General features: G+C 38.8%; 3 protein-coding genes, 1 long non-coding RNA gene and 1 pseudogene across 4 annotated transcripts; 3 read left to right on the top strand and 2 right to left on the bottom strand.

Moving 5' to 3' along the window:
* Positions 1-44,792: 44,792 nt before the first annotated feature.
* Positions 44,793-45,146, top strand: LOC104434738. Its single transcript, XM_010047610.2, has one exon. The coding sequence runs from the start codon at positions 44,793-44,795 to the stop codon at positions 45,144-45,146; it is 354 nt and encodes a 117-aa protein (XP_010045912.2).
* A 4,570-nt stretch (positions 45,147-49,716) lies between these two features.
* On the top strand, positions 49,717-54,393 carry LOC104426140 (vesicle-associated membrane protein 724). The gene is made up of 5 exons (XM_010039092.3): positions 49,717-50,045; positions 52,036-52,177; positions 52,276-52,396; positions 53,932-53,994; positions 54,092-54,393. Exons 1-5 carry the CDS (start codon positions 49,856-49,858, stop codon positions 54,239-54,241), a joined length of 666 nt encoding a protein of 221 aa, XP_010037394.2. The 5' UTR covers positions 49,717-49,855; the 3' UTR covers positions 54,242-54,393.
* A 9,638-nt stretch (positions 54,394-64,031) lies between these two features.
* Positions 64,032-64,777, bottom strand: LOC104426130 (flowering-promoting factor 1-like protein 3). The gene has a single exon (XM_010039081.3). The coding sequence runs from the start codon at positions 64,685-64,687 to the stop codon at positions 64,364-64,366; it is 324 nt and encodes a 107-aa protein (XP_010037383.1). The 5' UTR covers positions 64,688-64,777; the 3' UTR covers positions 64,032-64,363.
* Positions 64,778-76,001: 11,224 nt separating this feature from the next.
* On the bottom strand, positions 76,002-79,397 carry LOC120290218. Its single transcript, XR_005548065.1, has 2 exons — positions 77,666-79,397; positions 76,002-77,569 (listed from the first exon to the last, which is right to left on the bottom strand). It is a non-coding gene; the product is annotated as an uncharacterized LOC120290218 (long non-coding RNA).
* A 56,036-nt stretch (positions 79,398-135,433) lies between these two features.
* LOC104436781 overlaps positions 135,434-144,179 on the top strand; it is a 14,131-nt pseudogene continuing 5,385 nt past the window's right edge.

Raw genomic sequence — 144,179 nt, forward strand, 5'->3', positions numbered from 1 at the left:
CAGGGAATTCGGCTGCGCTTTGGAGGAAGAATCTAATTTACGCATTCACCCGGGGAGAGGTAGCTTGAAGGGGGTTTTATTCTTATCAAAGGCTCCATATAAAGGGTCTAAGCATAGGTAATGCTAGGGGAACAAAGAGCGCCTAGTTATCCAATAAGGCTAAGACGTGGATGCATTCTAGGGCGTGAACCTTTTCTTTGAATTTATTTAAACTAGAATGACATAAGATGCTAGGCCGAAGCGAAGTTGGAAATGAAATGAAAGGTTAAGTAATTGTGTTTGCCTACAAGCAATGTGACTTATTCTATCACGAAGGCTTCGCCTACAATGCTTGAAGATGACATGAGAAGGTGCAAAATTAAGTTATAATGTGCATCATTTATGTGTCTTGCAAGTTAGGTGTAATTTTTTTGTTTGTTTATCTTTTGTTATCATATTAGGACTACTTGTCCAGAAAAAGTAGATGGTTCGAATTTGTAATTTTGCTAGCTTGAATCAAACATTATGTTTTGCCAGCTCTAGTGGATACAATCACATTATCTAAATTCGTATTTACCCTTTTCCTCTCAACTGTATTCTAATTGAAGGCAAATTATTTAGAGTTACCTTATAGTTCTCATGATTGAATTGAGTTTCAATTTTTGCGCCTTTGAAATCCCAACCAAAATCGTCGCCTAAATGCTCCTCTTTTCTAACAGAATCAATAACAAGCCCATTGATGCCTGACTTGAGCATGGTCGAAGTTTTGAGTGAAAACATACACATCAAATTCCAACCTTTTCCACTCGGAATGGACACGTTTACATTCTCAGCTGCTGAAAGAGAAAAATGCCATAATGTAAATTGTGACACTGGTGTCCAGTGAGCAAAGATCGATCTTTGTTGGAACTCATTGAGAGTTCAGGCGCTTAATCATGCTTCCTATCGTATTAAAAAATTGTCTCATACAATGCAGCTTTGCTAAATCAGTTGGATAAGTGTGTTTCTCTTGATAAAACCCCAAACATGCCCCTCTCATCCTCTTTTATCAGATAACACTAAACTCATGAAAGCGGAAGTGAACGCACACGGCATTTCAATTTCATCAAACATAAAAGTAGGAAAGGTGACCAAAATTTGACTATCCAACACAACCTAAGAAGCACTGACACTTTTTGGGAGCCCTTGTGTCGTGTTCGACACTCCGACATGTATCCGATGTGACATCCTGATTTTCAAGTTCTAATTTCGATTGAATAAGTTATGCATTTCATCGACGTGCCTATAGTGTTTTTCTCTGAGATGGCTACTCGTGAGATAACTAGCCTATCAGGTGAAGCCGTTAAAGGATTTTAATGCAATAGACTTAAGAATTCAACTAGGAATTGATTGCTCGACCGTGCTAGTTTGTAAGGGTCATTATGACATAATTAAAAATTGATCAGAGACCGGAGATAGATCTGAAAGTGCTAGTATGAACACTTAGAGAGGGGTGAATAGATATGAAAACAAATTTTGCAAAATATAGCAAAAAATTTCACTTTTAACCTGAGTCTGGTTGACAATAGATTTTGCAGATGAAATCAGACTCTAACAATTAAATAGAGTTACGGACAAAATAAAGGAGTTTAGGGAAGAGAATAAGAACACAAGGTTTATAGTGGTTTGGCTTAGACCAAGCCTATGTCCACTCTCTTGCACTGACAGCCCACTATCTGAATTTCACTATGAATCAAAAGAGATGTTATGGTCTCACATCATTGATTCCACAATATAGAGATCCTGCTACACTTTCTCAAGGTCTCACCAATATCTAATCTCTCTTTTGAGTACGAATTTATGCTCAACAATTGAATTAGCAAAGTACAAAGAACTTCAAACTTTGAAATTTATCTATCTCGCACATCTTGAATAACTAGAGTGTCTTCCTTTATAAACTCTCCCATGCCTTTATAACCGTTGGCACCTTCCAAATGAGTTCTTCCAATCTACCCGTTGGACAAAATCAATTAGGGAGATCTCAAGTTATTTAAAGAATATGAAAATAGCCCACCAATCATGCTTGCCCATACAATTAGGATCTAGGTTTCCATAAGTAGAACCTTCAAAGTATACTTCACTAATCAACGGATTTAAGTTATTCGAATTAATTTCAATACGAATAATAGATCTCGAGATGCAATCTCCAGCTGTGAGAACTTCTTTAGCTGCATGAATCAAATCTTTAAAGATATACTCGCATTTAGATAAGTCTTCTTTGTCGATATAGAAACTATCAATGAGGGCAGACTTTAAATCTTGAGTCTAACGGTCTTCAGACTTTGACGGTAGAGTCTAGAATTCTACAAACTAGATTAAAGAAAATGTTTTGTCAACTTCAAAAAAATAAGGAAGTTTTCTCCAACAATCTCCCCATTTTTTATGATGACAAAACTTTCCTGTAGATTTGGATACTTTTGACTTGCAAGACAATACTCAAGCAAACAAAGATATCTCATAAAAGATAAATGAATTAGGATAAAGATAGTATCGAATTTGCATCCACAGGAAACGAGTTAGTCTTGTAAAAACAACTATCTTTATCATAATTACCAACAATGCTTAAGATATTGTAAGCATTAAACAATAAAAACACAGTCCAAACCAATCATAACCAAACAAAAATAAAGTCAAATCTAAAGGTCAAATCTGCACCAACTTCTCCCTATTTTTGTCAACATCAAAAAGGTAGAGATGAAAAAGAGAATTTGATAAAATGAAGATTGTTTTGAAACACGAACAAGCTGGAAATCTCCCATCGACTTGACAGTTTCCTCCAACTTTCTCAGATCCTCCTTTAATTGCGCTACTTCCTTACCCTTTGCAATTGCTTGAACTTGAAGATTAAGGGCTTGAACTTGATCATGCAATGAAATGAAGTGGCTTGATTAGCATTTTGCATGTTTTGAAATTCACATCCCAAAGCATAAATCCGACTTTTTATCTCCATAAGAACATCAAGCAATCTTTTAAGATCTACTGAGTTGTCAGTTTGAGTGGTCACTTCAGCATGATCAGTTTTTGGAGTATAGGCAGATGATGGAACTTTGGCATGAACATCCAGACTTGGAGATGAAACCTCATTAGCTTCTTCAGGAAATTGAGAGGCATATACATCTTCTGGATTAGCAGAAGAATGACTGACATCATCACTGGTAAAAGCAAGTGAAGGAGTACCTATTTTATTGGCAGCTCCCCCTGTTTCAGTGCCTTCAAGTGGAAAGAAGTACTCTTCATGCTCTGGTTCTTCTTTAATCCCACGATAACCTTGTCCTTCATCCTCTGCTGGAGAATCACCATGACTTTCTCATTTTGTTTGTTCTCCTCTTTGCTCTTCTTCTGCAGTTCTTCATTCTTCTTCTTCTTTCCTCATCGATTCCCTCTCTTCACTCCTTTGCTCTGTTTCCCCTCTATCTTGGTTCTCTCTATCCTCTGTCTCTGGAACAAGATGCTGTAAGTTCTTTTAGGCAAGAGCGGAAATGGTGATGTCATCCTCATCTTCTTCATCCTACAAGATGAGTGCTCTCCTCTTCTTAGATGGAGCTGTCATGGGCTCCTTGCCTTTTCATTTTGTAGCCACGGGGTCTTGACGAGTCTTGATAGGGGTTTTCTCCTTAAAACGCTCTAAAGCCTTGTTTAGCTCTTTTAGACGCATCTTTGAAATCATCTTCAGTCCCACCACCATTGGATCATAGGTTCAAACACACAATTTTGGGAGGCTGAATATTAAGATGTTTGAATAGATGAGTAACAAGAGCTGAATAGGGAAGTTGGCCCTTGTCCTTTACCATTGACCTATACATGTGAAACATGATAGTGTGCGGCAGAGAAAACTTGTAACCAGTATTGATGGCGTACATCAACTTTGCTTAGAATTGGAGACGTCGGTCTTTGATGTTGACTTGGGTCCGAGATAATTAATTACAATTTTATGGAGCAAGACATTTGAGGCACTAATCCTCAAATACGAAATTCGACCTTCTACAATTCTGTCTTGAACAAGCTCCATAGTAGCATGACCAATAGACACACTAATTGATTGGAATATCCCTCTTTTCACTCCAATCACATTAGCCAGAGTGTCCATATCAACCACATAATCGTGGTCTCTAACACTGAATAAAAATCTATTCGCATCTAAAAAGCTTAGATTGAAATAGAAATACGCAATAAGTTCTGGATGAGCTATGGCTGTCTTAGAGCAAAAATGTTCATGTTGATGTAAAGTAAATTTCTCCCGTAACTTCACATTTAGAGAATCAAGAAAATCAAAATTCACACTCCTTGGATTTATCACCCCTCGCTTCGGTAACTTAGAGTAAACTTGCTTATGTTCCTCAAAACGAAATAGATCTGCCCTTTTTCCTCGAATGTTTGCAGCAACACCCATTCTAGACTTAAAATGAGTGAACATCTTCTCATCGTCATATTTTTCCTCCGGTTGATTGAATCCTCCAAAACGTGGATCACTTGGGAAGTTCGCAGAAGTCCTTTCTACCGAATCAGCAAGAGCAATTCCCAAATGTTCCATTGTTCTTAAAAAATAGGTTTCATTTCGGTACCCATTTTCTTTCAAAAATTCATCAATAAAGGTCATTGGAGAATCACATTTCTTCAAGGCGGTGTAGAGTTTGAAAGTAAATGCAGGCTTAAGAGTCCTTACAGGTTCGACATCCTCAATAATTTCTTCCTCTGCCTATTGTTGTTGAGGCTCTTGTGGTCTAGCTTGAGAAGAATGGCGTGGTTGAGAATGTTGTTGTTGACTTTGCTGCTGCCTTGAAGAGTCTTCTTCCTCGGTCAGATCGAAGTGCGTAGGACCCTTAGGCATATGTTGTGGTCCCATGCTTGCAATCCTTGAGGACTTTCTTTGTGAAGACATTATCACAGCCTTTGAGAGAATTTCCGAACTCGATTCGCGAGAAAGATGAAAACTTTAAGGATTAAACTAGAGAGAAAAAGTAGGAAAGTGAAGTTTTGTGCTCTAGGGTTTGTGAGTAAAAATGAAGAAGAAAGACAGTAAATAAAGCAGTTGAAACGAAGTATACAGATCGTCATAAAAGGAAAACTAAAAGTGCCTTTTCAAAAATGAATAACTACCTTTTTTGAAAAAAAAGATATCTATCTTTTCGAAAATGATAACTTCCTTTTTAAAAAAAAATAATTGCTACAACTTCAAAAACTTGGGAAGATAACATTAATCAATTGCTGATTAATAAGCAATCGTACCTTTTCGATTTTTTTATCCGAAAGCTAAATTGCTAGAACTGAAATAACTTACAGTCATAATTTTTTATTTTTTGAGTCTGAGCATCTTCAGACTTTTATCCCTGAGTCTGAGCTTCTTCACACTTTAAGATATTAAGTCTGGATCAAATAGACTCAAATAGATTTTTCTCCAGTAGCTTTGTAAAAATGTCCGCCAGCTAATTCTTTAAGTCAATGAATTGAATCAAGACTTCTCAATTTTGAACACGGTCTCTAATAAAATGGTGTCAAATCTCTATGTGCTTTGCTCTTGAATGTAGAATTGGATTCTTGGTGAAATTAATTGTGTTGGTGTTGTCACATTTGATTTTAGTACATGAGTCTTCGATTTCAAAGTCTCTTAGTTGTTGTTTTATCCATAAGATTTGAGAATAGCAACTTCCAAGAGCAACATACTTTGCTTTTGCTGTTGAAAGAGTTATAGTACTTTGCTTCCTTGAAAACCAAGATATTGCCTTGTTACCAAACAATTGACAAGTGCCTGAGATGCTCTTTCTATCAACTCTGCATCCTGCTAGATCTGCGTCTAAATATCCAATGAGAGTAAAGTCTCATTCTTTGGGATACCATAGACCTAACTTAGAGGTTGTGGCAACGTATTTAATGATGCGGTTCGCAGCACTTAGATGAGATTCTTTGGGATATGATTGAAATCCGGCACAAATGCAAACACTAAAAAAATGTCAAGTCTAGAGGCAATAAGATAAAGAAGTGAACCAATGATACTCCTGTATAACTTCTGGTCAACTTTCTTTCCTCCTTCATCTTTGTCCAGTATCGAAGAACTTGACATTGGTATATAAGTCTTTTTGCAATTCTCCAAATCGAACTTTTTAATAAGTTCTTTAGCATATTTTTCTTGGTGAATGAAAATTCATTCCTTTAATTATTTCACTTGTAGTCCGAGAAAGAAGGATAATTCACCCATCATGCTCCTCTCAAATTCATCATGCATAGACTTAGAAAATTTCTTGCACAGGTTTTCGTTAGGTGATCCAAAAATAATATCATCAACATAAATTTGAACAAGTAGAAAGTTTTTACTTTATCTTTTAATAAATAGAGTAGTGTCCACTTTACCTTTAACAAAGCCATTTTGGATTAAAAACTTATTTAACCTGTTGTACCAAGCTCGAGGTGCTTGCTTTAAACCATATAGCGCATTTTTCAGTCTGAATACAGAGTATGGTTTCCTTGGGTCTTCGAAACCGTGAAGTTATTCCACATAGACTTTTTCTTGAATAAATCCATTTAGGAATTAACTTTTGACGTCCATTTGGAATAACTTGAAATTCTTATATCAAGTAAAAGCAAGTAATAATCTAATTGCTTCTAACCTTGCTACTGGTGCGTAAGTCTCATCATAATCTATCCCTTATTCTTGCATATATCCTTTGGCCACGAGTCTTGCTTTGTCCCTTACAACTTTTCCTTTTTTGTCCGTCTTGTTCCTAAAAACCCATTTAGCTCCAATAACAGATTTACCTTTTGGTTTAGGAGTTAATTCCCAAACATCGTTAACACTTAACTGCCTGAGCTCTTCTTGCATAGCTTCAATCCAACTTTCATCAGTTAAAGTTTCTTCTATGCTTTTGGGTTCTATTTCATAAATAAGAGTCACAACACTAGACTCTTCATGCCTTTTGGATCTTGTACGAATCCTTTCATCAATGTCACTAATGATGAGTTCTTTGGGATGACTAGACTTGTGCTTCCTGTTGCTGGTTGGTCTGACAGACTGCTGAACTTTTTCTTCAGTTGATTCTTCAACATTCATTCGTTGTTGTCCTTCTGAAGTTTGAGCTGCTTCATGGGAATTAGACTTTGTAGATTTTGGAGCAGGTTCGGATTCTTCAGGTTAAGTCTAGATCGATTGATTTGTATAAGGTCTTGAAATTTGACATTCATCGACTCTTCCACAGATTGAGTCTTCTTATTGTATACTTTGTTAGCTTTGCTGGAGGTTGAATATCCAAAGAAGATTCTTTCATCTGATTATTTTTTCAAAAATTACCAATTCGATCATTTGCATTTTTCAAGACAAAACATTTGTAACCAAACACATGAAAATAAGAAACAATTGGCTTCTTTCCTTTGAACAACTTATAGAGAGTTTTCTCCAAAATAGGTCTTACGAAAACTCTGTTAGTAATATAACATGTTGTAGAAACTACTTCAGCCTAAAAACGAGAAGAAATATTGCTTTCAATTAAAAGTGTTCTAGCCATTTCTTGCAATGATCTATTCTTCCTTTCCACAAATCCGTTATGTTCGGGAGTGTATGGAGAGGAGAACATATGTTGAAAACCATATTCATCACAGAATTTAGCAAAGTCTTGATTTTCAAACTCACCTCCATGGTTTGTTTGAATGCTTGAAATAACATACACTTTCTCATTCTGTACTTTCTTGGCAAACTTTAAAAAATAAGAGAATGTTTTAGACTTACTTGCTAGAAAGCATGCCCAAGTAAATCGTGAATAATCATCCATTATTACTAGGCAATATCTCTTTCCACTAATGCTTTGAGTTCTAGTTGGTCCAAAGAGATCCATATACAGGAGTTGTAGCACACGATTAGTGGAAACTTGATTTATTGGTTTGAAAGAACTTCTAACTTGTTTTCCCAACACACATGGTGTGCATAATTTAGATTTTTGGTAGGGTAGTCCATGAACAAGCTTCTTTGAAGAGATCTTGGTAATTTGCTTCATGTTGATATGGCCAAGCTTTCGATGCCAGAGATTAGCTTCATATTGAATTGAAATTAGACATTGATATCTTTCTTGTTTGATATCCAAAAGATAGATGTTCCCATGTCTTCGCCTTGTGAACGTTTGAGAGAAGTCTTTACTGGTTCCCGAATATATTCCTTCCTGAAAATTGATTTTGAAACCCGTGTTGCATAATTGGCTTATGCTGAGTAGATTGTAATTTAGTCCTTTTACCAAGGAGACATTGTTGATCGTAAGGCTTCCAATCTTTACTTTCCGCATTCGACAATTCTTCATTTGCTATTTCCACCAAAAGAAACTTTTCCTCCATTTGTTTGGATGAGCTTTATAAAATAACTTGAATCTCCTGTCATATGTCTTGAGCATCCACTATCCAAGTACCATTTGACCTTTTTTTTTAGTGACCTGCAATTAAAAAAAAAAACTCAAGCTTTCTTTGGTACCCACATTTTCTTGGGTTCAATAGAGTTAGTGCAATATACGGTCCTTCCCAATCCTTCTTAATAGGTCTCCAAACCATAGGACATTCTTTCTCAAAGTGTTATGAGCTATTGCACTTAGAACTTTTAAGAGCACTTCGGCCAACAGATTTTATAAAGAATTTTTGAAAATGAGTTCTATAAAAGGCTTTTGTAGGTCTTTGTTTGATTATTTCCTTTACTTTTGGAAAATCAATTAGAGGAATGGCTTTAGAAGTCATTCCCAAGCCTGATTTGTTAAAGTAAGGTTTTTGTGCTAAAAGAATCTTTTCAAATTTCTCAATTCCTATAGAAAACCTTTTTGAAATACTTGAAATGTCGTTTTTCAAAAGTGTATTTTCTTTTGAAAGAGAGTCTGCATTTTCTTTTAAAGTAATCAAACTTTTATCTAAATTTTCGAACTTTTCTTTCCATACAATTTCTTGTTGCATTAGTGTATAATTTTCCTTTTTTAGCTCAGAAATCCTCTTGAGAGAGGTTTTGAGACTAAGACATAGTTCATTAATATATTTCGAGACTTTAGTAGGAATTTTTAAATTACTTACCTCGATTTTACTGTCTGAGTCTAAGTTTGTATTTGTCTCAGAGTTCGAGTTTGATTATGATTTTGCCATTAAACAAATATTAGCATTATCATCATCACTCTCTTCGCATTTAGTATCACTCCAAGTTTTTGCTTTGAGTGCTTTTTTGTATTTCTCAGCTTTTCATTTCTTTTTCTTCAACAAATGACAATTGGGTATGATGTGTCTCTTTTTCTTGCATTCAAAGCAAATCACATCTTTATTGGATTCATCGTCCTCAACTGATTTATTTTGAAACTTTTGAGAGCTTTGTTTCTTCCAATTGAATCTTCTTCCCTTTTTATTCAGTTTTCTGAACATTCTTATCATAAGAGCAAGCTCTTCATCGTCCATATTGTGTTCAGAATCTGTAACATCAGAATCATCATTAGATTTTAAGGCAATAGACTTTTTACCATTGGGATCTTCTTCTTCATTGATTTGCTCCATTTCATAGGACTGAAATGTGCCAACCAATTCGTCAACGGAGAGTGGCATGATCATTTATGTTTCCCTTATTGAAGTCTTTACGTGATTCCAATCTTTGGAAAGTCCACGCAGCAGTTTGTTAACCTTTATGGGTCCTGAGATTGGTTGACCTTGATACTCAATACCATTTACGATTTTTGTAAAACGACTAAACATGTCAGTGATAGATTCTCCTGGCTTCATATTGACCCGGCAGAATATTGATTCTGGTTTCTTTCACTCGATCAGTTCCTTCATAGGTAATGTACAGCCTATCCCAAACTTCTTTAGCTATTTCATGAGAAGATATTCTTTTATATTCAGTAGGAGATAATGTACAATATAATGAGTAAATTGATTTTGTATCAAGAGCTTGTCTCTTGGTTATCTCTTCTTGAGTCATCTCGCTAGCCTCTGTAGCTTCTTTTCCCATTTCTGAGACTGTTGTAGCTTTAGGAATGATTAATTTGTTTACCACATTCCATTCCAGAGGATCTTTCGATCTTAGAAATGCCTTCATCTTGTTTTTCCATATAATGTATTCTTTTCCATCGAAATAAGGCGGTCTAGTGTTGCTTTGCCCTTCAACCAAACTTGGAGCCAACATACTAGCCGTAGATCTTTAACTCAGAAGTAAAAACACTTCAATTAAATGAGTACACATGCTCTGATACCAATTGAAAGTGCTAGTACGAATATCTAGAGGAGGGTAAATAGGTGTGAAAACAAATTTTGCAAAATGCAGTGAAAAATTTCACTTTTAACCTGAGTTTGATTGACAATTAAATAGAGTTACGGAAAAATTAAAGGAGTTCAAGGAAGAGAATAAGAACACAAGGTTTATAGTGGATTTCACTATGAATCAAAAGAGATATTACAGTCTCATGTCATTGATTCCACAGTGTAGAAATTCTGCTACACTTCCTCAAGGTCTCACCAGTATCTAATCTTTCTTTTGAGTATGAATTTATGCTCAACAATTGAATCAGCAAAGTACAAAGAACTTCAGACTTTTGAATTTATCTATCTCGCACACCTCGAATAACTAAAGCATCTTCCTTTATAAACTCTTTCATGCCTTCATAACCGTTGGCACATTGTAAATGAGTTCTTCCAATCTACTCATTGGATGAATCAATTAGGGAGATCTCGAGTTATTTAGGGAATATGAAGATAGCCTACCAATCATGCTCGCCCATACAATCAGGATCTAGGTTTCCATAAGTAGAACCTTCAAAGTATACTTCACCAATCAACAGATCTAAGTTACTCGAATTAATTTCAATATGAATAACAGATCTTGATATGCCATCTCCAGCCGTGAGAACTTCTTTAGCCGCACGAATCAAATCCTTAAAGATATATTCACATCTGGATAAGTCTTCTTTGTCAATCTTGAAACTGTAAATGAGGGAAAACTTTAAATCTTGAGTCCGACGGTCTTCAGACTTTGACGGTAGAGTTTGGAAGTTTTTGGACTAGATTAAAGGAAATGTTTTGTCAACTTCAAAACAAATAAGGAAGTGTTCTCCAACAAGATTGATTCGACTAAGATGTGTGATCAAATGTGAATGATTCCACCTAGTTGCAAAATTCTTGTTGATTGGCACTAGATTGATTTTCTATCGTTTTGGATACCCCGTGTCAGTATTTGAAACCTCGAGATTTTCACGACCACCAAGAGTCGCCAATGTGTCAAAGATGTACATGTGGTCGAAGAAAATCGATCACGGGTCAATTGCACCAAAAATTTCTAAAAGCTACCAAGTAGGCTAGGTTATACTAAAATCGCGTTTGATTGAAATTAAACATGAATTTGAATTTGATTTCAGAAATTGAAAGTCCTGTTGTGTCACGAGTTATTTTAAGATTGTTGACTCACCTTTTGAGAAATTTTCGGCAAGTTCGGGATTTTTATGGAAAATTGATTCGGATGATTCGAAAAACGAACATAAAGTCAGATTGGCCAATTTGAAGGGATTCTTGGCATCTGGTGTGAGTGAATTGGTGAAAGGAAATTTCGTGGGCTTTTTTCGCAACAAAACATACCTCAATTGAAGAAGTTTGTTCATAAATCGAATTTCGGGAAAAAGGAAGTAAAATTCGGAATTGAAAGGAATGACTGTTTTTGCTACTCGAGACTTGTTATTTTGGAGGAATTATAGTGCAAGAAAGCAAGTGAGGATCGAGTGTTTCAACTTGGGGATTTTTGGGGACCAAATTGGATTAAACAAGCAAGTGGGACCAAGAATTTTGGTTATAGGAATTTCTTTTAATTTTCTCTTCTTTTCCCCCCTTCGGCTGCACATTCTCCCCCTAGCCGAGCATCCCCTGCACATTTGGTCTCTCATTTCCTTTCTTTCTTTGTCTTTTCCTTCGTGCTTATTCTCTCTCTCTCTCTCTCTCTCTTGCACAAATTCCCCCAAAACCGATAGCTCTCTGTCATGTCCCACCTTCTTCCCCATTTCTTGGACTTTTGAGTCATACTTATCCTCTCTTTTCCCTTGCTGACGCCACACTCTCTCTCCTTTCTCTCTTTGTCGCACATTGCCAGCTACCCCTATTGGATCTATTGTGTCCCCATTCATTTTGAGGACGAATGAAGTCATAGATCCGTTGAGTCAGGAGTCTTCAGTTGCGCTGATGGTGGTCAAGGAATGGACCTACTTATGAAAACTTGAGATTCGGGTTTCAAATTTGAGGTAGGCTACCTCCTAAATCTTATAGCCGCCCTCAGAATTGAACCGGATGCTCAGATTAGAATCAAGGCACTTCAATTGATAGACCTAAAGATTCAAAGGATCCTACATGAGACATCGATAAGAGAAAGGATGATTTTCAGATTTATGAAGGCGCAATACTGAAGTTCCGAAGATGATTGTGTATACCTGACGATGTAGCACTTAGGGAAGAGATATTGTCATAAGCCCATCATAGCAATTACAACATTCATCCTGGCAGTATGAAGGTGTATCATAATTTACGTCAACACTATTGATGGCTAGGTATGAAGGCGAACATCACCAATCATGTTGCTAAGTATCCGACATGTTAGCGAGTGAAGGCACAACTTTGTAAGCCAAGATGACTCTTGTAACCTCTTGAGATTGCCGAGTGGAAATGAGAACATGTCACGATGGACCTTGTGACGAGCTTATCAAGGAACCAGAGGGGTGATGATTCCAATTGGGATAATGGTCAACAGATGGATGAAGCCGACTCACTCCAGTAGTACGAAAAAGTCTTGATTTGAATAGGCATACAGAAGTATGTGTGTCAAATAGTTCGCATGCATAGAGTGCAAGTGACGAATCTATATCATATCTAAATCCGAGAAATCCCAGTTTCAACAAAACAATCAGATGATTCCTTTTGAAGAAGTGCAATGCAGAGTGTACAGAACTTTAGTTTATTGAGATGAGGTTAAAGAATGAAAGATCGCAGCTCAGAGTCAGTTCAACAAGCAGTGATTGCAGTTGTCATGATCAAAGATAGATTAAAGACCGCTTAGAGTTGCTAGAAAAGTTGTCTTGTTAAGCGTCAAAGGCCTTAAAGTTCCAAATTGGTGATTACATCATTCTGAAGGTATCACCAATGAGGAATACCTTGTGCTTCAGCAAGAAGGGAAAGCTGAGACCAAGATGCGTAGGTCCCTTTAAGATTCTAGAGAGAGAATTAGGATCCTAACGTATCGTCTTGCATTGCCGTTGAGGTAGGCATAAAAGCCTGATGTCTTTCACGTGTCGAGGTTGAGGACGTATGAGCCTAACCCGATCCATGTGCTAAATCTTGAAAAATTAGACGTGGACGATAGAGTGTCGTATGTGAAAGCCTAGTTCAACTTGTAGATCAGAAAGATCAGATTCTGTGTACAAGAGAGTCCCATGGGTCAAAGTGGTCTATCAACACCACGGTACTAAAGAAGCAATCGGGAAAAGTGAGACTTGATGAGGCGACGGTACCCCCACCTTTCGTTCAAGATTGGTAAAGGTTTAAATTTTGAGGATGAAATTTTTATAAGAGGGGAAGAGTTATGACATCCTGATTTTTAGGTTCAAATTTCGATTGAATAAGTTGGGCCTTTTGTTGACGTGCCTATAGTGTTTTTTTCTGAGATGACTACTCATGAGATAACTAGTTTATCAGGTGAAGCTGTTAAGAGATTTTAACGCAATAGACTTGAGAATTTGACCAGGAATCGACCACTTAACCGTGCTAGTTTGCAAAAGTAATTACGGCACAATTAAAAATCGATTAGAAACTGCGGATAAGTTGTTTTGACTGAGATGTGTGATCAAAGTGTGGGTGATTCCGCGTGGTTGCAAAATTCTCGTCAATCGACACTAAACCAATTTTCTATCGTTTTGGGTACCCTATGTCCGTATTTGAAATCTCGAGATTTTCACGACCACCGAGAGTTACCAATGTGTCGAAGAGATACGTGTAGCTCAAAGAAAATCGACCATGGGTTAATTGCACAAAAAAATTCTAAAAGCTACTCGGTAGGCTAGGTTACACTAAAATCGTGTCTGATTGAAATTAACCGTGAATTTGAATTCGATTTCAGAAATTGAAATTCCTGTCGTGTCAAGTCATTCTAAGAACGTTAACTCACCTTTCGAGGAATTTTCGGTGAGTTCGAGATTTTTACAGAAAATCGATTTGGACGATTCGGAAAACGAACGAAAATTCAGATTGGTCAATTTGAAGGGATTCTTGATATCTGGTGTGAGTGAATTGGTGAAAGAAAATTTCATGGGTTTTTTTCTGCAACAAAACGAACCTCAATCGGAGAAGTTTTTTCAGAAATCGGATTTCGGGAAAAATGAAGTAAAATTCGGAATTGAAAAGAATGACCATTTTTGCTACCCGAGACTTGTTATTTTGGAGGAATTATAGTGCAAGAAAGCAAATGAGGTTCAAATGTTTCAACTTGGGGATTTTTGGGGACCAAATTAGATTAAACAAGCGCAAGTGGGATCAAGAATTTTGGTTATAGAAATTTCTTTTAATTTTCTCTTCTTTTCCCCCTTCGGCCGCATGTTCTCCCCTAGCCGAGCGTCCCCTGCACATTTGGTCTCCCATTTCCTTTCTTTCTTTGACTTTTCCTTCATGCTTATTCTCTCTCTCTCTCTCTTACGAATCCCCCCCAAAAAAACCGACAGCTCTCTGCCATGTCCCACCTTCTTCCCCATTTCTTTGACTTTTTGAGTCATACTTATCCTCTCTTTTCCCTTGCCGACGCCACACTCTCTCTCCTTTCTCTCTTTGTGGCACGTTGCCAACTACCTTGACCGGATTTGCTTCTTCTTTGCTTTCGTTTTCATTTTCCTCCGAAGCCCTTCATCTCTCTCTCCCTCAAAACCGAAGCAGTCCACTCGAAGCCGAGCCCAATAAACCGCAGATTCCAGTCAACTCCGCGACTTCTTCAACAGTCCCCTTGAAGCCACAAGTCCCGCCATTCCTCGCTTAGTAAGTTAATGACATTTAAGGATTGATTAGTTTAGACTAAGCTAGGATTAGGTGGTTAGTTAGATTTGATTATTGAATTGATTAATTATCAATGCATGTTAGGTGGATAGTTTAGTGCAACTAAGGCCAAACATGCTCTAGTATTTAGCTAGAGTGGTTCGAAAATTTTCCGGGCCCATCTTGGCTTTTAATTAAGCTTTACGGGCCTAAGTTCTATTTATTGGCTTTTAATAATTATTTTATGTAATTAATTAATTAATTTCCAGAAATTAGATCGGGATAACCGGTGATCGGGATTTTATGCTAATTGTAGTGGTATGATTTGTTTATTTAATTGAGTTTTAATTTGTGCTGATTGTCCATGATTTGTGTTTTAGGAATTTATTCCTAAATTTATTTAATTTCTGTGATTAATTGGAAATTAACTGAGTGTCGATTTACAACGCCAAAAATATTTTGGTGGATTATATAAAATGGTGGGATTTATGGTAAGGAATTTACTATATTTTGATTAAGGCCAACCGTATACTCACACACGAGTATTTTTATCAGATATAATAAAAATGGAGAAATTGTCAAATGATTAGATCTATAATTGCGGAAGCTTCTGGTGAGTATAAATAGTATACCATATTGATATTTGAGGCAACTTCTCGTGAGTTATACTATCTATATATTAGCTAGGTTGAGCAGTCCTAGATTATGGTTAGACTTATAAATAATATTGATTGAGATGACCAGAGAATGGTTTTGTTGACATGGAATGACTTAGTCGATTGATCGATAATTCGATCTAATGTGTTTGGTTGATGTGATTCGCAAGTATTTTATTTATATTGACTTGTAGGAGGAATCTGAGGCAAAGGTAAGTCATCTATCTCGTGTTTGTGCTTAGGTAGTCCTTAGGGCGTATTTTCTTCCTAATCAAGGCTTAGGGAGTGAAACTTGCTGAGATGTCGTCTCACCCCGTTGTGGGATGACATTTTTAGGTCCTTAGATGGTGGTCATGGAAGACTTGAAGCCTTGGAGTTTGGAACGGTGGAGAGACCAGAATCGGTGAACGGGTCTGACTAGTAGGTCATAGGACAATTTCTTTTGGAATGAGCCGACCTTTTTTTAAATAGTCTGGTCTTGTAAATAAATCTGGTTATTTATAAAAGGTTTTTTAAAAAAAAAAAAAAATTGGTCCTACTTTTCTATCACATCTGATTGTTGTTTAGGATTTATATTTTCATTTTCTCATGCACATTAAAATGGATGGGTTAGAGACATGTCCTAGGATGTCGCATTTAATTGACCAAAGGGGGATGGGCACGCGCTTGGAGGATCAAGGCGTGACATCCGACATGCAGTCAACGAATTTCAGAAAATATGACACATGATCAACTCTCCCTAACATGGTTTGACATGCAATTCCGCGCGCATGGGGCTAATTTTAAAAATTAATGTATGAGGGGTTAAAATGTAAATATATGAAAAAAAAAAAGGGAGTAGTCTAGGCACCACTGTCATTATTGCCATTGGAGGTGGTTGACAAGCTCGTTGGCCCTAGGTTTCAGAGGGGGGGTAGTCCTCGTTGGCCCTGGTGAGGCCATCGTCAACTTAGGCAAGGGCCAATGAGGCTTGCCCAGATTTGGGCGATGCCTCGGTTAAGGCCCATGCAAGGCTCGCCCAAATCTGAGCAATGCTGCACCCTTGTTCAGGCCTAATGACAATTGCTAGCCCTTGCTAGGGCTAGTGAGGCATTTTCGAAGGCTGGGGAGGCTCGCTGACCATGAGCGAGGGCTGACGTCACCTGGATTTGGGCAAGCCTTGCTAGCCCTAGTTGAGGCATTGCCTAGATCTAGGCGAGCCTAGCCTGAGCCTTGTTGTGTCAAGTGAGGGCCAACCCCCTCCATAGCCCTTCGGGTCAGCCCCTCCTATGGTGGTAGTGGTAGTGGTAACGGCCTACCTAGCCGGTAGCCATCACCCGCCCTTTTTTTTTCCTTAAGTTTTTTAGAATTATTTTGACTTTTTAAAAAAAAATTTTTTTTACTATTCTTTAAATAAGATTTATAGAAAAAAAAAAAAAAAAATGCCACGTGGAATGAATAAATTAATTTAAAATACTACATCAGAATTTTCCGTTAAACAATTTGATGGAATTAACAAAATGACTCAATCGCACAAATTTGATAAATTTTAGAACTCAATTGCAATTTCACAATAAGTATCAGGACTTGTAATGTACATATCCCTAATTTTAATAGTGAAATGTAGATTATTTTTCTTTTCCAAAGTTTTATGGATTATTGCAATGGATTGCATTGAATTTGTCAAATTAAAACAATGAATGATATTAATAAATGTTGGATTAATGTTTTTAGTGTAAATTAGTTTTATGCTTTATTATTATTTATTTATTTATTTGTGCGTTTGCATATAAAAATATATCTAATATATAATGTGTCGGATTGTGTCGGAGCTCTCTATTTTTTGAGAAATGACGTGTCGGCATGTCGTATCATGGTGCTACATAGAATACAATTAGTTCGACCTTTAAGGGTGAACATTGTCCATCAAGCTATCAAGTGAAGATTGAATGACCAATTTGGAAGCAGTGATCCTACTCACAGCTTTTGTTTTGTTTTTTTTTTCTTTTAGCTAAAAATCTAGCTTGCAAATTTGGATCACCTTAATGGCACTCTTCAATGCGATTCCCTAAATAGTTGAAAGCCTCTCAATTTTCTAAAGAAAATCAGGAATGCTTTGTCGATAAAAAATTTGGATCATTGCTGAAACACAACAATCCAAAATTGTTCACATCATTGTAAGGCCACACTAAATCATTCATCTCTAGTTTTCCTCCCATCCAAGAAATATCAGGGTTCCTCTCGGCTATTTATGCTGCAACCATACATTATCTATACTTTTAGAGGGGGCACCGGATTTATTCATCCCAGAATGTTGAAAAGAATTTGATGAACCTTATACAAGGGAATAACAAATATATTTACATTTTACTAACACAATATGCATAAATAATTCTCAAGCAATATCGCATCAATAAAGGGCAAGCTGTACCTAATTCAAAATGGTTCCATATCTCAAGAGGAAACCATTAACAATAAATATTACAATAGTAACAAAAAATTGAAACAACACTAAAATCTAAAATGATTTCATAACAAGCACCTGACTAATGAATGGGGAAAATCCATTCATAATCCTTGGCGGCATGATGCATGATGTTGCATCCATATGAAATAAATGACCCAATTACCATGATGAAATTTAATTATCTTAATGATTATAACTTTTGAAAGCTGTAAAGAGGCACAACAACTTGAAAAACAAACAAACAAACTGAACGATCACCAATTAAGTTCTCCTTATGCTAATGGAATCAATGTGGAAGAAACATACACTAATACACCAAACTATTTTTTACCTGATTAAGGAATGTGCAAAATCCATCATAATCCATGACAGCATGATGTATGGTGGTTGTTGCATCTATATAATATATATATGACCAAATTAGTAAAAACTAAGAGCGACATACCTCATTATAAATATTTTAGATTTACTGTAGGACTAACAATGTTGCTCGAATAAAATGCACTTATAAATTGATTTTAATCAAATAATTTGGAAGATGAGTTTCATTCTGTGTTTCTTGGACAACCAACTCCACATTAGAAACTAACAAATATGTCAGTTGGCGTTACGTAACATACATAAAAAATTTAACTAATCATATTAACTGGAATAATATATCACTCACCTGATTTTCTATTTGCATTAAGGGTATTCCTTTTTTAGATTTTATCTTCATTTCCTCACTTGAGCTTTTAAGCCTTTCATAATTAGTTCCTTTTGCTTTCCTTCAAAGGGAGTCCAATACTGAAAATCGCACGAAGAAACCTTATTATCATCATCATCACTAGCATTATCAGTTACAATTATACTTGATTTGTATGATGAAATTTCAGCTTTCCCTTTTTCCATATTCTTTCTCACTATTCTTATAGTATTTACATTTTGGCTCCCAAACTCATGAGTTCAAAAGATTATTGCATTAACGTAGAAAATTGATTAATTTTAGATGGATCTAGTGACATTTGATGAAATTCATCATTTACAATCCTTTCTTTGGCACCCTTAATTCATCTTTTTAAAATATAGGAGATGGAATACTCGCAACCACTAAAATGTTCCCATTGAGCACTCACAATGCATGGCGACACAACCACCTTTTGAATCAAATAATTTTTATTCACAAGAAACTAAATAGTTTGCAAGGTTAAATCTAACAACATGTTCACATTAAATCCCCATACACTTGAGAGTATATAAATAAACCAATCCATCGAACGCATTGCTTGAAATATGTTCATAGAGAATTTGCAAAAATTCTTTATTAAAACCTTTGAACAATGGTTCGGGTATACAATGAAGTAGCATTCGTCAAGATTCCATTATTTGAAACTTACAATTTGAGCTTCCCTCAAGAATTGTAATCATTTTGATTTTCTACTTTTTTCATGTGCTTTAGTTGCTCTTCGCCACATAGCGTTGGCGATGATGCCTCGTTCATTGAACGAGATGCCTGGGTTGAGCCTGGATGCCTTGATTAAGCTAGCCTTAAGATGCCCTAGTTGAGCCAAGATGCCTTGGTGAGCTAGCACCAAGATGCCTCAGTTGAGCCGCGATGCCCTGGTTGAGCCAAGATGCCTAGCTTGAAGCTGGATTCCTTGGTTGAGCTAGGAGGGCCTGGTTGAGCCAAGACGATGGTAAATAAATTTGCATGAGTGCCAGTATATGCATAAGCATGATATGTTAATGTGTTCATTGATGTGCTAAAGGTAAGCATGTATTGAAGTATGCATGTGCATGTAGTCAAAGATAGTAATAAGTTTGCTATTGATGTGCCATCATCATTGCATTGCGAGTGTTGCATCTACTAGATTTTGATGATGAGATGTCCTCCTAGTAGAGAATTAAGAGTTTTACTTACTGAGTTTCCCAAAACTCACCCCTCATCATTTCAGTCTTGTAGGCATGGAAGTCTCATGTCAATTTTGGGAGTTGCAATCTCACTAGAGGAGCTAAAGTTTACCTTGACCTTTTGAATATGTGGTAGTTATAAACATAATGGCCCATGATAGAAGGGCTTGTAAATGTAATTGATGTAATTGTGTGTTTGTAAATGGTTGTTTTCCTAGCTGCTTGTTGTTGTTCGGGTGTTGTATGTACGCTTCCGCATGTGCTTAATGAAAAGATAAAAAGAAATGGGACGCGACGCGCTGGGATGTCATGAAAATAACCCTTGCTGCTCATGACCTTGGGGATGGAATCAAGGTTGTGACAGTTTTGGTACCAGAGCGGGGTTATCATCTAGAGTGATAAGGTGCGCTGGGATATGGGATAGTCAGCTAGGAAAACACCCCGTGCATGTGATTGTTACTTGCTTGGTTTTCGGTAGGAGATTTTGATTTTGAGCCTTTTTGTGCTGTAGAAAGCCTTTCTAGAATTCCTGTAGTTGCAACTTGAGTACTCAGGGCCAAGTTGCCATGAGAGGAAAGTCGACTTAGGGCCAAGCAAGTTCTAAAGGGAAGTGAGAAGAGGACCCCCGACTAGATGGAATTTTGCAAGCTCTTGAGACCATTAGAAGCACAATGGGGCAGCAAGCATAGCACCAAGTGGCTTCTGCTTCTGGGAACACTTCTATGGCTGGAAACGGAAGTGGAAATGGTGAACGTCCTATGCAGGGACTAGTAGAACAATTCCTAAAGTTGCAACCCCCGAGGTTTGCTGGGATAGGAGATCCCGAAGAAGCCAAATCATGGGTCAATAAGTTAGAAAAGATATTTGCACCGTTAAGGTGTTCTGATAAAGATAAGGTGACCCTAGCGGTGTACCAACTGGAAGGTAACGCCAGTCACTAGTGGATGGCAACGCAAGGAATGGTGTTCCCTACTGATATTGCTATAACTTGGAACACGTTTATTGAGGCATTCAATGGAAAATATTTTTTGAATGTGCTCGTGACAAGAAGATGGCGGAGTTTCTGCGACTCCAACAAAACAACATGATTGTTGATTAGTATGAGGAAAAATTTGCCGAGTTGTCAAGATACGCCCCAAGTTGGTTAAGGATCCAGTGGATAGAGTGAAGAGATTTCGAGATGGCATGAAACCTAAAATCTGGAGTTTATTAGTGCCACTGAACCTCAAGAACTATAGTGAGTTATATGAGCGAGTCAAGTTAAGTGAAAGAGATTTCTTAGAGCAAGCTGCCATAACAACTTATCAAGGAGGGCCTTATCATCCAACTTCTCAAGTTAATTAGCATTGTGACAAGAGATCGAGACATGAAGAAAAACGTTCATTCGCTTCCAACAAGAAGAATAAGACCCTAAAGCCAACCTTCACTCCAAAGGATGTATTTCGCAATTGCAAAAAACAAGATGGTAATGCTCCGTGCTTGACTCAAACATGAGCTTGTTTTGGTTGTGGTCAACAATGCCACATTATCAGAGATTGCCCATAGCGACAGCAAATGATGTCGCACAGCAGCCGCAAACGATGTTGCAAAATGAAGCACCGCAATACAACAACATCCAACGTCCGCTAGCGCAAGGAAAGGTTTATGCAATCACTTAGGAGGAAATGGAAAACTCCAAGACCGTTGTTACATAATGAAGTATTATTCTCAAGAGAATGCAAGGAGTGTTAGACTATTATAAATAAATAAGAGGAAGCAATGGATCAGGTTGTGTAAACCATATACGACACCGACATTATTATAAGAATAAACTATCTTTGAGGAAGGCCTTACTTTATTAGAGTGCGCAGCGAAAGCATGATCGAGCCAGAAATACTATTGAAAATCAAGGCGCTACAACCAATGGATGGTTAAATTGAAAGAACCATCCAAACGTTGGAAGACATGTTACGAGATTGTGTTATCAATTTCAAGAGAAGTGAGGGATGAGCACCCACATCTCATAAGTTCGCCTATGATAGTAGTTTCCAGCAAAGCATTGGCATGGCTCCATTTAAGATACTCTATGGTTGAGCTTGCAAAACTCCAACTTGTTGGAATGAGGTCAGGGAAAAGAAGCTTATTGGTCCTGAGTCGGTGCAACTTACTACTGAAGCAGTAGATGTAATTAGAAAGAGACTTAAAGCCATCCAAAGTAGGCAAAAGAGTTATGCAGATAGGAGACGAAAGCCCCTAAAATTCTAGGTAGGAGACCATGTGTTTATCAAGGTATCTCCATTGAAAGGTATGTCTCATTTTGGTGAGAAAGGCAAGTTAAGTCCACAGTACTTAGGACCATCGAAATTCTTGAGAGAATAGGGAATTTAGCTTACCGATTGGCTTTATCACCAAGACTTGCTCGAATACATGATGTATTCCATGTATCGATGTTGATAAAATATGAGTCTGATCCGACACACATGTTGAACTTCGAGAAGATTGAAGTAAATGACAAAGTGTCATATGTTGAGGAGCCGATGCGGATTGTGGACAGGAAAAAAACAAGTCTTGTGAAATAGAGCCATTCCATTAGTTAAGGTCCTATGGTGACACCATAGAACGAGAGATACAATATAGAAAAGTGAGGAAAGCATGAAGCACCGGTACCCACATCATTTTGGATGATCAGGTACGCATTTAAATTTCAAGGACAAAATTTTTGTAGGGGGAGAATTGTAACATCCTCGATTTCAACCCTTATTTTGGTCTCAACTAGGAGGCCAAGCTAGATAGGCCTTAGGTTAGTCAAATCTTCCTAGAAAATAAGTGTAAACAAGTGTGAAAAGCATTAAATGAGGATGATGAATGTAGAGGCTTATGTGTCCCTATAGCCTAGCCTAGTTATAACCCTAAACTAAGTTAGAGATCTTGGAGGCCAAGAAATAGACTACACATCCATTGGAAGAAAGAGCAAGCAAGTCGAACCTTCTTATAATAAGATAATAGCACATTAAATACATTTGGCTTATAGTTATTTAATGTGAGATGAAGTGTCCAAGCTAATCTAGGACCTAATTGAAAATTTGGGAGATAAGGATGCCTGACAATTAATTCTTCTTGACCAAGTGGGACGCCTCCTTTTCCCAACTAAGGTTGCCACCTTTGATTTTCGAAATTTCTGGACCTCTGCTACTTTTCAATTTTATACAGATTTTTATGGAGCTAATTTTAAGAAACTTCCTTAATGAAAGTTGTTCTAAACATCTTGATCTAATACATACTTAAATTTCATATTTTTCTGAGGTGAAATAGTAAGGACGAATGCCCAATCATTCACCATCTGGAACCTGTCCCGTGTAGTGGAAACGGTGACTAGGTTGCCTTCTCGAATTCTTATAAAATCTTCCCTTTCGAATTTGGACATGCTTCCTACAAAAAATTTTAAATGACATCCATATCTACAACATATTAAAATTTCAAAGAGTTTTGTGAAGATTTGGATTTTAAAATGAGTCTCTCCCTCAGACTATTGAATATGCTTGACGGACGAATATTTGGGTTGTGTTCAATGATTTACTGCTCTTTCCAAAACATGAATTTGACTTGACTTCCTTCATGAAAAATTTATTTTGAGGTCTTCTCTAAAGCATATTAAAATTCATAAGTTTTCTCACCCAAGAGTTATGAGTCACGCCCAAGCTTGGACTCAAGTCCTTAAATGCCATGTTGAGATGTACCTAATGATATCTTCCTCAACCTTGAAATCAACTTGGATGATAGACTTTTCTAGATTACCTTCTTGAGGAAGGAATTTGGCTTCTTAAAGAAGGAAAGGAAAGTAAAAGAAACCTCTAGAATTCCTTCATGAAGAAGGTGAGATGTCCCTTGACTTTTTCAAAAGCCATGATTCTTGTCTAAAATATCTTGGATATTCTAGAAAAGTGGCATACACGTGGACCAATTGGAATGTGCTACATGAGCCATCATTATGACTGGATATTCTAGAATCCCCGAGTTGGCATTATCATCATTTGGTTTCATTAAATGCCCATTGAATGCGGGGTGTTGGTGGACCAATGGGAGGGTGAAAAGCAAGCTGTCATTGATGACACCTAGGGGCTTAGATTGCCAAGTAAGGCATTTAGTTTGGCTAACTCATCTTCTAGGTATAATCATTAGGCAAAGTAGGCTTGCCACCCAAGGAAAGTAGGTGGGACACTTGGAAACATGGGAGAGGACCGCTTGGCTTGGTAATGATAGCTCCAAGGACTATAAATAGGAGGAGCACTTCCCATTTTCCTCACTTTGCTCCCATTTTCTCCACCCTCCTTCTCCTAGAACGCCCCTCCTCCCTCCTCACACACTCTCTCTCTTTCAACCTTCAAGGCAAGCCGTCCATGTTGTGTAGTTCGAGCTTTAGTTCAAGGTTCATCCAAGTAAGTAGAATCTCTAACTCTTGGCTAGGGCGATAGCCTACATCGTCGGGTTTAGTGGTGTGCTCACCCATATAAGCCATGCGTTTATAACATAATGTTATTTTGTGTGTTTGCTCATGTTTGCATGCAAGAGTGTGTTCATGCCCTGGGACAAGGTCAAGGTTCGCTCGGCTTAGAATTGACGTCAAGTCGCGATGGCCTAAGCATGCGACCCAAGCCACGAACCAAGAATCGTTCCTAGCATATTTTATAATATGATGTTGAGCATCATGGCAGACTCACTTGAATGAGCATGCCCTCGAGCCTTGCATACGTTGGCTAAGATAAGAGATGAAAACCGGCTTATGTGATGCACTTGTGTTTCCACTTAAAGAGGAAAAAGTGCCTATTGCCACATAGCGTTGGTGGCAATGCCTTGTTCATTGAATGGGATGCCCTGGTTGAGCCCGGATGCCTAGGTTGAGCCCGAATGCCTCAGGTAAGCTAGTCCTGGGATGCCCTGATTGAGCCAGGATGCCTAGCTTGAAGTTGGATGCCTCGGTTGAGCTAGGAGGGCCTAGTTAAGCCAAGACGACGGTAAATGAATCTACATGAGTGCTGGTATATGCATAAGCATGATATGTGAATGTGTTTATTGATGTGCCAAAGGTAAGCATGCATTGAAGTATGCGGTGATGGACATGTGCAAGTAGTCGAAGATAGTAATAAGTTTGATATTGATCTGCCATCATCATCATTGCATTCGAGTGTTGCATCTACTAGATTTAATGATGATATGTCCTCTTAGTAGAGAATTAGGGGTTTTACTTATTGAGTTTTCCCAAAACTCACCCCTCATCATTTTAGTCTTGTAGGCGTGGAAGTCTCATGTCAATTTTGGGAGTTGCAATCTTGCTAGAGGAGCTAAGGTTTACCCTAACCTTTTGAAGATGTGGTGGTTGTAAACATAACGGCCCGTGATAGAAGGGCTTGTAAACATATTTGATGTAATTGTGTGTTTGTAAATGGTTATTTTCCTAGCTGCTTGTTGTTGTCCAAGTGTTGTATGTACACTTCCACATGTGCTTAATGAAAAGATAAAAAGAAATAGGACAGTGACGCTCCTGGGATGTCGCGAAAATAACCCTTGCTGCTCATGACCTTGGGGATGGAGTCGAGGTCGTGACAAGAACCACCTCATCAAAGTCGTCAAGGATAAAGCCTTGACCTTTAGTGATGTTGCAGACACCTTCAACAATAGGAGAATTCAACACAGCTAGGATATGGACCCTTCTATTTTCACCCTTATGTCTTCCCGGTAGGTTTGGGGTAGAGAGTTTTTGGTGGCTTCTTTGTGTCTAGCACTTGCAAGGTTGTACCTTCGGTTGGCTTCTTGGCTACTGGTTGGTGCTTTTGGTTGCTGGCCTTGTGGATGGGAAGGTTGTATTCATGCTACTTCTTTCGGAGTCCTTGGTGGCTTCTTTTTTTGTTGGAGGTTGATCCGTTGCTGGGGGTTGATTCGTGTTGCTTGAACATTACTGCTGCTTGGGCTTAGTTTGCTGCTAGAGACTGCTTCGGTTTCTTCATAGGTTGCTGGTGTATGCTAGTGGTTCTTGCATCCCCTGTTGAAGCTACCGTTTGGATGCTTGCTAATCCGTAGCCGATGCCTTGTTCTGATTGGATTTGTGTGATGTGAGCTTCATTGTTGTATGTTGTTCTGGGTGGCAAGTCGCTGCTTTGCACTGCTGCGGCTTATAGTTTAGGAACCTTTCCTTGCTAGTAGCTATTGTTTTTCTAGCTTTGTGCCTCCTTTTGGTTGGTTCGGTTTCCTTTTAGTGTTGGAGATCCCTTCTTTTTGCAAGTGGCTATTGTTAGGCCTTCCTGTTGCCGTTTGTTTGGCTGTTTTCTACCTTGGTGGGTGTGTTTTCCTTGTTTGACACCCTTCTACTCGAGTTGACTTGTTGTCTTCCTGAGTGCAAGTTATTGGTGCCAGATTCCTTGCTATATAGCTGTAAAGTTTTTGGTTAAAGTTCAATATATCACTTACCTTTTGTGACATCCTAGTAGTGTCGCATACTAAGTGCAAGCAAAAATTATACGAATTATCATCTTACAAGACTTATTGATTACAATTGTCGGACTATAGCGTCCACCTATAATTGGTTAGCATGTTTAACATGGACGTTTTAAGATCTAAAGCTTTATATCACAAGGTTGTCCTGCAATAGTCCTGTCATTTAATATTAGACAATCCATCTAAGATCATATGTAAAGATCATGAGAAGCTTCATTAACTTTCCATTTTAAAAGCATTCGGGCTTACAAAAATCAACCTGGATTACTCACAAGTTCTTCATCTATGTACAACATACTTAAATGTTCAAAACAAAGGTGTAAGCAAACTAGCCCACGTCTATAAAAAAAAACAAAAGACGTCTTCTCAAGCTTCCACACGATCTGGGTGCCTAGGCACCTCCCGTCCCGGCTCCAGGTCCTCCAGCATCAAAATGAAGGGGGCCAAACAACTCTCCTTTGTGGTTTATGAACCACGCAACAAATCTCATCGGAATCCAATCTACCCGTCGTCATCCATCCACAGCGTAGTCTCATACTTCATATAGGTCAACTTGATATTAGGATCATACACATCATGGAAAGAAACATCAATACGCACTATCACCCCGTAACAAGCAATTGGTGGCACGTCCATACTAATGATTTGAAAAAAAATAAGGAATGACGACTAATGCTCGGTAAAGAAATAATGTCCCTAACTTGGACAATCCACAGCTGCCAAAGAAGACAAGAGAACATAACCAAATAGCTTAATATACTAAGACAAGATTGTCACAAGTATAACTAAATGAATATTGAAACACCACATGAATGATCACTCCATACCAAACATGCTAAATGCATATGTATACCTCATGCTCTAAATTTATAATTTGGTGTGTATATCAAATCCACCCTAGATCAGTTTACCCACCGGAATGATGCCGGCCCGATCGAGTCACTTCCGGAATCCCGCATCCGAACTTCCACAATATTGCTATCATGGGCATCTCAGTATCACACAACCAAGGCATCCCAAGAACACACATCATGGGGCATCTCACTCCGAGGTATCCCGGTATCCCACAACCGAGGCATCCCTGATCACCTACAGGAGCATCTCACTCCGAGGCATCTCGGTGTCTCACTCAACCAAGGCATCCAAGAACGCACAACATGGGCATCCCACTCCCTGGGGTATCACCGGCATCTCAATATCAATGGAAATCTCTTATCCATTTGAAGCACACATTCCACACATCACACCTTTGATTAATATCACATCACAACATGCACAAGACCTCAAGAGTACACAATTACATCAAGCAGGACTCATGCTCACACAATACTTCATTCATGTCACACTCATTGCATACACATGTCACAATTGGTAACTATACAATGACCACACTTCAAATGATGGAAGAGGCATGCTCATGCACAAACTAACCACTATCATGAAACCATTAGACTCCATGTATGTCATGAAAGTCAGGTACAAGAGACACAACAGTTGTTGCACATTCTTGGATCAAGACAGTATAAAAGCTAATATGGGCAGTTTCAAACACAGACATGGAAAGTACATCTAATCTTATCAGAATGTTACGAAGTTTTAATATGTTATAAAAAAGACATAACTTAACATTTTATGTGAAGAAACCTAAGCCTATATCTTAATGTATAAAGAGCAGTAATTTGCTGTCTTCTTTCTTAAAATTCTGCAGCAACTTTCCAGATTGAGTACCTACAGAAGAATGATCATTTCACTACTCGAAATTTGACCGTTTGTTCTCAAATTTTGATATGTCGTTCCTAAATATGTGTTCTACAAATTTTATTAAGGGTTTAAGGTCCAATTCTTTCTAGAAAATTTCAGAAAATTCGTAGAACTACCTAAGGTTTTGTTGTCTTCTGCAGAACAGCTTACTGTTTCAAAGAGAAATGCTCTCTCCAATACATTTTTGCAAGAATCTCATTATAACTATAGGTCGAAACCTAAATTAGTTAGTGTTCTCTTAAGTAAACTTGTTCTTTCCTTTAATTACATCTTTAAAATCCAAGGCGATACATAACTAAAGGGTTTTCCATCTTTGTTTTTCCAAAGCAAAATGTTTCGAACCATTATACTCATCTACAGCTCAACTAAACCATTTAACTCCTCTACAATTTCTCTTTTAGTATCCCGACACTTCTCCAATAGCACCTAAGAGTAACCTCAGCAATTCTTCGCCTACATACAACCATCTGCAGCTCGATTCAAGACAAATACTCACATCTTGACTCATCTATAACAACATGCAACACCTATCTTCACTTGGCAGTTACCTCTCCTCTTACTTGACCAACTCAGCTTGCTCACACTCAATTTTTAAACCATCCAAAGCCTCAACATGACATGCAAGGATTCATAGCTTCAATCTAGAGCTCATCTAGCCTATTTCAACACAAAACAACATCATCACACCTAATCCTCCACCATTCAGCTAGTTCTGCAAGTTCCCTCAACAAAACATCAGATAACTTCTAGCTTAGGAACTTATCATTTCCTTACCGGTTGCTTGTCTTTGTTGGTGGCTCGAAGCTCTCCAAGAATCTACTCCTAAACTCACACAAGAAGAAGCAAGAATCGCTGGAACTGCTGCTGCTTTGTTTCTGTTCGAATTGCGCGAGAGAGAGAGAGGAGAAAAACAGAGGGTTTCGGTCTGTTTTGTAGAGAGAAAGAGAGAGATGAGTGGTGTGAATTATGAGGAAGATGGAGCTAAATGTGTAATCCCAAGGAGAGTAATCTTTAACAAGCTTAATCATTATGTTTCCTATGTAGCTTCAGGCTAGGGGGAGAAAACCGAGAGAAGAGAGGGGGTGTCGTGGCTTCCATGCACGCCTCACTCTTTCATGGTTGATGCCTGGCATTTGATAACGATTTACTTCTAATCTATGTTGTTAGTCGGTTTATTAGTTTTTAATGTCTTTCACGTAGTTTCATTCTGAATCCACTAAATTTCGATTCCCTTGTAATAATACAAATCTATGAGTTTGCACGAACGTGTTAACATCTCTACACTAATTAGTGAACGAGAATTTATAGCAAGAAATACTAAAGTTAGTAGTCAACACTAGCATGACAATCACTTATAAGTCTTTAATAAAAATTTCTAATTAAATTTTCATAATGGCAGTCTATAAACTTAATCGAAAATGAAAACACTCGGGCCTAAATTCCTGTCTCTAGCCCACCGAGCTCATCCTACGACATTCACGGCCCACTAGACTTAATTTACCATTCTAACAAACCCGACTCTTGGCCCACTCCAAGCCAAGCCCAAGTCCATAATCTATCCTTTGGCTGACTGAGCCCACCTTGATAACTCGTGTGGCCCACTAACTTCTTAAGCCCACACATTCTTCATGGCCCATCAAGCTTGTATATGGCCCGATTTAAAAATAATCTAAGCCTTTAATAATCCGATTACACTAATAGGGTTTGTAAATTTTAGGATGTCACACCTTCACCAAAAAAAAAAAATGATCTCTATTCTAGGAAATAAAACTTGCAAAATTTAATAACAAATTATAGAAAAGAGGCTAAATAGTCTATGTGAATAGCAATAGTTCCATCTGATCAATAATAACAATAAAAAGAATAGCATTAGTTCTTAAGGAGCAATCAAGGGGGAGAGACAGAAATCACTCGTACTTCAACCACGGTCAAGCTGCTGAGACCAACTAACGAGCCTCGAATAAATCGAGCTTCAACCAACATACAAAATCCCAAGGCCCCAAATCGCCTTTAGCTAGTCAGCCAGCAAACGAGCTTCAAACAAATCAAGCTTTTAGAGAGAGAGAAAAGAGAGAGAACCCAAAAGCCCCAAATTGAGTTCTGTGGAGCAAACGCGAGAGAGGAAAATGATGTTACTCGTATGGACAAATGGAACTTGAGATGGAGCGAGTACTCCAGCATGGAGCAATGAAGCTTGGAATGTGAACCAAGTAAGAGAGAGATGGAGCATAGAGTTTCTGCAAAGAGAGAGCATTTTGAACGTGAAGCAAGGGAAACAATAGATGGAGCCCAAGCAAACGGTTCTCTTTAATATTTTAGCCACACCAAATGAAAAAAAAAAAAAAAAAAAAAAAAAATCTTATTTTCCTTCACTTAGTCCGCTTGGCACCATGTCAACATCGTTTGAAGTCCTTTGTCCAAGTTAGCAGCCACGTAGGACTTTTAATGATAATTTTTAACGAAAACAACGAAAGGTGAATGTGTCACACGGGTATAAATTTATAATTTTTATATCACAAAAAAGGTTTGGGGTAAATGTGTCACAACGAGCATAGTTTGGGATTTTTAGTGTCACAAAAAAATTCAGGATAATTGTATTACAATAGACATAATTTGAGATTTTAATGGTATTTTCTCAATTTTTTTATTTCATCCTCTCAATTTAACAACCTAATTAAATTTCAAAATATTGTATATAAAATTATGTATTAATATTTGTGTCGATACTTATATGTTGTGAAAATTTCAAGTGTTTCCAAAATAAAGTTAGAAGTTATGAGTGACAAAATATTGATTTAATAAAAAGTAAAAGTTGATTTAGACTTGCCCTCATTGTGGTGGTCGTTAAACATTTGATCTGATGTAGGTCATACTTGAGTGTCACGAAATTCAGAAAACCGTGATTATGTTTAGTCCTTGAAATTGGATATAAGAAATAACTTTCCAACTTTGGGTCAGTCATTTATGCCTTCATATTTGGCTCCATTTATTTTGCAAAAAAATTAGAAAAATAATTTCATAATTATTCGCTTGTATCTCTTGAAATAATAAATTAATGAAAAATGTTTCATTATCAATAACAATTTATGTATAAATATTTTCTTGAACGATAAAAATATTTTTTCGTTAATTTATTTTTGTAAGTGATACAACTGATTATTTTTAGAAAAATGTTTTCAAAATCATTCATTTTTCAATATTTAAACAAGTCATTGACTTCTATGATAATTGAAATTGATATAGTGGTTATTAAGGTCATTAGGCCTAGCCAATAAGAGTGAGCAGGGTCTAGGTTGGGCCGGTCCACCCCCTAACTCTAGGACCAACCCGCACAGTGTTGGTTGTCAATATTTGGGACCGAGGACCGACCCTATTAAGCTTAGGACAAAGAACCGAACCGACCCAATGGGTTTGGTCTGGTTCCAGGATCAATCCAAGACCAACTGATAATTTTTATTTTATTTTTTGTACTCCTTTAAAAAGTGATTGAGGACCGGACTGACCTAATAGGTTCGATCCGGTTTCAAGGTCAACCCAAGACTAACCAATAATTTTTTATTTTATTTTTTGTACTGCTTGAAAGAGCAACCAAGTACCATATCGACCCAATGGATTTGATGATGAGTAAGGGTAACTAAGAAAGGTAAGCAATGAGGGTCAACTAGGGTGAGCATCGAACAGAATGAACATCGAATGTCGAGCGGAAAGCAACAAGCCAAGCGAACATTGAGCGACGAGCGGCACGAGTGACCCAAAGTGAGCGAGGCGAATGTCGAGTGGCGAGCAGAGAAGTTTTTTTCGATTTTAGCAAATTGAAGTTTAAGAGGACAAATAAGACAGAAGATAACAAATATTAGAGGAGGATGCCATAAGGTGCCTTTTTGGACGCGTGAGGACTCCTCATAAAAATATTTTCCTCCTTCGTAAATTATAATTATTGACGTCGTAAAAAACATTAAAATCCTAAGTTATTAAAGAATAATATAAAATTACTTGAACTCTTTACTAAAAAGCTATTTAATGTTGTTGACGCTATTTATTTTAAGGTTTTCTCTATATAAAAAAATTATAATTAGGGTTGGTCCAGGTTGGAACGACCCGAAACTCTCAGGATCGAGGACCAACCCACACAGTGCTGGTCTAGAAATTATAGGACCAAGGACCGACCTAGTCTCCTTGGGAACTGGACTAGGACCGGCAAAGTTGGGCTGGTCCAAGATTAGTCTAGGGTTAACCATGGACCGATGCTCACCCCTACTAGCCAAAGCGAGGTCTTGTCATGCTCCGATCCTCAAGCATGTGTCCATCCCTCGATGGTTGATAAATATGAGACGTCCCATGACATGTCGCCGACCCATTCATTTTAATACGCATGCGAAAGCAAACCAAATCCCCTGACAACCAATAACTTGGTATAGAAAAAAGCAGGAAACCAAATCACCACCAAAACACTTATTTTATAAACACACAGCTTTATATACAACATCGGTATGTCTACAAAAGACCGACTCAACAAAAAAGGAACTGTCCTATGACCAGCTAGTCAAACATGTTCGTTGATCCTTCAATCTCCACCTCCCCAGACTCCAGGGCTTCGGGTCCTCCACGACCGCCATCTAAGGACTTGAAAATGTTGAGCCCACGACAAGGTGAGACAATACCTCAGCAAGCTCACCCCCTAAAATCTGACGAGGAAGGAAATATGCCTAGAGGCCTAGCCACACAAATAAGAGGACTTACCTCGCTTCAATTCCTTCCTGCATGTCAGTACAATTCATAAACCTAACAATCGATCTAATCAATCAATTCAATCAATTCGATCACTCACACTAGTGTGATCCACCGACACACATCAGTCCATCAATTCAATTAATCACTACTCACACAAGCTAAGATACACTATTGCTCACACAAGCTGACTTCTATTAATGCTCATACAAGTTGACATAGATCATTGAGATCATTGCTCACACAAGAAGACTTTTATCAATACTCACACAAGCAGATTGATTATTGCTTTCACAAGCTGACTTATGCGTTTGCTCACACAAGCTGACTTATCCTCACTCACACAAGCTAGCATTTCATTAGGCTCACAAGAGCTATCATACAATAGGGCTCACACAAGCATGCAATTCAATATTGCTCATACAAGCTGCTATGATACTTAAAAACCACAAATGGTGTCACAACCCGACACCCAATATTTTCCAGTTAAATACCAAAACTTCACCAACATCACTCAATTTCACAATACAGTATTCAATTACCAAAATTAAACATACCACTGGGATCAGTTCGAAATTCTATCAAGCAGCTCTCCTGGCATAATTCCCGGAAAATATTAATTAATTAATAATTAAATAAATTTCAAAAAATAAATTTATTTATTTATAAAAATAATATAATTAAATAATATTTAATTAAAAGTCTAATCATACTTACACTAATCTAATTGCATGATTAGATTAATTAATCCATCAACTAAACTAGTTATTCATCTAATCTATTTAACATTTAAGTAAGCTAATATAACCACCTAAATATGCTTAACTTAATCTAAACACCCCTTAAGCATAATTAACTTCATAAGTAGAGTTTAATGAGTAAACTCATCGGTTTAGCATTCCGATGAGTCCATAATGACGGCGACACCAAGGCAGGCGACAATCCTCCTAGCGGCGACACCAACAGAGGCCGAGAAGGACTCAAAAATGGGCCATGAAGTCCTAAAGCCTTGCTGGTTTGGCTTATGTTCTTGGTTGAAACGCAGAGAACCAAGGGCTGAACGACAAGGAGGCGGGCTGATCGGAGCTCCGATGAGCGAGTGGCCGGCAACCAGCAACACTTGGGGGTCAAGGGGGACTTGCTGGTGGTTGGAATGGGCGGAGGAAGGGTCAAAATGGGAGGAAATGACGAAAATTGTGAAACGGTGCACTCAAGCGGCAAATCGACGAACCGGTGGGCAACGGCTTCTGGTTGGCAAGCGGGTCGACCGTGGCTTTGTTCGGCATGCGGTGAGGTCCTCCCGTACATTTTAGATGTTCTAGAGACAATGGTGGGTGGCACTAGAGTTGATTCACATGGGAAAGCAACTTTTAACTCAGATCTTTGGAAGAAGGTCAGCTGGAGCAGAAGCAGGAAGAAGAGAAAACAGAGGGGGGAAAAGAGGTCAATGGTGGCTTTGCGGGCTGCTCGACGGCAAGGGGCCAGCTCAGCTAGCTTCCTCTGGTTCTCTCAAGCTTTTCCTAAGCCTCAACAATGGAGAAAGCCAAGCTTCAAGGAGGAAGAAGGGTTGCTGAAGAGAGGGGGTCCCTAAAGGCTCCTCTAGCCTTCAACACTTAGCCAAACACTCAAGCACTTGCCCCCACTTGCTCAGCCCTTGTCTCTAGCCACTTCTCTCTCCTCAATCTTCCTTAGGAAGCCATTGAAGTAGTCCAAATGTCCCCCCCCAATGGCATACGAATTTGTACATTGCTCATCAAATTCCATCAATTCCCCTTCAATCCTCCCTCAATTGGCTCTAATTGAGCTCAATTTGATTTTCATAATTCCAACAAGGTTCTATCATCCCAATCAACATTTTTCCTCACCAATTAGTCCAACTTGAATCCCAAGAACACGACCAAAAACGGTCCCTCGAACTTCTCGATCCAAAATAACCTTACTTTGGATTTGTCACCGAAATTCTCGGTTTGCAGAAAATTTTTCGAAGGATGAGTCGACGGTCCTAAAATGATTTGTTACATGACAAAACTTTCAATTTATGAAATCGGTTCAATTTCTCGGTTAATTTCAATCTGGCACAATTTTAGCGCGTCCTAACCTACTGGGTAACTTTTAGAAGCTTTTCGTTCAATTGACCTGTGGTTGATTATTTTCAAGTCGTAATGTACATCTTCGACACATTGGCAACTTTCAATTGTCATGAAAATCTCGAGTTTTCAAATGCGGACGTAGGGTACCAAAACGACAGAAGAATCGGTCTAATGCCTATCAACAAGAATTGTGCAATTAGATGGAATCACCCAAACTTAATCGCATGGCTCTGTCAAATCGACCTATCTCCGGTCTCTAATCGATTTTTAACTATGTCATAATGACCCTTGCAGATTAGCACGATCGAGCAGTCGATTCCTAATCGAATTTTCAAGTCTATTGCATTTAGATTCCTTAACGGCTTCACTTAATAGGTTAATTATCTCGTGAGTGGCCTACTTAGAGAAAAGAATTATAGGCGCGTCTATGAAAAGCACGACTCATTCAATTGAAAACAGAATTAGAAAATCAAGATGTCACAACTTTTCCTCTCTTTTAAAAATTTCATCCTCAAAATTTAAACAATTACAAATCTTTAAACAAAAAGGTGGGGGTACAGTTGTCTCATTGACTCTTCACTCTCCCAGGTTGCTCCTTCAGTGCCATGGTGTTGCCATATCATTTTGACCAACGGGATGGTCTTGGTACGCAGAACTTGTTCTTTCCGATCTACAATCTAAACCGGACTTTCCACATACGACACCACATCTAAATCCTCAAAATTTAGCACGTGGGTCAGGTTAGGCTCATACTTCCTCAACATCGACACGTGAAAGATGTCATGCACTTGCGCCAACCTCGGCGGTAATGCAAGACGATATGCTAGGATCCCGATTCTTTCTAGAATCTCAAATGGACCTATGTACCTCGGACTCAGCTTTCCCTTCTTGCCAAAGTGCAAAGTACCTCATATTGGTGACACATTCTGAAAAACATGATCATCAACTTGGAATTCCAAAGGCTTTCGACACTTATCGACGTAACTTTTCTGGTGGCTCTGAGCGGTCTTTAATATGTCTTTGATGATGGCAACTACATCCACTAACTACTGGACTAACTTTGGGCCTGTGATTTTTTGTTCCCCAACCTCATCCCAACATACTGGCATTTTGCACGCTCTGCCATACAACACTTCAAAAAGACACATTTGAATGCTCTGTTGGTAGTTGTTGTTGTAGGCCAACTCAACAAGATGAAGCTGTTCCTCCCAGCTTTCCTTGAAATCCAAAACACAAGCTCGCAACATGTCTTCGAGGGTTTGAATTGTCCACTCAGATTGGCCATCCGTCTAAGGATGATACACTGTACTGTACTACAACTTTGTTCCTAAAGCACTATGTAAGCTTTTCTAGAAGGCAGCTGTAAACCTCGAGTCTTGGTCAAATGTAATCATCATCGGCACTCCATGCAGACAAACAATCTAACGCATGTACAACTTTACGTGCCTATCCAAATCAAGATCCTTTCGTACTGCAATGAAATGAGCCGACTTTGTCAGTTTGTCGACCACTACCCAAATGGAATGATTACCCCTCTGACTCCTTGGTAAGCTTGTCACAAAATCCATTGTGATGTGCTTCCATTTTCACTCGAAAATCTCGAGAGGTTGCAGAAGTCCTCTCGGCTGATAGTGTTGTGCTTTCACTTGCTGACATGTCAGATACTTAGCAACATGCTTGGTGATGTCCGCCTTCATACCGGACCACCAATAGTGTTGACGTAGGTTCTGATACATCTTCGTACTACCAGGATGAATGTTGTAACTACCACGATGGGCCTTTGATAAAATCTCTTCCTTGAGCGCTGCATCGTCAAGTACACACAATCGTCCTCGGAACCTCAGTATTCCATCCTTAGAATCCCAAAATTCAGCATTTTTCTTTTTGGTGTTCTCTTGCAGAATCTTCTGAATCTCTAGGTTTGTCCACTGAAGCATCTTTATTTTGATATGCACTTCTGGCTCAATTCTGAGGATAGCCATAAGATTCAAAAGGTGGCTACCTCAAATTTGAAAATCAAATCTCACGCCTTCTCAAGTAAAGCCCATTCCTTGAGACCATTTATGTAATTGAGGACTTTCGACTCAGCGCATTGGCGACCTTGTTCACCTTTCCTGGGTGATATAGAATATCACAATCATAATCTTTTAGGAGTTCCATCCAACGACGTTGTCTCATATTCAACTCCTTTTGAGAGAATAAGTACTTGAGACTTTGATGGTCAATGAAGATCGGGAATCTTTTTCCACACAAGTAGTGCCTCCAAATCTTCAGAACAAAAATGATTGTTGCGAGTTCCAAGTCATGCGTTGGGTAATTTAGCTCATGAGGTCTTAATTGACGGGATGCGTATGCAACAACCCTACCATGTTGCATCAGTACACAACCCAGTCCTCTGAATGACGCATTACTGTAGATCTCGTATCCTTTAAGACCAAAAGGAATGGTCAGCACAGGTGTGGTAGTCAGCTTCTACTTAAGCTCTTGGAAACTACGCTCGCACTTGTCTGTCCACACAAATTTCTCTTCCTTCTTTAGTAGTCGAATCAACGGCAATGTTAACGCGGAAAATCCTTCCACAAACCTTTTATAGTTACTTACCAAACCCAAGAAGCTTCTAATCTCTGTCATTGTAGTCGGTCTTGGCCAGTTGATAACCACTTCTATCTTAGACGGGTCCATAGAGATTCCTTCTCCTGAAATCACGTGACCTAGGAATGCCACATGAGGTAACTAAAACTCACACTTACTGTACTTGGTGTACAGCTCGTGATTCCTCAAGGTCTGCAATACTATCCTCAACTGCCTTTCGTGTTCCTCTAGACTTCTTGAGTACACCATCATGTCGTCAATGAACACAATCACAAACTGGTCTAGGTACTCTTTAAACACTCGGTTCATCAAATTCATAAAATCAGCTGAGGCGTTCATCAAACCAAATGGCATTACAATGAACTCATAATTGTTGTATTGAGTATGAAACGCCGACTTCAGTATGTCCAACTTTTTTATCATCACCTAGTGATATCCCGTCCTCAAGTCAAATTTTGAAAATATTGACACTCCTTGCAATTGATCAAACAAATTGTTGATCCTCGGGAGTGGATACTTGCTCTTGATTGTCACCTGATTGAGTTGACAATAGTCGATGCACAGATGCAACAAATCATCATTCTTCTTCACGAATAGAACTGGTGCTCCTCAAGGTAATGCACTAGGATGTATAAATCCCTTATCCAATAACTCCTGCATCTACACTTTCAGTTCCTTCAACTCAGATAACACCATCTGGTAAGGAGCTTTAGAGATTGGCTTTGTCCCGAGTGCTAACTTAATCACAAACTTAATTTCTCATTCTGGTGGCAAGCCTAGCAATTCCTTTGGAAACATGTCCGGAAACTCTTGAACTATAGCAATGTCCTCGATCTTCAGTTCCTCAACTGTCGTGTCCACGACAGTCGCTAGGTAATCTTGGCAACCCCCATCTAACAAACGGGTTGCCTCAAGCGACGAGATTAAGGTAATCGAGGGTCCTCCTCAACTCCCAATAAACTCGAAGCTCTCACCCCTTAACAAGTTAAACTAAATCGCTTTGCAATAGCAGTCCATCTTAGTTCTTTACTTGGTAAGCTAATCCATGCCAATTATTACATCAAAATCATACATGGCTAGGATTATCAAGTATATCCTCCCTACTCGCTCACCAATCGCTAACTTGCAACCAGAACAATCCAATACATCTAACACTTTATTCTTTAATGGTGTAGGTATGCTAACCACTGACTCCAATAATTCAAGACTCAATCCTACCAACTTAACAAATTGTTCAGCTATAAAGGAATGAGTGGCGTCAAGGTCAAATAAAGCATATGCAGCATGGTCGTTCAAGGAGACTGTACCTATGATCACATCAAGCGCATCCTCAACTTGTCCTCTCATGATAGCATACGTCCTTCCTTGAGCTAGAGGTCGATTCAGTCCACCTTGTGGTGTGATTTGCGGCACAAACCCCCTATTCTAACCCAATGGTGGTGATGTCGGTAATTACTGGGGTCCCCTATGCTTTCTTGGACAATCTTTGGCTAGGTGACCCTGTTGGCCACACTCAAAACAAGATCCCATCTTGAAATGGCAAGGGATTGATCCATGTCACCTTCCACACAAGCGACACACACCATTCTAACTCGGTGCTGACTTTCCGATTCCACCCTTCCTGTTGGGCGGAATATGATATCTTCATCTAGTCATGGGTCTCTTCCCAAACTGGTTTCCATCTTTATTCGAACTTAACCTTGAACCGGACGTGGCAATCTGTTCACTTAGGTTCTTCTCAATCAGCTAGACTCGACCATAAACCTCATTATAATCCTTTAGGTCAAATGGCACCAATGGATTCTTTAACTCTAGTCAGATGCCATTCTTGAACCTCTGAGCTTTCTCTTTTGGATCCTCTATCAGTCTTGGAGCATACTGAGACAGCTTCGCGAACTTGGCTTCATACTGATCCACAATCAACATGCCTTGACGGAGGTGTTGGAATTCCTCCATCTTTTGCTCTTAGGCGCTACCCGAAAAGTATTTGCCATTAAAGGCTTTGAGGAAAGCGTTCCACACTAGGACTATGCCTTCAGGAAATATCGTGCCTTTGGTGGCTCTCCACCAAGTATTAGCGTTACCATGCAGCTGGTAGACTACAAGGACAACATTTTCCTCCTCATTGCACATCAGCAATGCAAAAGCCTTCTCTGGGTCTTGGACTCAAAGCGACACAGCTTCAAGATCTCCTGTGCCATTGACCCTCGACAGGTTCAGCTTTAGGAACTGTTCCACCAACTTATGAATCGATCTCTCTCTCGGTACAACCACAACCTCAAGCGGAACTTCAGCAGGAGCGGCAGCGGCTGCGGCCTCAGCAGCGGTGGCAACGGTAGCAGTAGTGGCAGCTTGAGCGGTGGTAGCTTGATTTTGGGCTTGCTACCCCCATCAGCCATCAAATCTCTCATAGCCTCAAGCGCTTGCATGATCCCTTCGATTTTAAGATCACCAGGGGTTGCTACCCCCAGCACCCACTGGAGGTGGTGCTACTCTACTAGCGCTGGCCTAAGCTTGTGCTCTAACACGGCCACCTCGGGTACCAACCCTGGCTAACGTACTACCCCAAGTCATTGAACCCATGCTCCTCTTTCCAAGAGTCCTCTACTCTTGATCACTCATCTACATGCTCTTTATAGACACTTGTTTTCCAATTCCAATACCATATTAAAATTTGAGTAATCCACACCAAACAATTTACCAATCAACTATTAATCACATGCACCAGCATGAAATATAGGTCAATCATACTTACTATCCCAAGAACTTATTGCACCTTATCACTCCAACTATTGACCAGCTCTGATACCACTTCGGGAGGGAATGTCACGCCCCGGTCCTCAAGCACATGCCCATCCCTCGATGGTCGATAAATATGTGACATCCCAAGACGCGTCGTTGACCCATTCTTTTTAATATGCATGCGGAAGCGAAACAAATCCCCTGACAACCAATAACTTGGGATAGAAAGAAGTAGTAAACCAAATCACCGCCAAAACACTTCTTTTATAAACACACAAGTTTATATACAACATTGGTCTATCTACAAAAGACCGGCTCAACAAAAAGGGAATTGTCATATGATCAACTAATCAGACACGTTCATCAATCCTTCGGTCTCCACCTCCCCAAACTCCGGGGCTTCGGGTCCTCCACGATCGCCATCTAAGAACCTAAAAATGTTGAGCCCATGACGAGGTAAGACAATATCTCAACAAGTTCACCTCCTAAAATCCGACTAGGAATTAAATATGCCTAGAGGCCTAGCCACCCAAATCAGAGGACTTACCTCGCTTCAGTTCTTTCCTGCACATTAGTACAATTCATAAACCCAACAATTGATCTAATTAATCGATTTAATCAATTCGATCGCTCACACTAGCGTGATCCACTAACACACATCAGTCCATCAATTCAATTAATCACTACTCACACAAGTTGACTTCTATCAATGCTCACACAAGCTGACATAGATCATTGAGATCATTACTCACATAAGCTGACTTTTATCAATGCTCACACAAGACTAACTATTGATGCTCACACAAGCTAATTGATTATTAATGCTCACACAAGCTGACTGATTATTGTTCTCATAAGCTAACTTATACGTTTGCTCACACAAGCTGACTTATCCTCACTCACACAAGTTGGCATTTCATTAGGTTCACAAGAGCTATCATTCAATAGGCTCACACAAGCATGCAATTCAATATCGCTCACACAAGCTGCTATGGTACTTAAAAACCATAAACGGTGTCACAACCCGACACCCGGTATTTTCAAGTTAAATACCAAAACTTCACCAACATCACTCAATTTCACAATACAACATTCAATTACCGAAATTAAACATACCACTGCGATCAGCTTGAAATTCTATTGAGCGGCTCTCTCGGCATAATTCCCAGAAAAATATTAATTAATTAATAATTAAATAAATTCTGAAAATTAATTTAACTTATTTATAAAAATAATATATTTAAATAATATTTAATTTAACTAAACATAATTAATTAAAAGTCTAATCATGCTTACACTAATCTAATTACATAATTAGACTAATTAATCCATCCATTAAACTAATTATTCATCTAATCTAATTAACATTTAACAAGCTAATCTAACCACCTAAACATGCTTACCTAATCTAAACACCCATTAAGTATAACTAATTCCCTAAGTAGAGTTTAGTGAATAAACTTACTAGTTTAGCATTCCAGTGAGTCCACGGCGACGCCAAGGCGGGCGACAATCCTCTTATTGGCGACACCAACAGAGGCTAGGAAGGGCTCATAAATGGACCACAAAGTCCCAAAGCCTTGCTGGTTTGGCTTATGTTCTTGGCTGAAACGCAGAGAACCAAGGGTTGAATAGCGAGGAGGTGGGCTGATTGGAGCTCCGACGAGTGGGTGGCCAACAATCGGCGGCACCTGGGGGTCATAGGGGACTTGCTAGTGGTTGGAATGGGCAAAGGAAGGGTCGAAATGGGAGGAAAATTGCAAAAATCGTGAAACAATGCACTCGGGCAAGCAAACTGATGGATCGACGGGCGACGGCTTCTGGCCGGCAGGCGGGTGACCGGCAGCTCCATTTGGCGCACGGCAAAGTCCTCTCATACAGTTTGGATGTCCTGGAGACGATGGTAGGTGACACTAGAGTTGATTCGCACGGGAATACAACTTTTAACTCAGATCTTTAGAGGAAGGTCAGCTTAAGCAAAAGCAGGAAGAAGAGAAAACAGAGGGGGAAAAGAGGTTGACGGTGGCTTTACGGGCTGCTCAACGGCAAGGGGCCGGCTCAGCTGGCTTTCTCTGGTTCTCTCAAGCTTTTCCTAAGCCTCAACAATGGAGAAAGCCAAGCTTCAAGGAGGAAGAAGGGCTATTGAAGAGAGGGGGTCCCCAAAGGGTTCTCTAGCCTTCAACACTTGGCCAAACACTCAAGCACTTGCCCCCACTTTTGCCCTTGTCTCCAGCCACTTCTCTCTCCTCAATCTTCCTTAGGAAGCCATTTAAGTAGTTGAAATGTTCCTCCTCCCCCCCCCAATGGCATACAAATTTGTACACTTGCTCATCAAATTCCACCAATTCCCCTTCAATCCTCCCTCAATTGGCTCTAATTGAGCTCAATTTGATTTCCATAATTCAACCTAATGTGCCATCATCCCAATCAGCATTTTTTTTTTTGGGTAAAGGCCGATCAACATTTTTCCTCACCAATTAGTACAACTTGAGTCCCAAGAATGTAACCAAAAACGGTCCCTCAAACTTGCCAAATCAAAATAACCTTACTTTGGATTTTTCGTCGAAATTCTCGGTTTGCAGAAAAATCTTCGGAGGATGAGTTGACGGTCCCAAAATGAGTTGTGACATAATAGAACTTTCAATATATGAAATCGGGTTCAATTTCTTGGTTAATTTTAATCTGGCACGATTTTAGCGTGTCTTAATTTAGCAGGTAGCTTTTAGGAATTTTTCATGCAATTGACCTATGGTTGATTATTTTCAAGCCACAATGTATATGTTCGACACATTGGCGACTCTCGGTTGTCATGAAAGTCTTGAGGTTACAAATGTGGACACAGGATACCAAAATGACAAAAGAGTCAGTCTAGTGCCGATCAACAAGAATTGTGCAATTAGATGAATCACCCACACTTAATCACATGGCTCTATCGAATCGACATATCTCTAGTCTCTAATCGATTTTTAACTATATCGTAATAACCTTTACAGATTAGCATGGTCGAGTAGTCAATTCCTGATCGAATTCTCAAGTCTATTGCGTTTAGATTCCTAATGGCTTCACCCGATAGGCTAGTTATCTCATGAATGGCCTACTCAAAGAAAAGAACTATAGGCGTGTCAATGAAATGCCCAACTCATTCAATTGAAAACAAAATTGGAAAATCAGGATGTTACAAGTTTGCCCACTGGACCTCAGCCCACTTGTGCTAGCAATTTTAGAACCACCAAGCAAGCTTAAGAAGAAATTCTAAGCCCGAGATTTATTAATAGCGATAAACTAAAGAAGCCCAAGTTTCTAATATAGGAGTGAAAAGTTATATAAATCTCTTAGGTAACATAGTAAAATAAAATAATACAAAGCCTTAAACATTATTCTTCATTTATTTGCTATTTGTTATTTTATTAGTCAAAAAATTTTAAAAGAAAAAAAATGATAATATGGCCGGGTGGGCGTGCATGTAGTTTCGGGCTTGAGCTTGCTCAGGCTTTGCTTATTAAGCAAGTCCACAGTCTGGCTTGACTGGGGCTGTAGTTTTTACCATATTGGTGATTTAAGTAATTAACTAATTATTATTTAGCCAAGCATGGAATAATGTAAATATAATTAATGTCTAATATTATAATTTATCGGTGATATGATTATTATTTTGGCTTTTGACATATAATTACTATTTCATCCATTTTGTAGTTTTTGTTTTCATAATGCACCTTACGATACCACATAGGTGTTTCATGAAATTTTTTAGCTGAATTTACATTGAAATTGCTCAAAGACTTGTAGTGAACATAACTGAATACTTTTTACATGTAATCAGCATTATGCATTTGAGCCAAAAGTGGGTTCTGTCTTTAAAGTCGGTGGAAGACGACTTACCTCTTTCTGATGCGCGATGAACAATTTATCCCGAAACAAAATGTATCACAAACAATTTTACTTCATGGTTGTCTGAATGTAGTCATAAGGAAAACATCCGATTTTCATAGTGTAAATGCCAATTATTCTCATAAAGAATAAATGAAATGCCTTTTTTTTTATGGAAATGGAACAAGAAAAAGGAGAACATTTTTTTTTTCTGAGTGTACATTTTGCCAACCATGCCAACGGTTATCTTCAGAAGAAGTTTATATGACTCCCCATACCCTTTCAAATGGTGTCTTTCCATCATAACTTATCAAAATGAAACGGTGCGTTCTAATCGCACCCCATCATGGACGTACTAATTAAGTACAATAGTCTCACTTTTGTGTTTTTCATTAACATCCTTACAAGCATATATTTTGTGAAAAAAGGTAAAACTGACTAAAGGTATAGGACACTAAGGTAAAATATAAAAATTTCTAGGACCGATCGGTTCTTGGTCCGATCTGGGACCGGGAATTGGACCAAGCGGTCTAGTCTGGTTTGGTGGAACTGGTAATGTACCGCCATTGTTGGGCCCTCATCGCCCTCGTCTCCTTCACCCACCTCATCTTCTATGTCCCCATCACCCGTCACAAGCTCACCCTCGGCCTCGCCACCAAGCGGCTAAGGGAGCTCAAGATGAGGTTGAGCCTGGCGATGACGAGCGCCAGCAACGCCAATGGAAGGGGCGCTAATGGCCACCACCACCACCACCACAAGGTGGTGTTTGACGATGGGGACTTCGAGATTCAGTACCAGGAGCCGCCTGAGAGCTACCTAGGCAAGTTCAAGCGAAACTGCGCTCTGCATTTCGGGTTCTTGATCTTGGTCTATGGCTTCATGGTCTCTTTCTCTGTCGTCATCCTCTAGTTCTTGATCAAGTTCAAGCGGAATTGGGCTCTTCCTCTTCAAGCTTTGGTTTTTTCAGTGGGTTTTTCTCAGTGTAAAGCAAATTGTTCATCAGAAGGGAGGGGAAAGCAAAGAGGGAACGAGGGTAAAGCAAGTTTTTTTTTCTCATATATCAACCGGTCTGGTCTGGTTGGTCCCATTTCCATCTTGGAATCGAGAACCAAATTGACCAGCCATCGGTTCCAAAAATTGGAATTGGAACCGGACCACCTTCTTTGGGAATCGCCTAGAATCGATCGGACTAGCCCGGTCCGAGCTATTCCTAAGTCGGGTAGCTCCAATTCCACACCCCTAAAAATTTCCATTAAGAAAGTGCACTTGGTAAATATACATAAGTGTCCTTGTAGTGTGGTCAATTTCGTCCTTGCATCCCATGTGAGAAACTTAGAATTTTCTCTCATTTTCTTCTATGCTTTGAATTGTAAATATATGTTTATTTATAATTATTAAAAAAAATAGCAAAATGTTCATATGATGTTCTAATTTTAGAAAATAATTCGTGTAATAGTAAAAGAAGCGAATACAGTCTAGGGATTAAATTTGAGATTTACCAAAAGTTCAGTACCATGTTGAATAAATCAAAAGTTTATGGATAATATTGCACATTATACTAAAGTTTATGAATAACATTACATATTGGGTTAAAGTTGAGGAACCATTTATGTATTTGTCCCTTCACCTTTTGGGGAAAGTCTTTCTACACTAATTAGATTACCTCAGCGACCAAGCTAGACTCAAGGTTTTAAATTTTATTGAAGACTCTTAATTTTATAATGTCAAGTTTTAAATTTATTTTCTAGGAAGAGTTTTTCCACTGAAATATTCAATTGACGCTGGCTTCATTAATATTGAAATGATATTTTATTTAAGAGTGCATATATTTACATCAAAGTATAGATTGCCATACGAGGCGCATGCATTATGTCAACGAATTATTATGCGACTTCTTTTGATAAAATAAATACCAAGAAAGAGATAATTGAATATAATTGTCAATGCATATTAGGTAAGATCTAAGACACAGGGAAAATGTCCATTATTTGATTTGCATCTTTCACATAAAATGAAATTTGATGCTTTTTTGTATGATTCTCTTGCATTTGAGTAAAATCTCATATTTTCAGAATTAAAAAAAGTCTTGGAAAGCATGCGAAATGCAAACGTGACTTGCATGTGTTAACTGATCGATGACTCAGGGGCCACTTGGAACAAAAATTTGTCCACTGCGGAGTTATTTGAAACAAGGTCAAGTACGAGTTTGTTTTGAAAATCATCTAGCATCGATTTAGGGAGATTTTTGGAATTTTCCTCATGATATATCAATAGATATAGATGCTTCGTTCGCTTTAACCAGCCATTCGTCAATGCATCTTATCATAATTTCAAAGTTTTCCTCGTTATCATGCACAATCATTTAAAATCAATAGTGGTCTTGCAATAAATAATTTGGCGATAAGCTATAAAATCTCACTTTTACTTTTCAATTCTTTTCTTTCCCTATACATTATGTTGACTATTCAATAATGTGGCTACTACTTTATTTGTGTGTTATAGTCAAAAGTGGTGATGATCTTGCCACATCAAAGATCCCTTTTCCCTTACGGACGTCAATTACAAAGAACTAGTAATTCTATTTATGACGATGGTACCCATTGTGGCATGGGAATTGTTGACATGCTTGGAAGCTATAAATGTTTTCCATTTTTCGTTATTATAATTCTATTTGTTAAACTTGAAGTGCGATTTGTACTCTTTTTCCATGAGGGGGATACATATGGGCATGTATTGTGATGTTAACATTAGCTCCAATCATTTTCTTAGCTAGTAGGAAAAGTTTCCATGTATTATTTTTAATTTTCACATATAATAAAGAACACGCGATTCATGCATTGCGTGGATATATATTGATTAGTTATTTCGGGGTATTAATTAGATTGGATACACAACAATGTGGCTGAAAGTTTGAACTATAATTTTGCCAAAATAGACATTTAATAGAAATGTTTTTGGTACTCATTTAACACAACAATTAGAAAAGAACAGTTTGAATGCTATTAGCTTCATCACAAATGCAATTTTAGTTAGTTAAGGAAAGGGAGAATTCCCAAAAAAAAAAAAAAGAAAAAGAATTGGAATATTTAGAATTAAAATATCATCTTGAAGAAACCGCCACCAACTCTATACTAGAGAAGCAAATGTGCAAAAATCACTTTTAGCCTCTATAACGATTTTACTCTAAAAAAGACGCTATAGAAGTTAACCGGGAAAAATACTAAAAATGTCATAAACCTATTTTATACCAATATAGTTTTAAACTTTTCAATATAGCCAATTTAGTTCAAAACCTTTTGATAATTTCCCAATCTAGTCATTCCGATTAATTTTGACCAGAAATTGTTTACATGTATGTCAACTATCTTGCGTGATATGATTGGTGACTAGTTCTGATGTGGATACTTTTTGTATTTTTTTAAAAAATGGATATGCTCACTAAAAGTTTAAAAACTTGTTACAAAAATACAATTAAGTCCTAAAATTTAAAAAAAAAATGCAATCAAGTTTTAAAACTTATTAAATTGCTGTAATCGAGTCATTTTATGAACTTTGTTCAATTTGGCTAATGAAAAATGATGATGAGATTTTTCTTCTTTTTTTTTAACTTTCTCTCTCTAACATGGCGCTAACGTGGACAAGAAAGTGTCCAAATTTGATTTTTAATATGAATATTAATTAAATTAAATAATAAACTATAAAGCCTCACCATTGCTAGAAAGGGCTAGGCGATGGTGAGGCCAAGGCCTTGGCCCTCCCCTAAATCGGGTGAGCATCATCGGCCCTTTGCCTAGATTAGGCCCAAAGCCACCATTGGCTAGGGTAGGGTTACAGCCTAGCCCCACCATAGTTGATGATGGTCCTTGGCTTGATCCAGGTGAGGGGTCTTGAGGCCCTTGCCTACGGTTAGCCAAGGTTGTCACCACTGGCCGGGGCTTGGCAATCTCAGCCAATTGTTGCCCCACCATTGTCAACAAGGGTCGGCAATGATTAGGCGGTGGGCAGCAACGAGGGCCTATAGGGGCCTTTAGTTTTTTGTTTATTTTTTAATTTCATAAAAACTTATATTTAAAATTAAATTTGGATCAAAACAACATCGTTTTCAGATTATCTTTGTTGTTTTAGTCATGTTAGGACTCAATTGCACTTTTATGAAAAATTTAAGACTTACTTATATTTTTGTGATAAGTTTTAGGACTTGTATAGAACATATCCCTTTAAAAAATTAATTTTTTTTAATTAATTTTCCCTTTTCTTCTCTTTTTTTTTCCGTCATTTTTCCCGGTGACATCACGAATTCAATTTTGTTTTTTTAAAAGTACATGGATTTCTTTATTAAGTGTCATATTAAAATAATATTTTCTCGACACCAACTTTTTGAAATAGTGAAACATGATTATATATTGCTCCAATAGATGCTGGCCAACCTTGCAAGTAAGATTCGAACATCCTCGTCCGCAAGAAAAAGACCAATTCTCCTTCTTTCTAATTATTTTCGCGGTCGGAACAAGACCAGAGTCCGCAAAGTGGGAAAACACGACCAAGTTGCGATGGGCAAAAGCAGCCGAAAACCGCTTTTAGAAACACGGAGAAAAAAAATAGAGAGCTGGTAAACCGCTTTGCTTTTTAAAAATTGAATCATGCAATTAAAATATTATCCCATGAAGGGTCTCTGTCCCACTTTGGCACGCCCATCTATCATTTTTTATCTTTTTGCCCTTCAATCAATTATAGAAGCACTGACCATTTTCTTATTGAATTATAATATGTCATTTATGTTTGGATTACGTCATGCTCGTTACCAAGTCATTTTCTCCTATCACAATTAAAAAAAAACAATATAAATTATATTAGATTCATACCCAAAAATCACTGCATCTGGCATATTAAAATTAGTCTTGCATATCTCCACCATATGAAGTTTTGCTCGATAATGGTTTAAACGCATCGGAATTAATCGAGTTCTTGTAAATGTAAAAATTTTCCTTTTCAAATCCATTTAAAGAAAATACATGATAAGAAAAAAAAAAGGAACGATTACGAGTTCTTCCTTACTAATATTTCGCAATTCAAATATGATTTCGTATTATTCTTACTCTTAAAAAGTCACAACTAGTCTATCTTGGCACTACATCTACTTTCCTTTTACTAATAAAATAAAAGATTATATTCATAATTAAATTCAAGTTTAATAGAATAAAAGTATACTGAATCAAGAAAAAACAAAGGACATCTGCTTAGAAAATATTTGATTTTCAACGGATCCTTTCGGTGTCAAATAATTTACTTTCTGGAAGACTCGAGGGGCTTGAAAGTAATTTTCTTTAAAATTTAATGTTGGAATGCTAAAGAGAAAGCAAAGAATGAAAAATACAAAGGTGACTCCAGAGAGTTTTATTTAAGGCAAAACCCATAATCAGAAAAGGAGATTTGTTCCTTCCTTGCAAAGGACAGAGATAATAATGAGGTTGACAGTGCAACGAATGACCACGAAGTCACAGAGACATACAGACATATACATACATTGTCTCTCTCTCTCTCTCTCTCTCTCTCTCTTGCCCGCCGTGAACGTCTTGCGCTCGGTTCTTGAGCTCGTTCTTGAGAGCTGAACGGAGACGATGGGCGAGGAATCGTTCATATACAGCTTCGTGGCGAGAGGGACGATGATCTTGGCGGAGTACACGGAGTTCACGGGCAACTTCCCGGCCATAGCCGCTCAGTGCCTCCAGAAACTCCCTTCCTCCAACAACAAGTTCACCTACTCCTGCGATCACCACACCTTCAATTTCCTCCTCGAAGATGGCTACGGTCAGTCGCATTTCGAATGAACCCGATTCTTGGTTTTTTTTTTTTTTTTTTTGGGGGGGGACAGCTCTCTGTTTTCCATCCCAGTTTGAATCGTTGTTTCTCTGATTCGCTCTGCGGGGGTAGTCGAATTAGTGGCGAAAGTGGCTGGATCTTGAGCTTTGAGGTGATTGCTGACTTGGGTTTTGGTTCGTTTTGGAGGTGGGGAGGTGCAATTAGGTGAATTTGCATGTTGTGTCGTTCTTTTTTTGTTTTCTTTTCTATTTTTGGATTCTGGGTTTGTGGGGCTGAAATGGGCAAAGTGAAGGAAGATTTGGTGTTTCTTTTGGGTCGACATTTGCGGAGAAATGGAGGATATCATTACTTTATGTGGATTCAGGAGCTGGTAGGTTGTTTTCTGAAAAGGGTTTGGTGTTTGCTGAGTTGAAAATTTATCAAGAGCAAACCTGGGGTTTTTGTTTTACCGGGAACAAGAGTGTAGGTATTGCTTTCCTTGACTAAGAGGACTGTTAAGTAGTTTCTGAACCATAAAAGCACCGCGTTGATACTTCAAAAACTTTTGCTGAATTGCGAACATGGTCGAGCTGGTGAATTTAGAGGTTACAATCTATATTAATTAAAATGTAGATTTTTTCTCAATTGAAGTTTTGATTTACCATTGTAAAGTGGTACCTGGAGTCCCGGAAATTATCACAGAATTTTGCATGTTTACTCTGTCTCTCTTGAGTCAGAAGATAGGGAAACTGGGAAAGTGGTTTCCATTTATTCATCTCTTTTACATTACGTCCTGACTCAGTGTTTCACATTCAGTACATTAGTTCCTGATTTGTTCCTTGAAGACCTTTATCTGCTATAATATTGATCATATGCTACAGCAGTAAGATACAGTGTACCTGCTCAATCTCTGTGTACATGCAGCTTGGTAGATGATCAGCAAGCAGGGAACTAAGTATTGGCACTTTGTGGATTTGGATGGGGACTACCATGTGTGCCCGATCCATCTCTAGATCTTAATTTATGGGATTTGAACTAAAATTAACAGTACGATACAGCGTGCCTGCTCCATCTCTCAATCCTAATTTATAGGCATGCTGTTAAATTGGTCGTACAAACTTTTTAAGGAGTTTGTACTACACTCTGAGTGTTGGCACTTTATTTGATCAGGTTACTGCGATTGTTTAGTAGTGGTTCTAGTGATAACCAGATATAGGCTTTGTGCATTGGTATTTGGACTAACATGTGTTCTTCACATGCCTGTGTGTCCATATTTGGGGTATGTCAGGGAATGAAGGTTTTGTGGTGATCTTGTTTCCATCAACTGTATTAATTTCCTGCTTTAAGCTAATTAAGTAAACTGTGTAAGAAAAGATCTAATGTGGTGATTTTACAACCAGATAGTTTTATTTCCACTGTGAGTCCTCTTTTGGAGCTTTGTCTACTTATTTCATAGCAAGTGGGGCCAAATATTAGCAGAGCCAGGCTAATTATTGTCGGAGGCCAGTTCGCATCTTTAGTGTCCTGATCTGATAGAATGGTGGCGGCTTGATGGCCTCGTACATCATTGGAGTTGTATATATTATATACTTGGAGTACCGAGGATAACTTAGCATTGGTTGGTTTGTAACGCCTCAATCCCAGAGTTAAAAAAATTGGTGACATGATACATACGTGCCACCTCCTAGGTCATCATTTGAGTGTTCCTTTTGGGGCCGACCCATGTTTTTCAAGGTTGGGTAGTTCCACTCTGAGTTGTTGTTGTGCTTTTTGCATGGTATCCTAGTCATTACATTCTCAAGTTGTTGGCAATGGAGATGTAGTGGTTGTTTTTCTTAATCTATTTATGTTGATGAATTTAGCAATGTCATGTACTAGTGACTGATACAAGCTTGTCTTTCCGTTTTTAGAGTACATTACTTCATTGTCCTGTGATTTGTATAGAAAACTATCGATCTCTTTACTGGCTGACTGTCATGATTGTCTTCGCACTTTGCAGCTTATTGTGTTGTCGCCAAAGAATCAGTGGCCAAGCAAATCTCCATTGCATTTTTGGAGCGTGTAAAAGTTGACTTTAAGAAAAGATATGGTGGCGGCAAAGCAGATACAGCTGTTGCCAAAAGTCTGAATAAGGAGTTCGGGTATGAGTCACCATGAGATGGCTGCTAAATGATGTTCTAATCCGTTATCTAGTGAAGAGTTTCAGTGAAAAGTAATTGATTTGAGTTGGATTTTACAGGCCAATTATGAAGGAGCACATGAAGTACATTATTGAACATGCTGAAGAGATTGATAAGCTCATAAAAGTGAAGGCTCAAGTTTCAGAAGTTAAAAGCATAATGCTGGAGAATATTGACAAGGTATGTGAAGGGTTCCTTTTGTTCATAAGTCTATGTTGCTTCAGACTGGTTATGAAATTTGTTTGCTGATAGTTTACACTCCAAAATCTCTGCATTTGCTGCTTTTACACACGGCTAGGCTTTTGATTGCAATTATCTTCCTCGATATGCAAAAGGGATGGGATTTGGATGGAGGGTTTCTTTTGGTGAGAAGTCAATATAAGTAAGCATAGATATATTGTGTCTATATAACCACAAGGCCACCTAATAGATTTAGAGCATTTTATATTGCTCCACTGCAGCAGCCATCTTTGAAACTGAAGCTTTGTAAGGCGTTTGGCAAGCTCTACCCCGCTTTGAAGCACGTGTTGCCAACACAAGTGCCACAGCACATTACACATAGCAACAAGATGACACGATTAAAGCACTGTTATACCTAGAGCAAGCAGATTCTTAGCGTGAAGTGGCCTACATGTACAAGGTTTATTTGGCTTGGAAGGGATGAAAACCTTTCTTTGCTTTTTTTTTTTTTTTTTTTTTGGCATACAAGGGTCATTTTTGCAGTTCCCAAGTGGTATGACCATTTAGAATGTGGTAAACATGTTCACATTGTTGGTAAGTTAATGTAAAGTGTGGTAAATGATTGAAGTCCTTTGATTTTTCAATGATTTCCACACTGTGCATGTGTATCCCACGTTTTAGGTAGGTGTACACCCAGGGCAACATAAAAAAATGGCGGGCATGTGTGCTGGATGAGGCTTTAATAGAGTAGCGACACTGTGGCAGACAATCTACGGTGAAATATGCAGTCACTTCGAACTTTCAATCTAGGATGAGGTATTTGCTTTTTTCTCTTTTGACACAGCAATGTCAAACCCTCGAAGCCTTGTATGTACTATATTAAATAAGTCGCTCTTCCCAGCTTAGGGTAGACAACTGGGTATTTCTCCTTGATCAAGAGGCACAAATGCCGGAGGTCAATTGAGAGATTGAGGAAATGCTAAAGAATAGCATGAAGTAGTTGAATATTTGAAGATTCAAACTTTCTAATCTTTGCCATGTGTGCATAAAGTGGTCCACATATTGGCCATATTGTAGAATATAAGCCACTGCTGTGGAGTCTGTATCCCTTTTGAGTACAGTTGCTAGAGACGAGTTAAACCTTCGCATTTAGCCATTTGTGTATCCTTCATGATTGTGACTAGTCCACTAGGTTATGGTGAATGACTTGCCTGTTTAGATATGCGACTCAGATAGTTTGTTACTAGTGGTGGATTTGGGAGATTCTAGAGGGTGGAATTTATCTGTTTGGGGTAATACTTTTAAATCCTCTTTCAGAAATGGTCTTTACCCCCAAGCAGATCAGGGTTTGCTTTCTGAAATGACATATCATCATTCACGTGGCATCCTCCTTCCTCCTGATATGACGTTGTGTCTCAGTTTTTCAATTTATGGCTCGATTAACTGAATGCATTTGGAATCTGATGAAATTATGTCGACCAGTTAAGCATTCCTGCCACATTTTGTTTCTTATATTCTCACTGCATGTTTTTCAGGCGATCGATAGAGGGGAGAACCTGACCATTCTAGCCGACAAAACAGAGAATCTGCGTGATCAGGTAAAGCGGTTTATATCATATCCCTGGTCCAGCAGATTCTCTTTTTTATCAACCTGTGTTCCCTTGAAAATTGAACAAGCTTTATGCCTAATGCTAGGCTCAAGCATACAAGAAACAAGGGACACAAATCCGGCGAAAGATGTGGTACCAGAACATGAAAATCAAGCTGGTCGTGTTTGGTATCTTATTATTTCTGATCCTTGTAATTTGGCTTTCAATTTGTCATGGATTTGATTGCTCCAACTAGTATATTATCATCACATGGAGAAAGGTTCAGCTTCAATTAGAGAGAGAAGAGAGAGAGAGATCTTGTAACTATACTGGCGGTGAAATGTATCATTTGTTGTTACTTGGGACTGACATATGCGGTAATGTGCAAGTCATCATGTTCTTATGGCCTTTGCTAGAGACTTGTACGGTGTACGGGTCATTTCTATTCTTGTAAGATTCTTGCGTTAGGTTAAGGTCCATTGCTTTGCTATCCTGCAAGTTTTTAACACCCTATATCTCAGTAGTGTTGGACCCAAAAAACTTGGACCGTTTCTTAATGGATGCGTAGCGTGTTATTTCTCTGACTCCCATCTCTCGAGTGAGTCAGAACTTACATGTATATAGTGCACAAATTAAAGATTTGAACTCACGATCACCTTTACTGAGGCTGGCTTTTCGTTACTTGAGTCTGCTCACAAAATGAAAAAGAAAAGGAAAATAACGAATTTTTCATGCTCATTTGTCCTTCGGGCCTTGCGGTGTCGAGCGTTCTTGAAGGGGCCGATTTCGCCGCACGACCATGATCCATAATAGCAGTTGTGATTTTCATTTGATATGAGAACGCTGGGAAAGTCTAAGATTTTTGTAGATCTTTTCAATGACTGTGCAAAGAGAAGTATAAACCAACAGTCTATAGGAACAATAGGAAAGTAACGAATTATCTAAGTCTTTAACCAAGCCCTATAACATATAGCTCTCCATAACTTAGAGGAGGTTCTGCCTGCTAACTACTGAGAATCAATCTCAGAAAACATATCCAATATCATAAGTATAATTTTACTTAAAAGAATGAAACGTCCATCTTCATGAGTTCTCTAAAGCACTTGAGCAACCCCTTGGTTGAAACTAAAGTTTACATTTTTAGTTGTTTAGTGATAAGGACCACAGTTAAAGTCATGAGTAACTCAACGGAAAAAATTGTTCAATTAGTTCTAAACATATTATACAGATATTAATTCACTTATAAATTTTTTAATTTTGCCATTTAATCTTAAACTTTTATGTGAAATTCCAATATAACCCTTTTGATCAATTTTGCTAAAAATCGCTAATATGGTAGTGTACCACATAGAAGGAAGGACGGTGATTGAATTGCCACGTTAGCGATTTTCAGCGAAAATTGATTAGGACTACATAGGAATTAGCAAAATTGAAATTTTTAAGATTGAATCAACATCCATATAATAAGTTTGGAATTGATTGGGTAATTTTTCCTAACTCAATTGATCAATACATGTGTACAATCTCTATACTTCGTAAACCTCATGCACATTCTCTTAATAAGAAACATCGCTCGCAAAAGAGTTGCTCATAGAAATGGACTTTAACTTTCTTTTAGTAAGGGTTGTCTAGAATGACTTTTCTATTTCACTTTTGAACTTTTCGTAAGTTTTGAGAAATTCACACTTTGACTTTTATATTACGTGAAACTCGTTAAACCTTTCAAAATGTTCAAATATTGATACGTAAATTCTTATACAATATTTTTAGGAAAAAAGCCATAAAAAATTTCCAAACTGTTCATCGCGATAAATTTACCTTGAATTTTTTAATTTGTGACATCAAAACCTCCTTACTACACCCACTTTGACACATCTACCATAAACTGACAACTCCAAACTTATACCTACATGACATATTTATCCTTCGTTCCGTTAGATGACATTTTAGCCAAAACAACATTGTCCATATCAACAATGTTAGTTTTTTGGTGTCCATGTAAGGAGATTTTTAGTGGTCCTCATTGGCAAAATTTTGACGAGAATGAGGGCGCGTTTGCTAACTATTTTATTCCCGAGAATAATTTCTAATAAAAAAATGATACTTTTTTATTTCTTTTCTGGAAATAATTTCTAAGTATTTTTTTAAAGTGTTTGGTAACTGTCTAAAATTTATATTATCGAAATATAATTGCTTTTGGTATTGTTCTCAAATTTTTTAATACAATTCATTTTTCCTTTTATTTCTTTTCTTTCTCTTCTTCTTCAAGCTTTGACTGGTCGTTGGCCTCGAGATGACCAATGACTAGCCAGACGAGAGCTGACGACCTTGTTGGAGCGTTGTTGGCCCTTGGTGAGGCTGTGCCTTGTCGGCTGAGCCTCGCCTAGATTTGGCTAGGCCGAGCTCACCCAGTGGTCGCGTAGGGCTTGACCTCATCGAGCCACCGTGACGTCGGCCTCATTTTGGCTGGGCGACGTCGATCTTGCGATGGCCCAGTGAGGTCCAACCCTGCCGGCGACTGAGGAAGGCATAGAAAAGGCCTGCCTAGCCACCGGCGAGCCTTTGGCAAGCTCGTCAGATCTCACCCAACTGGTCGTCGGCGATTAGTGTCGGTGGATGGTGGCGGCGGCGGTAGTTGATGGTAGTGGCGGTGGAAGAAGAAGAGAGAATGAAGAAGAACAAGAAGAAAAGAAGAGGAGAAAAGGGAAATAAGAGATTTGGGTTGGCTTGATTTTGGAATTGTTCCAGGAACAAAAAATCAACTGTTTTTAATTCTTTAATTCTGTTCAAAATCTATTTCCAAAAACAAATCTATTCTTGGGAACAAAAAATTTACAAAATATATTTCTGTTTTAAATCTATTCCAAGGAACAAAAGAACAAAATCAAACACCATTTGGCAAGTTGCCAAACATGCCCTAAATATATCACTCAGGTGCAAGTTTGGGATTTTGGTGTCAAGTTTAGGTAAAATGTGTCATAGCCAAATATAGTTTATGATTTTTGATGGCTTTTGCTTTATTTTATGATAAGTTTTCCAGGTATAAACAATATTTTCCATCTTCAACTTTCGGAGAAAAAGTAGCATACAAAAGTCATAAGTTGAATGGAAGTAGAGGCAAACAGCCCTTAAAGTTGACCCTCTGAAAGCTAGAGAATGTTGTAAGTGCTGGTCCGTTTACTTACACTTGCATATATTCTCATGTTAGGTAGTTAAAAAGTGATTTGGATGGAGGACAATCTTTGACAAAATATAGATAAAAAATTTAATCATGCTTACATTTCAAGTTCCGATGCTTCCATTTCCAAGTCATCTTCCAACATTAGGCACCCACCATCATGGCTCTTAGTAAAGTGCTCTAGAGAGCATCCAACCACAAGCAAATGTAACATCAATAGATTTTATATATTATTTGGATAAAAAGAGCTATAAAAGTTAAAATTATAAGCAAACACGTATTGAAAAGATAAAATCTCGAGCCCACAAAATGCTCAATTACCTTTTCGGTACTAAAATACTCAATCACCTTTAAGTAACACGTAAGTTAAACCCAAAACAGGTGATACTAAAATGAAATTATCATGCAGTTAATCACGTGCAACGTTATTGTTTGTTCTTTAGTTTCTTTCTTAGATTTGAGACTAGGAACCATTCAACCCAAGTTATGGCTCTCTTGAAGTTAAAGATAAATTTTCCTTTTCCTTGAAGATTGCTCCAATATGGTGAAAATGATGTTGTTCCTCGAGCCCCATGAAGTTACATTAGGCGCCGGAAAGAAGCATGCGTAAACACTAGAAAGTCGACATACATCCTTGTCTATAGTTTAAAATTCGGAGAACTGAATAATTTGTACAAACGATCATTTCCCATAAAGGTGGAAGAAGAAAGCTTATTTATATAAGCTTCTTTCACCTTTGTAGTTAAAAAAAAAGGAAAAAGAGAAAAAGAATTATTCATGCTGGTCATGGAAATTAGTAAATGGATGGTCGGTTCGTTTAAAACCAAACCAAAAAGCACTTTTTGTTGTCTCATCAAATTAGAAAAAGATAAATTTGAGTTGTTTTAAAATTCAAAAGCATCAACCTGAAAACCAGGAGCATAGGCGTGAAGATCCGGCTACCTAGAGACACATTGAATACTTTGCAATTCAGTCAATACTTTTGATCTGTGCAAATGACCTCGACTCAAAAGAGTATGCACATAGTTGGTGAGATTTAAACAGATGACCTCCAATTTTGAGATGGAAATCTCCCAATATTGTAACTAATTGCGCCAACACCTTTAAAATTATTAAAACAATATATTTGCATATGGATGTGAAAAATCCAAATCTTATGCCGTTTGATGTCAATAGGAGCTATTAACATGCCTGATATTAATGACCTATGGCAATTGAGTAGTGAGTTTGAGATGAAAGACTTGATTGCAGTGTAAAATAAACTTAATTTGAAGAATTGGAGAGCTAGGTGTACCAAGGCGCTTCAACTATCACATGGTGGTGCTACTCATAAAGTGCCAAGGTGGTTTAGCATGCAAAATGCCAAATCGGTGAGTACCCCAATAGTTACGTATGTTAAGCTTTTAGCTGATTTTGCACCACAGTCAGAGGGATATAAGAAATATGTGTCCCTTGTTCCTTATGCTAGTGTTGTAGGTAGCATTATGGAGGCTATGATTTGTGCTAGATCAGATATTTCGCGTGCTGTAGGTGTCGTGAGAAAGTATATAAGTAACCTCAGAAGTAAACATTACGAAGCTGAAAAACAAATTCTAAGGTTTCTGAGAGGGACCACAAAAGTCGATTTGAATTTTGGGAAGAGGGCTTCGAGAGGTATAACAAATTATATGAATTCAGATTTTGCTAGAGACGTGAATGGGTAGAGGTCCTTGATAGGTTATGTTTTTAGTCTTGCGGGTTGTACCGTGAGTTGGAAAACTCTAGTTGCAGCCAATACTTGCTTTTTGTTATTATTTGGCTCAGAGGTTTGTTTAATTATGTGAAACTATATTTGAAGAAGATTGTTAAGATAATCAAAATGCAATAACATTGAGGGTCCATTCGTTTCGCGGAAAATGGATCATTTCTAGAAAATATTTTCTTGTGTTCGACTAAAACCTGAAAATGTTTTGAAAAATATTTTCTAGTATTTGGTAAGGAAAACATTTTTTAAAACTTCACCATTTAGGTATGTATCACTTACCGACCTATAAATCCATCAAATGAATTTTCCATTAAATCCAAGCAAACTTGCTTCATATCTTTGTTCCATCATTGTTACAAAACGCTCATCTACTCTCAAAATTGTTCGTATGGATTTTAAAAAGAAACAAATCATGTACAGTCTTAATGAGAATCTTCCAGTTGAGTGTCATGTTCTCCCTCTATGTCTTTTGTGTTCTAATAAACAAAAGAAAAAAGAAGCAAAGCATGTAAAGCACTTTGCTTGAGTAATATATAACTGCAGGGTAGAGTAAATAAAGAAAATGATAAATAAGAGTGCAAAGCATGAGCTTGAGATTGACGAACTCGAGGTTCGCTTGGCAATGATTTGACGACTAACCAAGAAAGAAGAAGATGGGAAACAAAGAAAAGAAAAGGAAAAATAAATAAAAATAAATAAAAAGAAAAAGGAAATTAAAAATAAATTGAATTAAAAAAGAAAAATAAAGCTAAAAATAATTCAAATAAAAAAGAAAAAAAGAAGAAGAAAGAGAATGAGGAAGTGATGATTTGTAGAGATGTGAGATAAGAGGGATCAAGTGAGGAAAATATTTTTCACTTTTGAAAAGTGAAAAATATTTTCTCATAATCTAGAAGACTTTTTTCTTTTTATGGAAAACATTTTCTCCAAGGAATTCATTTTCCGTGAAACAAATGCCGGAAAATCCAAAAAATATTTTTCCAAAATTATTTTCCAAAAAACGAACGGAGTCTTAACTAAAAATTAGATGTATTAAGAACAGACAAAGCAATACAATGTTGCTTATCATTGTATTAGTGATATTGTGTCACAGGGAGCTGAAATCTTAAGAAAGTGCGCATGGTAAATAATCCAGCAGACATGCTAATTGAGCCTTTCCATTGACCGAATTCTAGTATTATTCGGACTTGGTCAGCACCTGCGGTGAGTAGGGAGCCTAGTGGGGCTCGGAAGAGTCAATAATTGGTGAGGGTGGAGTTGAACTTCTCGTCAAGGTGGAGATTTGTTTGTTATGTCTCAAAATTAGCTCGTTTTCCTTGTAATCAATACAAGCTTTGTGATTTTCTGGACAATCCGAGCATTTGCGGGGGCACGCAAATGGAGACAGGCAATGAGATATGTGGAATGACGGTCTGCCTAGCACTTAGACTAACCAAGGAGTGGCTGTGCTGCTAGACAGTGCCCAACAGCCAAGCGCTTTTTAGTGCAGTAGCTGGATGCTCAGGCCTATTTTAACAGCGCCTGGCCCCTGACGTGAACCTGATCAATTTGCAAAGCTTATTTTGTACTAAAAACTCGTGAAAACTCGTGAAAACTCTAGAGAGCTTTTAAGAGTCGTAATCTAAAAGAGATAAATGTCAAATAATATACCTTTTTATATAATGATTCTCGTGGTGGAGTGCTCTAGGATTGAAGAACGCATTGGTGTGAGTGTTTCAAGCGATTGTAGAATTCTTTTGAATATAATAATGGAACCATCTTATCGATATCTCTCCGTGGAGTAGGCACACCACTCAACTATGTAAATTCCTAGTGTCCAGGTCTAGTTTATACAATTTATTTCTTATTTTCGTTTCTTCATGATTCTGCGTTAGTCATAACAACCTCCATTGACTGTCGAGACCTTGGCGTCATCTCTATGTCCCATTGCCATACATGAGCCGCTGCTTCCAAATCTGGAGGGGTCAACACCTCCACGAAGGCATCTCTCCTCCAGAGACAGCATCCCCTCGGTTAAGGAGGAGCTGACGTTGCATCAAGCTATGCCGCTGGCGATGAGCTCTATGCCAGAGATGAGCTCTTTTGGAGTTTATTTAGTGTGAGCTAGCGCAAAATATAAATATCTTCGTGTCATCTTCTGGTGCACAAAATAATTGGTAGGACTTGAAAGAGAAGTTGGAACTGCAGCTGGAGAAGATTGTTACTAAATGTTAACCTACCAACGCTATTCTATATGTACCTTATCCCAATACCATGCATTCACCTCTTCTGCTCCGGTTATATTCCAAGTAGACATCATGTTAATCCCGGTACCATGACGCAAAGAACATGAGTGAGAGCCATCATAATAGTTCGTAGTTAACATAGATCAAGCCACTTACAAATTTACTATTGCTAGGATTCATCTGACGAAATCCTTCATGGTAATATAAAGTGCACAATAGATGAATACACAAACACATATCATGATAGTGCAAAATTTGAACTCGTTATGATTCAATTGCACTATTTTCTTTCCCTTGCAAAACCCTTGCATGAAGTGTCTTGAATTTTGATGACACAATGATAAACTACTGAGATCCAACTTAAAAGAACGATTTTAAAGGCTATGTTTATCCAAATGGATGTGTAATTTTTTTTTTCAATTTGCTCTTTTTGGCATATATTGGCATGATAATAGACAATTGGTACGTTTCAAGTGTCTGTTGTATAAAAATAAAACAACCATGGATAAAGTCAAGAAAAGTTCTCATAAATTAATGAAAAAAGAAAGGCATGCACATACACTGAGCCCTCAATATGCCTGCATGGGGGAAAGCATGACAAGACAGGGCTTTCCTCTGATGGCGATGAAAGTCAAAGCTATATATAATATTGAGAAGGGGGGAGAGGACAAAATTGTGGGATCACTCTCTCCCTCTCGTGCCCCATTCTCTCTTAATGATAGGATAGAAATGAGAAACAAAAGATCAGAGATTCTTTTGTGTTCCTTTATGAAACCCCATTTGGAGGAAACTGACTAGTCACTAGCAAGTAAAAGAGCAAATGCACTGGCCATCACATGCCCATTAAAACTAGGAATGGGTCTCTGGTGTGTAGGAAAAAGAAAACACATTGAAACCCTCGACAGACTGATTTATTCGTTGGCATGGCCTGATAAGACTCTTATCCGCACTAATACAACGCCACGTTATGTACATTAGCAGGTTGGATTCTTCAATTCCTAGCGGATAGAAATCTAGGGTTTTTAATAGTCTTATGTATACATTGAGTATGAACTCTAAGTCATTATGTAAAAGCTCTCTACGCCATCAAATGTTAAAAGAATCTATCTTTTTGGGGTTTATTAAATTTCGATTTATTACCCTAAATGCATGGCTTAGCAAAAGAGTTGCTGGTTAGGTAAATGCATGCCAGCGGGCTGGAAATTTTTTGAGGATATATTTTTATATGTCTAGTCCACAAAAGTTGGAAACAACCTGGAATTTCGGGGAAATTTGATTATTTTTTAGAAAAACGATCAATAATTTTCAAGAGAGGAATGGATTGGGGAAGTACATTGACGAAGTCAACGATAATGTGCTGTTGTAGGCTGAGAAGATGACAGACCGTTAATAACAATTTGGGTGAAGTTTATCTTTGTAATAAATACAGTTTGTTGCGAAGATATGTCTAATCTTGCTGATTTCTGGACTAAACGTGTTCTTCCTTTTTTCATATTACGTTTCTTCTTGGCCCATAATTTTTTTAAATATGGATGGTGGTATACAATTTACATGGTATGATCTATGAAGTGATATTCTCTCAGAGATATGGCTTTTTGGGAGCGCTTTTGAACTTCTCTGAACTGAAGCAACATAGGCAAGGTCATCCTGGTTCTTGTTATGGCATGAATGAATATCTCATGGTAAGTCTCCAAAGTAAAAGAGAGAGAGTTATGATGTTCCCAAATCTATGGCGCTCCTACTTGTCCTAAACTTCATGAAAATATTCACACATCTTCGTATGTATAGAAAATACAGCAGGCTGATATTATCCATCGATGGGAAGGTTTGGCACCTTGATGTTGGGTCTTCACCACCCCGAGCTGTAGTATGCTCCAAGGGTTGTGCTGTTAGCATTTTCTAAATCTTAAGTAGATGTGCTCGAACTATTCAGTCCTTATCTGTTCTTTTGTTGTAGAATGTAGCATCCTTAACCTACCCAGAAACCCTTGACGAAAGTGTCTTTTAAGTTGATTTTATGGGTTGTCTTCCTTGTGATTACTTAGTCCTTGCTGAGACTGTCAAAATTTCGTCATTATGCTAACCAATGCAGATTTTGATTTTTCAAGATTTCACCTACTGACAGCTGATTTTCTAGACAGATATGTACATAAAGCCTCAACGGCCAACCAGACTAAACTAATGACAGATTGAAGTTCTTGACAGATAAGATTGAACCACACACATGAAGAGGAAATCAATGTATCTGTCTTTCCTCATCAGATGAATCTATGCCCGGTGTGTCTGCAGTACCGGTGGTGGCAAAATGCTCCTGCCTCTTCTGGGCATATGATGGCTCTTTCATACGTTCATTGGCTTGGTTTTTCTAGAAAGTATTCCATAGAGATATATGCTTATGAAGTATTGACTTCTTTCCTCCTAGGACGGTGCATCAAATCAGGCACATTAAAAGAATTATTTCTCTAGGAGGCAAAACATAAATCTCTTTTCTCCTATCCCTCCGCGGGGGGTTGGCGGCGTGGCTGGGGGCTCTTGTGGGGGCTTTGTTAGAGAGAACCCTCTCCACACAACTCGGATAAAATGATGTGAACGGTTGGGCGGCAAAACATAACCTCCAGAATTTGCATTTTGCATGCTGACCATCAAATCATGTCACTTCATGCGCGTCCAGAAATGTTTATACCCGTCTTAATTTACTATATGTCCTATACATGCACAAATGTATAACTCCAAGAAGATTCTATCTTTATTTCTCGTATCGCCCCTTTTCAAACAATTGCTCCCCATCATGACGAATGGGATTCTTTGGTATTGCCACCCAGACCGAATCTATATCATTGTTTTTCTAGTAGCTTCCTTATGTTACAGAGAACCAAAAGATAGAAAGAAGAAGAGAAACTTTATCACACACAAGTAGACCCAATATTCATTGCCAGATAATCACAAAACACAATTTACATAGAACCATGACACACCCACTAACTCAACCAACTTCTTCTCAGTCCATTTTCTTTGTGTGAGAACTTCTCTCTCACCACTACAGTTTTTGCTTCTCTATCCTAAGCAACCATCACACTTACCTTTGCAAAATCCCCACCAAGAATCACTCAAAGAGTGATCTTTATAAAGTAAACCAAGACGACAATAGACCCCAAGCAAGAGTAACTTCTAAAGACCCAAGGAATCATGCAACGCTGCTCTGGCCCTGGCCGCAGTCAGGATCGATTTAAGTCACATGTCCCGGACTTCGAAAATGTTGCGGTTCTTGACAACGATATCATACATGTGCATGGACTTGAGCTTGTTGAAGTCCTTGGGGAGCGAGATGAGATGGACGGTGGATCTCTTGTGGAATTGGAGGAGGTCCGGGTCGTCGTAGTACCTCTCCCACCCGAGTGAGGATAGCTTCCTCTCGAGGTCAGAATACGACGTGATCACCTCGTTCGTTGGGATGTGGATCAGCACCTTCCGCCGCCCGATGCCACCGGACACCTCGCCCCCTGGGTTCTCCACCAGCCGGACGACGCCGTTCTTGAACACCCAAACCCCAGACATCTTATAAATGTGAGACTGGAAGGAAGTAGAGTGTGCTGTGTGAGATTGGTTGATGAGCTGGCTGCTGTGGAGATGGCGAGTGATTGTGGCTTCTTTGATGCATATATATAGGCAAGGGACGTGATGCGGAGGAAGTATGTATCATCACCTCATAATAATGATTGGTCAGTTGGTAAGTGAATGTTAAGGGCCTCATAGGTGTCGGTTCACGGCCCAAGGCGGGGCCCACACACCGGGGGATTTATAGTGTAAGGATACATCCAGGGTCAGGGTGTTTGGGGACACACTTTGCCATCTTATGTGGGCATGATCAGATTGAGAAGAATCCGATCTTTCTTTTTCCTAAGCCATTGAACCCACCATGGAATCTTTGTTTGGAGGGGCAAAAAAAAAAAAAAAAGATTGAGACGTATTCTAGAAGTGGATAGCAAAAGAATGTGACTTTGTTTGTTTGTGTATCGGGATTTATCTAAGGAAAAAAAGACACTAACCATTCTACAATTTTCATATGACTCTCTTATTTAAGCACCGTGACTTCCAAAAATCGATCATCTTTGTACTGTTGGAAATCACATGTAGCATTACTGTAAAAGAAATAGTTGATGGGTCTCACTGAAAATGTCAATACTCAAGATGCCAACACAAATTTGCCCGGAATTCAAAAATTAGGTTCAATTTGCTAAATACACGAAACCCCCTAAAATTAGAAATTAAACCCAAAATCCGAACGGATTGCTCAGAGAGAGAGAGAGTGCCGAGGAGAGAGAGAGAGAGAGAATGATGATGGTGGTGCCGACTGAAGGAGGAGTGCAGCCAACATGCCATCTGACGTGAAGCACTGATTTTGGTTTGCAATTGAAAAGAGGGCTCGGGTTTGGATTTGAATTGTAACTTAATTTCGTCTCAAATCCTCAAATTAGGGCAAGAAAGGGCTTAAATGACGATTGTTTAAAACATTTTCAATGTCATCATTTCTCTGGTGAGTCACGTAGGATGATTTAATGTTAATGTAATGCCATGTAAAATTTTTAGATAAGATCGTTTATATAACTTAAAGTTATAGCATTTAAATAATTACTTGAAAGTGTACAACACTAAATTATAACACTATTAATGTCATTTTCCTAATTTAACTGTATCAAGGCACTTGATAGATATACCGACTATTTATTTACACAAGCACCATCATGTGATAATATATGAAGAGATTTGATTATACCAAGTAATATATTTTAAGATATGGATTACCAAATTATGAGTATTAAATTTGCATTATCTACACCATTGGCACATCAACCTCGATAAAGTTGTTTGGTCCTTCTTCTTCTTTTTTTATCCTTCCTCTTCTATTTTCCACTAGCAATTGCAAATACACTTTTGCAAGCATATGAGGTCACTGCCTTAGATCGGGACCTTCGACTGAAGCTCGATACCTTCAAGATTTGAGGTATCTTAAGATTTAAAATTTTCAACTGAAGCTTGATTGGGACCTTAGATCGAAGCCTTCAACTGAAGCTCGAGATCTTCAAGATTTGGAAATTTCTCTATACAAAAAAATCAGTGCCAACATCAAATTCATCCTGTTTGTTAACCTATACATGTTTTGCATCATCCTCAAATTCAAACTTTCCAATGAACTTTAAGATGATATTATAGAGTAAGAGATACCGAGTTTGATTCAAAGCCACCTAGAAACTTATGATAAAGAAAAGGTAGATAATACAACGCGGTTTTTTATCTTAAAAAACTTGGTTAGAGATGACAGAAGTACAAATGTTAGCTCACATGATTTAATTTCTTTAGGAAGTGATTACTTCAAAATGAGTATTTGAACAAGTGAGACACCTGCAGACACTCCATAAGAATTTAGCACATCGTTTTGCAAACACAAATCTTTATGCCCTGGCAAGGAACTAGCCAGCTAGCAAACTAGCGTTATTAAAAGAGGAATAACACACTATAGTTACTTTTCAATTTATATGACTATATAATAAAGGCGAACTATTGAATATAACGCTGGAATTTTATGCCCTAACTGGAAAGTGAGGGGATTCTCATTGCATGAAGAGGGTTAGGAGTAGGAAAGGCAGTGTCTCCTTTTCCACGAAACTGTGAATGGTTGCCCGGAAAGATCATGTAACACAGTTTGGCATGTGGGGGTGGACCAAGTTGAAAGAGATTCTCAAATCTTGGTTAATGCCAAGCTTCTTTTGCATTACAGAATATTAGTTATTTATGCACCAATGTCTGGCCGCCCCAAATGCATGTTTTGCCTAACTGTTGACTACTTTACACTCTATATATAATATAATAATGTTCCTTTTCATTGGTTTTTGTAGCAATCTTCAACTGAAAAGTTTCTTCTATCCAGCATTTTCCTTTCACATTGATCGGGTAAGCGAAGAATAGGGACACGTTTCTAGTTACTGCGAATGTTAGTCTTTTGTCTACGAAACCGCTGTCTGAATGCCACCTTTTGTTAAATAATAAGAAAAAGAAAGTAGAATCTTTAAGGGTTGAGGGTGCATGATGTTCTCTAATATATATCTTATTCCAATGGAAACTGGAGAACAACCCATGGTTTTTCTTTATTTATTTTTTATGGCTGCCTAGTAACAATACCCTAGAAGAACCCTAATTAGTTTACTTTGTTCCCGGTCGACTATTAGGACCTTTGCACGCGTATTAAAAAGAAAGATGCCAATTGAAATTGATTGCCGACATGTTGAAGATGCCACTTACCTAAACAAGAGAAAAAAAACGAAAGTGAAGAGAATTACAAACTATATATCCTGCCAAACCATTGACCATATTAATCATCCTACACATTTTAAAAAGGTGGGCACAAAATGTGCTTTTACCAGTTCTCAACTAAAATATAAGAAGAGTTACAGTTTTATCCTTGAAAAGTCATGTTAGAGCACATGCGCAAATGGAAAAATAAACCTCTCCGAAAGTTGAGGGACAGATGTGCACTACACCGAAAATTTAGGGGGTTTTTTGACCTTATTTTTGTACTATTAGTACTGAATTTGAATGTACAATTGCTTACTCTGAAAACACTTAACCCATTAAAGTACAATCGAGATCTATTATACAGCTCAAGGCTCCACCTTAAGTGAAGTGTAATTAGCTGATGAAGATCCTAACCGTGTGAATATGATATGAGTGGTTGAAAATTAAAATTGAAGTTCACTGGTGCACAATAAAACAACAACTCATAAATGGAAGAAAGATAGGCGGGAGGAATTGAACTCGAGTCCTCTGACTCCAATATCATTGCGAAGTTTTGAGTGAAATACCATGTACAATTAAAAAACTTAAGCTATCGGAGTATATTGTGAGGAGTATATTTTATCAATTGACGCTTTGTCATCTTTATTTTGGTTAGAATCTATCCTATCCAATCAGTAGAAGGAAAATAAAAACAAGGGCAAAAGGTGATGTGTGCGAGTGTATGGCTTTAGTGAATGCACTCTCTCTTTATCCAGCAAGATGGTCGCCTACTTGCTACAACTTTGCTTCATCATCCTCGTGACACATGGTCCTCCTCATGCTCTCACTGACCCTCTTAAAGCCAGCATTGCCTCTTGCCTTGACAAGGATCTCTGTGCTTGGTTTTTGTGTGCTGTGTGCTTTATAAAGACGACCATTTTAATTTGTCACCTTCTTCCAGATTCTTCTTGATCCTTTTATATGTTGGACCACCTCAGAATTTCTATCTAATGTTCTCTTTTATGTTGGTTGGTCCAAAAATATCCCATAGGAAAGTCAATGAAGTTTCTTTTTAGCTGATTTTATAAGAAATGTACTTATATGGCGTGAAGAATGAGAGGGTGCATAAATTCATAGATGATGATTAATGACTAAATTAAGAGACAAATCTTGATCATCAAGACACCAATGCTTAAAGGAATCTAATGCATTTTTTTTGCTGTAATGGCATGTGCCAGCTCTAGAGGTCTAAGTGAGTTCAAATGTTAAACACAAATTCCATCTAATCATATATATGTTGGAAATTTTCTATAATATGGGCTTACATTAATTAATGAATTTTCTATTTTAAATAATTGGATTAATGAATATTTCAATATTTGTTAAACCCTAGAATGATCTTATTGAATTTGGTATTAGTATCTATTAATAACGGACCTAGTTGAGTAGCAAAGTGTAGGCAATTGTGTTTAACTAAAGCTCGTAATGGGGAAGAGCCCAGTTGACACATATTGATTAGGGTTTGTTAGGTCCCCTTTCTAGCTTATAAAAGAGTAAGTTATATCTATCAGTTGCTTGAATTCCATTGAAAATTGCTATACTGAAATATGCTATAGAGAAAAAGATTTGACATTTCAATAAATCTCTGATTATTAGAGTGATCTATGATGGCTCAAATAGGTATGCTTTATTCCGCCTGTATTTATTGATCTCGGTGTTTTATAGTCATATATGGATCCGATTTTTCTTGATTGATTAGTTGTTTATGTTAATAATTTTCTACAATATAGTCATAAATTGAGTCTTGGGTAGACTATTAACCCCTTTGCCACTTCACTTATTCATTGACAGATAATTTGTTGAACTTGCACGATTAGATGATTGCATTCTTATTTTACAAAACATGTAACTTCACATGAATGCCATTCTTATTGACTCGACATTTTAGTTTGTAAATATTATTTGATGCGGTCTAATTTGTCGTGCAATAGCTCATCATTTCACATATTATATATGTATAGGAGGAGATCATTGACGATATACGTAGCTGTACCTATCAAGACTAGAATACACTAGCTCAAAAAAGTTGTTTGGCTGTAAAAGTGATCACAAAGGGTATTAATAAATGGAAACCTGTATTCCGAAAATAAAGTGTCCCTTTTCAAAACGTTCCCAAACCAAGGAATCATAATCTTGATTTTGTTGTCGTTCCCAGAACGCTAACCTCCGCAAACACCAGAGAAAGCATAATGATGATGTCGTGTAACATGAACTCCTTTGATTTATCTCCATCAAGCCATTCCTTTTTGTTGGAACACCGTCTGGCATCTTATGTACTGACCCTTACGGAACGAATAAATAATCTAGAAAACTTACCAGGATGAGGGGGCACAATCAAATCATTTCCCACCTCAGATAGATGGAAAGATTCTACTGCGAGGTTCCAAGACATGCCACATCATCCTTCTTCCTTCTTTTTCCTATCGTTTTTGGGAATAAAAACGAGTTGTTGTAGTCATTCTCTTCATTGGAACGAAGTCACAAAATGTCCAAGGGAACAATTTTTTTTTTTTTTTTTTTGCCTTAGCCACAATCTCGCGCCACCACCTTTTCGAAGAAATGTCCCTTTTTTCTCTTTCAATTTCATCACTGTTTCACATCACTGAAAGCATGGGATCCACATGGACTGGAATTCTCTCTCTCACCCACGAGCGAGTACAAACCCTATCTACACCTAAAAGAAAAAAGGAGGGCGAGTACAAGCCCATGTGATTGTCCCTTAGAAAAGCCAAACTTGAAGTCCGATAATTAACTAAGCAAGATACTCAGAATCATCCTTTTAGAGCATATGCCTTTCCATACTGGCCTCTTCTTTTCTCATATAGGGAAAAAAGCAATGATCCATCGCAGTCACGAAAGAATTCCTGTTGGGTTCGTGCTTAACGCTGATTTCAACTTTCGAACATGTTTAGGGGGGCTTTATGTACTAGTGTGCTAAGGATACCTCTCCTAGTAACTATGACTTTTTACACAGTCTGTGTGTGGAATATCGATGTGAAAAGACGGGATTAGTATTGTTTGAAGTTGGAAGGAATGTTTACATGTTAATTTTACCATTTATGGCTGATACATCAACAAAACCAAGTGACTGATCGATATTCAAAGGCATCACCTAGTTACACATCTTCACCAAAATATAGTCCCACTTTCAAAAGAACTAACACACACTTACAAGCACGAGTCCAAGAAATATCCCCTCTCTTTCTCTCTCTCTCTCTGAAAAGAAGAAGAAGAGGGGTTTCCTGTCGAGGATCTCCGAAGGTGGTGACCTTATATTACAACTCTATCTGTGTTTCTATGCATGCATGCACATGCATGTGTGCATGCGAGAGAGAGAGAGAGAGAGAGAGAGAGAGTCAAATCAAAGGAGGGAGGCACACACTCATGGCAACGACAACCGGAGGCTTGTTGATGAGCGACAGATGACAACCATCGTAGGTGGCAGCATTGTAAATGAGCTAGAGGAGAAATAAGAAGGAAGAACGGGAAAGAATTAAAAAAAAAAAAAAAGAATGTATCTGAAAAATTACAATTGTATGAGCTAACGTGTCCATCTTTTAAAGTCAATTTTTGGCCCCTGAACTCGCGCATTTATTTTCTAATCAAGTTCTTGAATGTATTTAATTTGTCTAATCATGTCCTAATTGAACATGCATAACTTTTCTAATCGTATATCTCCGACTTCTAATCCAATTTATTTTAGTTAACATGTCCCTCAGACCCGACACCCGATAAGAAGGTTAGACGTCGAAATTTTTTTTGCCGACGTTGACTGGCTAATATGTTGGACTTAAAAACCCAAAAAAGAAGTCTATATAATGGGATATTGAGTGATGAGATTTCTTGGTCCTTATGCTGCACTAGAGGCCATGTAAGATTTTTTTATGGCTCCAAAAGACAGGTCACCTCAAAATTAGACGATCAAGAGAGACTTGATTAGAAAAGTAGCAGACAAAATGGAAGTTTAAGGCGTTGTTCGGTAAAAAGTGCACAAGTTTGGAGACAAAAGTCAAACTTTTACTACAAAGTCTTCATTTTAAACATATGATACCCCAATAGTGAAAGCAAATACTGTGGATTGCGGCGACAACACCGACGCTAGGCGCAATCGGCAGTAGTTGTGGAGTCAAGCAGCGGCTAGGTGAAGAATAGGGGGAAAAACATATATTAGGATTCAGACATTTCAATTCAATAGTAATTTAGGTCTCAAGTGAAAATTTAGATACTTGCAACATACTTACCCATAAGAAAAGTATAAGCAACGACGAACACTGCTACATGAGCACCGCCTTAATATGCTGTTGATTCACGAAACATTTAGGTTGCAAATTGTGATATTCTGGTGAGATTTAAACTACATGAGGTATTCAATTCATGTAAGTTATATGAATGGAGTTTCCCTTATGCATTTTTCTGCTTCCTTTATGGATTCCCAAGCACTCAGAATGGAGGAATTGTCAAGTCAATCATAAATATATTGTATGGACATTAATTCAGTCATTTTTTTTTTAAATTTTAGTCTTAAATCTTTGTGTGAAATTTAATATAATTTTTTTTTGTTAATTTTTGCTGGAAATTACTGATGTGGCAATATGTCACGTAGGATGGTCAACAATGACTGAACCGTCTTATTGGTAATTTCTAGCTAAAATTAATTGAAAGTATTCTATTGAAATTTCATGCAGATATTTAAAACTAAATTAGTAAAATTGAAAAAGTTTTGAATTGAACAAACATCTGTATGATAGGTCTAGGATTGATTGTGTAATTTTCCCCACTTAAAGCTGATACATGTGGGACTTAAGCACTTGCACACCACTACCATACAACCAAAATTCAATTAAACATAAAGATAATTTTTCCATTAAAGTGAGCTTCCACATAATAATTTTCCACCTTAATATATCACAAACCCTAATTTTAATTGATTTATTTAGGGCCCCCTATCGAAGGATATGAATTTGTTCCCCATATTACTCATTATTAGTTGTAGCTAAGCCTTATTGGGCAAAGATAGAGTATTCTTGGATTGTGGAGAGGCACTGAAAGAGAGAGAATTGGTTGCGGGGGGAATATGGTTTAAAGCTAATATAGAACACTTTGCTTCTCTAGCGTAGGGTTTATGCTCAACTTTCATTATAAAAACGATGGGAATTCACGTTGCTATAGGAATAAAGTACTAGACATTGGGAATGTAGTATCTATTCCCTAATGAATATTAGGATAACTTGGTGATAACATTCCGTGCTTGAATGAGAATGACAAGATCTTTATATATGCAATTCACTAGATTAAAGGACAAAAAGGATAGAATACGTAAAACTCACGTCGAGCAATCATTGTTTTTTATGTTTGAATTGGAATGAAAAACTTCATATTTCAATTTAATAAGAAAAAATCTGATAGATGGAGGATCTAGAATCCAAAGAATTTACGACAAGACATCATGGAATACTTTTGGGCGTATATGGCATTAAGCTTTGTCTTCTTTTTTTTCATAATATTATTGCTACTTTTCCCTGGAGAAGAGGTCTCACCTACTTTGGTAATGGAGCATGGAATATCTGAAAATGCTAGTTATTCTGGGCTCTAGCCCAAAAGGCTTCATCCTCAAAGGCTTCATCTTCACTATACTGTGTAAAGCAGAGTTCTAAGTAGTCGACACATGTCACTTATCTAGCCACCAATACATCCCTTTTCCTTTTTTTTTCTTTTTTACAAATTTTATTTACTACTAGAACGAGATCCACACCATGCACGAAATACACTGAGTGAATGAAATTTTTTAAATTTCTTTGATGTACTAATTTCAAGGAGTCCGCATTCAAAAAAATTAGATTGTTTAAATACCTATAATATATCATATTAGTATCCCCATTTAAATACCTAGTAGATATTTAAGACTGGAGGTCTAATGATCAATAGTACAGATCATGTCATGAATTCTCAATTACACATTTAGACAAATTGATTTGTCAAAGAAATGAGGAGAAAAAAATCACTTAGGCCCTACTTTTGTTTGGCAACACTCCAAACGGTGATTATTTCTGATTTTTTGTTCCCGTAATCGTTTGGGACGAGAATCGCGTTTGGTAAAAATTTTGTTCCCTAGAATCGGTTTTGGAGTAGATTTGAGAATCAAAAAAATTTGATTCTACGTCCGAGAATCAAAAAAAGAATCAACACGATAAAACTCTTCTTCTTTCCTTCCGCCATCACGCGACCGTTGCCCACCGCCGCCGCGCGTCCGCCGCCGCCGCCACCCCGCCGTCGCCGGCCGCGGTCGCCGGTCGCCGGCCGCCGGTCCGGCGAGCTCGCCGGAGGCTCGCTTGGCCAGGGCGAGGTCCGGCGATCTCGCCGGAGGCTCGCCGTCCGCCGGACCGGCGAGCTCGCCGGAGGCTCGCCCGGCCCACTGGCGAGGTCGGCGAGCTCGCCGCAGGCTCGCCCAGCCATTGGCGAGCCTCGCCGGGCCGGGCGAGGCCCGCCCGCCACCGGCCGAGCTCGCCTAGCTCGACCGGTGGCCAAGCGGGCCTCGCCCGGCCGGCGAGGCCCGCCCCGTCCACCGGCGAGGCGAGGCCTCGCCCGGATCTCGGCGAGGCCGAGGCTCGCGGGGCTAGGCGAGGCCGAGGCTCGCCGGGGCTAGGCGAGGCCCGCCTAGCCACCGGCCGGGCTCGCCTAGCTCGACCGGTGGCCGGGCGGGCCTCGCCCAACCCCGGCGAGCCTCGCCCGGCCCGGCGAGGCCCGCTGTCCACCGCGACGCTCGGCCTCGCCAGATCCGGCGAGGCCGAGCCTCGGCGAGGCGGGGCGTCGCCGCGGCACTGGCGAGGCCGCCGGCGACGCTTGGCCGACGAGGGGCCGCCGAGGGCGGCGACGCCCGGTGAGGTCGCCGGCCCTCATCCCGAGCCGGTCGCCGGTCCGGCGACCGGCCACAAGAAGAAAAGAAAAATAGGAGAAAAAGGAAAAAATGAAAAGAAAAAATGAAAAAGAAAAGGAAAAAAGGAAAAAGGTCAAAAAAAGAAGAAAAAAAGTAGAAAAAATTATTTAAAAATAAAAAAATAATTTGGAACAGAATCAATGGACACGTTATCAAACGCAATTCTATTCCGTAATCAAAAATTTTATACGATTACCAAACACGTTTTTACTCGAATCGGTTCGAGAACGTAATCAAAATAATAATTTCTTGTCGAATCGGTTCCGGGAAGAATTGTTGCCAAATGCGCCCTTAGTGAACAATTGGTGTTGCATGTACCCATAGGTGTACTAACAATATTCATGAAATAATCTGTCAATGAATTTTATCTTATGTAAATCCACAAATTTTGAATATTACAACGAGAATAGCAATTGAATCAAGAACCTAGTATGGTCATATCAGCAAAATAAATGAACGATTCATTAGTTGTCAGTAATATTAATGATGACAAGTTTATGAATATTGTAAATTATAATCTTTAAAATGAATTATCGATGTACGATTGATTTATTAACAATAAACTTCAAGTTTAAATATGTAAATGTAACCTTGTAATAAAAAACACAGAGAGTGAATATGTAGTTTTTAATCTCGATTGCTCCACAAGAATAAGAAAATTCAAGTTAAATTCCCAAGCATGCCACGTCACCACCTCACTATTTTTTACCCACTCAATTCAATATATTTAGAATACTAAGTTTTATTATTGCTTTAATTTTTGCCTTCTTTGAAATATGTATTGTCTTTTGGTTAAGAAAAATGAAGCTTAAGGGATTCTATTTTACATGCACTCGCGTTAAAATAATTCTTAACTTTTTCTTCTTATAAGCTAGCCCACTGCCCACAAGTTACGTGGATCTATTGCTTCAGTAAGGATTAACCGAGTATATATTAGCTAAAATTAAATACAACCACAATATAATAGACCTATGTAGGCAAGTATGAATAGAGTTGTAGGTGAAACAAGAAGACTGAAAGCACAACAAAGTTGAAGTCACATGAAATCTTCCAACATGTAAATGACAGCATAGAAACAGAAGATGATTTATAGAAGATATAAATTAGTCTCTTTGATAATTAAAAATTTATAATTACTCATTAAAGACTGTCATGTAATGGCGGAGATATCATCCTTAATATTTGTTATCTTATTTCCATGCTGTCATTTGTCATTCGACAATCGACAAAGATTTGCTTGGGCCTTTTCGGCAATCACTTGAACATTTAGGCCCATATCGAGATTTGTGGACATGAACGTGCCATGAACCGCTCGTTCCTTTTTATCAACCACGTCTTGTATGGCTAAAGACTTTTAAAACATCCTTCAATCTTTCATAGTGATCAAGTAAAATTGAGTCAGATACTGGGGAAGGCTAAATCTGACAGTCTTAAGAGAGAGGTACATGCAATATGATGACACCAAAAACTATCCATGATCACCAATTGCAGCGTGCGATGAAACAGAGTAGGAAGGCTGATCCTCTCACGCGGTATCTCCTTCAAACGAGAACTGTCATCACTTTTTTTCTCGTCTGCAGGAGGGGAGAAAGGGATTCGATGGAGTTGCATGCAAAGCTTACACTTGATAGTTGCCAAATGGCCTAGAAAAGGTATCATCTTGCGACTGGCGCACCTTTCAAAGGATGAGTATAAGACATCCATCATTATAAGCCACTACAGGGTCATTCAAAAGCCAGCCTCTGAGTGCCAATTAAGGCCAGTATATTGACCCTTCCTAGCCAATGACTCAAAGTGAGTCCCTAGTTCTGCAATCCTCCCATATGAACAAAGTGCAATTTGGCGGGCATTCTGAACTGTACCGAATCTATGAGCAATCACCAATATTGTCCACCCCCTATCAGATGGTCTAGAGCATCCTGGACAAGGCGCTCACTAACTGCATTTAAGGCACTTGTTGCCTGCACCAACAATGAGCCAAAGAGAAGCAAAAGAGATCTATCTCGTCAATATTAGTATTAGCGCATTCTTTAGTAGGGCTCTGGTGATGGCAATTCTCTGCAGGTAAAAAAAGAGTCTCTCTCTCTCTCTCAATGAATATTTGATGCATCGATTAATCAATCAACACGAGTATTCAGATACACGAATCCACAACCAAATTTTCTATTTCACCAGCCTCTCGCCTCCACTTAGAAGGCCTCCTTGCTCACCAGCTGACGTGTCATAACCATTTCAACGAAAAAAGCATTTAGCAGACAATATAGGAATGGTAGACCAGTAAAGCAAAACATGAGGATGCATTTAGACAACTAGGACAGACCCGTGGAAGAGAAATTACAAACCCGTGAGCATTCGCCACTTTGGCTGCCTTTATCACATCGTCCTTGGAAACATTATCATCAAGAAGGACATAAGCAATACTTTTGCCAACGGACAACAGGAAAAAGAACAGGTTACCGAACCATATAAAATCAGGAGCTAATTCTAAATCAAGTGCAAGAAGTACTGCAAAGAGTGAAGAAGTATAGCATATATGGCTATATATCATAAAAATCAATGGAACAGCACATAATACAAGCAAAAATACATAAAATACAGCACCAATCCCCAGAAGAGACAGATCTCTTTCCAACAAGAACTTCAAGATTTCAAAAACCTACTAGAGTTAAGCTGTTTTACACACACACACACTCACAGTCCACTCAGATGTAGCAATAATATGCAAAGACAGGAGTCCTACCTGACAATGAACATATACCCAGAAATGTCTCTCAGTTGTCCCTTCTAATCATGCCAAGACAAAACTGACATTTACAGAACGCTGAGAAGATCCAGTTGAAATAATTCAGTATCACTTAAGTATGACAACACCAGGGGGCACCTGATGAAGAAATGCTGCTCTAAATGTCAATTGTTACCAGCTTAATTTCTTACTCCTGATTCTAAATGTCAGATGACAGTCACTGCAGATGATAATGAAATTACAATGGAGACTATGGATTGAAGATGGTAGCTAAGTAATCCCCCAATTGATTCATATGGTGCTTAAATCCTAAATTTGAGATGATGAATTGAAGAAAATACTTGATTTACAATGGAAACAGCCTGGGCCCATTCACTTTTATTGAAAGTTCGTACATCCTCTCCGGCGACAGTATGTGACCTTCAGTCTGCTGCATAAATTAAAACAAGTAAATAATTTTTCAAGGATGATGTAATGATTCAGCGTTAAAAAAGGAGATGGGAATGCTAAATATTTATTAGTATACCTTGTAAAAGCGAGCCAGTAGCTGTATGATTGTAATTTTTCCTGCACCACTTGGTCTGACCAGACTACATCACCCTTTTCTTAGACATCAACAAAAGAAGCAGATGACTAGGTTTGTAAAGCACAACATACTCAATGAATTCCACTGAGTCAGGTTTCCATATGTCCACTTTTAGAACAACCATGAACCGCACTGCAGTGCAACCTTAAAACTGCTAAACTTTCCTTTTAAAGAACTGTGGAGTAATATATTTGAAAGTACAAACCTTAACAGTATCATGTTGAACATGCACAAGCAAAAGCTCCATCAATAGCTGAAAAGTTTGAACAGCCTAAAAGTGTGATATTCAACTTAAAAAGCTGAAAAAAGGAGTTGGCTAACTCCATGGCATAGCGACATGATAAAAAAGATCTACCAGACTTGCACATCTCAGCATATCACAATAATATCTCTGAAACCTTACAGTCACTCCACAGGATTGGAACAATATGTTTCTTTGAAGCATATCACAGAAATCAACATGGTGCAAAACCAACGAAATAGCCACTCCATGAGGTTGGAAAGGGAAAAAAATGAATTATTGCATAATTCATCTCTTCTATATCTCAAGATCATTGTCATTCAATGCCGTTGCAAAACTCTTACATAAATCTGACAAACAGTAGCAAAACAGCCCAATGTATAAGCAAACCCACATTCAAAGTTCATCCTCCATCCTCAAGTATTCCCCAATATCTGCCTGATGAAGCACGACAAGCCCATTTGGATCCAACTTCCTACAATCCTGTGTCGACCTTTGTGAAATTCCAAATCCCAAAGGCACGTCAGACATTGAAAAAACCACCACTCCATCACCTGTCACAACATTTGTTTTCAATTATCAGATCTCTTTCAATCGATTAATGAACCATTTTCCCCCACACAAGTATGAAAACAAGGAAGACAAATTGAACTGGGGACTTCTTGAGTATTGGTCTAGGTGGGCTAATTTTTGTCCCTAGTAATGGAATTTTGACAAATCTAACTCACAAGCCGAAAACAAACATCCTCAAAGCTAAATCTAGTTGTTCCTTAACAAAAATAACACGTGATATGATTATACTCCCGTGTTTTCATTGATCAACATAAAAAAAATCTTTCTCCTTTTGTCTAAGAATAAAGATATTTGACTAACCACACCCAAAAGCAGAAGGACAGTTAAATCAAATTAAACAGACTACAACCTTAATTTCTACAAAAAGAAAATCTCAATCTTCACCTCTCATTTAGTTGATAGTGCTTACAGTAAAAGAAAAAAACAACATAGAGTATACAACCATTCACAAGATAAATGATAAATAACAGAGCAAGAAATTGCTATATGAAGAAGGGCCAACAGTAAAGGAAAAGGAGGAGTAGGAGTAGGAGCTAATCTGGATGGAATCAAAGGACCAAGATGGACAATCAGACAGAGCCAAGAGGAAAGAGAGCCATGGAAAGAAAAAAGATTGATGACTGAACATCCCGATTACAGATTGCAACTTTAGTCAGAGTACGAGTTCCCTCCATCTTCTCTGTCAAGGCCACATTTTACCAGCAAATTACAGTGGATCCATCATATTGAAACCTCAACGAAGGATGAGATTTCCCCAGGGTTCTATGTTGCAAATGTTCTCTTCAATACGGTTGCCTCGACCGGGCTCTTCAACCCGAAAAAACAGGGCACTCAAGCTGAATTTGCAATCTATCTAGATACTTCTGAACCCCCCTCAAAAAAAAAAAAAAAAAAAGAAAGACCAGGAAGACAAGGTACACCACCAGTTTAAACATTGACTACATACCCTATCAGCACAAAGCGAAAATCCTAAGTTCAATTTATACGATAGCATATAAACTCCAGACGAAGTTCCATGAAGATCTATAATTGTGACTGGCATCTTGGCTAGTTCTCAATTTTACCACCTCTCTTGATTGCTGACAGCGCAAATGCTGTGGCCTTGCAAGGTAAGCATTAATGAGAAGGAAAATAAGTACTGCTAACAAATAGTTAGAAAATTGCCTCTTGAACAGAATTAGGGATAGCAAATTTGATATGCCTACATAATCAAGGTAGGTACCAAACTGAAAACAAAACTCTCATTATATAAAAGAACCAGGTTACTATAATGAACAAATTGAAGTGCTCAGCCATAGTAGAGATTGTCAATAGTTCCAGAAGCTGTGCACAAGTCAATACTTCCACATCTAATAGGATTAACAATAACCATGCTTGGTGAGGATTTCCCAGAGAGCCAATGATACAATGGCCGGCAGGAAACCGTATAGACAAGGAAGAAACATTACTCAGTATAGCTGGATGAGGTATCGACATTCTTGAAGATCACCTTCATGATGTCTGGTGTACACTATTAAAAGGACCATCTCCACCCTCAACGACATCAGAAGATTGGGAGAAATGAGTAAGGCAAGTTTTGTGAAACATCTCCATCAGGTAAAAATCTTATATACATCACATGGGAATCAAGGCGATAGCAACCGGTTAACAAAGAAAAGACAATAGACCCATCTCATATCCGACTGAAGCAATTTCCCAAGAAGGTAATAACCTCAGCCATCTGCGATCAACCTATAACTTCGAGTGAAATTACCATTAAGATAGCGCACCGAATGCCAACTGTCCAGCCAAAATAAGGCTGGCATTATCCTTACAGTGACTAAAATAACTGAAAGACTCCAGTAATAAGTAAATCTTCTCTGTCTTAATCAAATTCCATTGCTATTAAAGACAACTTAGAAACCTTATCCATATAAAAGCAAGTTGTTTCCACATTGTTTTGACTTATTGATGGTGCGTCAAGATCAGAACTGAATAGAAAAACCTTGGTCTTAACAACCAATTGACCCAATTGAAATCACCATCATTTTGGAAACCATAACATTGTGAAGATCTGTTGATCAATGGCAAGGGAACTTCAAAATTTCCTTCTTATTCACTGACATCAGAGAAAGAGGCCATGTTACCTGTACGTGCAAGAGTAGCAGTGGATGTGGAATTGGAAGCCTCTAGTTGTTGGACACGTTTGATGAGTTGTGCAACCATATGATCTTGAGCCATAGACTCAGAAGAACTACCCCCAGGTGGGAGAGATGGGTTCATGTCGCTGTAAGACACATTTCGAGCACTCCCTTCAGACATAGCAGTATTTGCAGTAACTGATTGTTGAGCCCACTCAGGCTTGCCATGCTTGGCCCAACAAGTGTCAACAATATGACCGAATTTTCCACAATGTATACACTGACGGCTATCTCGATCAGAACTTTGTCCACTACGTCCACCACCACGACTACGACCTCCCCCGAAACCACGACCTCTATTGGAAAATCCACCATGACCACGACCACCACTACCAGCCACAAATACTAAATTGTCTTTAGATGAAGTAGACGACGGAGGGACAATGCGCTGAATTCGACAAAATGCTTCATTCATAGAAGGAACTCTCTCTCCAAAGAAGAAGCTGACTCTTCACAGTTGTAGGTCAGCATTCAAGCCGATAAAAATTTGGCCACTTGAAATTCAGCTCGTTGTGTCTTTAGTCTCTCAAGATCGGTAGTGATGGGCTGATAAAGATTGAGTTCTTCCCACATACCTTTCAAACCACTATAATATTCTCCAAGAGACTTGTCTCCTTGTTTAAAATTAAAAATCTTCTCATATAGTTCATAAACTCTAGACATATTTTTGTCTTGTGAGTAACTCTCCATAAGATCATCCCACACTCCTTTAGCAGTTGTGTGGAACATGACATTAGCAGCGATGGATGGTTCCATGCTATTCCATAACCACACCAGAAGTGTATCATTCTCTCTCATCCAACTATTATAGTCTCTAGAATTTTCATCAGGAGGGTCTGTGGTAAGATAATGAAGTTTCCATTTGGCATTAATATAGACCTTCACAGCTTGGACCCATAACAAGTAATTGGAGGATCCATTTAATTTAATAGTGGTAATTTGAACGTTGACACTATCTGTAGGAGCCTTAGTATCACTCATGATGATAATCTCAATATAAGTATATCTACCACTAATCAAGGAGGCTGAAACTTTAGTGCAAGTAACAAAGCAGCGACACTAATGTATAATCAGATGTAATTGGCTCCATCAATTAACCAAAGGGATGCTGAAAACTCATAAATAGAGACTGCTGTATAGAAGAAAATATCTGACCAGAAATCTCGATTCAAAGAAAACCAGCAAGACTAGTCAACCATAATCAATAGAATACTCTGATTCTTGAATCCGCCGATCAGCAAGTGTTGTAATCCATGTTCATAAACCGAACTTGATGAATCCGATATTTTCTGATCTCATATGTATCGAGACTTGAAGAGAAAACAGATAAAAATTGCAGCTTTAGGTGGCTACGCACCAAAGAAGAAGTAGGGTTACTAGGGGACTCTCAAACCAGCAATATGATTAAGTAATCAGATAGTTAAACCTTGCTCTGATACCATGTCACAAAGCTGATTAGAAAACCCGCAACGAATAGTAAGAGAGAAAGAAGAAGAGAGAAGGAATAGAGAAGAAGAGAAGGAGAGCGTAAAAGAAAGAAAGAGGGGCTGTAGATTTCTGTAGTAACAAAAACCCTACACCCATTGTATTTATATTAAATATAAACTGTATATGACAATAATACCCTTATGTAAGTAAAAAAGGAAATAAAATTCTGATAATAAAGGAAACTTAATAAAGTATCTTAACACATGGAAATCAGATAAAAAGAGCTGGTAATAAAAATATACCCAATGCCCATGTGGCCAAATTTGCTGAGGTACTCATGCTAATAACAATAAGCTAGCCACACTAACAAATCCGCAATCAGAAACTACCAATGCAAGGGGAAAGTGAAAGGGAAATTGATCTATATGCAAAATGCTTGCAGCATCATTCCTCTTCATCAACTTGGAAGAAATTTCAAGGAGAAAAAGTAATTACATTTAATCGGCAAAGAAAATACATCTTTATGAGGATTTCCGTCTCCTAGTGGGCACAAGGATCCTCTTTCTTGGTTTCTATGGCAAAGAAAGAGCTAGAGTTGGACAAAATATCAATAGGACAACTTAGTTTTACTAGCAAGCGGAATCATCTAATCTTCTACATCATATAAAGAAATGATCAAATTTCTTCATCCATTTTTGAATACAAGTACAAGAGGCCAACAATAAATTGAGAATAATTATTTGTACAACAATTAAATTTTCAACAGAGAACTTAGTAACTAAAACTTATATTGAAAAATATATCTGAAGCAAATTTATAAATTAATGAAAACTAACAAAGAGAATAACTTCTCAATAGATTAATTAATGTTCTGCAAAAGCGGCAGGGGTCATCTGGTTTGCATTCACTGTTCATCTCCTCTCCCAAGACAGGCGATTGTGCACTGTTCACGCCGACTGGTTTCCTGCTCGACCTGGACATCTCGGCCTTCCTCTTGCTATGATTTTTGGGGGGTTTTCTTCCCCTCACCTTCCTCCATCCTCCCTGTGAGTGGATCCGCTCGTGCTCACCCCAAAGACGAGATCTCCGCTGCCCTATTCGGCTATTCGACTTGCTGGAACTGCTCAACTTTGGTTCGACGGTCACCTGCGGGAGCTGCTCACGCTTGGCTCTGGTTCGAGACCCACGAAAGCTGCTCGTGTGTGGGCCTTGCTCGACTCTGCTCAGCTTTGGTTCGACGGTCACCTGCGAGAGCTGCTCGCACTTGGCTCTGGTTCGCGACCCACGAGCTGCTTGTGCTCAGGCCTTGCTCGACTCTGGTCAGAGATGGTCACCTTCGGACGTCTCATGCTGAAGCTCCGCTCGGCTCTGGTTCGGGCGATTAGTTGAAGAAGGCTAAGCAAACCTCAGTTCCGGTGTGGATAAGACTCAAGAACCTCCCCCTTGACCTGTGGTCCGCACCGGCAATTAGTGCTATAGCCAGCTCCGTTGGCAAACCTCTTCATGTGGATCAACGAACCGAGAATACGAGGATGATTTCCTTTGCTAGAGTGTGCGTGGAGATCCAGGTAAATCGGCCGAGAATTTCGACGGTTGAAGTGAATGTTGATGGGGTCATTAGATCCATTACTGTGGATTATGAATGGAGACCCCTTGAATGCTCCAAGTGTGGGGTTTTTGGACATAAATGCGGTGCTGCCCCTCCCCCTGTTCGGCCTCTTCCTGCTCCTGTGGTAGATGCTCGGCCCCTTAACCAGCCTCCCGGGGATTCTGAAGCCCCGGAGCAAGGCTGGAAGCAAGTGACGAGAAAGAAGAAAAAGGCTCAACAACCTTTGGAGGGGACGCCACCCAGGTCGGTCAGTCCGAGCAAAGGAGAGAGGTATGTGAAGCTCAAGACTGCAGCTGTAGAGAAGAGGCTGCCTAATACATGCTCACGTAGGCCCCCTAGGTGGCCGTTGATCATCTCAGAGCAGGTTCATACTGTTTCAACTACTTCAGTTGAAGATATCACCACTTCGGTGCCGGAAGACACTACGGTACCCCGACCGGAGGTTGTAGGGAGTCCAGACATCTCTTTTTCGGAGGATGATCTCCTCTCCCCTGTTCCTTCACCGAAGGCATCTGTAGAGGATAAAAGGCCTACTGAGACGCCAGAGCCTCCTCAGGACAAGCTGCTTGACATTGCCTCGGATCCTCCTCCTTCGGCGGTCCGAGCAGCCCCGCCTTTTACTAGGCGTAGTGCCTCTAGAAGGAGGTAATGCTCTTGCACTCTTCCTTTGTATATATATGTATATAGGTTACTGGAACATTAAGGGGCTTGGTGCCCCTATTAAGTAAGCAGAAGTGAGGAACTTTGTTTTAACGAACCGGTTGGCTTTGATTAGGGTAGTTGAGACTAAAATTCCTCACAACCTCTTTAATGACATCTCTGGGAATTTGATTTTGAATTGGTGTTGGCAGGCTAATTCTGAGTACTCTAATTGGGGTAGGATTTGGGTTGGCTGGGATCCTACCGTGGTTTCCTTTGAAGTTTTATCGGTTTCAGATCAGATGATTCTTGGGAAGCTTTGCTAGATGGAGACTGGAGTGGCCTGCTATGTCTCTTTTATCTATGCCGAACATTCTTTTTCTAATCGCCGTCCTCTTTGGGAGGATTTAGTGGCGAGAAGCTATGTTTTGCAGGATGTGCCTTGGCTTGTTTTGGGAGACTTTAATGCTATAAAGGATCCCTCGGACAGACTGGGTGGCTCGGACCTTTGGTTGCCGTGCTTCGATGAATTTCGACAGTGTCTAGATCAGGCGGAGCTGGAGGACCTTCGTTATGTGGGTTTAGATACACTTGATCGGCCTCTTCAGGGCCCTTTCGAAAGATGAGAAAGATTGATAGAGTACTAGTAAACCCTTGCTAGAGCCAGGTTTTTTCCTATTTGGAAGCGTCATTCCTTGCGCCTGGGATTTCTGACCACTCACCTATGGTGGTTAAAATGGAGAACCCGATCCTCCGGAAAAGGCCGTTCAAGTTCTTCGACTTCTGGATGCAGCACTCAGATTTCGACTCAATTGTAAAGCAAGTTTGGGAGAATCTGGGATATGGAGTGCCTATGTTTGGGCTGGTGCGCAAACTAAAAATCTTGAAGGGTCGGCTCAAGCAGTTGAATTGAGATTCCTTCGCTAACATATCCGAAAGGACTTCTGAAGCGAGGGAAGCTTTAAAGAAAACTCAAGTTGGCCTCCTTAATGACCCCACCAGCATGGTCCTTGCGGACCTGGAGAGGGTGCAACGACGTACTTTAGTGGAGCTTAGGTCTCAGGAAGAGTCGGTCTTCAGGCAGAAAGCTCGTATAAGATGGCTCAAGGAAGGTGACCGGAACACAAAGTTCTTTCACCAATATGTCAGTAAGAGACAAGTAAGAAACAGAATCCTCTCTGTGGTAGATTACTCAGGTAACCAAATCACTGAGCCTCAACTGGTCCAACAGCATTTTGTGGAGCATTTTCATGATCTCCTTCTACCAAGGATGGAGCTGAACACCCCTCAAGTATCGGAAATTCGGGAGGTTATCCACTCTCAGCTGAATGATGACCAGATTACCTCTTTTGCTCGCCCTGTGACTGATCTTGAGATTCGAGACACTCTCTTTTCTCTTGCCAAGGGTAAGGCACTAGGACCGGATGGCTTCACGGTTGAGTTCTTCAAGGAGAATTGGGATACGGTGGGTCAGCTGGTCACACAAGCCGTGAATGACTTTTTCACATCGGGGAGGCTTCTTAGAGAAATCAAAAACACCATTTTGGTTATGGTTCCGAAGGTTCCCAATGCGATTACCGTTGATGACTACAGGCCTATTGCTTGTTGCAACACGATTTACAAGATCATTACCAAAGTGTTGGCGAATCGGGTTGCAGCAGTGCTAAAAGACCTTGTCAATCTGGCTTAGAGTGCCTTCGTAAAGGGACGATGAATCATGGATAATATTCTCTTGGCGCAAGAACTTTTTTCTAAGTTCCATGTCGAACCCTATTCTCCCAAGTGTGCTATCAAAGTCGACTTCAGAAAGGCATATGATACCGTGGATTGGCAGTTTCTCAAGAGTGTACTTCTTGCTTTTCGATTTCCTGATCATTTGGTTCACCTCATCGTGACCTGTGTGAGGACTCCTCGGTTTTCCATCGCGCTGAATGGGGAGCTACATGGTTTCTTCCCTAGTGGGAGAGGCTTACGTCAGGGAGACCCCATCTCTCCCTACTTATTCACGTTGGTTATGGAGGTGCTCTTTGGGATTCTTGGGAGGTGCTCCCTACAGCCGAATTTCAAATTCTACTGGAGATGTAAGTCTACGTGCCTCTCGCACTTGTTTTTCGCGGATGATGTATTCCTATTTTGCGATGGCCACTTGCCATCCGTGAAGCTTCTCAAGGATGGTCTCCATATGTTTTCTTCTTGGAGTGGACTCTTCCCAAACCCAAGGAAAAGCGAGGTGTTCATCTCGGGAGGCTTGCCGGCTTTAAAAAATCAAATCCTCCTAGAGCTTGGCTTTGTTGAGGGTAACCTTCCAGTCCGTTATCTTGGGGTTCCAATCATCACATCGAGGCCCCGGAAGGCAGATTGCGTTGAGCTTGTGAGGTGCATCACCTTCACGGTGCAGTTCTGGACTCATCGGTTTCTTTCTTTTGCTGTCCGACTACAGTTAATCAGGTCAGTCCTCCATGCCATTCAGGCTTTTTGGGCGAGTGTCTTTATTCTTCCGCACTGTATCTTGGACCGAGATAGAGCGTATTCTCGACAATTCCTTTGGAAGGGACCTGAGTTGGGCAGGGGGGTGCTAAAGTCTCCTGGGAAGATTTATGCATTCCTAAAATGGAGGGAGGTCTTGGCATCCGGAGATTGCATGAGTGCAATAAAGCGGCCATGCTCAAGCATATCTGGAATTTATTCTCAGATAAGGAATTGTTATGGTGTAAGTAGATCCACTCGACCTTCTTAAAAACCAAGTAACTTCTGGGTAGTTAAAAAGCCAACTTGCTGCTCTTGGGCGTGGAAGAAAATCTTGCAACTCAGGACAGATTGTCGGCTTCACTTCTACTGGAGGTTAAGCGATGGCTTATCAATGTCACTCTGGTTCGATAATTGGCATCCCAGGGGACCTTTGAACTTATATTTCACGAATCCCCTCATCTATAGCTTCGGTCTCTCTAGGCAGGCTTTGGTTGCCGACCTCTTCGCGTAGGATGGATGAGCTATAAGATCAGAGATTGAGTCTTGGGGTTCGCCGCTTCCTTCCTTGTCTGGAACCCAAGATCGGTTCTGTTGGAGAGAGGACTCGACGGGCTTGTTCTCCGTGGCCTCGGCTTGGGAGACCTTAAGGAGGAAGAAGGCCAGAGTCAATTGGCATTGTTTCATTTGGAGTAATGCCATCCTGCCTTGCTACCAACCGAACCGTGGCTCATCACCAAGAGGAGGTTACCTACTCAATCTCTTCTCATGTCTTATGGTAGGATTGATGCTGCTTCCGCCCCTTTTGCAATGAGGTGCCTGATTCAATCAATCATCTCTTTTTTGGTTGTCGCATTACCTCGAGCATTGCCTTTTTTTGGGCTACTAGATGCAACTCCCCTGGACCAATAGGACTTGGGAGGAGACTCTCAGTTGGGCCATTACCTTGCTCGGCGGCAAGGAGTTTTATAAGTGTGTTGCCCGGTTCTCCTTTGGGGCACTGTGTCACATCATATGGAAAAACAGGAACAATATTCTTTTCAGAAGGGAGCCGTTATCTATTTCGGCCATGAAGAAGCATCTCCTCAAGGTTATTAAGGATAAGGCCCTTACCTTTAAGAATGTAGAGGACTCTCCCAGGAACAGGCGGATGCAACGCTCGTGGGATGTGGACCCCATTATTTTTGCCTCCTATGATCATAGTCTGACTTAGGCTTTTCGGTGGTTGTCTAGGGGTTTTTTGCCAGGCTTGTTTGCCTTTGGCTTTCTGTTGGTCGTTTTGTTGCTTGTCCGCGGCTTCCTTTCACTCTCAATGAGTGTGTTCATTTTGAGTGTAAGCTTTTGGAGCCGTATTGTTTGTACAGTTTAACCCCTTATTAATATATTACTTACTTTTACCAAAAAAAAAAAAAAAAAAAAAAATTCTGCGAAGGCACCGAAATGGAACTTTCTTTGTGGCTTATCATTCAGATCGATTTTATAGACTTCCCAACTTTACATTAGTGATCATAGATTAGTGCTACGGTGAAGTCGATGCAAATGGCGTGTAGCTTAGCTATAATATCGAAGTAAGTTTACTTGGAGGAAAGAAGAATAAACCGACCAAAGTGCTGGGAATGGTCAATGTCCGTACTGATCGAATCAAAGATCAACCAGCTAAAATTGAGATTGGGTGCAAAAGGGACATTAGCATCAACAAAAAATGAAATCAGTTTGTTTCTTCTAATAATAAGACTATTCCCAACAGTTTAACCGAAATACTGCACTGAGAGGAGCGACGGAGATGCGATCCAAGGTGAAAAAGATGAGATCTCAACTCTGCTAGGAGCAGCCACAGAAATCCTCAACTTTGTAAGGCTCCAATTGCCATTACAAAACATTCATATTGGAAAAAGTGAGAAGACATTTAATTGCAAAAGTACCCATGCCACCTGGATAGTTTGTAAAAGCATTCTAAAAGAGAGAGGAAGAGATGCCAATTCCATAATGCCCATGACTACTAGTCAGCAAACACTCAAAATATCTCCAATTAGGAAACTTGACCATAAACGCCCACAATTAGATGCCACAAATGAAAATCCGAGATGTTACAAGAAAATCGCCACCTCTCATTTGGCAAATCTCAAGAATTTATAGTCCATAAAATACAGATCATTAGCCAAGGACATCACTTCCAAGAGTGTGCAACTGACAATAGACAGAAATATGTTGAACAGTCCAAATATATGAGCAAAGTTTTATGAGCTCCATACATCCTACAGGAAGGCCCAATTCTTTGCGAAGTCTTCGAAACAGTTAATTTTTCTTGTCAAGGTATAGCTCATACAGCATACAAACCTACCAAAAGCAACATGTCCAGTGCACCATCTCATTCAAAGTGTGAGCATTACAGATGGCAATAACAACCAAACCATGCACTCCACCATGCCCCCCTCCCTCCCTCCCCACCAAAAGAAAACGAGCAAATTCCAAGCATCTTTGCAGATATAGTTTTGCAGGTACAAACTAAAGCCAGCTTCCGCAGAAAATGATGATAATAGAAAACGAGTTTTGGAGAGAATGACACGTGAATCCATGTAGAGGGATGAAGCAAACTCCTGGCCAAGTGACTCTCAATTTCAACACACAAGCAATATAAAACTAATTTGTTCAACTGGAGATTCAATATAACGAGCATCCTGAGGAGAGAACTTCTATGGACTGCACCAAACCAATTGAAAGAAGGGATAATCTGCCATGATGTTAGTGAATATCAGCAATCAGTTTCCCATATCAAAAGTATACGTTAGTAGAATTTGATAAGAAATGGAACAAACAGTCAGGAGACTCAGTCACTACTCCATAAGTCAAGCAGCCATCAATGTGTGCCACCAAATGACCTAGCAAAGCAACAACTAGACTTAGCCTTGAAAAAGGACTCACTTGTATTCTTATCCAGTGAAGTTGACAGAAAAAGATGAGAGCATGACATCATCCAAGAGAAAGACATAAACTGGCACCCAAAATAAACCAATTACACCATAAATACCTCCAGAAGAAGCAAAAAGTAAAGGCCCCGAATGACCAAGCTACGCAACAAGTAGACTTAACCTTGAACACAAGACTCAATAGTAGTAATTGTAGTTTTATCCAGTCACGTTCGAAAATGAAGATGGGAGCAAGACATTGAAAACAGAAACTTGAACTGGCACCCAAAATAAACCATTTCTACCAAAAATATCCCCAGAAGAAGCAAAAAGTAAAGGCTTGCTAAGTCAAGTCATTTCACTAAAAGTTAGGTAAAATGGGTCAATACCTTCAACACAAACCAGGTCAAATTCAGCATAATCTGCACAAAAAAGAAAAAGAAAAAGAAAAAAGAGAGACCCCAACCTACAACAGGAAGAGAACTAGATGTCCATCACATCTCCTCTAATCTGTGAAATGAAAATATCATAAACCAGATCTTTGCAGAGGTCATGAAGCTACAGATAATCCCTATAGAAAGATCCAGACATCACTCATCACCCTGATCCTCAAAGAAAAACAACAATTCAGTAGCTCAACTTAACATAATTGCATTAGATAATAACCTCTTGCCTTCCCCAGCTCAAAAACTTGGATTCTCTAACAGCTTGATCAATTAGCATCCTCACACAGTCCATAGTGAGATCTCCCTAAACTGGAACAAGTACTGGTTGACAACCGAAAAATCTGTATAGCATGGAAGCCACTAAATTAGTTGATATAATCAGAAGGAGACCTGAAACTTAATAACGTTGATAAACCTTTCTGTATAAAATCAGAGCCTTCACTGGCATTGTTCTGGAAATAGACCCAGCTAGATGCTTCAAAATTCATGCCTTCAAGGCAAATACCAAAGCAAATGAAACTGATCATAAGGCAAAAGTTTAATATTCCTGATTAGAAGGAAGATGGCTCCAAACAATCCTTGTAGAGCCAACACTAGAACCACGAATTAATCTGGACAACGGATCACCAATGGCAAAGGATCATGATGCAACTGGAGATCTATAAATTCATAGCCCTAAAGACCTTCAACAGCTATGCTTGATGCTTAGATCAGATTACATATACAAAGTAGAAATTCACCCACCATCCATTAGGGTATCATAAGAAATCAGAAGGGGAAGTAGAATGAACTCTGTGCTCACCAGAAATGTTAAAACCTCAAATCAAAGCCTCATTCACTGCAGGTTTGTTGTATGCCCCTTCAGTTTCACCCATAAACATAATTGCATTAAATAATAACCTCCTGCCTTCCCAACTCAAGAACATTTCCTAACAGTTCTGACCAATTGGCATCCTCACACCGTCCTTAGTTGGATCACTCTAAACTGGAACAAGCACCAATAAGTCCATATAGCATGGAAGCCACAAAATTAGTTGTTATGATTAGAGGGAGACTTGAACCTTATTAACATTGATAAGCTTTCTGTATAAAATCAGAGCCTTCGCAAGCATTGTTCTGGAGATAAACCCAACCAAATGCTTCAAAATTCATCCCTTCAAGCAAATACCCAAGCAAATGAAACCGATCATAAGGCAACCGTCTAGTATCTCCAATTACAAGGAAGATGACTTTGAACAACCATTGTCGAGCTTATGAGAAAGAGATACAGAAGAGCCATGAATTAAAATATCTGGTTGACAGATCATCATTCGCAAAGATTCACGATGAAATTGGAAATGTATAATTCATAGCCCTAAACAGCAGTGCTTCATTAAATTTAGATCCTCTATACGAAGTAGAATTTCACCCGTCATGCATTAGGGTATCGTCAGAGATCAGAAGGGGTCTATGCTCAGTAAATATGTTAAAACCTCAAACCAAAGCTTATTCACTGCAGGATAGTTGTCTCCCCACCCATTTAAAAAAAAAAAAAACTACAAAATTTGACGAACATGCCAACCAAGCACCAAGTGTCTGCTCCTCCCTGCCTGACCAGCCATGTCTGCTGACAGCATGCACAAAACAACCAGCTTGTGATGAATAAGAAACAAGAGAATCAGCAAAAAGGAGAGAAGCGGTCACAGCGCAAGCAATGCCAAGGGAAGTTATGTCTAGACGGCTGTCCCATCAACATCCCCATGTGAGGCCTCATCACATATGCCAATCATTAAACATGAGAACAAAGAGACCTTCTAGTTATGAAAGTAACCTACGTGGTATATGTTATTAAGAGCAAACAGGCACAAGCACAGCACCAGTTCATCTTTTCAGAATGAGATGCTAACAGTTTGCAATGGAGTATAACTTAGGTCCTCGCAAAAAAGCCTTCATAGTCCCATGGATCTATGCAAACCAAAAAATTCAGAATTTAGGCCCTCAAGGTGGCACTACAAACAAAAAATAACCCATCTCACATAAAAACACCTCACTTGTAGACTGTGCCCAACAATAACAGTGCCAGAAGAAAGTATTACAGCAGGGGAAAATGAAGGCTAAGCAAACCCATACAGATATCTCATTGCAACTAAGGAGACTTAGAGTACTCTCCTTTTGCAACTATGTCCAATAGAGAGGCCATCCAATGACAATCAGAGATCTCATGTCAAACTTCAAACCCTCAAAGCATGAGTCAAGCTCGCTCTTGCACACCCTATCATAGCGTGGCCAAAATATTAATTGATTACACATTGATCCATATTCACATATAGAGTGAGGATAGAGAGTGAGAACATCAAAAGAACCAAAATCCAAGATGTGGAAGCTTATCCAATTTCAAACAAAGCACGCAACTCCGCAATTTTTCACCGGTCCTCAAGATGATCAAGGACACTGCCCATACACCAACCCAACCGAAGATAGATGTGAATAGATCATCAAACTTGAGAAAAGCTCCATCATTCTAAGTAATAATTGACCAACCTCATCATATGTACCATTCCTTAGGATCCACAAAATGGCTGTTTGTCCAATTTCAAACAATCATCAACTCACCCTACAGAAGAAGGCAATAGATTGCCACTTCTCAAACCTGGCGAAACATCAACTTGTTGAGGAATTAGAACTCGAGAATAATTATCTCACTGCTCCCCGAAGATAATCAACTGAAGAAAAACTCAAATCAAAACTACAAAATGCCTAGAAATCCTCAAAATTTGCTCATCCTGAAGATTTGATAAGAGGAGACTACTTCAGAACTCAAGAAAACAAAGACTGCATAATAGATCACCACTCCTCCAAGAAGCCCAAGCACCTTATTCTATGTTAAGTGACCAGCTTTGTCATTCTTGGACAACATGCTCAGATGAAGAGATTGCTACAAGAGGAAAGATGCAACTGCCAATCCCCCGAAATCCATAATCATCTTGATAAACAATTTAATGGAAATATCAATCTATTGATGAACCATCCAACAACACTGCTTTATGTCAAAACATTACATGATATACTTTTGGTAAAGTTTTGGAAAAGGTAAATGCTACCACAAAAAACAGTGTTGAAAACAAATTTTTTTGGAGAAGAATGTAGCCTGCAAGTTCCAAATAACATAGAGAAAAAGGACAACAGATCACACAAAAATAACATATCAGCATAGGAAATCACCATCCAGACAACATCAATCTCATCAAGATATAAACAAGAAACCTGACAAAAAATTCTTCAAATAAACCATATATAACATTTTATTTACACAAAATTCAAGCAGACATACACACCAAGTCAAAACAAATGCATATGCAATAAATGTACTTCCAAATGTGTAACAAAGTATGTTGAAAGGAAAAGGTCCATGATAAATAACATGCAGGATAATTCCATCAAAGAAAAAGGTAAAACATACGAATCAAAAGTTTCCAATCCAATCCCAAAGATAAAGTAGGCTCTAATCTGCCAATGAACAACTGATATCAGCTATCATCATCCGTTAAGAAATAGAAACAAAATAAGAAAGATTAAAAATTCAAATTGTGATAAATATCTGAAGCACGTCATTTCAAAATAAGATCCTATCAGTATGCTTTGAAGTAAAACCAATTCTGTTAGCAATCTTCGAGACCCGATACCAAAGAAAACCTACAATTTAGACAATTTATATGGCCCCGACCGAGTCCAACCAACTCAAACAACCTCTCGCTCGGAAAAACACGAAATGACCTCTTATTCTGCACCAAGAGAAAACACAGAAGTTGTGTAAAAAGAAAGGTGAAGCAAACTAGATAATGTCAGGAGCCATTTCCGAAATAGGGAAGAAGAGCATGATACATGCACCTTACATATAGTGATCGTAAAACACAGGTAAGAATGAAGAGAAACTAGCTAGAGCATGTGTAGACTTTTTCACACACAAAAGAACTCTAAAAGGAGAGCTTGTCCTATGAATTAATTCTTATGCAGCAAGAAAGAACCATCACTGATCACAGACAATCCATCTCAAAATTGACAAGGTAAAGTATTGCCTTGACCAAACTATAACCTACAAAGAAAAGAGAACATCGATCATTCCACCTCAACTAGATGATAACCACCTTAATTAGATGATAACATAAGTGGAAGACAAATTAGAAATTGATGCTTATGCAGCAAGAAAGAACATCACTGATTGTAGACACTCCATATCGAACTTGGGGACATAAAGTATTGCCTCGGCCAAACTCTGATCTGCAAAGGGAAGAGAACTAGATCTAATGTTTCGGATTAACTAAGAAATAACAGATGTAAAGGACAAGTTCCATTCAAACCAATAACTGCCCAAAATCCGAGAAGCAGGAGCTCATCCAATTTCAAACAATTATCAACTCAGCCCGATGGAAAAGGCAACGGATCACCAGCTGTCAAATCCAGTAAAACTTTCAATCCGTAAAAGAAGCCTAGAAGGTGGTCAAAATTTCAGTCCATCGTTTGTCCTGAAGACAAAAGCTTCTATAGATCATCAGCTCAACCACAAACAGTGCAAGATAGATCATTAGTCCTCCAAAAACCCAAACGTTGTATTCAAGGTAACCGACTAACCAGTTGCATTGTATTCATTGTCCTTAGACAACATCCTCAGAAAAAATGATTGCTCCAAGAAGAAAGAAGCCACCACTGATTCAAGGAATTGTTAATGCCAGAATCAGCTCGTAATACAATGGAAAGATCAATAAATGATGAATCAACCAGCGGTCAGAGAAGCAATAACCCTAACGATGCCCACAACATGGCAGAATCCCAAAGAGGCCAGGTGTCACCTTCGGAAAATAACATAGCGTAAATAGAATCAGACAGATTTTGAAATCAATCAAGAAATAAAAAGAAAAGAAGAAAGGTGAGGAGTGCATTTTCAGGAATGATGTCTCCTCTGAAGAGTACTTCTCAAAGTGTGTCAGCTGATTGAGGAATGCATGCACAATCATAGACGCATGATGAGACTGAAGGATGCGGACATAAGGGAGGGACTACTTCTAGGAAGGACACACCAGCAAGTGGATCCGTATTGGATACTGATCTGTTGTGGCGGGTATACCTTGCAAAGAAAGAACCATCACGGATCATACATTGACCAAACACAGACCTCCGAAGGAATGAGAATCGTGTTTCGCATTAATCGGAAAATTATGGGACTGGAGAACAAATTTTATTCAAACCGATAACTGCCTCGAGAGACGATAGTGCTTATCCAAGTTCAGACAATCATCAGCTCGCAGCAGATCACCACTTGTCGAGTCTAGCAAAACTCCAACCTGTGAGGGGATCAGGACTAGACAATAATCAACCCCCAGAGATAATAATAAAAAAAAAAAAACCGAAGAACAAATTCCAATCAAGACCAGCAAATTTCAGCCTATCGCCTGAAAGACTACTTTCATCATCTCAACCAAAAAGATGAAAGCAAAATGATCAACAGTCCTCGAAAAAGCCCAAACACCCGTGCTTTAGGAAACAAGTTGACCGGTGTCATCATAGTATTCATCGTCTTTGACATCCTCAAACAAGCAGTTTCGCCCCAAGGGGAAAGAAGCCAACTGCGAATTCACCAAATAACGGAATGATCGATGGGTCACTGTATCAATGAAGGGTCAAAGGAGAAGCGCTAAACCAAACACTTCCCGTAACGACATCCTCCGACGTCAAGCGATATGATCCAAGAGGAAAGAAAGAAGCCACGCTGCCAATTCAACGAACGACAAGAATCCAGAAGAAGCTGGTCAAAACAATAACGCAAAGATCAATCGATCGGTCGATGAATCCCTAAGCGATCAAAAGGACGAGGCGTAGACCGAATAATTCCGACAACCAAATAGGCATCGTAGGCCAAGCCAAACCCTAATAAATCTCCGCAACATTGCGTCTTCTGCAACCAGATGACGCTTCACAAAATCAGACCGAGAAAGCAATAGATCCCCGATCAACAATCAATCAAGAAACGGAAACCAAAAAGGAGAAAGGCCGACGGAGAAACGCTCAATCGGGATCACCGCTACTTCTTCTTCTTCTCTCCGGAAGAAGATGACATCGCCAGACGCCATGGCGAGAGAGACGAGAGGAACGCGAGCAGAACCAGAAACACGTAATGAGGAGGGTGGATTGACCGTCGATAACAAATAATACCCCCAATGCTGGGATCGTGATCGGACGGTTGTGATCTGCTGACGGTTTGATTCAGGAAAGTCGGCGGGATGCCAATTCCGACCGTTGCTTCATTGCGTAAAGGATTAGCGAGGGACGCTCGCCACGAATCATATTACGTGTCTGAGTTGTGATCGTGTCCCGCCGGAATTTCGAAATAACTAAAAATATTGTTTTCTGGATTTAATAAGTTTAGGGATGATGAAATTAAGTCCTCGTATTCTAATTTAAAAATCATATCTGCCCAGCTACTTTCTTTCAGCTGAATATATCGAGCTGGTCATGACATAACACATATACTCTATTGTTCATGCCAGCAATCCGATGATTCATGTATGTAAAGGTAAAGCTATAAGCGAAAAAGTTTAATAAAAATAACATAGACATTTTGCAAAATACAAAATCATTTTAAACAAACAAAAATAAAAGAGTAGCAGGATAGTTTAGATTCGTGCACAATCATACCCGAATTATTAATTGCTTTTACTGAAGAAATTATAAAAATATAATGTAAGATTCTACATGAAACTTTTGAGTATTTTGGGCTAAATAAAAGTCAAGATGTTTATTTTGGGAGATTTATTCATATAAAAAAATAAAATAATAAAGTCATTTAGCCCTATGTGAAAAGAAGAACAATAAGAAAGCTCAAAGCTCCACAAGGGGATGATGGTTCTCCTTTCTTTATTGATTTGCTAGTTTCTTATCCATCTCAAAGCTGTGTTCTTTGAAAGATAGTTTGTAATTGTCCTAATTGTAAAACGCGGTAACTTTTGTCGATGGTTGAAAAGTTACATTGAAATTTTCCTAAGTATATAAGGTTGTAACTTTTTTTTGGAAGTTGTCCTTTTTCTTAATATCCCAAGGACAACTTTCTTCGTCTAGTAACTATTTAAAATCTAAAAACAATCGTAATGTGAGTTCAATAAATCTTTCTTTATCCATAATATGCCCTCATTTTCATTATTAAAACAAACAGTGAATACGATTTGTGCTCACCTTTTCTCCTCTCCCAATTTTATCCTTACCCTTTCTAGGTTATTAAAGTAAATTCTCACCTTTCAAATTTTAATCAAATCTATCCCAAAACTAGCAAAAAAATCAATTTAATTACCTCCGGCCCTTTTCACCCTTAAGTATTTATAGCATTGCAATTTAGACCATCCTTATAGAAGACCCAAATTTTTTTAACTTCCTCTTCATACCAAAAATTTTGATTGTATTTTGAAAATAACCTAATAAATATTCTCCCTTCAATTAAAAATAATACTAGATAAGCTTTCTTTCGGTAAATTAGAATTTGAGAATGAATGTAACGGAATATTTGAAATAATTTTGAAGGAAGATTAGAATAAAATTGAGAGCTCTTTGAAAGATTGGGATTTATGCTCTCATTTGGCTTGCATAGGGATGAAGAGGGATAATTCAACTACGTGCATGGATGGCAAAGAAAGAGACGGTGATGAACTCAGATAGCTTTCTAGTAGCCTTTATTATTATTATTATCTGCGACGAGGTTCTCACCCTCAAAGATGAAGGCGACAAAAACTATCCCCATTTCTATCGTCTCTAGATTATATTGTCCCACCATTCAGTTTATACAAAGTCTATTAATCCATAACTATTAAGTTAATGATCTATAAACAACTACTAAATAAGCATTAGACGTGGCCTTTTAATAAATATTGAGTTTACTATGTTTTTGTAGATCTAAGCTAATTTCATTTTATATTTCATTATTGGGTTTTACACATGGTAAGAGTTTCAATTGAGAATAAAATAGCACATGATAGTTTGTCATCCTTTTTATTGTAATAGAAATAATGACTTGAAATAAAATATCATCTCTTTGCAAAATAAATAAAGTAATTTGACTCTTCCCTATATATGAATTTGTTCATCTACCCTTTGGCACCAAAACCCATATGAGCATTTGGTCCTTACCTTATTGAAGAAATTTTTAACATCCAGCTAAACTTTTATTTTAAATGTGAGATTTTTTTCACCACAGTTTTTGATTCACAAGATCTTTTGAGTGTAGAGCATATGATCAGGATAGGTGCTATTTTACCATTTTAAAATCTCTAATGGCGGATACAAATTTGAAGAGAAAATGGTAGAATTAACTTTGCATGGTCTAAGCACACAAATAAACAATTTTTTTGCTGAAGACTAGTCTTGCTTGCATATTTTAAAAAAGAAGCCTTTATATCATTAGGGAAAAAAAAGACAAACAAGATTATATCACTAGTGACACAAGCATAATATTACCTCATAAAAACATATTCAAACTAAGATACCTATGTCTTTCAACCATTACTCATCCTAAAACATTAATTACAAAATCATGATTCATAACCATGACTCACGTTAATTACAAAATCATGACTCATAACAATGACTCATTTTAAACATTAATTACAAGCCCATGAATTTTTAGTATTCGACATTAAATAGAGAATTTTCCTCTTCGTGCTTTAGAGGAGGGCCGATTGTGCATTCTCGCTTTACTGTTCACCGGGATTCTCTCTAGGGCGAGACTCAGCTCCTGTTCATCCCGTCTGTTCTTCTGCTCATCCCGAAGTTTGTAGCCATTGGTTTCAATTGAGATTTGGAGGGTAGCTTCAGCTGACCTTTCTCCTGTCCCTCACCGAGCGGTTTGCTCTGTTTTGCCCCCCCAGTCGACATCTACCTTACCTTAAATTTCGATCGATTTGTTGCTCTATCGGCCCTGGTTCTATTTGTGCTGGATGTCGAAGCTCCTTTGGCGGCCCTTGCTGTTGATTTGTGACTCCTCAGGACTCCTCTTCTTCCCGCATAAGCCTTGCTCTGCTTGGTGCTGTTAGTGGAAAGGGGTTCTGCCCTATCGCGCGATTTGCTGCTCTGTTTCACCTGATTCTGCTTGTGCTGGGTTTTGGAGCGGCCCAAAGCGTCTCTACTGTGGAGATTACAATCCTCAGTATCCCTCCTCAACCTATTGAAGATCTTGCCTTGCCTTGCCTTGGTATGGACCCCCTCTGCTTTGCCTGTACTGTAGAAGGTTGTTCAGGGGGTTTTAGTGCTGGTTTCTGCTGTTTTATGGCTGCTTCACCTACTGTGGTGGGTGAACCGAGCAATGTGGCCTAAATGGGGGCAGGTACTGAGAAGGGACTCAGCATTTCTTCTCGAAACTTGGCTGCCTAGTCGTCCCTGTCACGGGAAAGGGCCCTGCAGCAAAGGTGATGCTGAACCGGGATCGCCCCAAGGCCTCGGCCTGGGGAGGATACTCAAGAGGATGTAGTCGTGTGAGGTTGGCGTCCAAGAAGCCTCAAGCCCCGCAAAAGTAGTCGGGAAACTCCAAGCCCTCACCTCCCCAATCGTGGGCGAATGTTGCTCAGCTTGCAACTAAGGGGTACGATCTTACCTACGTTCCCCCTTCATTTTAGGACAATATCCCGACTGTTAATCTATCAGAGGAGGTGCTTGATGCGGTGGATCCCAAGTGATATGAATGCCTCGTTGGATACTATGTGGGAAGGAGGCTGCCTTTCCAACTCACTGAGGATTCTCTTAAACACAATTGAGGGCGAAGCTTCTTGAGGTTTTCGCGGACAATCAGGGGTTTTTCTTCTTCTATATCCCCAACCCTGCTTTCTAGAGGACAATATTGGAGGATGGACCTATAACCATTGCAAGAGTCCCTCTCATCTTGCAACAATGGAACCTCTTCTAGAGTTGAAGAGGGAAAAGCAAATCATGGTGCTAGTTTGGATCCACTTGAAGAATCTCTCCCTCAACCTGTGGTTGACATCGGCGATTAGTGCCATAGCAAGCACTGTTGGTAAGCCTCTTCATGTGGATCACCGCACGGAGTAAATGCGAATGATTTCTTTTGCAAGGGTTTGCATTTAGTTCCAAGTTAACCAGTCGAGGGTCTCTTCGGCTAATGTGAAGTTGAATGGAGTCTCTCGATCAATTGCCATTGAATATGAATGGAAATCGATTGAATGCTTGAAGTGTGGCACTTTTGGACACAACTGTGAGGAATCTCTAGCCGTCCCTAGACTGGAGGTGGGCTCACAGTAGGCTCAGACCAGCCCCGCCCCTCCTGCAGCGAGCCATCGCCTCGAGCCTATTCTAGCAAGGGTGGAGGGCTCTCGGGAGCATGAATTGGAGTGGCAACAGGTTAGGTGCAAGAAAAAGAAGTCCCCTTCTCCTAGGGAATTTGCTCCGACCCTTTCGGTTAGCTCAAGTGATGAGGAATAGTTGACCAAGCAAAATGTTGTTGCAGCTGCGAAGTCTCTACCCTTGACGTCAACTCGTAGGGCCCTTACATGCCTGTAGATCCTTATTAAGATGGATGCCCCTGTTCCTGATGGAGAGGACCCCATCAGCCCTGTTGAAGCCTTGACGGTTGCTGGAATATTAGGGGCCTTGTTGCCCCCATCAAGCAGGCGAAGGTTCGAAACCTTGTCTCATCAAACCACTCGTTCTGTGTTGATCTATTGAAAACGAAGGTGCCACATAATGTCTTCAATTCCAATTTTGGGGAACTAATCGAGAGTGGTGTTGGCTTGCAAACTATGAGTTCTCTCCTAAGGGTAGGATCTAAGTTGGCGGGATCCCTCACAAGTTAAGTTTGAAGCTTTTGCAATTACTAGCGGGCGGTTCATGGGAGCCTCATATGGTTGGATTCCAGGGTGGTCTGCTATGTCTTTTGTCTATGACAATCACTCATTTTCGCTTCGGAGACCTTTGTGGGAGGACTTGATCCTTAGGAGCATTGATTTGCAGAACTCAGCCTGATTAGTTTTGGGGGACTTCAATGCTATTAAAGACTCTTATGATCGTGTTGGTGGCTCTTGTCACGACCCGAATCTCGAGCGCATGCACATTCCTTGGCGGTCAATACAATTTGTGACGCTCCAGATATTGTCGCTGACCCATTCAATTTATGGCACTCATGGAAACATAATAATAATCTCCAAATAACATAAAAGTGGGATAGAAACGTAGGACGATATTTTCATGAAACACACTTATAATACAGCAACACCTATATACAGAGAAGTCCAACACTACATGGATCTATTTAAAAAAAACAAGAGCTTCCAGGGTATCTATGCTCTGAGCTTCTCGTCCATGGGACTGGAGTCCTCTACGATCCTATCAAACTTCTCGATAACAAAAGGATGAACTGTCACCCACTGTCCAAACTAGACGGAAGACCCGTTGACATTTGACATAGACTAAAGAAAAACTTAAGCTTCACTTCTTAAGAACCCCTGCACCTCGCTTGACAATCCTCCATTTAGGGATCTGAAAATGGTTATACAATAACCAGTGAGACGTCATCTTAACGAGTTCATTCCTTAATTCCAATTAGGAGAAAAGTACACCCGCATGTAGTCTAACCATATCTCCCCAAAACTCATGTAACACCCGTGTCTGTTCTGCATGTTAGTACCCTTCAAATTTGTATATAATTATATTAAAATCAGGCATCAGTGGAACATCTCGACATGTATACACATATAAATATATATCGTCATCGATTCACGGGCCCCGATTACCAGACCAAATCGTTATGGTATGTCCCATACCGTAGCATACAATTCCGTCTCCTAATCAAGCCCCTCAATCTCAATCATTCATGCGTTCCAATTGATTATCGGTCATGGCCGACTCAATAGTCATCAATCTTACGGCTTAACTGGGTTTCGTCTCGCACCATCAAGCACGTCAATGTCTACATCTAGACGACATTCCTCGAATGAGCATCGGTTGAGCCTCCATTGCAATTAACATCTGTTGACTTGGGGCATTCTCGAAGGAGCATCGTTCGGCCCAAAGGCTTGTGACGGCATCTCATATCATTCATGTATTCATCCAATTTCAGCCTAGGACATCGTGCATTACACTCAAATGCCTCAATTAAAATGGTGATCATGGCCTATTTTCTTCATATTAGAAATATATTGTAATATAATTGTGGGCATATACACAATCAGTATGATAAAAAAAAATGATAATTCCTCTTTTAAGGCCCCACTATTTATATAGTAGTCAAAACCCGCTTTTGGTAACAAAACTTTTGCCTCTGGTATTTTCCAACTTAAACACTGAATTTTCATTGATTGAGACAAATACTCAATTTCAACATCCGTCATTAACCACTGGGATTCGCCTTAATGGCTACCCTTCCAACATGGAAGGGGGAGGTGAGGGGTTCAAATCCCCACATTCTCAGGGAGGGAAATGGATGGGGTGGGGACGCGTAAGTTTCAGGAGTGGGTTTCGACTCTCACGCCCTGCAAGAGGCAGGACAAAAGTCTGAGAGTGAGTGTAGAGTAGGAATAGAGTAGGACTGGCAAAAAAAAATCCATCATTCAATTTCACAATTTAGTAATCAATTGTATAAACTGAGCATACTATTGAAATCAACACAAAATTCCGGTCACTAGTTATCCCGGTAAAATTTCCGGAAAACATTAAATAATTTAGTTAAATCATTAAATTTAATTATTTAATTAATTACCATTTATAATTTTTCACTATCAATTCAATTTGATTGCAACTAGAACCAACTATCAAATTGTTCGACTAAACTAATGCCTTGCAATAACCTTTTAGTCTACGCATTTAACTATATATTTAAGTCTCTAACTAAATAGTCTAACCAACCTAATTATATAGTCTAACTATCTAGTCTCATCTCAACTAACTATCTAACTAGTCATTATCCTAACTAAACTAGTTTCTAATCTTATTTAACTTAATCCTACTCATAAGGAAATGTAATCAACCCTAATAAGAAATTAGGAAATTGACTCACCTAAACTAAAAGCTAAAAACCCCCAAAGCAATGGCGGAGCAACAGCGGCAAGGTCTCGGTCCAAGGAGGCGCTAGAACACCTCGGATGGCCCCGCTAGGCCAGCAAGGCCCTCGCCCTACTGCTTAGAAGCAGGCTTCTCGACTAAACTAGGTCAAGCAGTGACGAGGTGAGCTTCTTGGAGGCGAGGCAGCGGCACCTTGGAGCTATTTAGTCGACTGGTGGGCTGCACCGGTGCAACAAGGGTTTCGGTGATTGGGCAGTAGGAATGACAAAGGGATGGCTGCTTCCAGTGAGGGCCATGAGTCGAGATCGAGGAGGGATGGGTGGTGGAAACGCTGCAACAGCCGTATGCAGCAGCATTGAGCTTCCGACGAAGAGATGCAGAAATCTCGTTGGTTTTTATGGACTGCCGGGCCGTTGGTGAGGATAGTTGCAAATGAGAAATGGAACATGAGGATAGCTTGGCCAAGGTTTCTGCTAGTCCAGAAAATCCGCAGCGCTAAAATAGAGTTCTCCTCTGTTTTTGGCTGTTGGGTTGTCATCTAAGAAGAAACATGGGAGGTTGAACAAAATAGCTTAAAGGAGAATAAGACAAGGGACTTTACGATTGAGAAAAGGAAATGAAAAGGAAAGAAAGAGGAAGGGAGAGAAAGAGGGGTAGTCGCATGGCACAAAGGGGGAGGGATACACGCAGATGGGGAGAGAGAGAGAAAAAGTACCATGGAGGGTCCCCCCCCAATTTCCACAAGCCTTGGGTCCTTCTTCCATGAAAGTTAAGCTCCTTTCACTTTCATGTGGCCCACCACTTCAAACCAATCTTATCCTCCTCAAATGAAACTCAAATGGTAATGGATTTCCTTGTGGTATGTCTACATCCAAATTTGACCTCTTTTCTATTAGCTTTTCTCTTTTTCATTTGATCAATTCTTAACCTTAGTTAACAAGGATAAAGTCTTATTTAAATCCTTATAATTCCCATCTTCTAAGGTTCCTCATTAACGACCAAAATCCCTTTACATTACGGCCTTTTTTCCCCCAATTTTACTTTGCTTATTGTAATTTGAATTTTCCATCAAAATTTCACATTCGTCAAAAGGTTTTGAGAGAATGCATTGACATTCCTAGAATTAATTGTGACACGATAAAATTCTCAATTTCTAAAATCGGATTAAATTTCGCAGTTCAGTTAGACGTGATTTTAGTGTGACCTAAACTATCGGACAATTTTTGTGAATTTTTGGTGCGATTGACCCGTTGTCAATTATTTTCGAGTCACAATGTACATCTTCGACTCATTGGTGACTTTCAATTGTCGTTAAAATCTCAAGATTTCACTTGCGGGCACAAGATACCAAAACGACAGAAAAATCGGTTTAGTGCTGATCAATGAGAATTTTGCAATTAGGTGGAATCGCCCTGCCTAATTACATATTTTAGTTGAATCAACCTATTTCCAGTTTCTGATATATTTTTAATTGTGCCGCAATGACCTTTGCAGACTAACACTATCGCGACCCAAACCTTGAGCGCATTCATATCGCTCAGTGGTCAAATAATAAAATTTTGCAACCTCCTGAGATTGGTTGCTGACCCGTTCATTTTATTTCGCAAGCAAAAACCTAATAAGAATAACCTCCAAATAACATAGAGACGGGATAGCAAATATAGGATTATATTTACACTAAGCACACATATTTTTACAAGAGTATTTATATACATAAAAGTCTAATATGACATGGATCTGTTTCAAAAAGAAGAGCTTTTAGGCTATCTACGCTCTAAGCTCCTCGTCCATGGGAACAAGGTCCCTGGCGATCTTGTCAGACTTTTCGATAACAAATGGGTAAACTGTCACCCATTGTCCAAACTAGATGGAAGATCTATCGACTTCTTACAGCAACCGAACACAAACCTAGCTTTCACTTCCTGCCAACTCCTACACTTCTCTTCAAAAGCCTTAATCTAGGGACTTGAAAAATTTATCCCACAATGGGGTGAGATCACATCTCAGCGAGTTTATCACCTAAATCTCAATTAGGAGAAGAATACACTCTACATACAACCTAGTCACGTTTCTCACAACTCTTTTAACCTTAGCATTTCCCTGCACATTAGTATCAATCAAATAATCCATAACAGTATCAAAATCATATATCATATTAACCATATATATATATATATATATATATATATATATGCAAGATTGTACATATCAACACAATAGTACGTCGACTCCCAATTACCAGATTAAATTGTTATGGTACGTCCCATATCGCACCACACAATTCCGTCTTCCAATTAGGTCCCTCAAGTTCGATCATTCATGCGTCTCGACAAATTTCAATTTACTAGAAACGGTCAACCCAACAGATAACTGTTATCCGTCATGGTTGGGCATCGTTTCACACTATTGAGCATGGCAACGTCTACATCTAAATGGCATTCCGATTAGGACCATCGATCTAGCATCCATTGCGACTGGCATTCATTGACCTAAGGCATTCCCGAAGGAGTATCATCTGGCCCCAAAGGCTTGTGACAGATTCTCATGTAGCATATGCATATATCCAATTTAACAATTCAACAATTAATTGTGCACCTTAGCCATATCACTAAATAAGCAAGTTTCTAACAAGCATGTCATTAAAAACAATCACACATTACTATCTGCTCTAATCAGCAAAAACTGTCTACTTGCGAACTTCCAAGTTTAACACCAGCAATCAACTCAATCGAGTTCGAAAATTTTTCAAACTTGACTATGTGACAAAGGACACGTAAACAAACGTTTTTTATGGAGACACCAAGACCCAGATCTCTCTCGATTCAGCCCATTAATTCACTCAATCTAGCACTTTGGGTTCGTTTCCAGATGGTCTGTTTTATGAAATCAGCTTAGTTCGGGGTCCAAAATAGGTTCATTTGATCTAAAGTTTGAGTATGTTAAACTAGAAGATATAAAAAAATAACTTTTGTGAAGAAATCATTTGGAACTTCGAACCCTAAGGGTTAGTAAAGACCCATAGAATCCCAATAGGTTAGGATTTCCTATATAGTCTGACTTTTTGTTTAAAGATAATGGAGTCAAAATCTTCTTTTAACTCCCCAAAAATCCTGAGAAAAATATATTTTATGATGGAAAACGTCTAAAATATTTCTTCGGAAAGAAATCACTTCAAAATCACAACACATCTCAATCTATAAAAATAGCAAACCGTAAGCATCTAAAAATCGTTCCGGAGAACGGTTTCTATCTTTGGCTAAACTATCTTCTAAGGTTTTGAGCTTGTTATTTAAACAAATACTAAGCTTTTCTATGGTTGATCTAACCTTTGTAAACTTAACCTTTGTAAACTAACACTAAGTTATATTTAATCCCATTTAAACCTTCCTTAGCTTATTTAAATTCCTAAACGGAGGTACATAGCCCATAATCAAGCCTTAGAAAAACAAATTACCTAACTAGAAATCCAAAGCTACTGGTGCTGACTGAGCGGCAGTAGCTAAGCCGTGACCTCCGGGGATGTTGGAGGATGGCAACACGGGCGAAGGGTTTGGCTTCTTCAGTGGTGAGGATGAGCTGAAACGGTGGAGAAATGAGCTAAGGTGTTGCGACAACAGCCTTGAACTGAGCTGAAGAGTTTATGACCAACAAAGGAAATGGCGGTGTTGATTTTAGAGGCCTGTGGGCTTGCTGGTGGAGATGGTTGCTCAACAAATAAAGGCCACAGGAAAGAGAAGCGAAACATAAAGGTAGTTGGGTCGAAGCTTCTGTGGGTCTAGAAAATTTGTAATGTTAAAACATAGCTTTCTTTTGTTTTCTTGGTCGCTGGTTTGTCGTCTAAGAGGGAGCAGGAAGGGCCGAATAAACTAGCTTAAAGAAGAAGAAGACAAAGGATTTGCAGCTAAGGAAAGGAAAGGGAAAGGGAAATAAAAAGAAAGGAGGAGAGAGAGAAAGAAAGGGTAGACGCATGGCGCCAATGAGGAGAAGGGATTGCATGGAGGGGGAGAGGAGAGGGAGGAAAAGGACCATGGGGGTCCCTCCTTCCATATTTCCACAACCTTTATGTTTTTGCACAAGGGCCTTGGTACTTTATCCATGGAAAAACTCACTCCTTTCATTGTCAAGTGCCCTACCACATCTAAACAAGCTTATCCCTTTCAAATAAGACTCAACAAATAAGGCTCAAATGGTGCTGAAATTCCCCTTGGTTTACATAGCTCCGAATTTACAGCCATTTCCAATGACTTTCCCCTCCCCCATTTTTCCATGGAACCTAAGTCCCCATTACTCTCAAGGGGCCTACCCCTCTTTGGAATTACTCTTTACCCTTCAAATGACATTCAACTGTAAGTAAATTCCTCCTTACATGAAGACATCCGAGTTTCATTGCCTTTATCCTTCATTTTTTCCTTTCTTTCACTTGGCCATTTAATAACCTTACTAACCAAGATAAGCCCTCAATTCACTCTTATAATTCTTATTTCCATTGGTTCCACATTGAGGATTAACAATCCATTTAAAATATGGTCTTTTTCTTATTCCTTTAATTTGCTGCATTTGCATTTTTCACTTACCATTCCTGTCGTCAATAAATCTTGAAAAGATGCAACAACATTCCTAGGATTAATTGTGACACATTAGGGTTCTCAATTTCTAAATTCGGCATCATTTCCTCATTTACTTTCAGTCAAATATGATTTTAGCGCAACCTTAACTATCGAATAGTTTTTGGAAATTTTCGGTGCAAATGACCTGTGATCGATTATTTTCGAGTCACAATGTATATCTTCGACTCATTGGCGACTCTCAATTGTCGTGAAAATCTAGAGATTTCAATTACGGGCACAAGGTACCAAAATGACAGAAAAATCAGTTTAATGCCAATCGATGAGAATTGTGTAATTAGGTGGAATCACCCATGCCTATTTACGTATTCCAATCGAATCGACTTTTCTCCGGTCTCTGATAGATTTTCCACTGTGCCGCAATGACCCTTGTAGATTATCATGGTGAAGCAGTTGATTCTTGATCAAATTCTCAAGGCTATTGCATTAAAATCTCTTAATAACTTCCCCAACTAGTCTAGTCATTTCATGAGTGATCGGTTCAGAGAATAGCACTATAGACACGTCGACGAAAAGCTCGATTCAATTAATTGAAAACATAAGTAAAAAATCAGACTGTCACAAATACGGTCGAGCAGTCAATTCTTGGTCAAATTCTCAAACCTGTTGCATTAAAATCCCTTAATGACTCCCCCAACTAGTTTAGTTATCTTCTAAGTGATTGGCTCAGAGAATAGTACTATAGGCACATCGATGAAAAGCCCGATTTACTCAAATGAAAACAGAAGTAGAAAATCAGACTGTCACAACTCTGATGCTTTGATCCCTTGTTTTGATGAATTTGGTCAATGCTTGGAGCGAGCCAAATTGGAAGACTTGAGATTTGTAGGCTTTAGATACACTTGAACTATTTCCTCGAGGGCTACTAGAAAGGCTAGAAAGATTGACAGGGTATTGGTGAATCCTAAGTGGAGCCTTGACTTTTCCTACTTGGAATCTTCCTTCCTAGCGTCGGGTATCTTGGATTACATGTCTATGGTGGTCAAGGTGCTTGGCTTGATTCCTCGAAGGAAGCCTTTCAAGTTCTTTGACTTTTTGATGAAGCACTCAGAGTTGAATTCAATTGTCAATCAAATCTGGGAAGATCTGGGTGTGGGAGTTCCTATGTATAGGCTTGTGGCCAGGATCGAGGCTCTTGAATATCGGCTCAAGCAATTGAATAGAGAGTTATTCTCTAATATCTCCGCCAAGATGCTAGAAGCGAGGAAAGCTTTAGAGATCACACAGGCAGGATTGCAATACAATCCCTTTTTTGTTGATCTTACCGAGGTAGAAAATGATCAATGGTGTACCTTTGCTGACTTGTGATCCTTGGAGGAGTCATTCTTTAGACATAAGTCGAGGGTCATGTGGCTCAGGGAGGGAGACCGCAATACTTAATTCTTCCATCAATATGTCAATAAGAGATAGTTGAGGAACAAAATTCTTTATGTACTCAATTCCTCGAGGAACCAAATTATTGAGCCACAACTGGTACAACAATGTTTTGTTGAGTATTATCAAGACTTTCTGGCGCTGTGTGCTGAGTTGGCCAGGCCTTCGATCGAGGAGTTGAAGGAGGTCATCTAGCACCCTCTTTCGGGTGACCAAATCGCTTTTCTAGCTAGGCTGGTCACTGAATTGGAGGTACATGACACCTTATTCTCCTTGCCTAGGGGAAAGGCCCTTGGATCGAACGAATTCACGGCCGAGCTCTTCAAGGAAAATTAGGGGACAGTTTGACCTCTCGTAACGAAGGTAGTCATGGACTTTTTCACCTCCAGCATACTCCTAAGAGAGATGAACAACATCATCTTGGTTTTGGTTCCTAAAGTGCCTAACGCCACTTCCGTTGATAATTATAGACTTATCGCCTGCTACAACACTATTTACAAGTGCATTACCAAGGTGCTAGCTAATCGGATGGCATTAGATTTGAAGAGCACAATAAGCCCATTTCAGAACACCTTTGTGAAGGGCAGACGGATAAGGGATAACATCTTGATGGCTCAATAACTCTTTTTTAGCTTTCATATGGAGTCTTACTTGCCTAAATGTGCAATAAATGTGGACTTCAGGAAAGTTTATGATAAAATTGATTAGGACTTCTTGGAAGGAGTTCTTTTGGCTTTTGGCTTTCTTGAGATGGTGACTCATCTTATTATGACCTACGTATGCACTCCAAAGTTCTCAATTACTTTGAATGGGGAGCTTCATTGGTTCTTCATGAGTGGCCGTGGCCTTTGCTAAGGTGATCTCATCTCTCCTTATCTTTTCACTTTGATTATGGAGGTGCATTTAGGAATCTTGGTTAGGTACTCTTCGAGATCGGAGTTTAAATTTTTCTGGATATGTAAGGCTACGAGTCTTTCCCATCTATTTTTTTGCAGGTGATGTCTTTTTATTTTGTGAGGCTGATTTACCTACAGTAGTTCTCCTCAAAGAAAGTCTTCAAATCTTATATCCAAATCCAAGCAAAAGTAAAATATTCTTGGCGGGAGGTGCGCCTTCTTTAAGGAATTACATTATCTTTGAATTTGGATTCCATGAAGGCAACTTGCCAGTTCGTTATATGGGGTTCCAATTATTACTTCAAGGCTTAGTGAAGGATATTGTTGTGCCCTCGTCAATCGTGTTACAACGAGGGTTCAGTCTTGGACTCACCGCTTTCTTTCTCTTGCTGGACAACTTCAGCTCATCAAGTCAGTTCTTCATGCCATACAAGCCTATTGGGCGAGTGTTTTTGTTCTACCTATAGCTGTGTTGGACCAGATTGAGAAAATCTTTAGACAATTGCTGTGGAAAGGCCTGAAGTTGGGTAGAGGTGGTGCCAATGTAGCTTGCAATGATGTTGGCCTTCCAAAAGAGGAGGGAGGGTTTGGTATCGGGACACTCGAGGCGCAATATGGCCGCGATCTTTGAAGTATATCGACTCTGTTTTCAAACAAGGAGGTGCTCGGTGTAGATGGATTCATTCTACCTTCTTAAAAACAAGAACTTGTGGGTAGTGAGGAAGCTAGCTTATTGTTCTTGGGCTTGGAAGAGCCTGTTGAACCTTAGGAACGATTTCTGGAAGCCTTCTTCTAAGAAATTGGCGATGGGCTCTCAACCTCTTTATGTTTTGATAATTGCCACCCTATGGGGCTTTTGAACTTGATTTTTTTGGACTAACTTATCTACAGTTCAGAGTTCTCCAGATAAGCTTCTATGGCTAATCTCTTCTCAGATGATGGGCAAGCTCTTAAGGCTGTGATTGAGTCGTGGGGTTTTCCACTCCTGACCCTCTCTTAGAACTCGGATTGCTGCTGGACGGATAGCTCATCGGGCCGTTTCACAATGGCTTTGACATGGGATTCTGTCAGATGGAAGAGGGCTGGAGTCTACTGGCATGCCTTCGTTTGGAACAATGCCATATTGCCTTGGTATCTACTTAACCTTTGGCTCATTGCCAATCGTAGGCTTCCCACCTAAGCTCTCCTACTTTCTCATGGAAGAATAGCTAGCAAGGCTTGTGTTTTTGCAAGGATATGTGTGACATCCGGAATTTTCGGTATTGTTTTCTATTAAATTAATCGGGCATTTCACTGACGCGTCTATAGGGTTGTTCTTAGAGCTGATCACTCTCGAGATAACTAGACTAGTTGAGTAAGCCATTAAAGAATATTAAGGCAATAGACTTGAGAATTCGACCAGGAATCGGCTTTTCGATCGTGTTCATCTTTAGAGGTCATTACGGCACAGTTAAGAATCGAATTGAGATCAGAGATAGGTCGGTTCGACTGAGATGTGTGGTCGATCGTGGGTGACTCCACTAAATTGGAAAATTCTCGTCGGCTAGCACTAATTTGATTTTTCTATCGTTTTGGTACCCTGTGTCCGTAATTGAATCCTCGAGATTTTCACGAAATCAAAAGTCGCCATTGAGTCGAGTGGGTTTATAGTGGCTCGAAGAAAATCGACTACGGGTTATTTGCACTTAAAAAGTTCTGAAAACTACCCAGTAATTTAGGTACGCTAAAAGTGCGCTGGAGTGAAATTAACCGTCAATTTGAGTCAGCTTTTAGAAATTGAAAGTTCGGTTATGTCACAAGCTATTTTAGGAACATCAACTCAGTCTCAGAAGATTTTTCGGAGGTATTGAGATTTTTACGGAAAATCGTTGCGGACACTGCGGAAAATCAACAGAAATTTGGATAGGCCAAATTAAAGGAAATTTGGATTTCTAGGCTGAGCCTTTGAGTGCTAAGGACTTGCAGAAGATTGTACGAGATTTTCTACATTGAAATTGGACTCAATTTGGGAAATTGAGCAAGAAAAGTTAGTTTATTTAAGTGAAATTCGAAATTGAAAAAGAGGCAGAAATTGAGGCTTCAATTTGGATAATTAAGTGGATATTGGTGCTAGAAAGTAAAAGGGGAACATTAAGATATTTTTAAGAGCTATTGGGGGGACAAGCATTTAAAGAGAAGAGATGTTTGTGTTGATCTTTTCTTTGGCTTGTGGAGCACGCACAAACGGCTGGCCTCCATCTTCTCATGCGGACGACCCCTGCCTCAGCCGAAGGTTTATTCTACTTTTGCTTTCAACTTTCGCTTCCTCCTTCCACGATCAGTCCCTGCCGCCTGCTCTACTTTCGATTTTTCCCCTGCGAAGCTACCATCCGCGACCGAAGCCTCACGCTTCTGCTGTTCAATCCTCCACGCGTCTTCAATTGCTGCCGCAGCTGCTTCAAGTTCCCACGCCAGTCAACTCCAAGCCTTCTTCTCTTCAATTTGTTGACCGAGTTGCTGCCAAGTTGAGCCAGCGAAGCAACGCCGAATGAAGCAACTCGCAAGCCAGCTCGCCACCTCAACTGGTCTTCTTCCTTGCAAATTGTTGACCGAAGTTACCTGCCGCATCTTCGTGCAGCCACACGCCCACGATCCAGTCAACGGTGCCCTCTCCTTCACCATTTGATTATCTATTCTTTGGCTGCGATGTCATGGCTAGTGTCGCTTTCTTTTGGGCTGTTAGATGTGATTTGCCTTGGCACAATAGGTCTTGGAGAGAGATTATATACATTGGGCTGCTACCTTTTTTATGGGTAAAAATTTTTATAAATGCATTGGCCGTTTTTCCTTCGACGCTTTGTCATGTCATTTGGAAAAATAGGAATAACATCATCTTTAGAGATCAACCTCTTACGGTCCCGACCATGAAGATCCATCTTTTCAAAGTGATATGAGACAAGGCTATCACCTTCAGGAATGTTGAAGATAATTTTAGGAATATAAGGTTACAATGAAGTTTGGATAATGATCTGATCATTTTCTCTAGGGACTCGTAGCCTTGTCAAAGCCTCTTCGCTTTGGAGCCGTGGGCTACTCTCCTCCCTCCTCCCTGGCTATCGTTTTTTGTTTTGAATGTCGGTTGTCTATGTCGTGCTTGGCTTTGGCGTTACATTGTAGGGTGTGTGCCGTGTATCCGTGGGTTTTACATCATGGCATCCTTCCACTCCTTTTGATCTTTTCATTTGGAGTGCAAGTTTTGAAGCCGTGATCTTGTGTATAGTTGGCCTCTTCTCAATATATTTATTATCTTTCACAAAAAAAAAAAAAAAAATAGAGAAACCATCTTCACTGGTTGCTACTTATACAAATCTTTAGTTTGAGATTAAGAAAACCACACAACATGATTCTTAGTTACTTTTTCTATTTTGTCATTTCTTTTTAACCTAAACCATGGACAAAAAAAAAAAAATTTGTCAAAATATGCACACGAAATTTTACGTGGAACCTACATCCACAGATGAAAAGGAGCACATTATCATTATTACGAATCAAGAATTACAATATGGTAGCTATCTTGATTCACTTGCTCCTGGCATAACATATTCTGGAATCTCAAGACATCCCTCCCTGCTTGAGGGATTAGCTAATCCTCTATCCATCAAGATAGAATTGCACTATCTCTAAGCCAACTTATCCGCCATAGCTACACTCTAGCAAATTCAATGGCCACCCCATTGCTGAGCATGGAATGTAAGATAGAGAGAAATTCTTATTCTCATTCATATATTCTATTACTTTATAGTGTTATATTTGTAGGCTAATACATAGAGCAATACAAGCAAACAAAAAGGAAGCAAAGCCTAAATAGGAGAAAAGTTACATTCCCACGATTTTTGGGTTAATAGCAACAATCCAATGATTTTTGGGATGTAATTAAAATCAAATTAAAATAAAAAATTCCTAAATAAAAAAATCCTATGTATTTACAGTCATACAATATGACTATTTACAACTTAAGACTCGCTCTCAAGTTGGTGAATAGATATCTTTCATTCCCAGCTTGGTAATTAGCTTGTGAAAACTTTCGCCATTGAACCCGTTGCTCAAGACATCGATCACTTGTTGGACATAAGACAAACAAATCAATCATTCTTCAAGTTTTTCCTTGATGAAGTGTTTATCAATTTCAATATGTTTCATCCTATCATGTTGGATAGGATTATGAGCAATTTTAATTGTAGACTTATTGTCACAATATAACTTCATAGGACTTTGCCACTTAACCTTCAAATCATTAAGAATGATCTTGAGCCATAATAACTCACATATTTCTTGAGTCGTTGCTCTAAATTCAAATTCTGCATTTGATCTTGCCACCACATTTTATTCTTACTTCTCCAAGTTACCTCCAAGGAAGGTACAATAACTAGTTGTAGACCTCCTATCCACCATAGATCTAGCATAATCCACATCTATACAAGCCTCAAGCTTGAGACCTAAACTCTTCTTGAAAAGTATTCCCTTTCTTGGACTCTTTTTCAAGTAGTATAAGACTCGATGAATAACTTGTAGATGTGACTCATTTGGATTATGCATGAATTAACTAATCAAGCTTACTGCATAGGAGAAATCTGGTGGGGTGTGAGTGAGATAGATTAACTTTCCCACAAATAGCTAATATATTTCTTGATCCACTACTACCTCCAATTTTGCTTCGGCTAGCCTTTGGTGCAGCTCAATCAGAGTAACTACTTACTTGTTTGCAACCAATCTTCCTGGTTTCTTGCAAAAGATCTATCACATACTTTCATTGTGAAATAAATACCTTGTGTCTTGAGTATGAAAATTCAATTCCCATAAAATACCGTAATTTTCATAACTCCTTTATTTCAAACACCTTAATCAAGCACCATTTCTCCCTGTCATCATTGCTCATGACTACTATGGCATCAACATACACTAACAGTGTTGTAACTCCCCCTTCATCCAAGTGTTTTATGAACATTGTATGATCTCCTTTGCTTGTTTACACCCAGATGCCTTCATGAGTCTAGCAAACTATCCAAACCAAGCTCTAGGTGACTACTTGAACTTGTGTAGTGTTTTCTTAAGTCTACAAACCTTTTCTATTATTTATTTTCCTTCAAAACTAGGTGGGATGCTCATGTAGATTTCCTTTTCCAAATCTCTATGTAAAACTTACTCTTTACATCATAGTGTTGAAGTTTTCAATCAAGATGAGTAGCTAAAGACAATAAAATTCTTATAGTGTTCATTTTAGCCATCAGTTGAAATGTCTTTTAATAATCCACTTTTATATATTTGAGTGTAACTCTTTGCAACCAATCTTGCTTTATACCTCTCTAGAGAGCCATCTATCTTGTACTTTACAGTGAATACTCACTTGCAACCAACTAGATTTTCCCCTTGGCCTATAAACAATTTCCCACGTTTATTCTTTTCCAAATGTCTTTATTATTGGTAAAAGAGAGAATTTTGTGTTATTGTGAGTAAAAGGAGTATTTATAGGCTTAGAGTTAAGCCTTGTACAATTACAATCTCATGAAAGGTCTCTAGCTTGAAATAGATCACAATCCAAATATACAAATGATGTGTTCTTAAGATACTAATATTCTTCAAAACCATATGGGAGAGAGAGGATTTTGAGTTTTTAGCAAGTCTGAATGCGAATTTTGATTAGATTCAAGTTGAGATTATTGGAAAGAAGCAAATATCCTTGAATGAAGTTTTTTCTACTATAGGAGAAGAAGAAAGCTGACGGACTATAATGCTTGAAGACCAACACCTTGAAAGATCGGCCATGAAAGCAATTAAGGAGAAAACAAATCCTTACAAAAATAAGAGAACAGATTTGACTAAGACAACAAATAGTGAAGGTTTACGGTGCAGTTTCTGCAAAAAGCCATGCCATACAAGAGAAATTACTTCAAGCTTCATAGAAGAATGCGGGTGCTCAATAGAGCTAAAAGATAATTAACAGAGAAGAAGTTGGTAAAATCAAGACTCTCGTTGACTTCTTATCTAAGTTTTGTAATATATGTTTATTAATTTAGTCAAATGTGTGCCTAATTTCCAAAAACTCAACAATTTCTCATTACCCTAATTCATGGATTCTTGATTCAAGTGCAACCAACTATACGGAACTTATAAACCATCACTAAGATATAGGAGTATTACCATAACGGTTAGATCTCCTATTACTATAGCTAGCTAAGGAACCATAATTCTAAATCCCTCACTTTAACTTGACAATGTCCTTCATGTTCCTAAGTTGTCCACCAATCTCCTTTCCATTCATCAGCTTACCAAAAACTGACTTGTAAGGTGTTTTTCTCTATTGATTGTTGTTTTTTGTAGGACTTGAAAAGGATGAGGATGATTGGATTTGTTAAGGAACGGAACTACCTTGAAGATTCGAGCAGAACTGGTTGGTCTCTTGTGGAATATAATACCTCTTACAACTCTTGTAATCTTATCTACTTATCTCAAATTTGGCTTCATCATTTTCAATTAACACATCCATTGTCTTCTTAGTACTATGTTTACTTCCATTTTTAAAGATGTTGCTATCGAAAATCTTCATTGTGAAGTTTATGAACTTACAAAACATCATCGTGTTTCATTTCATTTGAATAATGATACTAGAGTTTCAACACTATTTTTCTTATCCATATTGATGTGTGGGGTCCGTCTAAAATTGCTAACTTTACAAGAGCTAGATGGTTTGTCTCTTTTATCGATGATTATACTCATACTATATGGCTATCTCTTATGAAAGACAAATCTGATGTTCAATCCATCTTTCAAAACTTTTACAAAACGATGGTCAATCAATTTGGAGTGGTAATTAAGAGACTTAAGTCTAATAATGGGAAGGAATATTTCAATCAGTATCTTAGTCATTTTTTTTCTAAACTCAGAGAATTATTCATGAGTCTTCCTATGTTAATATCTCTCAACAAAATGGAGTAGCCGAAATGAAAAATAGGCACCTCCTAAATGTTACTCAGGCTCTCCTCTTTCAAATGTCTATTCCAAAGCATTTTTTGGGGGAAATTGTTTTAACTTCAGCTTATCTTATTAATTGTGTTTCTTCCAAAACCTTAGGAAATAAAAGTCCTTTGTAGTTCTTGTTTACCATTTATCCTGATGTTTCCCATAAAAATCACCTTTCCCCTTAGGTATTTGGCTGTGTTGCATTTGTGTATATTCATTATCACAACCAAAACAAATTTGACCCATGTTCTCTAAAGTGTGTCGTTATTGGATATTCTAATACTCGAAAATGTTATAAATGCTATGATCCTTTAACACGTTAAGTTTTTATCTCTATGAATGTCACTTTTAACTAAAACCAGTCATTTTTTCCTTCCTAACACTATTTTCAGGGGAAGACTCCTAATGAAGATAGTGGGTTTGAACCATTGTCTCCACTAGTGTGTCGCCCAATCCTATTTCGTCCAATCCAACTTCATCTCCTTTACCATCTTTGTCTAGTCCTAGCCCTCTTAGTCCACCTAGGAAGACTCGTGATGAAGTTGAACAAAAGTCTCTTAAGAGCAATCTTGGTCAACAGTTCGAAATCAATGACCTTGGAAAGATGAGATACTTCCTTGGTATAGAGATAGCCTACTCTTAAAAAAGGTATTTTATATCCTAAAGGAAATATGTATTTGATCTTCTAAAGGAAACAAGATGTCACGATAGCAAGGTGGTGCGACCGATTGAGTTGGGCTGGGCGTCCATGTCACAGAACCTTTTTCTAGCCAAGAATCCCATTATTGATGCAAACCATAAAATGGATGGACATGGAGAGAGTGGCATAGTTGATAAAGAGATATATCAATGACTAGTAAGAAGGCTTATTTATCTATCTCAGATTAGGCCAAACATAGCCTATGTTGTGGGAGTTGTAAGTCAGTTCATACATCATCATAAAGAAGAACATGTAAGTTGTGTCTATTGGATTCTTCACTACCTCAAAGCTACTCCTAGAAAAGGTATTTTGTTTAAAAAGGGTGACAAATTGAATCTTGAAGCCTATACTGATGTAGATTATGCTGGGTCACCAACAGATAGAAGGTCAACATCAAACTATTGCACTTTTCTAGGGGGAAATCTTGTCACTTGGAGCAGTAAAAAACAAAATATGGTTACTAAATCTAGTGCTGAAGCTAAATCTAGTGCGAATGAGATAGGCAACAATCAACATTGCTCACAATTTGGTTTGGCATGATAAACTGAGCATATTGATATATACAAGCATTTTATAAAGGAGAAGCTTGAATCTAGTTTGATCAGAATTCCCTACACTCCTAGCAAAGATTAGCTAGCAGATGTACTAACCAAAGGCCTACTAACGTCGAGAATTTAGGAGATTACTAGCAAGTTAGGCATAGAAGATACACTCACCAAACTTGAGGGGGAGCATTGCAAAATTTCCTATAATCTCTCCCAAATTATTTGGGATATCACGTGATACTATTTGATTTGATTTTATTATGTGATTTGATTTTGTTAGCTGTAAATTAGCTATTGATAGGGATTAGGTCCTCTATTATTTGATTTTCTTACCTAATTTAGGTCTTCTATTTCTGTGTATATACACCTTGTAATTACTTGATGACAATAAGAAAATATAGATTCTTTTCTACAATATTGATAACATATTCTCTTGTTCGAGACACCAAAGATGGCTTCTGCATGAAAAAAAAAAAAGGCAACAAATCCAATCTTCATTGGAGCAAAAAGTTATTGGACAGCAGGCACCGATGGCAGTAGCCTCAATAACCTTACACAGAGAGCATGCACCCACCAAGAAAGACTAATTCTCATTGAAAGCCTTTTTTGCAGACATCAGTAGAAGGAGAAGATATCCAATTCCAAGAGAAGAATACCCAGTAATACCACCATACTTCCATAGATACTACTTTTCCTAATAGAAACACAGAATGCTTTTCAGGGGAATCCATACCTACGAGAACTAAGGTGGAAGAATAACGACTGCTGGATAATGAAAATGCCTGAACAAACAATACATCAAATTTTAACAAAAAAATAGTAAAAAAATGCAAGCAAAGTTATTAAGAAAAAAGAGGTTTCCTATTGTTAAAAATTGGTATAATCTGTTGATCTTAACTGAAAAACATACCAAAAGATTCAACAGGCAAAATGAAGCGTGTAAATCAGAAAAAGACTTGATAATGGGAAAATACCCAATGTCCATGTGGCCAAATTTGCTAACGTACTCATGCTTACAACAATAAGCCAGCCACACCTACGAATCCACAATCAGAAACTACCAATACAAGGGACAAATGAAAGGGAAATTAATCCATACACAAAATGCTTACAGCAGCATTCCTCTCAATTAACTCAGAAGAAACTGCAAGGTGAAAAAAGTAATTGCATTAATCTAGCGAAAAGAAATAGCTCTACATGAGGATATCCTTCTCATAGTGGGAGCACAAGGATCGTTCCTTCCTGATTTCTATGGCAAAGAAAGAGCTAGAGCTGGACAGCATATCAATAGTGCAACTTAGTTTTACTCACAAGCAGAATCATCTAACCTTGACATTACATATGAAAAGATGATTGAACTCCTTCATCCCTTTCTGAAAACAGTATGAGAGGCAAATCATAACTAGGAATAATTATGTTAACAAATTAAATTTTCAACTTAGTACCCAAGAATCATATCGAATTAAATATAGGCAGCGACTCTATACAGTAATAATACTAGCAATTGAACTTCTCAACAGATTAATTAATGTTCAGTAGAAGGCAGTGGAATGGAGCTTTGCGGCGGTTTATCATAAAGCTCAATGTTAGACTTTCCTGACTACATCAGAGATCATAGATTAATGCTAGGGAGAAGTCAACACAAAAGGAAGTGTAGTGGAGCTTTGCTGAATAAACTGGCCAGTGCTGGGAATAGTCAATTTCAGTGCCCGACTGAATCAAAGATCAACCAGCTGAAATTGAGTACATGTTAACCACAGCTGTTGTTCAAGCAACAGAAGCATCATGACATTGACAGAGAATCCAACACTTTGACCAGTAAGAACATAATACTATCCTAGGAGGAGCTGTGAAGATGCTATCCAGGGTAAATATGATGAGATCTCAAATCTGTGCGGAAACGTCCCTGCTGCCACAGGAATCCAAGTTTTATAAGGCTCCATCCAATTGCCTCCAAGAAACATTCATATGGAAAAAGTGAAGACATTTACTTGCAAAAGTGCCCATGTCCCCTGGATAGTTTATAAAAGGAAAATTTCTAAAAGAGATAAGAAGAGATGCCAATTCCATAATGCCCATGATTAATGGTTTGCAAACACTCAAAATATCTACAGTTAAAAACCTACTGAGAACACCCACAATTAGATGCCTAAAATGAAATTCCAAGACTAGCTGCAAGAAGATGGCCGCCTCTCATTTGGCAGATCTAAAAAAATTTAAGTCTCCATAAAATACAGATCATGGGCCAAGGACCCCACTTCCAAGAGTTAGCACATCACAACCTGACCAAAATGATAACAAATGCTATCTGCACAATCATGCTTGATTTTTTGCCAAACACAACAGTCAAACTGACAATTGCCTCGTGAAACCATAGAACTTATCCATTTTCAAACAAGCTTGCAGCAGATCACCACATGTCAAGTCTGGCAAGACTCCAACCTGTGAGAGAACTCCCAAAGATAAAAACTGAAGAACAAATTCCCATCAAAACCAGTAAATTTGAGTCTATCCCTAACTCTTAGATGTGACATCAAAGACTAATAATTGATTGTCTCAACCAAAGAAAAGACAGAAAAAGGATAATTAGTGCTCCAGAAAGGCCGAACATCTGCGTTTTATGAAACAAACTGACCAATGTCATAGTATTCGTCGTCCTTGACATCCCCTCAGATAAACAGTTCACTCCAAGGGGAAAGAATCCACTGTGAATTCACCAAATAACAAAATCCAGGAGCTGCTCATAAAACAATTGTATAGAAAGTCCATAGAGTGATTAAGGATCAGAGGAGGAGCTAAAACAAACACTTCCCATAATGACCATCCTCAGACGAAAGCGATGTGGTCCAAAGAGGAAATAAGCCACACTAAAGCACCGAATAACGAGAATCCAGAATAAGCTGGTAAAAACAATATTGCGAAGACCAATCAGTCGATCAATAAGATAATTCCAATGACCACAGGCATTGTCCCAAAGAGGCCAGGTGAAACCCTCATAGTCAAGCTCCTTCTCGTACACCCTGTCGTTAAAGAATCGCCAAAATATCAATTGATTTGGGATTGATCCATATAAATACACATGGAGAGTGAGGACATCAAAAGAACCAAAATCCAAGAAGTGGGAGCCTATCCAATTTGGAACAAAGCCCAGGCACCACAATTCAACTCAGCCACAGAGAAAAGGCGATAGATCATCACTTCTAGAATCTGGCAAAACACCTAAGCCGTAGGAGTTCATCGAAATTTTAGTTCTTCACCTGGTCCTGAAGATAATCAAGGACACTGCCCATCCACCAACCCAACCAAAGATAAACATGAAGAGAACGTCGAACTCAAGAAAAGCTCAGTTATTCTAAGTCATAATTGACCAATCTCATCATATGTACCATTCCTTAGACAACAGCCTCAATCAAAGAGATCGCTCCATGAGAAAAAAATCTACTCCTAATCCACTGGATTATAAAAATCTAGAAAAAGCCCATTAAACAACAGAAGGATGGATCAATCCATCACATCAATCAAATCAAAGGAGGAGCATAAACACTAACAATGTTCACGACAACTCCTCACCAACCACCTAAAGCATAAGAATCACCTGATAACTGAAAAAGTTCCACCAAAGGTTCTGTATCAAAAGAAAGCACATCAATCGTATGAATGTAATCCCTGGGTATTCTGTGAACCTAGTATTCTTGGGGGGAGAGAAGCAAGATGAGTATCGTGCAATATCTGCATGATTTAACAGCAATCAATTTTGGGATTGCAGCATGCATTAAAAGAATGGAGTATAGTCAATGATTATTCATCTTCCAAATACAAGAAAAGCCGATAGAATCTCAAAAGAAAGAAGATCTTGTCAAATGAAATAAAGATTACGGAGCTAGGAAGAACCATCACAGATCGAAGACAGTCCACATTCAACCGGAAGAGGTTTGCATCAAAGGAATGAGAGAGGACATCAAACCTCACTAGTGCTCGCACACATTATCGTTAAAGCATGGCCAAAATATCAATTGATTAGGGATTGATCCATATAAATACACATTGAGAGTGAGCACATCAAAAGAACCAAAATCCAAGGAGTGGGAGCTTGTCTAATGTCGAACAAAGCCCAGACACTGACATTCATCAGCTCAGCCAACACAGAAAAGGCAATAGATCATCAAAATTTAGTTCTTCACCGAGTGCCTACGCAGCAGGAGTTTATCAAAATTGCAATTCTTCACCCAGTCCTGAAGATAATCAAGAACACTGGCCATACCCAACCAAAGATAGATGTGAAGAGATCGTCAAACTCAAGAAAAGCTCAGCTATTCTGAGTAAAAATTGACCAACCTCATCATATGTACCATTCATTAGACAACATCCTTAATCAAAGAGATTGCTATGTGAAGGAAAAAAAAAACCTACGCAATCCACTGGATTATAAAAATCCAGAAACAGCTCATGAAACAACAGAAGGATGGACCAATCCATCAATCAAATCAAAGGAGCGTAAATGAAAAGTTCCACCAAAGGTTCTGTACCAAAAGAAAACACATCAATCGTATAGAATGAAAGCCCCAGGAATTGTGTGAAGCTAGCATTCATGCCGGTTGTTTTTTTTTTTTTTTCCGGGGGAGGGGGCGGGGGAGCAAGACAGATAACATGCAATATCTGTATGATTTACCAGCAATCAATTTTGTGATTGCAGCATGCATGCATTACAAGAATGAGGAGAAACAAGCCAGCACTTAGTAGACCTCAAGCTTTGCAGACTCACAAATGATCCCTAAAATGGAGGGTAGTCAATGATTATTCATCTTCCAAGTACAAGAAAAACTACAATTTCACCAAAAAAGGAAAAAAGAAAAAGAAAAGAAAGCAAAAAAGAAAAGCCAATAGAATCTCTAAAGGAAGAAGATCTTGTTAAATGAGATAAAGATTAGGAGCTAGAAAGAACCATCACAGACTGAAGAAAGCCCACATCGAACCACAAGAGGTTTGCATCAAAGGAGAGAGAACTAGGCCCTAATCATCTCACCAAAACCAAAAAAAGCAGAAGCAGAGAACAAACTTCATTCAGATCAGCCTCGAATCCACTATGTGACTGCTAGTCCAATTTCAAACAATCATCAAGTCAGCCCCATAGAAAACGCAATAGATCACCACTTCTCAAACCCGGCAAAACTTCAACTGTAGAATAATTAGAACTTGCCAATAATTATCTGACTGCTCCCTGAAGTGAATCAACTAAAGACAAACTTAAATGAGAACTACAAAAAGCCTACAAATCTTCAAAATTTCAATACTACCTATAATCCACCAAGCTACTGCTTGTCCAATCTCAAACAATCGTCAATCAGCCCCATAGAAGAACGCAATAGATCATCACTCTCAAACCTGGTAAAACTTCAACCTCTAGAAGAATTAGAACTCAACAATAATTATCTCACTGCTCCCTGAATATAATCAACTGAAGACAAACTAAAATTAAAACAACAAAAAGCCTAGAAATCTTCAAAATTTCAGTCCATTGCTCATGCTGAAGATGTCAACAAAGATACTTCAGAGTTCAAAACAAAGACTGCATAATAGATCACCACTCCTCCAAGAAGCCCAAACACCTTATATTATGTAAACTGACCAGCTTCTATGTATTTATCAACGTTAGACGACATGCTCCAACAAAGAGATTGCGCTCCATGAGGAAAGATGCAACTGCCAATCCACCGCGAAATCCAAAAAAATATTGTTAGACAATCTAATGGAAAGATAAATCTATTGATGAGCCATCCACAACATCGCTTTATAAGTGAAAACACTACATGTTATAACATTTGGAAAAGTTTTGGCAAAAGGAAAATGTTACCACAAAAAAGAAGTGTGAAAACAAATATTTTTTTTTTGAAAAGAACCTATCCTGCAAGTACCAAATAACATAGAGAAAAAAGAGCAATAAGTAACACCAAAATAATAACTTAGCGTAAGAAATTACCATCTAGATGACATCAATCTATCTGATATAAACACAAAGTAAACGTGAGAGAAATTCTTCAAATATACCAATTTAACATAGACATAAACTTCAAGCAGACATACAGACCAAGTCAACAGAAATGCATATGCAAGAAACGTATTTCCAAGTGAGTGTTCAACAAAGTACGTTGAAAAGGAAAAAGTCAGTGATAAATAACATGCAGAATTATTTCATTAAGGAAAAGGTCTTTGCTTTAACCAATTTCTGACCATAAAAGAAAGAGAACTTAATGGTGATTCTCTTGCTTTAATATTATTATTATTATGATGATGATGATGATTGGGTCAACACTAATGGAACCATTTACTGTCCAGAATGCAATAAATAAAAGATTATCCCATTTCAAACAAAACCTGGTCTCCACAATTCATCCTCTCAGCCTTGCAAAAAAGGAAAAGGATTGGCACTTCTCAAATTCAGCAAACCTTCAACCTAAAGCAATTAGGAATAGACAATTATCATCTCGATTCTTGCTACTAACCAAAGATCAGTAATGAAAGAATGAATTTAAGAAAAAGAAACATAAGTGTCCATGCAAGAAATTATTAGAAGTTTCAGTTCAATACCCAATACTCCTCATCCACCAACCCAACATTATACTGCCAAAGAATCGTCAATCCCAAGAAAAGCTCAAATGCTTTATACTATGGAACAATTGAGCAAACTAATCATATTTACTATTCCTTACATGACATCCTTGGAAGTAGAGATTGGTCCATCAGAGAAGAAGTTGCTTCCAATCAACTAAATAACAGATCCAAAATCTGCTCGTAAAACAACCAAATAGAATAAAGCATAATGATGTCTGACCAACCAATCAATTAATAAATGGTCAAAGGAGGAGAGTAAACCCTAATGATGTCCATGACCATGGCAAAGTCCCAAATAGGCAATGGGAGCACAAGAAATTAAGCTTCTGCAACAAGCCAGATGCTTCAGAAATAAGACCGAGAAAGTAATTGGCTCAACAACCATTGAAATCTAGAAACAAAATAACAAAGATTAAGAAAGTGAATCATAATAGATATCTAAAGTATGCCATTCCAAATAAGAAGATACTAGTATCCACCAAGTAAAAGCAATTCCTTCAGCAATAAGCATTCAGTCCCGATAACCAATGGCCATTGACAAAGTCCAACCAACTCAAACAACCTCTCGCACATAAAGAGCACATTATGACCTCTTGTTCTAAACCAAAAGAAAACACAGAAGCCATGTACAAAGAAAGGTGAAGCTAAGTAGGCAATTCCTGGAGCCAGTCCCATGATAGGGAAGAAGAGCATGACATATACATCTTACATATGCTATCTCCACGATTTACCGGAGACCCAATTAGTGATCTTAGCACACAGATAAGGGAAGGGAAACGGGCTTAACTTGTGTGGACCTTTCCAGACAAGAAAGAACTCTGAAAGAACAGCTTGTCCTATGAATTGATGATGCTTATGCAAAAAGAAAGAACAATTACCAATCCAAGACACTCCATAAACTTGATGAGGCAAACTATTGCCCTGACCAAACTCTGACCTGCAAAGGAAAGAGAACATCTTATCATTCCTCCTTAACTAGAAGATAATGGAAGTGGAAGAAAAATTAGGAATTGATGCTTATGCAAAAAGGAAGAACACATCACTGATCACAGAGACTCCATATCGAACTTGGCCACGTAAAGTACTGCCTCAACCAAACTCTGATCTATGGAAGGAAGAGAACTAGATCTGATCTTTGGGATAAACTAAAAGTAATAGAAGTGAAGGACAAGTTCCATTCAAACCAATAACTGCCTAAAGTCCAAGAAGGAGGAGCTCGTCTGATTCCAAAAATTATCAACTTAGCCCTAGAGAACACAACAGATCACCAACTGTCAAATCTTGTAAAAGAAGCATAGAAGGTTGTCAAAATTTGAGTCCATCGCTTGTCCTAAAGACTAAGACTACCACATCATCAGCTCAACTAGACAGTGCAAGATTAGATCATTAGTCCTCCAAAAAGCTCAAATGTCTTGTTCTATGTAACCGACTGACCATTAGCATTGTGCTCATGGTCCTCAGACAAACATAATCGCTCAAAGAAGAAATAAGCCACGGCCAATTCACGGAATAATGAATATAAGGATCAGCTCATAATGCAATTAAACGGAAAGATCAATCAATGATGAATCAATCACCAATTAGACGAGAGCAAACCCTAATGATACCCATAACATGGCAGACTCCTAGAGAGGCGAGAGTAACCTTTGGAAAATTAGCATACAAATCAGACCGATTTAACAATTAATCAAGAAACAAAAAGAAAAGAAGAAGGATCAAGAGCATTTAGGGAATGATGTCTCCCTCAAGAGTACTTTGCAGAGGCTGTCAACTGGAGAAAGGAACGTATGCACAATCATAGACCAAGATGAGATTGAAGGATGAGGACACAAGGGAGGGCTATTTCTAGGAAGGAGACACTGGCAAGTGGATCTCGGATCGGATAGTGATGCAGCCGTGGCACGTAAACCTTGCAAAGAAAGAACCATCACAGACCACAAATAGGCTAAATTCCGAACTCCAAAGGAATAAAAAAGGCAAGAGAATTAAATTGCACTTGCAATATCTCCATGATTTACCTGCAATCAATTTAGTGATTGCAGCATGCATTGCAAGGAAAATAGAAAAAGCCAGAACTTTGTGGATCTCAAGCTTTCAGACTTATAAACAATCCCTAGAATGGAAGATAGTCAATGAATATCCATTTTCCAAAAACAACAAAAGCCAATAGAAGCTCAAAGAAAGAAAGCCCATTCAATTAAATGTAGAAAGAACCATTATTGACTGAAGACAGCCCACATCAGACCCGTAAGAGGCTTGTATCAAGGAAAGAGAGCTAGGCCCGATTGTTCACCATAAATGGAAAAAAAGCGTAAGCGGCAACCAAATTTCATTCAACTAATAACTGGCTAGAATCCACAAAGCAGCTATTTGTCCAATTTCAAACAATCAACTCAGCCCTACAAAAGAACGCAATAGATCACCACTTCTCAAACCCAGCAAAACTTCAACCAGAACTCCAAAAAAAATTTCTCACTGCTCCCCGAAGATAATCAACTCAAGACAAACTTAAATTAAAATTACAAATGCCTAGAAATCTTCAAAATTTCAGTCCATCCCCGCCGTGAAGATGTGATCAGAGACTGCTTCAGAACTCAAGTGAAATTACCAGCAAGGGAGTGCACCAAATGCTAAATATCCAGCCACAAGTCAAGTAATATCCTTATAATAACTATGAAATAATTGAAAGACTCCTGCAATTAGCACATTTCTCTGTCTCAATCAAATTCCATAGCTGTTAAAATCCAAAAAAGATACCATTTCCATATAAAAAGCAATTTGTTTCCACATTGCCCAACTTAATGACGGTGGATCGCAATCAGAACCAGATAAAACCTCAGTCTCACCAACCATCTTCACCAGATTGAATTCACCATTCTTAAAGCCGGTGAAAGGTAGCAGAGAGCCGTTGACCAATGGCAAGGGAACTTCAAAATTTCATTTTTATTCACCCCCACTAAAATTTTTGTTCATAAGGGAAAGAACACTGGAAAATGAGAACCGAAGCATCAAGTCGTGAGTTATGCAGTTGAAAGTCCACATCAGGAGTCTTACAGAATAATGGGGAGAGAAATAAGCTTGAACTTGTGTGGACCTTTCTAGACAAGAAAGAACTCTGAAAGAAGAGCTTGCCCTATGAATCGATGCTTATGCAGCAAGAACAAACCAATACCAATCACAGACACTCCATATCGAAATTGAAAAGGTAAACTATTGCCTCCACAAAACTCTGACCCGCATAAGGAAAGAGAACATATCTGATCATTCCACCTTAACTAGAAGATAACAGAAGTGGAAGACAAATTAGGAATTGATGTGTATGTATAAACAGCAAGAAAGGACATCATTGATCCCAGACACTCCATATCAAACTTGGCCATGTAAAGTATTGCCATGACTGAACTCGACCGAGAAGGGAAGAAAATAGATCTGATCTTTTGGATTAAGAAGAAGATAATAGAAGTAAAGGACATGTTTCATTCAAACCAAGAACTGCCTCGTGAAACCAAAGAACTTATCCAATTTCAGACAATCATCGGATCATGGCAAATCACCACTAGTCAAGTCTGGTAAGACTCCAACCTCTGAGTGAATCAGGACCAGATGATAATAAACTCCCCAGGATAAATAATCTGAAGAACAAATTCCCATCAAACCCAGTAAATTTCAGTCTATCGCCAGGTCTTAGACATTGTTGAGAAATAGGGTTTTAGCAGGGAAGACGTTCACAAAGGTCATCATCATGGCCAGACCATAAGATGCATGTCGTCTTCTAAGATTTTAGTCGGAGGACTCTCATATGGAACTGATCAGCAAGGTTTGACAGAAGGATTTGCGATGATGGGGAAACAAGCAGCAACCATAAGGCTGATCAATGCGTTCCCAAGGTGGGACTCGAACGATGACAGCTGGGGTCACTGATCAACATCGTAGGTTGCCGGCCAAAGGCGCGGCCTTTTCCGGTGATGGAACAGTGGTCTCCGGTAATCTGGCGGCTAGGGCTTTTATTTTTATTTTTTTTAAAGTGTGGCTCTGATACCATGTGAAGGATAATTGTTTTCTGATAATCAAAATGAAAAAGGGTTACAAATGTGTGTGTATATATATATATATATATATATATATATGCACTTAACCCTACTCATAACTAAGTTACTATTTTACCCTTATTACTCACAATATTTCTCAACAGACATGATCAAAGACTACTAATTCATCATCTCAACCGAAAAAATGAAAGACAGCAAAAGGATCACTGGTCCTCCAAAAGCCAAACATCCAAGACACAGCCTTCATAGTATTCATAGTCCTTGACATCCTCACACAAACAGTTTCACTCGAGGGAAAAGAAACACATTTAATGATTTCTTTGTGACGAAAAAAATTAATGTGAAATAAATATAGCGTGGGTGTACTTATTTAAGTTTTAAGTGGTATTTATTAGTTCTATTCCTTTTTGTCCTACACTGATTGTTTTCGGGAAAAATCAACCAACACCCTTGTGAAAGCCCCACGTCAGGATGATCCTCCGGACCCGTCTCATCAAGTAACGTGCTTCACGCTCTCGTTTGCTTTTCTTTTTTTCCTATATTTCAATAGGGCTTAGACTTTTCTTGTGCTGTCTAAATACAGATTGAAAGTTCGAAAAACTCTTTGTGCACGCCACTCGTATTGCGCTTCACGTAGCAAATCGAACTTTCCCCCAAAAGTCAATAAGCATTCGCTAACTGGGTTCTCTTGAGGATTAGATTGATTGTTCATTGCCATGGAGCATTAACATTTAAAGTGATTATGTCGTTCGAAAATTTATAAACGTTTAAACCTTAAAGCACCGTGGAGATTTGATGAAAGTTTATGTCATTAAAGAATTATCGTTAAGGAGTCAACGTGGTGCGCGACGGCAATGATGATTCAAAGCTGCTGACCTTTCCTTGTTCTGTCAAAATGGTTCTATAAAGAGGAAGCCCCGGGAGCTGCAAAAAGAGCAAAAGGGGGATTCGAATTCGAAGATTTTTGTGAGCAGGAGGAGACAGAGAGAAGAGCAGGGGCGACCTGACGTTTCTCGAGAACACGGAGAGGGCGATGGCGAGGCGTTTGGGCGGTGTTATTTTCGGCGGCGATGGCGGCAATGGCGGCTCTTTTGTCGGGATCTGCTGCGGCAGGTGCCTGTGCCGCCGCCTGGGCATCCGAAGGGGTGGTGACTTACACGGTTGGAGATGCCATGGGGTGGACTATACCTGAGGGAGGCGCGGCCGCGTATGAAGCTTGGGCTAACAGTCAGATCTTCGAGGTTGGAGATATTTTAGGTAAGCTGAGATCAGACATTTTAGTGTAAATTTGGTAGAGAACTGACACTAAGCGACATTTCACTTTGAAATGTCATAGCGTAATATAAGTACGTTGGATTCTAATTTTGTACATCCCATAGCAAGTCATAAAATGTCAACTTTTATAATTATTTTTAGATAAATATTTTTCAAATTATTATTTTTTTCGTGAAAAAAGATGGAGTCATAAACTTATTCAGATTGAGAACAACAAGGATGCTAAACCTCAGGCATGGGAATATGTGCAACCTTTGAAAGGGTAAAGCCCAACAGAACTTGAGATGAATATGTTCGAGATCTCATATTTAGAGTAACTTGGACACTTTTGTGAAGCCATTGTGTTAGGATTTTCATTCTAGTGATTTGTGGATTACAAATTTAACTTGGAATAACTTTTGCTTTTAATCTGGTACTTTTGATTTATTGGAGCATGTATACGATAACATGTTTCCCCTTATACGCATTATTGGAAGATTGCTTCATGCCGATGTTGAGTGGGATACTACCCCCAGACTAGTCACAACTTTTTGACAAACATCATTGTCTGTCTGACCCTGATCTGCTACTATAGTTCTTGTTCATATGAAGGCAGCGATATGCCCGTTTAGAGAGAAACTATTGTTGTCAGATGGGTGATGTGGGTTTCAAATTCAGAAACTTAGAGAGGTGCCCTCGTCCACTTCTCCTTTTCCCTATCTGTGATTTGCATCTGAATAAGTTTACATAATAACTTGATCAGTTTAATCCTTTTGATGCCTTGATGATGATCCTCCCTTTCCTCCCCTCTCTCTCTCTCTCTCAAACACCCTCAGACACACTAAGATGGTTTCTACCGTTCTTTCCTGATTAATCATGTGCAGGTCCACGGTCATAGAACTACCAAGCATTATATACACACATTCTACAATTATTAGAACCTGTCTCACGATATATGTCCAGTTGCAAGAAGTTTGAGGAGGGAAAAATTCGAGAAAGATATCTCATTGCTCAGCGCATTACTTTTCAACAGAACATAACAACCTCACAATAATCCTGAAAAGTAACATTCTTCCATGGCTATTTGGTACAGAGCGTTCATAGTGAATCTTGGTGATATGCTAGAACGATGGAGCAATTGTATTTTCAGGTAATATGCTTTAATAGAAGTCTATCCAAATAAATTGGCATGGGGAAAGCTTTGAATATGAAGTTGGAGATTTTCTAAAGCAAGCTACTATAGACTGGTAACCTTTCCCCCAAACTCCACCAGAATTTCCTCCTGGTGTACCCTCTTGGCTCTTGTTTGATATTAGTAGCCCATTAGTAGTGCAAGGGTATCTGCTCTTGACATTGCCTAATTACTGGCCGAGTTGCCATGGGGGAAAAGTCCAAGTTAAACACAGTTGTTGAAATGGAATGATATAAGTTGCTGACCTGCATTACTTTCTACACAGAGTCCACTTATGAATAATAAACCAGAAAAGGTTTTTGTTATTATTGCTCTTATTGGTAAGTTTTCGATACTAATCCTTGCAAGTGTTCTACGATTGCTGACCACAGATAAGGCTTAACATGCAATGTATCATGCTTCAGAATGTGTTTAGTAATAGGAAATGAGCTTTCGCATTAATTTTATGGGTATGCAATTCTCCATAATTAGCAAGGTCATTCTCTATTATTTTAAGAATTTGACTTGCTGATTTTGCTTCTTTGTAAAATTTATACTAAATTATACTTTTGTTTTGTTTTTGCAATCAGGGTCCACGCTCCATCGAGTTGTAGGGAAACGGTCAATAATTGTATTCTCTTAGGCCTTTTGGCTCTCTCTCCCCATATAATCCAGCATTTCTTTCTTCTTTTGGAAAATTCAGCAAAGCCATCAAAAGAAATTTAAAGCTTGTCGAGTCTATTGAAAAAAAATCCGATTGGTTAGGTACTAGGAAGAGTGAGAGTATAATTGAAGCCAATCTAAGACAGTTTGTAAGCTGATTGGAAAGTGGTACTAGGTTTGAGATCACGGTTTAGTGGCAAGTCGGCTGAGCTGGTGATTAAACTCTTAGGACTCCTCTCAACTCGAGATTTTCTTTCAGGATAATTCACATTACTTTCTGGAAAAGAATTCTAAGTGTTTTTCTTTCCCTTGTTTGCATATTTCATCCCCTTGACTTCTCTTTCTTGATGAGTTTTTTTAAAGCTAAAATCCCTGTTAAAAATATATATATATTTTTGGTGCTGGAAGAACCGATTTGCAGCCGATCGGGCGCGTAAGCCAGAACCCCAAGTGACACTTAGCGGGGAGGATCCACTACCCCCGAGTCACACTTAGCCACACCACCGCCTCCCCAGGTTTAACCCTTCAATTCCTTCGTTGAGGCATAGCCTTATCCAGGTGGAGCCACCGCGGCCGGATTGTTAAAAGAAGTATTATTTATGCTCATGTTCTCACGAAATGCAGATTGCTTTCTTCCTGGACCCTAACCATGATTGTCTCTGTCCAGTGTTTGCCAACATGTATGTCAGAGAAAATCCTCCCAAATGAGCTGTCTTCGTGGATCCCAGTTTCTTTCTTATATATCATCAAAGCATGTCGCTATTGTATTTTTATGATGTAAAATGTCGGCCCTAAGATCTAGTTCTTCTCCTCCCTGATTCAAATGACTGACTTTATGCATTTTGTTTGAGTGTTGATGCTCTGCTTTGCACGTGAACGTCGAAGTAAATATTGCGTGTCCAAGGATGATCCAAATTCATATGCCTGGACTTTTTTGTTTATGAGTGGGACTCCCTCTAAGTTTTAACTCCATGTTTCAGAAGAAAAAATGTTTATTCTGGAACTAGGCATTGAGCTGTACCTTATTTGATCAATTGATACGATCGTCGCATGCTCACATGGGGTTGGAACCATTTCGCGCGCGGGATCTAGGTGTTTATTTATCATAGCTACTCCAGTTATTAGTTTTTTATTTGTTTCTTGATCGAGACTTCAGTTGTTATTAGACATAGTGCAAATCACCAAATTTACGCCAGCATCAGATCCTAAACTAAATTTCTTCAAAATTGATTCACGTACAAACTTCCTCCCATCTTATGTCAGACCTACTTGGCCAAGAAAGATACAGCAATACTCATGCTGGATTTTAGATGTATACAGAAAGGAAGGGACTTAGAGTTTGTCTGTAATGAGCTGAAGCCTGTCAACCAGCACTTGTCCAGTAGGTATGCTTTGAGCTCGTAAGTGCATGATGAGCTTAGAGAAGAGCGTCGAATGGGTACGTGCGCGGCCACATGCATATGCATGGGTACATGCGTGTACATGCATATGCATACACAATTAATAATCTGCTTATGTTTATGCAATGGAAGAAATAGTTCAGTGGCTTCAGCCGTTCTTTGGTCTTCTTGCTTCCATGATGTAGCTCCCAAATTGGCAGTTTTGTACGCAAATCTTTAAGAAAGGAAATAAAAGGGGACGCCTTGCACATTTCTTGGCACCGACTTTCCTGCGATTCAACGGACGAACAGTTGCTTCTTTACGATAGTTTCGGTCGATTGGACTGTACATGCAACTTTGGCTATTTGACAGATTTTTGGATGAGGTAGTCGTGTCGCTAAGCCCACAAAGATTGAATATGACGGGCTAAGAAGGAGAGAGCAGGCATATCCGTGTGGGTGGGACTAGGAGTAAGCATTAGCAAGAGAGCACAATCTGAGATCGTAAGCCGCTTTAGCTACTACGCTGGCTGCTACTTTCAAAAATCTTTCTGATCTTTCTCAAGGTGGGATTAGATCAGTCCGATCTCGAAGTCCTCCCGTGACGCGCTTGACTGGCTAACGCTTCCGCTACGTTAAACCACAGGAACAAGCATTGGAAACAGAGCATTAGACAAAGATTTAGCTACCTCTTTAGCTCTTTGTCCTCCATGTAGGTGCAAAATCTCCCGACGCCTGAGTAGAGTAAAGTGAGTTAAATTAGCAGTTAACTAGTTAACTATGCTTTTAGCTTTCTTGTATTTTAAAAGACTTAATATATTATGCGAGAGATTGAAATGGAAATATGTAGTGGAAACAAATGTTATGACATTTATTGCTCCAGCTATTACACTCAAAATAAGTGACAATCTCGAGTAGGTCTATTTCAGTTTTCAAATTTTTGACATTTTAACTAAATCGATTGGTTATGGAACCAGTGTTTCTTGGTCCTAGTGATTCTTGGTTCTACTTGGAAATTAGTCTTCTTTTTATATTTTGTGTAAAAAAACAAATTCTTCCAATAAAGTGTAAGAGCTCCACCTTTTCACTTCATAGCATATATGGTGAAATAGAAATGTGGTTGTTTATTCATGGTGAAGACCATAATTCAATTTGCAGGTCAACACAAGGAACCTGTTTATGTCGATTCTGGGTAGAATTGGCAATTTTGACCTTGAAATTAGGAACCAAGCCGATCTTAGGTTGGTTCTAAGTTCGTTGAGGTGGAAATTGTACTGATCTCCTTAAATTCAACCTAAACTAGTTGGTCTAGACTAATTCAATACGATTCTTGGAGTTGAATCAATCTTGATGCTAACCCTATTTGTATTGACTCATTTATAGTTGCATTACATAAAATAGAGCGTTAAGACAATGACATCTTATACAATGAATTAAATAAGAGATTTTAAAATACTAACGTTGATATCCTTCAAAAGTCTTTTAATTTGACATAAGGCCTTATTAGTATGCAAGAGCAATGGAATAACTCTCCTAGAACCTGTGTTTTTTTAACCATTCAAAAATAAAGTTATCACAAGAGTAAATTAAAAACAATAAACATGCATGTAAATATAAATATTTAAAGGTCTTTCCAATTTTAAGATCCGTTTATTTCGTATAATAAAATAAAAATATTTTCTTAAAAATGATTAAATGGAATAATTAGATAGAAAAAATGCTTTAAAATTTATAGAAAGCATTAAGACGGGAACGAAGGCGTCACTGATGGCCGCACCGTACGCCTTTGCCGATTCTTTATTTGTCCTACGCTGTCGTTTCTGCCATTCTTTTTCAGCCACTTCTCATCTGCAACTCAAATTCCCGTCCGGCTCGATCATCGTCGGTCGTCATCAGCACCGTGAAATCAGTCAGGCGAACGGGACGGCGAGCATGGATGACGCGAACGCCGTCGACGTCGCCGGAGTTCCGACTTCCACTCAACCTCATCGACCTCACGAGCTCCGATATCCGACGGTCGGTGTCCCTGCTCAAACAGGTCTTCGATTCTCCCGCATTTTTTCCGCTATTCTCAGTTCGATTTCCGGTACATGAATCCAATCCGTTGGCCTCAGGCGTGCTTAGATTCCGGCTTTTCTACGTGATCAATCATGGAGTCAGCCAGCACTTGATGGAGGAGGTGTTCGTCCAGAGCAGGCGGTTCTTCGGTCTGCCTTTGAGCGAGAAGATGAAGCTGCTGAGGAACGAGAAGCACCGAGGCTACACTCCTCTGTTCGATCAGGTCCTCGACCCTGCAAATCAGATAAACGGTTTGTGTCTGAAGTTATTATTCCTATTTTTTATTGTATTCTTGGAGAGAACTGACACAGAAGAAGGAGCTAGTTGTTTGAAGTGCTAAGCTCTAAAACAAAGTTTTGGCTGAAACTTGTTATTACCTATCTGCTTATCATCTTCTGGAAGATTGTTCGAGCAGTAATGAATCTATTGACGTTTAATAGAGATTATAAGGAGGGATATTACACAGGAGTGGAAGTACCAGAGGACGATCCTCATGCAGAAGCCTCATTTTGGACCAAACCTCTGGCCTTCTGAGGTAAACTGCTGTTTAATGTAATTTATGTCCGACATAAATCAGTTGTTGATTGTGCATGTTTATTTTTGGTTTCATTGTTGTATTTTGACTAGATATATTGCCAAGATGGAGGCAGGCGATGGAAAATTTCATTGTCAAGCATTGTGAGTTTTTACTATAGATGATATGGAGCAATAGGCATTAATTTTTCTTGCTAGTTCCAGGATGTAAATATTGTTCCATCCAAGTAAAAGATAATACAGAGATCTTCTGTTTCTCTGATGGGGTATTTTGGGCATTCTCAGTACCTGATAGTCACCATCTTCCCTTCTATATGCATCAGATATTGCCAAGTTCTTGTAATTTTGAAGGTGGCCCAATGGGAGTTAAATTGCCTCTGACTTCTGAACTGAATATGCTCTCTTGGTCTCTCATCCTATGTTGGCCAAAGTAAAACTCTTCTGGTTATTTGCAGTGGCTGATTAAACAATTTTGTGGGGTATTGTTCTAAAAGCTACCATGCTACGATATGAACCAGTTATTTTTAGCCGTCAAGATTTACCATTAATCACACTGACCAAGAGCCTCAACACAAGTGTCTAATTGCTTACAGTGGGAGGGCTGATATTACAGTCAATAGGGTCTCCAACTCTAAATCATTTGACTTTTAGATCCAACAGTAATGCCTAGATGATCTTTGTCGCAAGATTAAGTGTAATTTGTTGCTATAAACAAGCGACGGTAGTCAATTTCTTAATATATATATATATATATATTTTTATTTGTAAATGTGCACACTCAGAAATGTGGCAAAAGTAGTTACAAGGATCATTGCTCAAGCACTTGATCTGGAGGCTGATTTTTTGACAAGCCAGAAATACTTGGTGAGCCTATTGCAACCTTGCGCTGTTGCACTCTGAAGGTAGATTTTACTTCAACAAACTTTATACTAAACCCTGCAAATTTTTCTTCTCATCCAATGGAAATTCTTTTCTTTGTTTAGGTCTATTCTTTGATCCCTTTAAAAAGGAATATATGAAGCTGGGCACATTCGGACTTTGGATTTATTACCTTGTTGGAAACAGATGATGTCCCAGGTCTCCAAGTATGAAATTTTCTCCTATAAAACTGTTGGTGCAGACTTTATGCCTAGTTATAACGCATGAAACTTTTGAACTTATTCAGATTTGCAAGAACAAGGATGCTAAGCCTCCGACATGGGAATATGTGCAACCTATGAGAGGGTAAAGGCCAACTGCATTACTATGGGGAATTTGAGATTATTATGTTAGATATTTCATATTTAGAGTAACACTTTTGGTGGAAGATCATCATGTTAGGATTTATGTTCTTATCATTCATGGCTTACAAATATGACTTGCAATAACTTTATTTTAATCTTGTACTTCTGGTTTATTGGGGAATGTGCACTATTTCCCTTATACGCATGATTGGAAGATTGCTTCATGCCAATGTTGCGTGGAATACTACCCAATATTTGTGACAGCTTTTGACAAAAATCCTTCTTTGTCTGACCCTGATCTGCTACTATAGTTCTTGTTTGTACAAAGGCAGTGATATGCCAGTTTAGAGAGAAAGTAATATTGTCAGATGGGTGATAAAGATGGATTTCCATTTATTAACTCAGAGAGGTGCCCTCATCCACATTTATATTCCTTTCTGCAATTTGCATCTAAGTGTACATATTTCCTTTGATCAGTTTAATCCTTCTGATGCCTTGCAAGTGAACCTCCCTCCCTCCTCGGCAAGAAAACACTCTTACACACATGCTCATAATGGTATTGCACCATTCTTTCCTGGTAAAAATTTTGAGCAGGTCGACAGTCATAGAACTACCACACATCATATGAATTCTAAAATTACTTATGTAATTACCTCGGTTAGTTGTTCAGATTATTGCTTAGATTCAGTTATACATAATCATCACAAGTACGGAACAGAAGAATCTCACAGTAATCCTGAAAAGTAACATTCTTTCTGTGACTATTTTGTACAGAGCATTCATAGTGAATCTTGGTGATATGCGGAACGATGGAGCAATTGTATTTTCGGGTAATATGCTTTAATAACAGTCTATATAGATAAGTTGGCATGAGAAAGCTTTGAACATGAAGGTTGGAGATTAACTTATGGCAGGCTACTATATATTGTTAACCTTTCCCAAACTCCAATAGAATTTCTTCTGTTGCACTTTCTTGGCTCTTTCTGATATCAGTGGCCCATTAGTAACGAAAGATTATCTACTCTTGGCATTGGTCAGGAAAATTTCCATGTTAAACACTGTTGTTGAAGATGGTATGATATTTTGGTGACCTGCATTAATTTGTACACGGAGACGAATTTATGAATATCAAACCATAAATTTGCTATTCTAGTGCTTTTATTATCACTCAGCTCTTACTGGTCAACTTTTGGATACTAAACTTTGCATGTGTTCTGGGATCTCTGACCATGGAAACGGCTTAACATGCATTGTCATCATGCATGGGAACATGTTTAAATGATATATGAAATGAGCTTTTTTGCTTGAATCTAGTTGGTGTCCTGCTATTCTCTATATTTAGCAAATCATTCTCTATTCTTTCTTTTTTGAATTTGAGTTGCTGTTGTTTTTTTTTTTTTCCCTTCAGTTTGTCAGATCTAAACTTTGCTTTTGCTTTTGCAATCAGGTCCACGCTCCATCTAGTTATAGGGAATGGCCAAGAACGGTATTCTGTAAGGCCTTCTCCCCAAACACACGCACACGCACACAGAGACACACAGAGACACCCCCCACACACACAAACTTACATTTCTCCTCATCTTTTGAAATATTCTTCAAACGCCTTTTTAAGAGAACTTTTAACATTGTCGAATGTATTGAAAAAAATCTGATTGATTGGTGACCGAAGTTGTGACTACTCCAACCAGAAAAAGGGCAGTTGAAGCTGATCTTGATAGGTGTAAGCTGATTCAAAAAAAGGTCCTAGTTTTGAGATCACAATCTAGGGGAAAGTCAGTTGAACTTGTGATCATACTCTTAGGAAATTCTTCTCAACTTGAGATTATCATCAAGGATGATCCATGTTTTTTTGCAAAAGAAGCCTAATTGTTTTGCCTTCCCTAGTTAGCATCTTTTGTTCATTACGTTCTCCATTCTTATTGACTTCTTTTGCTAATATTTCTGTTAAAAATTCCAGATTGCATTCTTCCTGGAGCCTAACCATGATTGTCTCATTGAGTGCTTGCCAACATGTATGTCTGAGGAAAATCCTCCAAAGTAAGTTGTCTTCTGCAAATTAGTTACTTTCCTATATATAAACAAGATATTTCAATTCTACTTCCTCTCTTATCAGTTCTCAGTTCTCAGTCCTAAGATCTAGTTCTCACTCCCCAATTTGAATGTCTTTATGCATTGTGCTTGGCTGGTGCTCTGCTTTGAATGCATGTTGAAGTGGATATTGCATATCTATGGATCATTCAGGCACTGTTAGGAGGACTGCATCAAGTTTAACTCCATGATTCATGAGGAAAGTATGTTTACTCTGAATTAGGCATTGACCTGTCCCGGATTGATGAATTGAACTGATCAACCACATGCTCGCATGCTCTCTTTACAGGGTTGGATCCTTTTTTGCGTGGGGATTTGGGTGCTGCGTATAACATAGCTACTCCATTAGTGATTAGACATGGTGCAAATTAGCAAATTTACACCAGCATGGGATCCTAAGTTTGTTCCAAATCGCATCAATTTGCAGGTTTCCGCCCGCCCAGTGTCAGACCTACTTGTCCCAAAGATTAGACGATACTCATGCTGATTTAAATGTATACAGAAGGAAGGAGCTTAGAGTTTGCCAGCAAGAGTGGAAGCCTGTCAACCCGCACTTGCCTGAAGTAGGGGTATACTTGAGAACTCGTACGAATGGGCATAATGAACTTAGAGAAGAGCATCCGATGGGGTACCTACATCATATACAACCATTAATCCGTTTTATGTTTACGCATGGAGGCAATAGTTCAGCCGCTTCCGCCTTATTTTGCCCCTAAATTAGCTGTTTGTACATGCCACACTTTAAGAAAGGAAATGAAAAGGAAATGCCACACACGTCTGAGCACCGACTCTCTGCGATTCAACGGATGGGTCTGTCAGCTTTTCCACGATAGTTACATAGATTGCACTGTTCATGCAACTTTCTGCGTGTTTGACAAGATTTTTCTGGACGAGGTGGGCGTGTTGCTAAGCCTACAAAAAGGATTGAAAATTTAACGGCTGAGGAAGAGAGACCAAAATTTCCATGGGATGGGGCTATGAGCAGCATTGGCAAGTGCATTTACCGAGATCGTGAGCCACTTTAGCCACGTAGGCCTCTACTTGCCGAAAAATCTTTCTGAGATGTTTCTAAAAGATATATAGATCAGTTCCTTCTCAAAACTCCTGTGACTCTTGACCATCTAAGCACAGAAACATACTTTAGACACAAAGGCTTGGCTCTCTCTCTCTGCCTCTCTATAGTGTTGAAAGTAAGTGTGAACGTGTAAACGTAAATAATGGCCATAGACATGGTTGAGGGATGCCATTTGATAGTTATTCTTTACATTGTTTTCCTTTTATTTTTCTATTTTTTTTCTAATTGAGACAACCATTTGGTAGGTTTTGGTATTGAACACTAAGAATAGTTAAATTGGTGAACCGTCTATTGATGCATTCAAAAGACTTTGTTCATTATGGAGAAGTTAATCTTTTTAGCGTTTGTTGATGTTATGTTGGCTTCCCTATTGATATTTTGCCCAATCTAGGCGAGGGCGAAGGAACGGGCTTTATAATTTTACAATTTAAAGTCACCATGACATGCACAAAGTCCGTATAATTTTCTTCATCAAACATCAACTTCATAGAATTGTTATTGGTGACATATTTCATTTAAATTGATAGATGAAAGGATGACAAAAATCATATTAAATATATTACAAATCTAATTAAACCAACTGAAAGTTGCGGGAAGAAATTTCACATTAATAAAAAGTGATTTAATTGAATTGATTGAAAGTTCAAATATGACATGAAGCATAGATAAAATTTGACAAATTACTTGTAACATCATCCTTCCAGCAGTAGGAACTTTCAATCAGTCAACTTCCCACGAGACACTTAATATTGCCCATGCAGGAAGGTCACGATAGTTATCACAAAACATTTTCACATTCGTGCCTTGGAGTATTCGTTCAAAGGTCCATTTGTACACTAAAAGAGTTCAAAGTAAGTAACGTAAAAAAACAGGCCATGGACGTGATTGAGGGACATCATTTGATAGTTACATTGTTTTTTTTTTGCCTGATTGAGACAACCATTTGGTAGGTTTTGGTATTGAACACTAAGAATATGTCAAAATTAGTGAGCTGTCTATTGATGCAATCAATAGAGACCCTGTTTATTATGGAGAAGTTCATCTTTTTAGCATTTATTGATGTTCTATTGGCTTCCCTATTGATGTTTTGCCAAATCTAGGCAAGGGCGAAGGAACGTGTATTATAATTTTACAATTTAAAGTCACCATGACACGCACAAAGTCTCGCCTAACTTTCTCCATCAAACATCGGCTTCATAAAATTGTTATCCATGACATATTTCATTTATATTAATAGATGAAAGGATGAAAAAAGCATATTAAATATTCACATTTATTAGACCAATTGAAAGTTGCGGGAAGATATTACATTTATCAAAAGTGATTTAATTGAATCGACTGAAGGTTCAAATATGACATGAAGCATGGATAAAATTTGACAAACTACTAGTAACGTAATCTCTTCCAACACTAGGAACTTTCTTTGATTAGTCAACTTCCAATGAGACACTTGATATTGCCCCGCAGGAAGGTCACAACAGCTATCACAAAACATTTTCACATTCATGCCTTAGAGCATTGGTCTAAAGGTCCTTTTGTACCCTCATAGAGTTGAAAGTAAGTGTGAATGTGTAAACGTAAAGAACATGTCGTAGACGTGATTGTGGGACATCATTTGATAGTGAGTCTTTTTTTACATCGCTTTTTTCCCTAATTAAGACAACCATTTGGTAGGTCTTGGTATTGAACACTAAGAACAAAGTTGAAATTAGGGAACCATCTATTATGCAATCTTGATGTTCTCGTTGGCTTCCTATTGATATTTCAGCCCGTCATCCATTCCAGCAACTTTTGGCTGCATCAATATTCTCTCCTCCCCTTCAAATCGATGATGGAAGTCAGCCTCGACGAACACCATCAAAGGCGGCAATTGGATGGTGGAAGCAAGGTTTTGTGAATGGATTGGCGTTGTTTGTAGCAACCGGGCGAGTCATAGCTTTAGACCTCTTGCACATGGGTCTCGGGAAAGACTCTCTCCCCACCTTGAGAATCTTTCTCTCTTGGCTTCTCTTGATCTCTGCAGCAACATTTTTTATGGCATGATTCTGATAGAAATTGGTCATTTATGCTGCCTGAAAGAACTTATGTTCGAATTGAACAGTACCAAGGAAACATTCCTCCTATCTTAACCCAATGCCGTAACCTCGAAGTCATGTCACTCACGACAAACAAAGCTAACATGTGGCATACCAAGAGAATTCGGTGCCTTCCCTAAGTTGCAAAAATGAGTCTTAGCTCAACGACTTATGAGGTCAAATTCCAAGCTCCCTAGGCAACATATCCACATTGCAAGTCATTATATTGGTCAATGCCACTCTCACAGGTTCGATTCCTTCAGCACTTTTCAATAGATTGCTCACGTGGGTGAATTTGATGGATAATTTGTTGGAAATTTCCTATAATATGGGCTTACATTAATTAATTGATTTTCTATTTTAAATAATCGGGTTAATGGATATTTCAATATTTGTTGAACCCTACAAAGTGATCTGATTGAATTGGGTATTGACATCTATTGCTAACGAGGCCCGGTTGAGCAACAAAGTGTAGGCAATTGTGTTTAACTCCGGAAACCCGTAATGGGGAAGGGCTTAGTTAACACGCTGTTGATTAGGTTTGCTAGGTCCCCTCTCTAGCCTATAAAAAGATAGGTTATACCTACGCTGCTTTAATCCCATTGAAAGCTGCTATATCGAAATAGGTCATAGAGAGGTAGATCTAGCATTCCGATAGATCCCTAATTATTAGAGTGAGTGAAGCAATGGCCAAAGTGCAGCTTTTAATTCTATATTTATTGCTTGGTGTTTTACAATCATATATGGATCCATTATTTCCTTGATTGATTAATTGTATATGTGAATACATTTTCTACATGTGTATCGTAGCTTGTCATATATGATTGTAGAACCCAAATTTTATATTTTTTATGGACAAATTCGAAATTTTCCTCTTTGAGCCATATGGGCATTATCTTTCATGTGGATTTTTTGCTTGATTGATTTGAAACCATAGGGCTTTTGTTCTGCATGTCGAGATCTTTCCAACCATATATAATTTGTATAATTTCGTTGAGAATTGAGAGAGAATTTTAAATTTGAAATTCTAGGGTTTATACATGAAAAGTTCTAGAATTTTCAAATTACTTGCAATTGGTTGATGTTCATTGTAAATCATTGCATGAGCATTGTTATATATATGTTTTAACATCCTTCAATTGTAATAAAGAAAGTTCCTTGGGCTCCATCTCCCATGGCAAAGAATGTTTCTTTTTTCGGTGTTCAAAGGGGTCAATCCTGAGTAAGTGCCTGTGTTTGATCACCCTTTTCTTGTTTTCTTTAGAGATCCGAAATCTTATGGTAGAATTCTTCAGATGCAGCTTGTGCAGTGATCGTTTTGTTTGGAAGAGAGAACTTTTTATTTAGTTTTAACTGGCTACTCAGTTTTTGGGTTTTGGTTGCTATGTATGGTGCAATTGGAGTGATTGTCTCGTATATATATAGAAAAAGTTCTAGAATTTTAAGTTAGATTCTAGTGTTACCTTCGATTTTTATTCGACGGTAGCAACAGTTGGTTTAGAGATTATTGTAGCTGATTGTTTGTTCCGCCCTAGACGAGTGGTTAGAGTTTCTGCCTTCTCTTCCTCCCACCTCGTGCTTTAGTGCGATTGTGCATACGGGGTTTCTGTGCATTCGCATTAGGTTCTT

Source organism: Eucalyptus grandis, chromosome 2 (genome assembly GCF_016545825.1).
Source record: "Eucalyptus grandis isolate ANBG69807.140 chromosome 2, ASM1654582v1, whole genome shotgun sequence".
Lineage (NCBI taxonomy): Eukaryota > Viridiplantae > Streptophyta > Magnoliopsida > Myrtales > Myrtaceae > Eucalyptus > Eucalyptus grandis.

What these genes read in the sequence shown, in the direction of transcription:
- LOC104434738 (XM_010047610.2), top strand. Translation starts at nt 44,793, where the DNA reads ATGTACCGCCATTGTTGGGCCCTCATCGCCCTCGTCTCCTTCACCCAC.
- LOC104426140 (XM_010039092.3), top strand. Translation starts at nt 49,856, where the DNA reads ATGGGCGAGGAATCGTTCATATACAGCTTCGTGGCGAGAGGGACGATG. An exon ending in AGTCTGAATAAGGAGTTCGG is followed by an intron (nt 52,178 to 52,275) that starts GTATGAGTCACC and finishes TGGATTTTACAG; the next exon opens with GCCAATTATGAAGGAGCACA. An exon ending in TGCTGGAGAATATTGACAAG is followed by an intron (nt 52,397 to 53,931) that starts GTATGTGAAGGG and finishes CATGTTTTTCAG; the next exon opens with GCGATCGATAGAGGGGAGAA.
- LOC104426130 (XM_010039081.3), bottom strand. Translation starts at nt 64,687, where the DNA reads ATGTCTGGGGTTTGGGTGTTCAAGAACGGCGTCGTCCGGCTGGTGGAG.